Here is a 135,087-nt window from a genome sequence, read left to right on the forward strand (position 1 = left end):
CTTTCTTTCTTTCTTTCTTTCTTTCTTTCTTTCTTTCTTTCTTTCTTCTTCCTTCCTTCCTTCCTTCCTTCCTTCCTTCCTTCCTTCCTTCCTTTTTCTTTCTTTCTTTCTTTCTTTCTTTCTTTCTTTCTTTCTATTCTAAAGCCTGGCAAAGTGCCTGGAACATGGTAGGAACTCAAGAAATGTTTATTAAGCCAAGTAGTTATTGGGTGGCTCAGTCGTTAAGCATCTGCCTTCGGCTCAGGTCATGATCCCAGGGTCCTGAGATCGAGCCCCGCATTGGGCTCCCTGCTCTGCGGGAAGCCTGCTTCTCCCTCTCCCACTCCCCCTGCTTGTGTTCCTGCTCTCACTCTCTCTCTCCCTCTCTCTGTCAAATAAATAAATAAAATCTTTAAAAAAAAACTGTATTGGGGTACATTATGTAAATTGAGTTAGTAAAAATCACAAATATTTTAGAACTTACAGATCTCCCCAAGGCCTCAGAAAACAAAATACTTCATCCTCTGGGGAGTGGCAGATGGTGGTTATGGGGATAGAAGTCTAGTGGCATTAAGATAAAGGATAAGAACTAAACAGTAGTTGGAATTAGTTATCAAAGCTAGGTATGGCCTACCAAGTAGTAAATAGACCATTCTATGCCTCTGGAGAAATGAATTAGTTTTGCTGGCATGGTGCTTGAGAATAAGAAAAAATAAATAAATAGGGAGTAATAAATTAATCTCATCCTAGACTTACAGAATACAATGAACTTAGTGTTTTAACTGCTGAGAGACCCAGCACTATGGTATTGAGATCACCAAGTACAGTATAGTACTCTTAGGCATGGCTAAGATGGTCAGAGGACTGGACGCCCTAATATCACAACCCTAAAAAGAGGTGATAGGGGCAGGAATCAACACTTCCTCATGGTCTCCCCTCCTGTGAGAAAAAATCTGTATCTGGGGGCAGGAACGAGAAAACTCAGGAGGGTCTGGTAGTGATGGCATGTAAGTACCTGCGTGGAGGTGTGCTGACATGCATTAGGGGGTTAACAAAAAAACTGAAGTTCTAACTTGACTCTCCTTTTAATCTGTTTCTAAATGTTGCAAGCACATTTGTACAGGCATATTCCTGTGACCACATATGAAGCAAGATTATAAAAAATGCTCAGGATTTTTTAAGGTTTTATTGTATTTAAAAAAAAAACAGATTGTCAAAAGGAATCACTGTCTATCAATGGATGAATGGATAAATAAATTATGGTATATATACAAATAAAATATTAATCAGCCATAATGAGGAATGAAGTACTGATACATGCTATGAGTTATATGCTCAGTGAGAGAAGCCAGACACAAAAGTTACATATTGTATGATTCCATTTATATGAAATTTCCAGAATATGTAAATCCATAGAGACAAAAAACAGATTAGTGGTTGCCAGGAGCTAGGAATGGAAGAAATGGGTAGTAAATATTTAATGGGTACTAGGTCTCCTTACGTGGTGATTAAAATGTTTTTTGAACTGTATGCTCTTGACTTGTTCACTTTTCATTGTTCACATGTTATATGAATTTCACTTCAATTAAAAAAAAAGAAACAGCCATATTTTGTGAATCAAAAACAAACTAAAAAAATCTGGAAGGTATTTTAACAGGTCCTGTGTCTAGTTGGTGGAATTATGAACAAGTTTAATTTTAATCTTCTTGCACATGTTTCCAATTTTTCCACAATGAACACATATACATTGCTTTTATATTGAGAAAATGTAAAGTGATTTTAAATTTTCAAACAAAAGGTGGCTTTTCAAGTCTATGAAGAGGTTAAATTAAGAAACTAGGAAACCATGCTCATGATTAATATGTAATCTATGTCAATTTTCCTATTGCAGAATTAGATTGTAAATGAGAATATAAGAGATTGATGGACTATATTTTACTATTTTTAAAATCCAATCATTTGCACAGACTTATATGCAGAATTTCAAATAGGAATGCAAATGCCAGGCCTAAATTTGTTTTAACATTTCAGTGGGTTCTATACCCTGAATAAATCTCCACAAAGTATATGTGTTGGGATACCTAAAGGGGTCAGATGCCTACTGGGCCTTTGACCTTGGAGCTGATAATGACTTCCATAGCCCTACAACAGCATCAGGAGGCCTAACCCCAAAATCTCACCATCTTTGAAAAGTGGTTGAGGAGCTGGTGACAGTTCTAAGGCTCATACCTCTTAAACACTGGGGGCCAGAGACATATCCACCATGTCTATAGTTGCTTTTACCCGTCAATTTTTCTTTGCTCACTCCTCTCCCCTGACCACAGCCACACATCAATTCAACTTTTTCTTCAAACCCAGCTTAAAAATCACCTCCTGGGTAAAAATCTTCCCTCCTCAGTGTTATCAAATAAATTGATCCCACCTTATGATCCCACAAATCTTCATGCCTCCCTGATAGGATTTATCACATTATTTCTATTAAACTATACTTTCTGAAAAGTTAAAAAGCACTACTTCCATGCAAACATAAAATGAAATTGTGCCAAAGATTTTATTCAACTCATTAGTGAGGAAACTAGTAAGATGTTAAAACTAGTTCAAATGAGAATTTGACTTACAGATTTATATTCTCTATCTGACAAAGCTTATTTGCATTGCTATGACCATGAATTCTTTGTATGCTATCAGTACTCTAAAATTTAACTTCTACTCTCACAGTTTTAAAATAGCCTCAGGATGCCTGGCTGGCTCAGTCGGTTCAGCAAGCCACTCTTGATCTCCAGGTTGTAAGTTTGAGCCTCACATTGGGTGCAGAGATTACTTAAAAATAGAATCTTAAAAAAGAAATAGCCTTATCCATAGCAAATCAATCAAATAGAATCAGATAATCCCTAAAGTTCCCTCAGGCAATGCCCAATATTTCATTGAAGGGACTTCCGATAATTTCTTTTGCCCATTTCCAAATGTTACATAATATTTCCTGATGCTTTATAGCTTGGATATCTATTTCTGCTAGAATATGAGCTCAAAGCCACATCCTCAGAAACTGGTTTAATACTGAGCTCCTTCAGCGGCACCTGACTGGCTCAGTTGGTAGATTGTGTGACTCTTGATCATGGGTTGTGAGTTTGAGCCCCATGTTAGGTGTAGAGATTACATAAAAATGAAATCTTAAAACAAAACAAAACAAAACAAAAACTGAGCTCCTTCATGCCAGGCCATAAGCAAGACCCTAGAGGATACAAACATACAAAGGTAGAAAAATAGCTTTTCTGATCGCAGGGACGTACTTAGTATATATTAAAGGTATATAAACAAATCATTTATATACAATATATAAAAGCTGTGACTTAGGGAGATTAACCTGTGACACTCACATAATGGAGTAGTGAGAAAACTGGGGGAGAGAGCACAATTAGGATTATTCTTAAGAAAAAAGTGATCCCACACATATCCCTATGGCCAAACCCACTCATGACTTACTGAGCATGCAGTTCAACCACACACACACACACACACACACATACACGATTTTGAATGTCACTCACAATTGGTATGTCAGGAACAGGAAGGCTAAATTATGCTTCAAATAAGAAGAGAAAATAACATTGATAGCTAATATTTACTGAGCGCATTACCTTTCATGCTTGCAAGCACCAAATTACCTATACACATTTATAGATCCCTTTATATAAATGAGGTTATATTGTTATGTCTTTAGGCTTCCAGACTGATGTTCTGCACAATTAGCATTTGTCCACTCGAATTGGCTCCTTCCCAAGCCTGCTCCCTGTCTCCCTCTCACCTAGAGGTTTCTTCACCTACTGCAGTATGATTGTGCTTCTGCACACCTGTACTCCTTATTCCAAGCTGGCTGAGTGACTTTCACACTGGTGTGAGTTGAAGGCATGAGGAGTACCAGGTCCAAAGCTAGCAGGCCATGCACTTTTTGTTTAGATAGACATGTGAACTGTAACTTTACTAACCATGTTTTCTAACACATGGTGGATAGTTTTACATTTTTTTTTAAAGATTTTATTTATTTATTTGACAGAGAGAGACACAGTGAGACAGGGAACACAAGCAGGGTGAGTGGGAGAGGGAGAAGCAGGCTTCCCGCAGAGCAGGGAGCTTGATGAGGGGCTCGATCCCAGGACCCTGGGACCATGACCTGAGCCGAAGGCAGATGTTTAATGACTGCGCCACCCAGGCGCCCCTAGTTTTACATTTTAAATAACACTAGCTACATGCAGGGAACTCTAAGTTAGGAAAGTCATAATATAATTCCCTAACACTCTTTCAGTTAAAGAATAAAATCACGTTACTTTTATGAAACCAAAACATAACTATTAGAGCTTCAGCCATTGGCCTGTGGACAGTAATTTCTGTAGGACACTTACTACCTATGGTCAAGTCACAAAATCAAACCTGGCTTCAGATTCTCCCCACACTTCCAATAGGGTGCTTTCTCTGCAGTATCAGCCTCTTGCAGCTTTGTACTTCTTTGTTTGTTTTAATTTTTGAGTGAGTTTGTGTAGTAGCTGATCACTGCCTGGCTTTAGAACACTTTTCTTGCTCTTGTTTTTTAATAGTTTCTCTTAGAGTCTGGCTAAAACATTAGCAGGGGTTTATGAAATTAATTGTGTGTCTAGGAGCAAAGTAATGTTATTTTGAGATTATCTCATATGGAACTTGATGATATTAATATGATGGGATCCTGCCTGAACCCTAACAGGAGCCAGTGTGGTGAGCTGAACACCCTGAGATAATCATGCCATTCTTGTAATAAATTATCTACACCTGTGATACATAACCTTCGGCTCCATCAGTGTTGTTTTTGCCTTCACCTTCCTCCACCCCACCCCCATCTCAAACGTCTCAACCAAATTGGAATAATGTGAAAGAAGAGGGTCTAGGTAAGGGATTATTCTGGATTCTATCATCTAGTTCACTTGGTTCACAACATTTCTTTTCACTTTGTAGTTCACTGTTCTGGTTTCTTCCCAAATGAGAATCTGAGTCTGCTGAGAAGAAATTTACATACCTCATTCATTTATCAGGAACCACAAGACAATTCTGAAAGATTAAAGAAGCATCTGTTTATTACTCTCTAAAATACCACCGTTCTAAGAACACCATTATTTTATAGACCAACAGAAAGAACAAAGACTCCATTTAAACCATGCCATATTGCCTTCTTATTTTTTTTTTTAAAGATTTTATTTATTTATTTGACAGAGAGAGACACAGTGAGACAGGGAACACAAGCAGGGGGAGTGGGAGAGGGAGAAGCAGGCTTCCCGCGGAGCAGGGAGGGGGGGCTCGATCCCAGGACCCTGGGATCATGACCTGAGCCGAAGGCAGACACTCAACGACTGAGCCACCCAGGCGCCCCAATATTGCCTTCTTATTACCAGGGATATTTATTTTAAATTTATTGAAAGTTCTCTTGATTTTTATCAAATTTAGCTCTCTTGGGCTATACACACACAGAGAGAGAAAGAAAGATAAAAAGGAAAGAAGGAAGGAAGGAAAATATAAACGAAGTAAATGGGTCAAAATTTCCTAAACTCACTCTTATTCAGGCTTCAACTCTACTGAATCACTTTTCAGCTCGGAACTGTCAGTGTTAGATCTTTCCCCACCATATCATTCTCTGAATGATCAAAAGCATTAATGCTGCAGAATTCCTAAAGAACGTTTCATTATTGTCTCTGGGATTTTCTCCAAGCTTCTGACACCCATTCTAAAGAAGTGACATACATGCATAAGAAATGACAACTCTGTCATGATGGTTGCCCGAGCAACAGTGGCAAGAGGAAGCAAGAGGAAACTAGGGCTCTAGTTCCTTAATGTCTGTCCATTGACTGATGCTGTCCTAATTGTAGAAGCAGCTGGAAAGCCTATTAAAATCCAAGATGTGGGTCCTACTCCTAGAGATTCTGATTATTAAGCCAGCTGATGTGGGGTTCCCCTGATGTTTCTAATGAACAAAATCCCAAGTGGGAAGCAATGTAGCACAAAGACTAGTGAAACGTGCTAGGTTCAAATCTTAGATCACCACATGCTAATTATGCGATCTTCAGCACATTAACCATGCCATACCCTAGTGTTCTAACCTGTCAAATGGGGGTCAGAGTAGCACCTATCTCTTCTTGTTGTAAGAATTAAATAAATTAACACATATAAAATACCTATGACACTGCAGAGCACAGAATAAGTGCTATGTAAGTGTTTCAGGTCTAATTTAATGATAATAAGAAAAATAATAATTATTATTAAATTTCACCTAACAAATACGTGTGTATCACTAAGCGATACTATAAAGCCTAGTGAGAGCACTGGTGAAAATTATCAAAAGACCACTCATTGAACATTTACTATGAACTAGGTGCTCAAAAAATAGCATCTCTTGCATTGTGTGTTTGGAAAATTCAACAGAAGGGGGGGCAGAGCAAGGAAAATTCAACAGAAATTTATAATAAAGCTATAATCTGGTTCCTGCCTCCTAATTAAATCAGCAGAAAAGGTCCATGTCACTGAACCCTCTCAGGCAAACACTATATATCTTTTATCATGATAAAACTACACTTAATAAAACATGTGATCAGAATGCACAATTCCAGTTTTCTTAAATAAGAGTCAATTCCACTACTGGATCCAGTGCTGCTGACGGCAGGGACATTGTTTTTGGCTTTGGGTTTTTGCTCACTTCTGTGTTGTTTTATTTTCATTTCATCTGTGGTATTTCCTTTATTTCTCTTAAAGATACCTCACAAACATCAAGGAGTATCCCCTGATTCTAGTTTGCTATAGTTGGGTAAGCAAGCCTCCATTCATTCTGCTTTGTTGTAATTTTATAAATGTCTTTTATTTATTCTCCATTCATTCAGTGAACTTTATTTGAGCTCCTCACTGGGACCTCAGTCAGCAGCTAGGGCTATACAAAGTCTCTGTACCCACTGAGCCTGGAATCTATGGGCACCATAAACTAAATTATTAGTGTCTATGCCCAACACTAAAATAAGCACTTAATAATAATTTTTGGCTGGAGCACCCGGGTGGCTCAGGCGGTTAAGCTACAACTCTTGATTTTGGCTCAGGCCTTAATCTCATGGGTTGTGCAACTGAGCCCCGCATCGGGCTCCGCCCTCAGCACAGAGTCTGCTCGTCCCTCTTCCTCCCCCTCCTCTTTTCACTTGTTCTCTCTCTCTCTCAAATAAATAAATAAAGGGGCACCTGAGTGGCTCAGTCGGTTAAGCGTCTGCCTTAGGCTCAGGTCATGATCCCAGGATCGTGGGATCGAGCCCCGCATTGGGCTCCCTGCTCGACGGAGAGCCTGCTTCTCCCTCTCCCTCTGTCTGCCGCTCTGCCTACTTGTGCTCTCTCTCGATCTCTGTTAAATAAATAAATAAAGGGGCGCCTGGGTGGCTCAGTTGGTTAAGCGACTGCCTTCGGCTCAGGTCATGATCCTGGAGTCCTTGGATCGAGTCCCGCATCGGGCTTCCTGCTCGGCAGAGAGTCTGCTTCGTCCTCTGACCCTATCCCCTCTCAGGTGTTCTCTCTCTCTCATTCTCTCTCTCTCAAATAAATAAATAAAATCTTTAAAAAAAAAATAAATAAATAAATAAAAATCTTAAAAAATAACAACAAATAAATAAATAAATACAATCTTTAAAAAAAAATAATAGTAATTTCTGGCTGAAGCAGTAAAACTCCCCTGTTTTTTTCTCTTAAGATGTATAAATTGAGAAATTCTTGCTAGTTCTTAAGTCACCCCTGACTCAGGCTAATATCCAGATACTAATAAATGGGACTTAGACAACTCGAAGATCAGTTACCACCTTAAACAAATGACTAACAAGGTCTTTATGCTTCACATTGCAAATTTGTAATAAATACCAGAAATGGAAATTTCCTCAACTCCACTTTTCTGTGATTCAACATTTAGACATTAAAGAACCAATGATCTTAAAAATAGGACTGAACCTGTTTCATTGATATAATGTGGAGGTAAGAACACAGGGTTGAAAATCAGGACTTACGTGCCAGTAACTCACTATGTAACTTTAGGTGGGTTACTTCTCTGATCTTCATTGCTTTCATCTGAATAATGAGGATAAAACTATACTTTTGGAAAATGTGATTGTAAGGATTAAATAGAATAACACATGTCTGTGTTTAAGATCTAGCACACAATAGTTGCTCAATAAAAGTAATCATTTTACCTATTTACTAACACTACTGCTACAACATAGTTGGAATGTTTTGAAGTCTTTGTTCATAATATAAACACATAAAGACATTTTGAACAGAAAAACAGTAGTTATATCTTTCTAACCTCACCTCTCGCCCCTCATCACCTTCTTATCCAGTACATTGCATGGTATGTCAAAGCCAGTCTTTAGGTAAGAAATCATTAAGTTGGTCAAAGATAAAGTATGAACAAAAAATAGGATGACCGTATGATCCAGCAATTCACTCTGGGTATTTATCTGAAGAAAATGAAAACACTAACTTGAAAAGATTTATGCACCCCCATGTTCATTACAGCATTATTTACAATAGCCAAGATATGGAAACAACCTAAGTGTCCACTGATGGATGAATAGATAAATTGTAATAAACACACACACACACACACACACACACACACACTAAAATGTTATCCAACCATAAAAAGAATGAAATCTTGCTATTTGCAAAAGTATGGAATGACCTTAAGGGCATTATGCTAAGTGAAATAAGTCAGAGAAATACAAACACCATGTGATCTTTCTTATATGTGAAATCTAAACACAAAACAAAAACCCTAAGGCCATGGATACAGAGAGCAGATTAGTGGTTGCTAGACTTGCAAATAACAGAGAATCAGAAGACAGACCTTTCCATCTGGATTCATTCAGAAAAGGATGTTGGAGAACTATAAAAATGAAAGCAAATAAATCACCACTGGTTATGTAAAATCAAAATGCCTGACAAATTCAAAATGGACTCTTCACACATATATTCTATTTTGAGACACTCTATGCCTTATAAATTACATTGTAGGTAAATACCTATTTTAGCCTTACATATTTACCTTATTTTTTAAAAACCTAAACATTTCTTTCCACAGAAATCATACCACTTTATTGTTAGTCATAAAATCTCCTAGTTAATTTTTGGAATGAAATGTAGGTATTTTGTTTTTAATATTGTTTTCCAAAGACTTCTGGGGAAGATGGCAGAGTAGGATGGTCCTAAACTGACCTCATCCCACAGATACAACTAGATAACACCTACATCAATGTAAATAGCCCAGAAAGCGACCCAAAGACTGACAGAACAGACTCTTCACAGTTAAATGTAGAGAGGCCACATTGAAAACAGTAGGAAGGGTGGAGATACAGTTGAGAACTAAGCTGACCCATGAGACTGTCAGCAGAGGGAGAGCCACCACAAGCATGGAGAAGGAAGAGGAGCAGACCCACACTAGCACCCCAGGCATGGGAGACCCACACTGGGAAGATGAATCCCCATAACTTTTGGCTTTGAAAACCAGAGGGGCTTCACTTTGCAAGTTCTTACAATCAGTGGGGCTTAACACTTAGAACTTTAAAAATCAGTGGGCTGGGCTCTGGGAGAGCCAGAGGGCAAAAGGAAATTGAGACCCTACCCTTATAGAGACAGCACAACAAACAGCCCCTCTGAGATACAGCATAGAAGGAGCAGTTTGAAAAACATGTGCGGTATATAGAAAAGAAATTTGTTTACTAATCTCAGAGCATGTATTGAGGGACAGGGACCTTTGAAAAGTTGTGCAAGAACAAAAGAGCTGGCTAACACCATTACACAGACACCTGTGGAATCCAGCATAGTGTCAACACTCTCCACTTAGCTTGCAACAGTGTGCCCTTCCCCTGCGCTCTTCTGCATACATACTTGCCTCCTTCAATCTGGCATCAGCAGCTCTCCAGATTGGTGCCAGGCCTCCTCCCGCAGCAGACCTGCGCAAACCTTGCTAACACCACCTACCCAGCACCCCCATTCTGCAGACCTGTCCCCTCTAACCAGGCCTCAGTAGTAGTACATCCAAAGCAGCACCACACTCTTGGCATTGTGCAACCAGCTCCAACAGGGGCCAGCATAAAGTCGTCCAAAGTGACTCCTGCCTTGAGGAGAGGGGAAGATAACCACACACACCAGTTTGACTGTGGCCCCAGCAGTGGGCTGGTGGCAGACATCTATCTGATTGCAGGCCCCGCACACCAACAAAAGCATCCCAGGGAACAACTCAGGGAGAGCACCCTGCAGTTCAGTGTGACTGCAGCTCTGGCAAATGCCTGGTCTGACCCAACTCAAGCCCAAGGTAGTTCCAGACTGACCCCTGAACAACACAGGGACCAAACCCTACCCACAACAGGCAAAGAAAGCCATTGCAGATGACTGGACTAAAGGCAAATGTGCCACAGAAGGGTTTATGCAACACACATAGAAGACACTCCTGAAGCATCAGGTTCTGGAGAACAGGGAACATTGCATTGCAGGGCACCACCTGCAAGAGCAGGAGACATAGCCGACTTTCCTAACACATATAAACAGACATAGAGAGTTAGACAGAATGAGGAGACAGAGGGCTATGTCTCAAATGAAACAAAAGGACAAAATCACAGAAAGAGAGATAAATGAAATAGAGATAAGTAATAGACCTGATAGAGAATTTAAAGTAATGGTCATAAAGCTACTCACTGGACTTGAGAAAAGAGTGGAGGATCTCGGTGAGACCCTCAACAAAGAGATAAAAAAAATAAAAAAGAACCAATCAGAGATGAAGAGTTCAATGACTTAAATTAAAATACACTAGAGGGAATAAACAGTAGACTAGAGGAATCAGAAAAATGATCAGCAAACTGAAGGAGAGAATAATGGAAAGCAATCAAGCTGAACAGAAGAAAGAAAAAAGATTAATAAAGAATGAGAATAGATTAAGGGAACTCAGTGACCCCATCAAGTGTAACAACATTCTCATTATAGGAATACCAGAAGAAGAAAGAGAAAAGGAGGCAGAAAATGTATTTGGAGAAAAAATAGCTGAAAATTTCTCCAATCTGGGGAACAAAACAGAAATCCAGAACCAGAAGGCACAGAGAGCTCCCAACAAAATTACCAAAGAAGGTCCACACTATACATCTAGTAATTAAAATAACAAAGAGTAATAATAAACAGAATTTTTAAAGCAGCAAGAGAACAGAAAATAGTTACATACAAGGGACATCCCATAAGATTATCAGATGATTTTTCAGCAGAAACTTTACAGGCCAGAAGAGAGTGGCATGATATGTTCAAAGTGCTGAAAGAAAAACACCCTACAACCAAGAATACTCTATCCAGCAAGGCTAGTATTCAGAATAGAAGGAAAAATAAAGAGTTTTCCAGACAAACAAAAGTTTCCCACTAAGTAAGTCTTACAAGAAATATTAAAGGGGTTTGAGTGGAAAGGAAAGACCATAAGCAGGAGTAAGAAAGTAGGAAGCACACAAGCAGTAAAATAAAGTATATCTATAAAATTCAGTCAAGGAATTCACAAAATAAAATGATGTAAGGTATGATACTATATGCCTAAAACTCGAGTGGGAGAGAAGTAAAAATCTAGTGCTTTTAGAATGAGTTCAAACTTAAATGACCACCAACTTAATATAGACTATTATATACACAAGATATTACATATAAGCCTGATGGTAACCACAAATCAAAAAATTGGTAATAGATATATAAGAAATAAAGAAAAGGTATCCAGGTATATGAATAAAGAAAGCCAACAAAGCAGGAAAGAAGAGAGCAAGAGAAGAAAGGAACAGAGAAGACAAGACAACCATAAAACAAGTAACAAAATGGCAATAAGTACAGACCTACCAATAATTATTTTGAATGTCAATGGACTAAATGCTCCGATCAAAAGACATAGGGTGATGGAATGGATAAAAAAGCAAGGCTCATCTATATGCTGCCTATAAGAGACTTATTTCAGACCTAAAAACACATGCAGATTGAAAGTGAAGGGATGGAAAAACATGTATCATGAAAATGGAAGGGAAAAGAAAGCCGAGGTAGAAATATTTACTTTAGACAAAATTGACTTTAAAACGATTGTAACAAAAGACAAAGAAGGACAATACATAATCATAAAGGGGAACAATCCAACAAGAAGATATGATAATTGCATATACTTATGCACCCAACATGGGAGCACCCAAATACAGAAAGCACCTTTAAACAAACATAAAAAAAAGTAATCAATAGTAATACAACAATACTAGGGGACATTAGCACCCCACTTACATTGACTGACAGATCATCTAAACAGAAAATCAACAAGGAACAGTGGCTGTGAATGACATATTAGACCAGATGGATCTAAGATATATTCAGAACATTCCATCCTAAATCAGCAGAATACACATGCTTTTCAAGTGTACATAGAACATTCTCCAGAACAGATCACGTGGTAGGCCACAAAACAAGTCTTAACAAATTCTAAAAGACTGAGGTTATATCATACATCTTTTCTGACCACAACAGTATGAAACTAGGAGTCAACCACAAGAAAAAATCTGGAAAGAAATCAAATATCTGGAGATTAAATAACATACTATTAAACAATGAAATCAAGAAATCAAAGAGGAAATAAAAAAAATACAAGGAGACAAATGAAAATGAAAACATAAAGGTCTAAAATCTTTGGGATGCAGCAAAAGCTGTCTAAGAGAAGTTTATAGCAATACAGGCCTACCTCAAGGAGCAAGAAAAATCTCAAGTAAACAACCTAACCTTACACCTAAAGGAGCTAGAAAAAGAACAAACAAAACCCCAAACCAGTAGAAGGAAGAAAATAATAAAAATTAGAGCAGAAATAAACAAAATAGAAACTAAAAACTAAAAACTAAAAACAGACCAATGAAACCAGGAGCTGGTTCTTTGAAAGGATCAATAAAATTGATAAACATTCAGCCAGACTCATCAAAAAAAAAAAAAGAGGACTCAGATAAAAAAAAAATTAGAAATTAAACAATAGAAATAACAACTGACACCTCAGAAATGCAAAGGAAATATTATGAAAACTACATGTCAACAAATCAGACACCCTAGAAAAAATGGATAAATTCCTAGAAACGTAACCTACCAAAACTGAATCAGGAAGAAATAGGAAATTTGAACAGACTGATTACCAGGCATGAAATTCAACCAATAATCAAAAAACTCCCTACAAACAAAAGTCAAGGACCAGATGGCTTGGCAGGTGAATTCTACTAAACATTTAAAGAACAGTTAATAACTATTCTCAAACTATTCCAAAAAATAGAGGGAGGAAAGCTTACAAATTCATTCTGTGAGGCTAGCATTACCCTGATACCAAAACCAGATGAAGACACTACAAAAGAGAGAGAGAACTACTGGCCAATATCTCTGATGAACACAGATGTAAAAATGTTCAACAAATATTAGCAAACTGAATCCAAGAATACATTTAAAAAATCATTCACCAGGATCAAGTAGGATGTATTCCTGGGATGCAAGGGTGGTTTAATATCTGCAAATCAATCAATGTGATAAATTACATCAATAAGAGAAAGGACAAAAGCCATATGATTGTTTCAATAGATGCAGAAAAAGCATTTGACTGAGTACAACACCCATTTATGATAAAAACTCTCAACAAAGTAGGTTTATTTTTTTTAATATTTTATTTATTTGACAGAGAGAGACACAGTGAGAGAAGGAACACAAGCAGGGAGAGTGGGAGAGGGAGAAGCAGGCTTCCCACTAAGCAGGGAGCCCGATGTGGGGCTCAAACCCAGGACCCCGGGATCATGACCTGAGCCGAAGGCAGATGCTTAACGACTGAGCCACCCAGGCGCCCCAACAAAGTAGGTTTAGAAGGAAGAAGATGTTGAAACATCTCTGAAAAACCGAGAACTAACGTCATACTCAAGGATGAAAAACTGAGAGCTTTTCCCATAGTATCAGGAAGAAGACAACTCTCACCACTTTTATTTGACATAGTACTGGAAATCCTAGTCACAGAAATTAGACAAGAAAAAGGAATAAAATGTATCCAAATTGGTAAGGACAAAGTAAAACTTTCACTATTTGCAGATGACATGATACTATATGTAGAAAACCCTAAAGACTCCACCAAAGAACTACTAGAACTGATAAATGAATTCAGTAGGGTCACAGGATACAAAATCAATACCCAGAAATCTGTTGCATTTCTATACATGAATAACAAAACAGCAGAAAGAGAAATTAAGAAAACAATCCCATTTACAATTTCATCAAAAAGAATAAAATACCTAGGAATAAACTTAACCAAAGAGGTGAAACACTTGTACTCTGAAAACTATAAAACACTGATGAAAGAAATTGAAGGTGACACAAACAAATGGAAAGATATTCCATGCTCATGGATTAGGAGAACAAATATTGTTAAAATGTTGATACTACCCAAAGCCACCTACAGGTTCAACAGAATTCCTATCAAAATACCAACAACATTTTTCACAGAACAAATAATCCTAAAATGTGAATGGAACATAAAAGACCCCAAATAGCCAAAGCAATCTTGAAAAAGAAGAAGAAAGCTGGAGGTATCAGAATCCTAGATTTCGGGGCGCCTGTGTGGCTCAGTTGGTTAAGCGACTGCCTTCGGCTCAGGTCATGATCCTGGAGTCCCTGGATCGGGTCCCGCATCAGGCTTCCTGCTCGGCAGGGAGTCTGCTTCTCCCTCTGACCCTCCCCTCTCTCATGTGCTCTCTCTCATTCTCTTTCTCTCAAATAAATAAATAAAATCTTAAAAAAAAAAAAAAGAATCCTAGATTTCAAGAGTGCATACAAGGACTCTCTGCTTAGGTGGTGTGCGTGCTCATGAATCTCTCTATACATTAGGTGACACAGGGGCCTAGGAACTAGAGCTCTACCTTACATGATTGTGGGTGGTCAAGATAATGTACCCTATGTGAATAGGGTGGCCCCAAACACGCTACCTGATACAGTTGTAGAGTCCCAGGAATATCCACCTTAGGTGATTGAAGGTGCCAAGAAAACTCTATTTGGGGGGCCAGGAAACCATACCTTAGTGACTGTGTGGGGCTTAGGCAATTCTCCCTTAGGTGTTATGGGGCCCCAAGAAACACTACCCTAGAAATTGTAGATCTAGAAACACTATAGAAGTGATTGTGGGGGCCCAGCGAGGTCTGTTTAGATGATATGGTGGCCCAGCTACCTCTAGTTTAGGTAACTGAGGGGCTCAGGAGACTGGACCTTAGGTGATTTTGTGGAGAGCCAGGACACACTACTTTAGGAGAATGTTGGGGGCCCATAAAACTCTACCTGAGGTAATTCTGGAGAGCTAGGACATAATCTGCTTAGTTGATTAATTGTTGGGGCCCAAGAAATTCACCTTAGGCAAATGTGGGGGGTCCAGGCAACTGCAGCTTAGGATATGTCATGGGAGGTGGGGGGAGAAAGGGGCAGAAAACCAGACCTTAGGCGATTGCAGGTGCCCAGGAAACTTGACCTTAGGTCTTTGAGGGAGACAGGAAGTGAACCTTGGTGATTTTTGCAACACTCCCCTCCCCAAATTCTACCTTTGGAAATATTGAAGGTCCTAGAATTTCTACCTTAGGTGTTTGGGGGACCCAAGAATGTGTACATTAGGCAATATGGGGAGCCCAGGGAACTCTCACTTAGGTGATAGTGGGGGCCAGGGCCCCTGTGTTTATTGCAGCATTATTTACAATAGGCAAAATATGGAAGCAACCCAGTGTTGATCAATAGATGAATGGATAAAGAAGTTAGGTATATGTACACAATGGAATAGTACTCAGTCATAAAAAAATGAGATCTCGCCCTTTGCAACAACATGGATGGATCTAGATGGTATAATGCTAAGTGAAATAAGTCGTCAGAGAAAGACAAATACAATATGATTTCACTCACCTGTGGAATTTAAGAACAAACAATAAATAAAGAAAAAAAGAGACAAACTAATAGACTCTTAAATACAGAGAACAAACTGATGGCTGCCATGGGGAGGTGGGTAGGGGGATGGGTGAAATAGCTGATGGGGATTAAAAAGTACACTTATCATGATGAGCACTGAGTAATGTGTAGAATTGTTGAATCACTATATTGTACACCTGAAACTAATATAATACTGTATGTTAATTATATTAAAAAGAACAAATAACATTTTTAAAAGATTTTATTTATTTATTTTAGAGAGCGAGTGGGGGGGCAGGGAGGGGTAGAGGGAGAGGGAGAGGGAGAAAGAATCTGAAGCAGACTCCACACTGAGCATGGAGCCCCATGCAGGGCTCAATCCCACAACCTGAGCTGAAACCAAGAGCTGGACGCTTGACCGACTGAACCAACTCAGGCACCCCGAATAAATAACATTTTTAAAAATAAAAAATAAATATTATTTCACAAACGTCGATTTAGGAGATTACGTAACAGACACAATCATGTTGTTCTTTAGCAGCATTGCAGTGCTTATGAAATGCAGACGTAAGGGACACTTGGGTGGCTCAGTTGGTTAAGCGTCTGCCCTTGGTTCAGGTCATGATCCTGGGGTCCTGGGATCGAGTCTGGCATTGGGCTCCTTGCTCAGTAGGAAGCCAGCTTTTTCCTCTGTCTCTGCCCCTCCCCCTGACTGTGCTCTCTCTCTCTCTGACAAATAAAACCTTAAAAAAAAAAAAAAAGGAAATGCGGAGGTAGTTCAGTACCTTTTGTAGGGAAGTGATGAAATTCAGGACTGGAGGTTTATGTATAGGTCAGTAGGAATAAAATGTCACTGCTTATAAGCATGTCAAGTCACACTGACCTAGTTTTTTTGATTGGTTGTTGGTTGTTTTGCTTATCTTTTTCATGATTCAAGGTTTTCAGACTTTAAAAAAAAACAAAAAAACAAAAAAACAAGACAGAGAAAGGCAGGAAGGTCCAAGACAGAGAGAGATATTAAAATGGTAGCAGGGTCAGAATGGTGTGGCCATGAGCCAAGGAATGTGGGCAGCCTCTAGAAGGTGAAAAAGTCAAGGAACAAATTCTCCCCTAGAGCCTCCACAAAGAACACAGTCTTTGATTTTAGTCCCACAAGAAGCATTTCAAAATTCAGGTCTTCCACGCTTTAAAAACAAATTAAGGTATGAACAATTAAACAGCGATGTACCGCCAAAGCCTAGAGATAAGGTTTCCTCGGAAAATGAAATTATACAAGAGAACATGTAATAAGTAAGATCAACTACCTATGGAGATCATTTACACTAAGCACTGAGGTCTATGGGTCTATCACCCTTGTAGATAATTTGGCTTCCCAATTATATATAGAAGGAAAGATTATACTCATGCAGCTATTTTTTTGTGATTACACAAATGGGGGGGGGGTTCCTGTGAATTGGTGTGTATGTGAGTTGATCCTTCTGAACTCAGTCACAAGTTGGCAGAAAGGTCAAGTTTTTGGCCTATGAAGCACTCGACAGAGGTTCACGAGATATTGATTGTCCTGAGAAACCAATTCATGAGTGGCTAGTTAGTATTCCCATTAACAATGATGATGATAATAGCTACTATGTGCTGTGTTAAGTGCTTTATAAAAATCTCATCATCACTATGGCAATTCCCTTGTATAGATTAGGAAAATGGGGTTTAGAGAGGTTAAGTAACTTGCTTAAGATGCCATATCTGTGAACTAGGAGTCAAACCAGGTCTGTCTAACTTGGAAGCCAAAAGTACCTGATTACTATTCTTGTTTGCTTCCCTCAAAAAAAAGTTGTTTGGATGGTTAATGATCTTCTCCAGGATATTTCTGTCTAATTCACAAAAAAGCAAATACATTTTATGACTCAAACTTGCTTCTTAGTGAGAGGTGCCAGGAGGTTTAATGCAGGCAAATGTTATCTTAATTTTCTAAAAAGAACAGTGAGATACCAAAAACTACACACTAATAAACCTGGAAAAGTTCTTAATGGATAATGAAACATATCTTGTGGCAATTTTTTAAAGGAGTATGTTTATCAGGAGCCAGCAAGTGCTTACTGAGAACAAATCGTATAAGATTTACTTAACATCTATTTTCAATAGCATAAGTAATGCCACAGACAACTTTTATTTTCTTTCAGTGAGAAATGTGACAAAATCCTTACTGGATTATCACACCTAAATAAGGTCCCAGCTGCCTCTACAAAACGGCAGATCCCTTGGTAAATTCACCATCGTTGAAACTCTGACCTTCAGCCTGGCCAGTTCAGAAACTCAATCTCTTCATGACTTCAAAATCCATAAGAAACTAGTAATTCAAAACAGATACTTTTTGGGGCACCTGGGTGGCTCAGTCGGTTAAGCATCTGCCTTCGGCTCAGGTCATCATCCCAGGGTCCTGGAATCGAGCCCCACATCGGGCTCCCTGCTCGGCAGGAAGCCTGCTTCTCCCTCTCCCACTCCCCCTGCTGTGTTCCCTCTCTCGCTGTGTCTCTCTCTGTCAGATAAACAAAATCTTAAAAAGAAACAAAAACAAAAACCAGATACTTGTTAAAATGTTAACATTATTATATTGAAATATATTTACATAAAGAAAAAAATGCACATCTTCAGTGTATAGCTTAGTGAATTTTTAAAAATATACACACTTTATATAACCATCAATCAGATTAAAATACAGATTATTTCCCTAATTCCAGAAAATTTCCTCATTCCCCTTTCTAGTCAATATCTCCACCTTCCAGAGGAAGCTCTGCCCCTTACCAGCATAGGTTAGTTTTACCCCTTCTTGAACTTTACATAAATGGGATTATACAATATGTATTCCTTTGTATCTGGCTTCTTATTCACATTCACATTGTGCTTTGAAATTCACTCATACTGTTGCATATACCAACGTTCATCATTTTTTTTTACCTCTAAGCAGTGCTCCACTGTATTAATATAACAGTTTATATAATCTATTGATGAATATATCCTTTGTTGGAATGTCAATGGCCATATATTTTGTTGAAACACATGCCATTTTATTAACTTTCAGCCACAAATGTAATAGGCTGGTGGCCCAGACAGTGGGGTCAGTCTGACCAACCTATTTTCTCCCTGCGAATTCATTACATGGGAAGCTGAATTTTCAGGAAGTGTCTGTATGAGTCTGGAATCAAATAGAACAAAGGGAGTTTGTTAGATGATTCAAATATGCAACTCTCAACAGAGCTATTCTATCAAGAAGCTTGCCATAAGGCTGGTTGAGTAGGACCAATATTTTACCTCAGGGATTTTCCTTTGTTTCTGCACAGCTGATTCCATACCCTTAACAATGACACATCCTCTCTTAAGGCAATTCAATCTCGGGCATCTCCCTCTTGAAGAATATGCTTTGAGTATCTCAGCTGTTGATTTTCAATTGAATTTTCTGAAGTCCCCCTTTCCTGCCACTGCCAGTTCTTGTGTGGGGGACTTCCCTGTTACCTTGGCCAAAAGGATCACCTATAGGATGCATCCCATAAGTGTGGGTCTGATGCTCCAGCCACCTGGAGAGGTCATGCGGAGTCAGTCCCTCTCTGCCTTACTCTGAAAGGTTTGGAGGAAGATACTAAATGTCACCAAATATGCAGATGGCCAGGATAACTGATGTGGGAAATAACAAAATCAAATGCAAAATAATTTAAACAGACTAAAGCACAGAACCAAACCAGCAATATAAATATAGAGAATTAAACATAGGTTAAAAAAAAAATCAACCACAACTATAGTTTTGGAGAAATCTGATTTGTCAAAATTTCCATTTGGATATCAAGTTTTGTAAAAACTGCAGTATTAATAGGAGCATAATTTTATTTTACTCCACATTGATTCAGGCTGTATCAGGCAATACTTTTCAATTCTAGCTACCATAATTTAAGAGGAATTCTAATTCTAATAAATAAATTCATAAAGAGATGACCAGCTAAGGGTTCTGCATCCAATTCTAATGTCTATGGGGACTTTTTCCCACACCACCGAGCAGTTCTCCAACACCGGCTGCGTGTCCTACAAGTCGACCAATTCTGACACTGTCTGCCCGGACACAGTGACAGATCCCAGAGGTTAAGGGCTTGGTGTTACAGAACTGTGCCTCCCACTTCAGGGGCTAACTGCAGCTCTAGGCTGTCCCCTGCGCTTCTGACTGAATGGCTAGCAATCAGAGGTTCCCACAAACCCCTCCTTGGGTTCTGTTCATTTCCTCGAGCCATTCACAGGACTCAGGAAAGCAGTTTGCTCACTAGATTACCAGTTTATTATAAAAGGATTGTAACTCAGGGACAGCCGGATGGAAGAGATGCACAGGGCAAGGTATGGGGGAAGGGTGCGGAGCTGGGGGGGGGTGGTAGAACTGAAAGTTCCAGTTCTCTAATCACATGACTGGGTCCCCTGGCAATCTGCCCCCATCCTTAGGCTATGTCCAAATGTTACCTCATTAACATCACAAAAGACACCTCTGTCACTCTTTTTTTTAGCTTATCAAAATGTTTTATTTTTTAAAAAGTTTTTATTTAAATTCCAGTTAGTTAACATACAGTATAATACTAGTTTCAGGTGTGCAATATAGTGATTCAACACTCGCATACATCACCCTGTGCTCATCACAGCAAGTGCCCTCCTTCAACCCCCATCACCTGTTTCATCCATCCACTGCCCCAACTCCCCTCTGGTAACCATCAGTTTGTTCTCTGTAGTTAAGAGTCTGTTTCTGGGTTTGCTTCTCTCTCTTTTTTTCTCCCCTTGCTCGTTTGTTTTGCTTCTTAAATTCCACATATGAGTGAAATCATATGGTATTTGTCTTTCTCTCACTGACTTATTTCGTTTAGCATAATACACTCTAGCTCCATCCACGTCATTGCAAATGGCAAGATTTTATTCTTTTTTTATCACTAATACTCATATATACTACATCTTCTTTATCCATTCATCAGTCAATGGACACTTGGGCTGTTTCCATAATTTGGCTCTTGTAGATAGTTATAAACATCGGGGAAGATATATTCCTTTGAATTAGTATTTTCGCATTCTTTGGGTAAATACCTAGTAGTGCAACTGCTGGATCATAGAGTAGCTCTATTTTTAACTTTTTGAGTAACCTCCATACTGTTTTCCAGAGTGGCTGCACCAGCTTGCGTTCCCACCAACAGTATAGGAGGCTTCCCCTTTCTCCACATCTTCACCTTTTATAGTCTTAGCCATTGTGACAGGTGTGAGGTGATACTGAATTGTGGTTTTGATTTATATTTCCCTGATGATGACCGCTTGTGCTCTCTTCTAGGATTTTTATGGTTTCAAGTCTTACATTTAGGTCTTTCATCCATTTTGCATTTATTTTTGTATATGGTGCAAGAAAGTGGCCCAGTTTCATTCTTTTGCATGTTGTTGTTCAGTTTTCCCAACACCATTTGTTGAAGAGACTTTTTCCCATTAGGTATTCTTTCCTGCTTTGTGGAAGATTAATTGACCATATAGTTGTGGGTTCATTTCTGGGTTTTCTATTCTGGTCCATTAATGTATGTGTTTATTTTTGTGCCAGTAGCATACTGTTTTGATCACTACCACTTTGTAATATAACATGAAGTCCAGAATTATGATGCCTCCAACTTTGCTTTGCTTTTTCAAGGTTGCTTTGGCTATTCAGGGTCTTTTGTGGCTCCATATGAATTTTAGGATTGTTTATTCTAGTTCTGTGAAAAATGTTACTGGTATTTTGATAGGGATTTCATTAAATATGTAGATTGCTTTGGGTATCTCTATCACTCTTATCACTTAAGAAATTCTAAAGAGGGGGCGCCTGGGTGGCTCAGTCATTAAGCGTCTGCCTTCGGCTCAGGTCATGGTCCCAGGGTCCTGGGATCGAGCCCCGCATCGGGCTCCCTGCTCCGCGGGAGGCCTGCTTCTCTCTCTCCCACTCCCCCTGCTTGTGTTCCCTATCTCACTGTGTCTCTCTCTGTCAAATAAATAAATAAATAAATCTTGAAAAAAAAAAAAAAGAAATTCTAAAGAGTTTTTAAAGCTTTGTGCCAGAAACAGGAATGAAAACCAAATATATATTTCTTATTATAAATCACAATAACCTACCAGCACTAAATTACTCATTCAACTAACATTCAAGTACTTACTTTGTGGCAGGCACTGTCATACTGGTGGGAGTTCAGCAGTGAAGAAAAAGACTAAGGCTCTGCTTCATGGTGCTTACATTCCAGAAGCAAGATAGAAAATAAGCAAATAAAAATATATGTTGGGTCCAGAGAAGTTTGATGAAGAAAAATTAAGTAATGCAAAGGAGAAGAGAGAGAAAAGAAGGCAATTTGAGATACAGTGGCCAAAGGAGACCTCTCCAAAGAGTGACATTTGAACAGACCAGAGTGACATAAAGCAGGGGTCAGCAAACTGGGCTGTGGGCCAGTTTGACTGGCTGCCTGTTTTTGTACTGCTCAAGAGCTAAGAATGATTTTTTACTTTTATAAATGGCTTAAAATTTTTTGAAGGAAGAGTAGTATTTCATGATGTGTGAAAATTATATGCAATTCAAATTTCAGTGTTCAAAAATATTTATGGGAACACATCCACACCCATTCATTTATGTATGGTCTGTGATTGCTTTTGTCACAGTAGAGTTGAATGTTTGCAACAGAGATGATATGGCCCACAAAGCCTAAAGTACTTATTATTTGGCCCTTTATGGGAAATGTCGACCCCAGATGTCAGAGAGCAAGCTCTGCCAATATCCAGGGGAGGAATGTTCTGGCAGAGACAATGGCAAGAGCAAAGGCCAGGACTGTAGTTGCCTTGTGTCCAAAGAACTGCCCAGAAAGCCGTGTGGCTGGAGGGCAGGGAGCAAGAAGGGAGCTGGCAGGAAATGGTAGAAAATGAGATCAGAAAGGGAACTACAGGCCAGATCTTCATGAGGTATGGATTTAAGTGAGATGGGAAGCCATTTAGGGGTTTAAAAAGAGAATGACATGATCTGAGAGCTGGCTGGATAACAGACTGGAGGGCCATGGTTCTTAGCCTAGAGCCAGTGGATAGGAAAACATGTGCATCTTTACTGTCACCAAATTGTAGCTGCAACTTAACACTATTCAGTCATGAATATAGCCAACAAAACACAGCACCTTTGTCACCAATAGAAATCACAGATATTTTCATCATATCAGAGTTGTTGCAATTATCTTGAAATATCACTTATTAATATCACAGAGAAATCTTTACTATACCTTTTACTGTATCTTATTTATGCATTAATGAAGAACTTTACATATGTATTATTATATCACAAATTTGGTTTCTTAGATATTTTAATGATGGTGTTTCAACGCAGTTTATTTCCTGGTTAATGCACTGTGTTTTACTTCACAGTATTTAAAAACACCCTTCTGGATTCCATGTGCTTACCTGACTGCAAAAGAGGCCTGGGGCCCCAGAAAGGCTAGGAATGGAAACAAGAGAAGCATTAGAAAGATCAAGCTAGAGAAGACAATACGAGGTGGGTGTAGGATAGCTATTTTAATCTATCTGGCACATAGCACTGAACACATGTTAATTATTATTGTTGCTATTAACATATTAGTGGATACTGTTATGGTATTTTAGCTGTGTGTGATATATGCTACTTTGTGATTTGCCTTTTTCCCTATAAAAAATATATCACAAACATCATTCCTTGTCACTACATATTTTTAATATCACTTTAATGGTCAAAGAGTAGTTAATTGTGTCTGGTATTACCGCGGTGGGCATCTTTGCAGTAGACATCTTTGCTGCAAGCATTTTGCCATATTTTTGTTGCATAACTAATTAGCCATAGGCAATTTTGCCATAAAAGGTAAAATAACTGGTTGACAGTTTCGTTTCATTTCTTCATTGATGAATCAACCACGTTTGGCAGAATTAATGTGTTGAAGCTAGTTATCAGTTCGGTTTCATTTCTCCATTAATAAATTCCCATTTTTATATTATATAAATCTTAGCTAGCCCTCATAATTAATGGTCTATCTAAACGGTAGCCAACCCTCATTATAGTCTATAAAGTGATGAGTACACTTGGTGGTCTTAAGATAGTGGATGATAACAGCTATGTTTATTGATTTGATAGAAAATATTGGAAGTGTGAAATAAGAGTATAAAGCCAGAGCACATCCTATACAACATCAGAAAATGACAACATGGAAGTTACAATGTGCTACATTTGTATTAGCATTTCTTCCAAATTTCCCATGGAACTTTGGAATGTCTATCAACGAACATGTGACAATATGCCAAGAACAAAGAACAGTGTGGAAAGCATCCACAATGCAATAATACAAAGTTCCTTTATTTTTTGTGATTTTATCTGTCATATTAAAATTGCATTATGGGGCGCCTGGGTGGCTCAGTTGGTTAAGCAACTGCCTTAGGCTCAGGTCATGACCTTGGAGTCCCAGAATCAAGTCCCACATTGGGCTCCCTGCTCAATGGGGAGTCTCCTTCTCCCTCTGACCCTACCCCCTCCTGTGCACTCTCTCTCTCTCTCACTCTCTCAAATAAATAAATAAAATCTTAAAAAAGTAAAATAAAATAAAATTGCCTTATGGCCAACTAGTTATGTGGGAAAAATGTTTGCAGCAAAAATGCTGGCAACAAAGTTGCTTGTTGCAAAAATACGTGGAACTGTTACTTGTAAAGATGTATCGGGGTGCCTGGGTGGCTCAGTCGGTTAAGCAGCTGCCTTCGGTCCAGGTCATGATCCCAGAGTCCTGGGATCGAGCCCCACGTCAGGCTCCCTGCTGAGCGGGAGCCTGCTTCTCCCTCTCCCTCTACCTGCCACTCCCCCTGCTTATACTCTCTAATAAAAAATTTTTAAAAAGCTTTATAAAAAAAAGATGTATCATTTATTCAATTAATCCTCAATCACTGGAAATTTACATTTTTGGTTTTTTGTTATAAAACAAACAGGATAAACACCAGCATTAAATATTTTCAACATTGTTATATTTTTGTACAGCTGTGATTATTTCCTTAGAATAGATTCTAAAATTAGAATCAGGACACATTACTCGGCCTACTAGATGTACAAGCCAGTCTCTGGAAGATTTCCATTTCAGCTTCCCTCCTATTTGGGATTTCATCTTTCCTCCTTGGCTCACATATACATGAGCAACTGTCTGAGTTAACCCTCCTAATTCAACCCAGTTGCCCAAAGTTTCCTCAAATCCATTCCCATACACGTTTTGTCTGGTCTCTTCTGACTTTTCCATACAGAATGGAAACAGGAATCAAAACTAAATCCCTACTGTCCACTTGGTGGCGGTATTTCCTAAATATTGGGTAGAATATCCAGGAGAAAATAAGTACCTTCTGTTATTTCAAGAGTACTTTCCATGTAAACCCAATCCTATTAGGTGATGTCCAATGTCACCTGAATGGAAAGAGGTAGGATTGCTACAGCAAATACTTACTAGGTCAGCACAGTTGTATGGTAATTCTAGAAGTTTTCTTTGAGGGTTGCTTCAACAAATAGCTTGTTTTAAATTTTTTATGTTAATTTTTCTCATTAAAAAATATCAGATTGTAAAAATTTTTTGAAATAGAGAAAAGAAATCGCACTTATTTTTACTAATAGAACCTGTTAGCATGTTATTGTATTTCTTTCTGGTCCTTTTCCTCTAAGTATATTTTTATATTTTTAATCAAACTGTACATAAAATTGACTTCTACTTTCCTCCTAACATTAATCACATTGAAAAATTAATATATTGAAATACAATACAGAAAAATGTTAATAACACTTGTTTCCAAGAGAAGTGGTTATGGGTTCTATTGGTATTTGCTTCTTTAAACAATTTTGTATTTTCTACTTTTAAAATCAGAAAAAAAATTAATCCTAAAAATCTTATTTGGTTCCATTTGCATTCTATATAACCCAACATTTCTACCTCTAGATGTATCCCCAAGAGAAAAGCATATAAATGTGTTTCAAAAGGCAGGAACAATTTCAAAAGGAAATTGTTTATAGCAATCTTATTTCAACTCTCAGTTGATTACCTTGCTTCCTATTCACTGAGAAAACTTAAGGAGTTACAAGAGAACTTCCACAAGCCATCTACCACCTCCCATTCCCTGACAACTGCACTCATATGCCCAGCCTTCTACCCACCTCCACCCCCCCACACACCCTGCCCACTGTGGTTGGAGTGATCATGCTATGATCTGCCTGTCTGCTGTACTCTAGTTAGATCTTAACCTTCTCACTTATTCAAAAACATAGTTTCCAGGAATTCTTTCCTCTCTGTCCTACATCAATTTTTTTTCGGCTTTCTACTGGATTATTCCCATCAACATACAAATAAATATGTGGTATTTGTCCCATCTTAAAGGGATCTCTCTTAACCCCAACTCCCTCTCCAGCTCCTACTCCTTTTCCTCTGTCCCTTTACAAGAAAACTCTGGAAAATATGCCTATATTCATTGTTTCCAATTTCTCTCCTCCTGTTCCCTGTTGAACCTGTCCAGTCAGGTTTGATCCCAGCACTCAAACTGAGGCTATTCTCACGGTCACCAAAGCCCTCCATGCTACTAAATCCTAAGTTAGTTTCTCTGACCTCATCTTATTTGCTCTATTGACATTTGTTTTAGTTGATCACTCCCTCTCTTCCTTGGAATATTTTCTTCACTTGGTTCCCAGGACACCATTTCCTTGGCTTTCTTCCTATCCTTTTGCCTGCTCCTTCTGAATCTCCTTTTCTGGTTCTCCCTTATTTCACTTCTGTTTGAAGGCCCCAGGGCTGAGCTGGGTCTCTTATCTTTTCAACCCACCTTCACTGAGATGATGATTTCATTTAGTTTCATGGCTTTAAGTGCCATCCTTATTTAATTGACTTCCAAATTTACATCTCCAGCTGAGGCCTCTCCCCTGCACTCAAGACTCATATATCCAGCAGCTGGCTAGACACCTCCATTTGGATAATTACTAGGCATTTCAAGCTTAACATGTCTAAAACTGAGCTCCTGAAAGCAACTCATCACCACTAACACACACACACACACACACACACACACACCTGTTTCCCTTGTGGTTTTCCCCAGCTCCACTAATGACAATTCCATCCTTTCAGGTGCTTAAGTCATTTTGACATCTCTCTCACATCCCACATCTTGTTAATCATCATGGTTTGTTGGCTCTAGAATTTGATCATTTCCCATAACTTCCACTGCTCCCACACTGGTATGGACCACCATCAGCTCCCTAGTAGATTACTCAAATAGCTTCACTTCTCTTCCTCTTTCTATTCTTTCCCCACTTCAGTCTGTTTTCAAGGTAGCAACTGAAGTGATCCTTTTATTTTAAAATAGTAAATCAGATTCTGTCACCCCTCTGCTCAAAACTTTCTGATAGCTCCCCATTTGGAACAAAACCCCAACTCCTTGCTGTGACCTACAGGATCTTGTCTTTATTAACTCTCCCACTTCTTTCCAACCCTTCTACTCCTCTCTCCGTTGCTCACTCTCCTGCAACCACACTGGCCTCTTTGCCATGCTGAAACAGACCAGGTACAATCCTACCCCAGGACCTTTTCATGTACTCTTTCCTCAGGGGGTGTCCTCCAGATATCCACAGGACTAGCTCCCTCATTTCCTTCTCAAGTCTTCACTCAAAAGTCACCTTCTCATTGAAGCCCTTCAGTCCCACCCCTACACATCATATCCCTCTTCCTGCTTTCTTTCTTCTCCTAAGTACCAGTTACTTTCTAACAATGTATATTTTGCTTATCTATTTTATTTATTTTTCTCTCTCCAGTTGAATGGAGAATCCATGAAAGCAGGATCTTTGTTGGTTTTGTTCACTGACTATTTTACTCACTGAAACTTTGTTCCAAAGCAAAGAACACTAATGCACATGGTTTATGCTCAAAAAAATACTTACTAAATTAACAAATGTATGAATTGGGCAGTGGGGGGATGGAGAGGAAGGAGATGGATTGAACAAAGAAAATGAAAATGATTGCTAGGCTGTGGGGTGTGAGGATGGAGTCACATATGACCTTCAGTGCCTCAGTGGATACTTGGCTAACATTCTCTGAGAAACAGGAGGAATGAGGCTAGAAGGAGCTTGAGTAGTTTCATTTGGGACCTGAGATGCTTGTGGGTCATTCAGGTGCAAGGAGACATCTGGAAATGAGGTCAGGGAAGTGGTCAGGGATGGAAATACAGAACATAACCTTAAAGTCTAGAAATATAAATAAGATTCTATCATGTAATATAATATCAATAACCAATATATTACATATTTACCCATGTTTCCATTGTATAATCTTAATAAATATTTGGTGAATGAAATGAGTTTCTTCTGGGAGATTGCTTAGGATGGCAAATCCTATGTAGGTAGCTGTCATTATGAGCTTTCTAAGATTTTACCAAATGTAAGCCTATCTTTGCTACTTTGTCTTCTTTAATGATGACATAAACGGTCATAATAAATCTTTGAAGTATAAAGGACAGCCTCAGAGACAGTAAAGCAAATTCCAGGCAGCCTCATAAAAACGTACAACACATAGAATTCTGTATATCAACAAAAGGTTGCAAATGCCTTTAATTAAACATTTCCCTATGGAACTAATTTAAAGATACTGTCCATGAGTACTGTAGAAGGTTAGATCTTAATTTTGTAATCCGACTTATAGTACCATCTCGACTTCCTTGCATATGTGTACTGAGGGAATGTGGCCTGGTATTTGAAGGTCCTAAGCCTCAAGAATGCCCAAATCATCCCTTTTTCACTGCCTTGAATATACCCATCCCCAACTCCCTCACTTATTGAATTGTTCCTGCCTCTTTACCTTAGCAATGCTTTTCTTTTTTTTTCTTTTTTCTTTTTTTTTTTTAAGATTTTATTTATTATTTGACAGAGAGAGAGAGAGAGCACATGAGAGGGGGGAGGGTCAGAGGGAGAAGCAGACTCCCTGCTGAGCAGGGAGCCCGATGTGGGACTCGATCCAGGGACTCCAGGATCATGACCTGAGCCGAAGGCAGTCGCTTAACCGACTGAGCCACCCAGGTGCCCGCAATGCTTTTCTACACTAGAACAGCTAATCCCCATGACTAAGCTCCATGAGGGCAGGGAATGTGTTTTGTTTACCACCATATACTCAGCACCAGCACATAGTAGGTGCTCAGTAAATATTCAGATATCCTATGGAGAGAGAAATTCTACCTGAAACATAATCCGAGTTGGTACACAGTGTGGCAGATACTGTTGGTTGCCTTCTGGTAGCCATTCCTCCCCCAACTTCTTTGCTAGCAAACCCTTTTTTTTAACGTCCGGTGCTCTGATAGTGAATATTTTTGGTCTAAACTGGTAGTTCACATCTTTAATGGCCCATTAGAATTACTTGAAGGAGGCTTTTTAAAAATAAAGATGCCTGGAGCCCACCCCCAAAGCTTAATTTTAGTTGGCTAAGATGGGGCCCAGGAATTTTCTAAAACTTTTGAATAAATTGAGATGTAATTCACATACTGTAAGATTCATTCTTTCAAATTGTACAATTCAGTGTTTTTAGGATGTGCACATCATTTTGCAACCATCAACACTATCTAATTCCAGAACATTATCATCACGCCTAAAGAAACCTCGTGTCCATTAGTAACCACTCTCAATATCCCCCATTTCCAAGTCCCTGGCAACCACTAACCTACTTTCTGTTTCGATGGGTTTGCCTATTTGATCTTTCATATCAATGGAATTATACAATATGTGGCCTTCTCATTGTGACTTTTTTACTTAGATAATATTTTCAAGGCTCATCCATGTTTTTATGTCAGTACTTGATTCGTTTTTATGACCAAATAATACACTCTTTAGAAGTCAATATGTGTAGCCTATATCTAAGGAGCAGGGAGTTATGCTCCCTCTCCTTGAAGGTAGAGTATCTGCATGAATTATATTGAATTCTTCTGCAAGAGAAATTTGTCTCGTCTCTCCATTTATTTATTTATTTTTCAATTGTTTATATCAGGATGGACTCGCAGATTTATTTTATACTTCCGATTACAATCCAATACTACTTTATTTTGTTGCTCAAATTGTTCCAGCTTTGGCCAGTGGAGCTCTTTCAGTTGGCTCTTATGTCCCTTTGGTATATCCCATCAATGTAGATTTTGTTTGTTTGTTTCTTTGATAATGAGCATTTTCCTACTTTCTAGTGCTATAAAAAGCTCCAGGCTTATCTTGTATATTTCCTGCCCCACTTTTAGAATCCCCTACTTCTCGGCTAGTATCCAAAATCTATAAAGAACTTATCAAACTCAACACCCAAAGAACAAAGAATCCAATCAAGAAATGGGCAGAAGACATGAACAGACATTTTTCCAAAGAAGACATCCAAATGGCCAACAGACACATGAAAAAGTGCTCAACATCGCTTGGCATCAGGGAAATCCAAATCAAAACCTCAATGAGATACCACCTCACCCCAGTCAGAATGGCTAGAATTAACAAGTCAGGAAACGACATGTTGGCGGGGATGTGGAGAAAGGGGAACCCTCCTACGCTGCTGGTGGGAATGCAAGCTGGTGCAGCCACTCTGGAAAACAGTATGGAGGTTCCTCAAAAAGTTGAAAATAGAGCTACCATATGATCCAGCAATTGCACTACTGGGTATTTACCCCAAAGATACAAGTGTAGGGATCTGAAGGAGTACGTGCTCCCCGATGTTTATAGCAGCAATGTCCACAATAGCCAAACTGTGGAAAGAGCCAAGATGTCCATCGACAGATGAATGGATAAAGAAGATGTGGTATATATATATATATATATATACAATGGAATATTATGCAGCCATCAAAAGGAACGAGATCTTGCCATTTGCAACAACGTGGATGGAACTGGAGGGTATTATGCTGAGCGAAATAAGTCAAAAAGAGAAAGACATGTATCATATGACCTCACTGATATGAGGAATTCTTAATCTCAGATCTGTACCTCTGAAACAAATAATGCAATATATGTTAAGAAAAAAAAAAAAGAAGAAGATAGCAGGAAGGGAAGAATGAAGGGGGGGAAATCAGAGGGGGAGAAGAACCATGAGAGACGATGGACTCTGAAAAACAAACTGAGGGTTCTAGAGGGGACGGGGGTGGGAGGATGGGTTAGCCTGGTGATGGGTATTAAGGAGGGCACGTTCTGCATGGAGCACTGGGTGTTATGCACAAACAATGAATCATGGAACACTACATCTAAAACTAATGATGTAATGTATGGTGATTAACATAACAATAAAAAAATATTAAAAAAAAAAGAATCCCCTACTTCTCCAAGGAGCCCTGTTTTCTTTGACTGAAGAATGGCATTAGAAAACTAGACCTGAGCATTAGGCATGCCCATCACTACCAGAGTACCATTGCTTCTACATCCTATATATATCATCTTAAATGTCCTGATAGTTTTTTTTTTTTTTAAGGTAAAACAAAGGGGTGCCTGGGTGGCTCAGTTGTTAAGCGTCTGCCTTTGGCCTAGGTCATGATCCCAGCCAGCATCCTTGGATGGAGCCCCCTGGGCAGGCTCCCTGCTCAGTGGGGAGCCTGCTTCTCCCTCTCCAGCTCCCCCTGCTTGTGTTCCCTCTCTTGCTGTCTCTCTGTCAAATAAATAAATAAATAAATAAATAATCTTTAAAAAAATAATAATAATAAAATAAAAGTAAAACAAAATAAGTGAAGTTGATTTTAATAATATCTCTTATTCAACACAATATATCCAACACATCATCAAAAACTCATTAACGAGATTTTTACATTATAATTTTTCATACAGAGGCTTTGAGATCTAGTGTGTCTTCTGCATTTACAGCACATCTCAATTTGGACAAACCATATGCAAAGTGCTCAGTAGTCACATGCGGCTAGTGGCCACTCTATCAAATAGTGCGGGCCTCATAGTTCTAGCTTTTCTCACACGGTCTATTATACATTTTGATCTGCAAATATTCTAACACAGAGCTGCACCCTCTCTAATTCATTTTGAATTAATTTTTTGTGTATGTGAGATAAGGGTTAAGATTTAATTTTTTGGATATTCATATCCAGTTGTTTCCGGGCCATTTGTTAAAAAGTGTTTCATTTTGTATTGAATTATCTTGGCACCTTGGGTCTTTTGCTGCATTCTCTATTCTATTCCATTGATATTTGTCTATCCTTAAGGCAATATCACACTGTCTTGGTTATACAACTTTATGGTAAGTCTCAAACTCAGGTGGTGTAAGAATTCCAACTTTGTTCTTTTCCAAGATGATTTTGGCTGTTCGATTCCCTTGCATTTCCAAATAAATTTTCACCTGCTGAGCTGGGAGCCTGATGCGGGGCTGGATCCCAGGACCCCAGGATCACGACCCAAGCAGAAGGCAGATGCTTAACTGACTGAGCCACCCAGATGCCCCAACAGTACTGATTCTTCTAATTCATAAACATGCCCTTCCTCTCCACTTACTTAGGTCTTTTAAATTTTCTTTTTGTAGTATACTGCAGTTTCAGCAGAGGGATCTTGTACATTTCATTAGATATATTCGGAGATATTTGCTGTTTTTTGATGCTCTTATAAATTGTATTTTTTTTTCATTTTAAGAAGAACAAAGCTGAAGGTATCATGCTCCCTATTGTCAAACTATATTACAATGCTATAGTATTCAAAATAGCATGATATTGGCATAGAAACAGATACGTACATTGATGGAACAGAACAGAAACCTAGAAATAAACCCATGCATATATGGTCAATTACTTTATGACAAAGGAGGCAAGAATATAGAATAGGGAAAGGACAGTCTCTACTGTAAATGGCGTTGGAAAAGCTGGACAGCCACATGCAAAATAATGAAACAAGACCATTGTCTTATACCACACACAAAAATTAACTCAAAATAGATGAAAGCATTGAATGTAAGACTTGAAACCATAAAAATCTTAGAAGAAAACATAGGCAGTGAGTTTCTTGATATCAGTCTTGATAATGATTTCTTTCATTTGACACCAGAAACAAAGGAAACTAAAGCAAAAATAAATAAGTGGGACTACATCAAACTAAAAAGCTTCTACACAGCAGTGGAAACCATCAACAAAATGAAAAGGCAACCCACTGAATGGCAGAAAATATTTGCAATTCATATATCTGATAAGGAATTAATATCCAAAAAAAATAAGGACTCATAATACTCAACAGCAAAAAAAAAAACAAAAAACAAAAAACCAAAAACCTACAGCCTGATTGAAAAATGGGCAGAGGATCTGAATAAACATTTCTCCAAAGAAGACACACAAATGGTCAATGGTACATGAAAAGATGCTCAACACTAATCATCAGAGAAATACCACCAAACCCCAAGGAGATACCTCCTCCAGTCAGAATAGATAGTATCAAAAAGACAAGAAATCACAAGTGTTGGTGAGGACGTAGAGAAAAGGGAACCCTCCTGTGCTGTTGGTGGGAATGCAAACTGGTGCAGCCACTATGGAAAACAGTATGGAGGTTCCTCAAAAAATTAAAAATAGCACTATGGTATCATCCAGCAATTCTACTTCCGGGTATTTATCAGACAAAATGAAAATACTAACTCAGAAAGATATCCGCACCCCCATGTTCATTGCAGCATTATTTATAATAGTCAAGATATGGAAACAACGAAGTGTCCATCAATGGATGAATGGATAAAGAAAATATAATGGAATATTAGCTATAAAAAAAGAATGAAATCTTGCTACTTGCAACATCCTTGTGGGCATCATGCTAAGTGAAATAAGCCAGGAGAAAGATAAATACTGTATCATCTCACTTATATGTGGAATCTTAAGAAAGAAAAAACAAACAGAACAAATAAACAATCCCTCCCTGCTAAACAAGCTCACGGACACAGAACAGATTGGTGGTTGCTAGAGGCAGGGAGTGGGGGTGGGTTAAAGGGGTGAAGGGAGTCTTGCCTTTCAAGAGACACTATTAAGAAAATGAAAAAGCGAGCTATTGACTAGAAAAAAAAAATATTGAGGAAGCAATCAAACCACAAAACAGGGTGGGTAATTTTACAAGACAATTGGCCGGTTTCCTTATAAGTCAAAGGCATGAAAAAAGAAGGGTACAAAAAGGATGCTCTAGATTATAAGAGTCTTTGTTTTTTAAGTTTGTTTATTCATTTAAGTAATCTCTACACCCAACGTGGGGCTCCAACTCACAACCCTGAGATCAAGAGTCAACATACTCTTCTGGCTGAGCCAGCCAGGTGCCCCCTATCCTAAGTGACATAGTAAGCAAATGGGTTGAGCAAACCAAACTTAAAAGACACACTGGGAACAATTGGGAAAATTTAAATATGGGCTGGGTTTGAGATCAGTGTTGCTTCAAGTGTAGTGAAGAAATTTTTTCACCCAATTTATTGCCAACCACTACATTTTAAAAATAAAGTGTAATTACTAGGAAAATGAAGTACAGTTGATCCTTGAACAACACAGCTTTGAACTATGTGGGTCCTTTTACTTGCAGATTTTTTAAGTAAATACAGTTCTGTAAGTGATTTTTTATGACCTTCTTAAAAATATTTTCTTTTGTTTAACTTTATTATAAGAATATAGTGTATAATACATATAACACACAAAGTATGTGTTCATTGACATGTGAGGCGTCCAGTGAACATTAGACTATTATGTTTTTCAGGAGTCAAAAGTTATACGTGGAATTTTGACTGAGCAGGGTGGGGGTTGGTGCCCCTAATCCCTATGCTGTTCAAGGATCAACTGTAAAAGAAAGATGTACAACGAAGTCTATGATTATTCTTAGTCATCAGACAAAAACTATCCTGTGAAATTGTTATACTTACAAATGCTTACTTTTAATTTCTTTACTCATTTCTTCACAAACAAGTTACAGTTTATGGACTAGCACCACTTACTTTATGGGTCACATTTTTATGTAGCACCACATTAGATGATATTAAGGAATTATTGTTAATTATATTAGGTGTGACAGTGATACTGAGAATAGAAAAAAATTTCCATGATTCTGAAAAAGACTGATTGTACCCAAGATATTGTAACAAGCAGCCACCACAACTGGTTTTAAACCTGTTTGATCAATAAATGGTAGTTCTTTTTTTTTTTTAAGATTTTATTTATTTTAAAGAGAGAAAGAGGGCACAGGGGGAGGAGCAGAAGGAGAGGGACACGCAGATTCTGCACTGAGCACAGAGCCCGATGCGGGGCTAGATCCATGACCCTGAGATCATGACCTGAGCCAAAATCAAGAGTTAGATGCTTCACCGACTGAGCCACCCAGGTGTCCCAATAAATAGTAGTTCTATAATCATGGTAACAAATAACTACCAGAACTAGTTTCAAATCCATTTAGTCAATCAATGACCATTTGCCTCAATCCAATTTGTAATCTAATTCATCTGTGACAGTCTCTTGCTTCTGAAAGTCCGTCAGTTGAGTTACTTCAAAGAAGAGGGTTCCAAATGCCAGCCAATCAGCAACAACCTCACTGGGGTAACTTCCACATCTCTGAAAACCCAGTCCCTGCCTGGACACATCCATCGATCTCTGAACTCCACACTCCTCTAAACCTTCCATAAGATCAGCAGTCTGTTCTACCCAGACAGATTGTCCCTGCCCAGTATAGCACTTGTTTACTTAAGTAATAGATATAGCTTTGCATTTCAAATGTTGAGTAATGGTCTCATCCTTTGACAGTACATAAGAAAATGTCTTCATATTTCAGAGATGCTTACTGAAGTGCTTAGATATAAAATACAATAACTGTTGTTTACTTTGCTATATTCTAGCAAAAAAAAGCAAATATGGCAAAACATTAATAGTTAAAACTAGACGATGGGTGTATCAAGATACATTATTACTGTTCTCAAATTTTTGTATGTATGAAAATTTTCATAACACTTTTTGAAAACGAGCATATCTCCTGTCTGGGGAAAAAAAAAAGAACAAAAGGAAGAGAAAAAATAGCATTGCCAGTACAATGTATTTAATAAATAATCATAGAAAATTAAATCAAACCACATGGTACCTCAAATGTAGAGATTTCCCTGTCTTCTCTATCTAATCTTCCTCATGCCTTAGGAACGCCTTCCTCCTTTGTAGATAACCCCAAGAAAACCATGGCCCTACAGAAGAAACTCCTTCAGCTTCTTTCTTTTGTCTATCACATTTTTGTCTTTATCCTTGTACCTTCACCTCTTTTTTATTTATCTAACTTATTCCTGCCTTCAAGGAAAATAACATACTTCTTCCTTTCCACAGCTAACTTCTTTGTGCAAATGATTCTATCCCTTCTAGTTCCCACTCTTGGGGTTTCCTTGGCCTCCTTCATCAGTCTAAAATTGTGCTTAAGACAAAAGTTCCCTTTGGATAAATATCTAGTAGTGCAATTGCTGGGTCATAGGGTAGCTCAATTTTTAACTTTTTGAGGAACCCCCATACTGTTTTCCATAGTGGCTGCACCAGTTTGCATTCCCACCAACAGTGTAAGAGAGTTCCTCTTTCTCCACATCCACACCCAAAGGATACAAAAATAGTGATTTGAAGGGACACTTGCACCTCAATGTTTATGACAGCACTATCCACAATAGCCAAAATATGGAAAAAGCCCAAATATCCATCGACTGATAAATGGATAAAGAAGATGTGGTATGTATGCATGTGTGTTCGTGTGTGTGTATAACTGAATATTACTCAGCCATCAAAAAGAATGAAATCTTACTATTTGCAATGATGTGGATGGAACTAGAGTGTATTACGCTAAGCAAAATAAGTCAGTCAGAGGGAGACAAATACCATATGATTTCACTCATATGTAGAATTTAAGAAACGAAACACATGAACATAGAAGAAGGGAAGGAAAAATAATAAAATAAGATAAAAACAGAGAGGGAGGCAAACCATAAGAGACTCCTAACAATAGGGAACAAACTGAGGGTTGCTGGAGGGGAGGTAGGTCGGGGGGTGGGGTAACTGGATGATGGGCATTAAGGAGGGCACTTGTTAGGATGAGCACTGGGTGTTATATGCAAGTGATGAATCACTAAATTCTACCCCTGAAACTAATACTACACTATATGTTAACTAACTAGAATTTAAATAAAAGCTTGAAAGAAAAAAAAAAAAGATGAAGATTCCCAAACTTACTTGGTTTATAGAGCCCAGTGTTTCCGTGACTTTTTCATAATGCCTCTGGAAATAGTGAATAGTTCCATTTATTAAGTGATTGGGTCCAAATAACTTCATAAGTTTTAATTCTAACAACTTAGTAGTTCTTTGAAGACACAATAAATATATGTAAAAGAAAAATATCTTTACTTGATTTTTAAGTATTTGCAATTAATCACTGATGAGATGTGTGCACCTGTTGGGCACTGCACAATTTCCCAAACCTTGCAACTGGATTGCACACTACCAAGGTTATTTCCTATTGCACAATGATTTTCATGTGGTACTTGGTTTTTATCACAGCTGTGCTGAAAACCCAGATTCCCAAGCATAAGACATCATCAAATTGAATGTAGCTCAATTTAATTTTGAAATTGTTAACCATCTGGAGCTACCGGTTAGCGTGGTATCTGACAGATGTATTGCTATATTTTCTTTAAAATTTAAAATATCCTGTAAGTTCTGTTGGGCACCTTGGTGCAAAGCTGATGCTAACTAGCAGCTCAAGGTAGTTAACAGATTTTGTCTCTTTTTGAATTAAAAACATTGTAAACCTTTCCCATACTCTTAAGAATAAAATATAAACTCCTTGCCATGGCCTACAGGGTCTTGAATAATCTGATCCTTGTCAACATCTTCAATCTCACCTCTTGGCACTTTCCCTATCATTCACTCTGCTCCAGCCACGGGCCTCCTTTCTCTTTCTCAAGCTCACCAAGCTCCTTCCCACCTCAGGGGGCAATCTTCCATTTACAGTTTTACACTTCTGATGACTAGAAGAATTTTCCACATACCAACTCTGGCTCAATTTGGTTCTATCTTCTTTTACTTTCAAACTTTCTTTGTCTTTACTTAAAGTATGTACTTGGGAACAGTGAATAGTTGGGTTGTTTTTTAACCCAGTCTGATCATCTTTGTCTTTCTATTGGAGTATGTAGTCCATTTGCATCCTCTTCCGGTTGTTCTCTCTGCAGCAGCATTGATCATTCCCCAGTGACTCCATCACACCCTTGACTTTGTTTCTCATCCACTATAGACATACTTTGGTGCCGTAAGCTTAGGACATGTTCATATTGTGGTGGGACCTCTAGCTCTGCACTTTCATGCCAGGACATGAATTGGCACAGCTGGTGGTAGGTATGTTCCTGGAATCCATTCCTATATCCAGCAGACTGGCAATAACTTTACCCAGACATGATTATGAAGCACCTAAATTATGAACCACTTAAATTATATTATGAACTAAACCCAGTGTATCCCCAACTCGAGTTCCCTTTATTTGACTTCCAGAAATGCCAACAGCTATTCATCCAACATTTAACATGCAGGGAAGTTTGGTGGGAGGCTGGAGTACAAAGACAAAGGTCTACCAATTGTGTTTTAAAACTTCTTCAAATTTTACAAAAGCATATGGCTATGTGAACAATAGCTAGAACTTTTCCTGGGCACTTGGAAAGGGCTTGTACAAGTAGATTTCATTAGCTTCACCGTAAATCTGTCTTTGAATGTAGCAAACAATGGCTCGACCCAAAGTAGGATAAAATAGCCATTCATCTATGATTGGCCTCTGACCCTGTTGAGAAAATCTGACTATGTACCTCTGTTTCCTAGATCATCTGAATGATAAGAAATTCCAGAAATGAGATAGAGATCTTTGAGTGGATAGGACAAGAGAGGCAACCGGACTGTGGAACGCTAGATCAACATGTCAGGAAATTCAGAACTAGTTCCTTTTTTCCTACTGTTGTCTGTTGACTTCTGCTGGAATTTCAAGAACACAATGTTTCTTTTATATAAGGATAAAATTGCCATATTTTGTGATCACAGTGTAGGGATCATAATATGATAAAGGACTTTTCCTGTTTTTTAAATTTATGTGCATGAAATTTTATCTAGGTATAGATATTAAATATTTAGTTATATATATTTTCAGTTCTCTTTGGTTAAAAAAGGATAATGTTCTATAAAATGCAATACAAAATTCAATAGTATTTGGGTTATCATTTTATAATATATGTATCTACTGTAGAAGTTGATAGCACCTGCAGCTTAATATAGAACTCAGAATTGCTAAAAATTATTTATATCCCTTAATTTATTCAAACATCTCTTGGAAAACTCTGGATAATTCTTTTTGGTTTTCATTACAGATTTTACAATTTCGTGGCTCTAAAAGTTTATATAATGAAAATTTTCATATGGAGAAGAGAGGAACTAGTAAAATGGACCCCCATATACACACCCAGATTTGACAATAGTCAGCATTTTGCCATATATGTTTTGTCTATATTTTTTCTGACTTTTTTAAATTAATTTATTTTTCTAAGATTTTATTTTTTTTAAGTAATCTCTACACCCAAAGTGGGGCTTGAACTCACAACCCAAGATCAAGAATCACACATTCCACCGACTGAGCCAGCCAGGTGTCCCCTGGTTTTTTAAAAGTAGATTACAGACATTATGACATTTCACTCAGTGGAGCTCTCTAATAATTAAGGGTATATAACCATAATCCTTAACAAAATTAACAATAATCCTTTTATCATAAAATACTGATTCCATATCTAAATTTTCCAATTGTATTAAAAATGTCCTTTCTGGTTGGTTTCCTAAAAAACAACATCTACTCAAGGCCCACACATTGCATTTGTTATATCTCTTAAGTCTTGTGAAATCTGGAACACTTTCCATCCACACTTTTCCTTCCATGACAGTAATTTCTTGAGAAGGCTAGAAGAGTTGTCTGGTCGGATTTGCCACCTTCTGGTCTCACTGCTTCTTCGTGGAAACAGAATTTATTCTTGGAATTAAAGGTACCCTGGAGTTTAGGTCTAAAGTCTTGATTAAATTCAAATAAACATTTTATTTTTTGTCAAGACTACTTCAGAGTTACTTCAAATTGCATCATAACAGACTATCTGTATGTTTGGTTGTTCCACTATTTGTGATATTAATATTTATCCCTAGATTTGGATAATGTCAGCCTGATTCTTTTGTTTTCTATTAGTTTTATTGAAATATAATTTACATATCATACCATTTACTTAAAGTGTGCAATTTAATAGTTTTTAGTATATTCACAGAGTTGTATAACCATCACCATAATCATTTTTAGAAACTTTTCATCATCCCAAAGAGAAACCTCATACCTATTACCAGTCACCCCCAATTCCAAACCATCATCCCCACCATACCCAGGCAAACACTAATCAACTTTCTGTCCCTATAGATTTGTCTATTCTAAACATTGCATTCATAGAATCCCACAATATGTGGTGACATCCTGATTCTGGAATTGTAAAATTGCAACCTGACTACTGAAGCACGTTCAGAGGGAGATGCAATCTTGCTGGCCTTGAAGATGGAAGAAGTGGGCCATGAGCCAAGGAATGTGGTGGCCTCTAAAAGTGGGAAAAGGCAAGAAAAGGATTCTCCCCTAGAGCCTTCAAAAAGAATGCAACCCTGCTGATATCTTCATTTTTAGCCCAGTGAAACCCATAGCATAATTCTGACCTAAAGAACTATAAGATAATAAATTTTGTGAATTTAAGCCACTAAGTTTGTGGTAATATGTTACAATAGCAATTAGAAACTAATACACTGCTCAACATTCAGTATCGTCAATCTTTTTAGTCTTTGCTAATTTGAAAGATTTTAAAAAATGATATTTTATAGTCATTTTACTTCCATTCTTGATTATTGGTGGTTGTGAACATTGGTGATTTTTTTCCCCAGTTTTTCAAACTTGTTATAACATTTTACCATTTTTAAAATATAAATGTTAGGTAGTTAATATATCATTCTTTTCCTTTATGTTTTCTGCTTTATCTATAATGTTTAAAGTAGCATTTCTTTTCTCAAGATCATAAAAATATTCACACAATTTATCATGGTTTCATATTTAAATCTTTGATCCATATATAGTTTATTTCAATGAAGGTATGAGGAATATATCCATCATTAGACAAAATTGCTAGCCAATATCCCAACATCATTTAGGTATTAATTATCTAATCCCCAGTGATTTTTTTTTTTGAGAGAGAGAGAGTAGGGGGAAGGACAGAGGGACAGGGAGAGAATCTTAAGCAGGCTCCACACTCAGCATGGAGCCCAACACAGGGCTCAATCTCCTGACCCTGAGACCATGACCTGAGCCAAAATCAAGAGTCGGACATTTAACCAGCTGAGGCACCCAGGTGCCTCTCTAATCCCCACTGATTTTAAATGCCACTTTTATCATATACTAAATCAAAATATTGCAGGGAAACCAATTAGGAAGTATTGCAGTGGTTCTACTTCTGAGCTATGGTATTCTATTCCTGTGCAGGGTCAAAAAGTTTTAGTTACTGTAGCTTTTTAATATCTAGTAGGAAATTCCCTTTCTTTTAGAATTTTTTGGTTATTCATGTACTTGTTCATTTATTCAAAAAATATTTATTGAACGGTTACTAGTGCCAAACTCTGTTCCAGGTGTTGGAATAATAAAAAAAAAGACAAAATTTCTGTTCTTAGAGTGCTTGCATAATCTGGAGGAGGAGATGGACAACAAAACATATTTATTAAAGGTTGTGGTAAATGCTAAGAAAGAAAGAAAGAGAGGTAATTGAAGATAACTGAGTGAGGACACTGGCCAGAGAAGGCCTGTCTGAGGAGGGGACACTGACCAGGATGAGAAGGAGATAGCAGAAGGAGCACTCCAGACAGAAGGAACAGCAAGTCTCAAAAGCCCTGAGTGGGAAGAAAATTTGTCATATTCTGGGAATTATAGGAAGGGACATGAGAGTGGAGCCACATGAGAAAAGAAGAGACAAAGTGGTTATCTTCCATTTTCTCCATTCTGCCACATCCATAGTCCCAAGAAGGCTGACTTCTGAGGACTGTATGAATGGCTCCCTTGTCATCTGGTTTCTGGCTAAGTTCAGCCACAAGGGACCACTGGCAGGAGATGAGAGGAAGAGAGGAGAGTTGAATCGGGAGATTTATTTCCCTGGCTCCCTCCCCATTAGGTTGTCTCCTGTTAGTTGCATCGTCTACTGAAGGCTATACCTCCCATCAGCCAGCCCTTTGGTAGAGCTCAGACCGGGCTCAGGCTGGGTGGTAATGGCTCCCACCTGTGACCAGGCACACGGTGCTGCAACTTTCCGGGTTGCAAAAAATTCCCAGGTTGCTTTGCCCAAGCTCTACCCTTACTTTTGATCAGACTTATATTTTTAAAAGATCTGGTTGCTTTAAAGTATAAACTGGAGGGATGGCGATAAAGGGCAAGAGAAAGGGAGCGGAGAGATCTTGACAGCAAGAGAGTTAAAATTAAGATTGACTTGAAAAATCTTGAATGTATGGACACTGTCTGAGAAAAACAGGACTCTGAATTCCATTCATTTGTTCAATTTTTTCAATAACTGTTTATGTGCCAGGCACTATGATAGGCACTCGGGATAGAGAAATAAATAAATTTCATCATATGTTTAAAAGAGATAAGTGGCAAGGAATAATGAAAAAGTAGAGCAAGGTAATTGTGTTGAGAATACAGGAGTGGCAGAGGTGGGTACAATTTTAAATAAGCCATCACTGAGAAGGTGACATTCCAGCTAAAGTTTGGAGGAGGTGAAAACTGTTCCCGGCAGAGGCAGAGGTCACTGTAAAAGCCCCAATACAAAGGCATGTCTGGCCGAGTCAAGGGCAGCAGAGACCAGTGTAACTGGAGCTCAGAGGCCTGGCGACGAGTGGAAAAAAATGAAGTCAGAGAGGCCATAGGATACAAGTCACGCGACGCCTTTTGGGGGATTTATTTGGAGGAGAGGCAATAGAGAAGAGGGAACTGCTTCCCTAGGCGCGTCAACCCACCCTCCACTCTGGGGAGAGGCGGGCACTGGAGCATTCTCCCACGGCCTCCTCCTAGCCACTGTTCCAAGACTGGTGGGAGGGCAAATCCAGTAATCTATCTTAGTTTCTCAGAATGCATTCGTCCTAATTGTTTCTGTGCAGTGGCTAGCAAGAAATGCTGGCCTAATTCTCTAATATCTGTAAAATGTTGGCATCCTAGGAGAAGAGGACTGGAATTGCACCACTAACCCTGCAGGGTCATTTGTAGCTAAATGGCTTGGGGTCCCCATGGCAGCAGCATGTCTCCAGGGACGGCTGGAGAATGGGCTCTGGAGCACCAGAGAAAAGCGATTGATTTTCTGTTCCATGGAGGAAGATGTTTAATTGTGTTTTCAGAATACCTTTGGGAGAAATAAGAAAGGAAAACAGTTCCTCTTACTACTCTCTCTACTAGTGGGCAGTATATTTAAAATAACCCTTTTCTTTTAAAGCTTTTTTTTAAAAGATTTTATTTATTTATTTGACAGAGAGAGAGAGGGAGAGAAAGCACAAGCAGGGTGAGCAGCAGGGGGAGAAGGAGAAGCAGGCTCCCTGCTGAGCAGGGAGCCCGATGTGGGGCTCGATCCCAGGACCCTGGGATCATGACCTGAGCTGAAGGCAGACGCTTAACGACTGAGTCACCCAGGCGCCCCTTACAGCTTTTTATTATGAAAAATTTCCACCATATACAAAATTAAAGAGGATAATATATTGAATCACCATATAGTCAATACCCAGATTCGATGATTATCTATGGATGGCCAATCTTACTTTTTCTATTTGTCTAGCTATATATTTTTTCCTGGGGTGTTTTAGAGCATACTCCATACATCAATGTGTGTTAAGCATTTGCCACATATCAGAAACTATTCTAGATGCTCTGAATATAGCAATGGGAAAAAAGTATATAGACAAAAAAATCCCTGTCTGCAAAAATCTCTCGCAGTTTAGGTGGGGAAGAGAGACAATAACTAAAATCAGTAAATGAAATGTTAGGCGATAAGTGGAATGGAGAAATATAAGGCAGGGGAGAGACAGTGCCCAAGCAGGGCTTACAACTTTAAATAAGGGGTACATGTGGTGAACACTGGGATACACTGCTCAGATTCCATTTTAGGACCAAAGGACTTATTCTCACAGATGCTGGAAAGAGCCATCTCATCCAGGGTCATGACTCCTTCTGGGGATGCCTGCACCCAATGACTGATCTATGCAGGATTATAAAGGCCTCCACCTCTCTCCCCAACTCAGGACAGCTCTGAAGGATCACCTCCTTTAGAACTTTAGAACTCCTTGTAGAATTGACTAAAGCTTCCACTGAGATTGTTGCAGCTCAACTTCTCCCTCTGGCAAATCCCGTATCCTTCCCATTCTTTCCCTTCCATGGATATTGATTCAAAAGCATACAGGTATCCCCTGCTTTTCAAAAGTTCACATTATGCCAGTTCACATTTATAAAAGACCTACATTTGTACCTGCTTTTGCAAAGTGAAAGAAATCCAAAGAGGAGTTTTGCTTTCACACACACACACACACACCTGAAAAGTGAAACTAGCATTCAGCATTTGTTTTGCAGATCCATTATAGAGGCAGCACCACCTAAGCAGGGTAGCAGCAAGCTCCTTCCCCAGGAACTAACTCAGCATCTCTGCATCAAGCTGCCGTAGCTTTAAAATGGGTTTGTGAGCATCTGCGCTTTATCTTAATTTATCTTGCGTATCCATTAGCAAGATGTGTCCTAAGGTATCAGAAAAGCCTCAAAAAGGTTATTTTTTGGGGTCTGGGAATGCTCAAAAAATTTTCCATATAAATTAATGGTAATTGCTTCTTTGTTTTATGCCATTTCAGCTTATGAAAGTTTTCATAGGAATGCTTTATTTCAGAGAGCAGGGGAAGCCTCTACCCTAATAAACTTCCTACTGCTAATATCCATTTCAGAGTCTGCTTCTTAGGGAACCCAACCTGAGACAGTAGGCCTTTCTAAGAACATGACTTCTTAAATACATATGATATATGTAAGGGATTGAGCCCTGGGAATATCTGGAGGAAGAGAATTCCAGGAACAGAGAAGAGCAGGTGCAAAGGCCCTGAGGCAGAAGTGGCCTGCTGCATTTGAAGAACAGCAAGGAATCTAATGTGGCTAGATTAGAAAGAGTAAAGGGAGAATAATGAAAGATGAGATCAAAGATGTGGTGGGGAGCCAAATGGTGTAGAGACATATATAAAGGCCATTTAAGGACTTGGCTCTTTCTCAGAGTAAAGCAGAGAGCTTGAGAATTTCCTAAAAGATCTCTCTCATTCCCTTTATCGCTCAGGCTGCCTCAAAAGACTCAACTGTCTAGGCAAGATTTCCAGTTGTCTTCATCTCCTTCCAGATGCATGAGTCAGGTAAATGGATTAAACCACATGTTGCAAGGAAGCCCCCAGCCATACCTAGGAGTCCTAACCCATCATTACCAGACATATGAGAACCCAGTTATAAGTGATGCTCTAGTTCCACTGGGCCCAGGTCCCACCAGTCTCTAGGCCACCATTTTTCTTAGAGAAAGTCTTAGGAAGCCCCTCTAGGGCAACCCAGCATGAATCATGGCAAGGGACAAACAGAACCAGCTGTCTCTTTAATTCATTGGAGAGTGGACTACCTGCGTCTGGACGTTGATTCCTCAGTCCCTTGGATAGCTCACAGTCAAACAGAGGCTGATACAACTTGGTAGAAGCTGCTTCTACTGTCCATAGTTAGGCTGACCTACAGAGACATCTCTTGGAATCTTCTCATCCAGGCCCCAGATAAGGACGTAAAGGATATACTTCATCATAGAGCCTGACATTTAGAAGATTTAGACCCTCTTAGGATCTATAGAGGAGAACTTAAAATGGGAATTCTTCTGCGCTGTGGATCCCTCTCATCTTGTTCATAAAGAAGAATGGAGAGCTAAGGTCTGCCGTGAGTTCTATGGTGACGGTTAAGACTAGTGCCCACTTCCACACATCCCTGGCCAGTCCATTTTAGTTCCTTTAATTCAGCTGGCACAACCAGGCAAACCAGAGAAAGAACTGCATAAAAAGCTACGGTGTCTATAGGCCATGTCAGAAATTCTTCCAGACTGGCCCCCTTCTTAGTACTCTGATTCATCAATTCTCTGAGTTTCCCTGCCCCTCTAAGCTCTGATTCCTGTTTCTGGATCCCTCAGTTTGGTGACTTGACTTACACTGTTTATCACAACTCTAATCATGCCCTCCTTTAGGACATGATTCTTGGTACTTGCCCATCATCTCCACTCATGGAACTGTGGGTCAGAAACAACTCATGTTTAAGCCCACCACACCTACTGAGAGAGGGATCCTAATTTCTGTCACACTGAATAGTCAGAAGAGACCCAGATGGTGATGATTTTATGGAGCCCAATTACCTAGGACAGAGCCACTGACTCCTTTAGTACCATAATCCTGTGCTTAATGCACACCCAGCACAGCCTCCTGGACATGCATAAGGGGGTGAGTGGGTACCCATCTCAACCTTGTCTTCTACCTGACCTCAGAGGCCCGGCAGGATGATTCTGATGTACCGGCTGTTCTGCACAAACTCAGGAAGAATGTCTTCCAGGAGTTAGAGGGCAAGTTTCTGATGTATACCCTCTCCTCCTGGGAAACCTAGATGACCCTACTCAACATTTCTAAGGATTTGGAGTAGCTCACTCAAGACCAGCCTAACTGCCACACTAGCTAAGAAAGTCAAGAATGGCCTTGACTCATGCAAGCTGAACACACCTTGCATGGCTAATACCTTGTGAAGATCCGCAAGGGAACCCATGTCATCAGTATTTTAGCAAATCCTGCAAAGCTGGACTCTATAGAAAGGAATCCCCGTTTGTACCCTTTATCTGTCTTGCCCTCAACCCCCATACCTCCACTATTGAACAGGAAGAACTAGAATATTCCTAATTCCCAGTGCCCAAAAGGCTAGCTGCAGGGCCTGGTAGGGTAGAGGGTGTGTACTAACCTGAGGAGTCCTTGGGCAGCCTTAGCCCTCTCAAGCATGCCCTTGACCACCTAGCAGTTTTGCCCCTGGAAAGAGAGGAGACGAGCAGGGCTGATGGGGAGAAATGGTGCAATTTGGCTACTTGAGGTACACTTGTGGCTTAGAAAAAGGTGCCAAGTCTCATGTAAGAGAGCTGCTATAGATAGATTCATAAGATGGTAAAATTCTATTCAACGAACATTTATTGACCTCTTTACCATATTCTTTCCAGGCACTGAGTTAAAAAGATGAATGCTGACCAACCTCTTCTCCCAAGTGGGGGACACAATAAAAAGACACATAAGTAATGACAATGCACTGTAGAAATCTGTGGAAATTGTTTAGAATGACATACAAGTGGTAGCAGACTGTCAAAGAAGACAAAAAAACAAAACAAAAAAACCCTCCCACCAGATTTTAATTTTCTTTCAGCTGATCTTATCACAATTTATTCTTATATCCCAGAAGAAAATAATTCATTACAATTATCTGAAACATCATGAAGTACATAGTATGTAATCTATTACTTATATAGATTACATTGGGTTTTTTTTTATTATAAAACCAATACATACTTACGTTGAAATTCAAGGAATTCAGAATTGCCTAATTAACAACGAAAAAAACTCTTACCTGGAAACCATTGTAAATATTATGGGAAATAAACTTTTCAAATAATTCTCTGTGCACACACACATAACACACTTATGCACAATTTTTATAATAGGAATCATACTAACAGGCAACCTCATATTTTTCACTCAATACTGTTTAATCCATATTAAATACTATATTCCACAATGTAGTGAGTAGTGTTTGTCTTATACCCTGATTCTTTCTGGGAAACTGCTCTGCCCTTGTAGTTCTGGAGGGAGCCCTCCATTATAGCATCTCACACCTTTCGCCCATGGCACCTTGAGCTGGTGATTGACCCAATCTGGTTCAACCATGGTACAACCAAGGTAAGTGAACAAAAAGAATAGTTTACCATTCAGCTACCTTCTCCTTCCCACTCTCAGATTTAGTTCTGGCACTTTCCACTCTGTAGGTGACCTATAAGATCTTGTCATTTGGGCCCACTTTCTTTGTATACTTTTTTTTTTTTCCATTTCCATGCCTTCATTTTCCTTGATTGTTTTAGTCTTTTTATTTGCTTGTTTCTATTACCCTTGGTTATTTCAACTTTCCTCTGATAGTGAATTTTCAGATTCACATCTACTTCTCCATTGAGCTATACCAGCAGCTATCTCTAGTTACTGGTATCCTGTGTCAGTCTCTTTAACTGCAACAGATTCATTCCAATAATTCTGTAGCTGTGAGGGCCTTTGCCAGCTCTGCCTTGCTATTCTTAGGCCTTTCATGAACACCTCTTCGGCAAGACTACTCTTTTGTGTAAAAAAAAGTGCTGAGTGGAGATTCATACTGATAGAGGGGATAACAGCTCTTTCAGGAACTGGCAGCTCCTGGCACCATAAGGCCATTCTAAACCTCCAGTGTGGAACAACCATCAAAGTCTCAGCATTTGAAGACCAAAGGTGAACTTGTAATCCTCATCATTTTATTCATTTATTTAAGCCAATAGGTTTCCAAATGCTGTAAGGATGGCTGAGAAATGAAAAATAAATAAGACAAGATCCTTTCCTTTGAGGATCTCATAGTTTAGTGGGATAAATAGTGAGTGGGATAAATTACATAAGCAGATAATTATAGTATGAAATACAATTTTATAAAGATATATATAAAATATTTTCTTAGGAAAATCTATGCACCAAAAGGACATATACCAAAAGTCAGTGGTTATCTCTATCAGATTTTTCCCCTTTTTGCTTATCTGTATTTTCATAATTTCCTTTTGATGTATATTTATTATTTTTGAAATAAGGAAAAAGAAGCATGTTCAAAAAGCAGCACAATGGGCTACATGCTACATTGGAAGTGTACACAATATTCTAAGGAAGAAACTAACTTGTCTGGGGAACTCAAAGAAAAACTTGCAGCATGTATCTTTCCAATCTTATATTCATATGTGTCTCTCATATGCCAACATAATGCAATACATGGCCTTGTTTAGATCTTGGTCCAAGCAAACCAACTGTCAAAATACTTATAAGGCAAGTGGGGAAGTTTGAATTCTGACTGGCTATTTGATGATACTAAGGCAGTATTATTATTATGATGTATGCTAAAGATATTACAGTAATGTTAGGAAAAAAAGAATCCTTATCTCTTAGGTAAACATACTGACATAATTACGGATGAAATGATATGAAGCCTGGGATTTTTACAGGTGAATAATCCACTGGGGGTGCAAAGTGTTTGGGAACATAAAATAAAAAGAGTAGTCATGAGTTAATGACCATTAAAGTTGGGTAATGTTGTAGTGATCTGAAGGGGTATGTGCACTCCAAAGTTTATAGCAGCAATGTCCACAATAGCCAAACTATGGAAAGAGCCAAGATGTCCATCAACAGATGAATGGATAAAGAAGATGTGGGTGGCACCTGGGTGGCTCGGTCATTAAGTGTCTGCCTTTGGCTCAGGTCATGATCCCAGGGTTCTGGGACTGAGCCCCACATTGGGCTTCCTGCTCCGTGGGAAGCCTGCTTCTCCCTCTCCCACTCTCCCTGCTTGTGTTCCCTCTCTTGCTGTCAAATAAATAAATAAAATCTTAAAAAAAAAAAAAAGAAGATGTGGTATATATATACAATGGAATATTATGCAGCCATAAAAAAGGCCCCAAAATCTTGCCATTTGCAATGACGTGGATGGAACTAGAGGGTATTATGCTAAACAAAATAAGTGAATCAGAGAAAGACAAGTATCATATGATCTCACTGATATGAGGAATTTGAGAAACAAGACAGAGGATCATAGGGGAAAGGAGGAAAAAATGAAACAAGATGAAACCAGAGAGGGAGACAAACCATAAGAGACTCTTAATTTCAGGAAACAAACTGAGGGTTGCTGGAGTGATGGGGGGGGTGGAAAGGATGGGGAGGGCTGGTTGATGGACATTGGAGAGGGTATGTGCTATGGTGAGCACTGTGAATTGTGTAAGACTGATGAATCACAGATCTGTACCTCTGAAACAAATAATACATTATATGTTAAAAAAAAAAAGAAGAAGATAGTAGGAAGGGAAAAATGAAGGGGGTAGAATTGGAGGGGGAGACGAACCAGGAGAGACTATGGACTCTGAGAAACAAACTGAGGGTTCTAGAGGGAGGGGGGTGAGGGGATGGGTTAGCCCAGTGATGGGTATTAACGAGGGCACGTATTGCATGGAGCACTGGGTGTTATATGCAAACAATGAATCATGGAACACTACATCAAAAACTAATGATGTAATGTATGGTGACTAATGTAACATAATAAAATAAAATTAATAAAGTTGGGTAATGAACACATGGGCGTTAATTTCAGTATTTTCTCTACTTTTGTGCTTTGTTTGAAATTTCCTATCATAAAAGATGCAGTAATTAATATAATGATTTTTCAATAATGAATAAAAACATCATTTAAATATCTCTATCTTCAAGACACAGCTCAAAAGACATCTTCTACACCAGTGAATGAGAGCGTGACAATCAATCCATGTGTGTGTTCACCTATATACAAGAAGCACTGACAAAATACCTGTACATTGTATGTTGTCTATTTTATGATCATCTGATCTGTGTCAATGACACTTATAATCTCAACATGTATTTTTGACACTAGTCAATGTTTATATTGTACATATACACAATAATCAAATATTTTAATCTTTTTATTATTAAGAAAAAAGATATCTTCTCTTTGAAACCTTGCCTGACCACTCATTCCATTATTTGCACCCCACGTGAACTCTGCACATAAAAGAGAAGACCCATAACATAACACACTTTTGTGTTTATTTGTTCACTTATATTTAAATGAGATCACTGTGTAGGACATGAAAACTACTCAGTAAATAGTTGTATTTATTGTTGTTATAATCACAGTCCTTTCTCTTTATTAGGCTATAAGACTAGCAGTGGCCATCTTTTTTATCTTTGTATACCCAGCAATTATCTCAATACCTGCTACATTTCAAGTGCTTGATAAACATCTGCTAAATGAATAAATGAAACTTAGGATCACTCCATTCAGACCTACACTGTGTCCAGCAGAAACATCCATAAGACTGAGGAATGTAAACTAATTCGTGCCTTCCAGTTTACTCAGTGTTCCACAGCTCATTTGATCAGAAACATAACATGTTCTTAGATTCGGTGTCCATTTAACATAGTCACTTGGAGTCCAAATGGCAGAGGAAGGTCAAACACCTTTTTAAAAAATTTTTGGCAAGCAATGCAATGTGCTCAGTAGCCATCCCTTACCTTCATTCTATCCTGAGCCTCTCTCAACCGCAAACATATATGGAGCAGAGAGGTGAGTCAGAAACAGGTAAAATAAAAGAGTGAGGCTGAATGGGTGAAGGGGAATGGGAGGTACAGGCTTCTTGTTATGAAATGAATAAGTCACTAGGTTGAAAGGCACAGCATAGGGAATATAATCAATGGTATTGTGATAGTGTTATATGGTGACAAATGGTAACTACACTTGTGGTGAGAATAGCATAATGTATAGAGTTGTCAAATTACTATGTTGTACACCTGAAACTAATGTTACATTGTGTGTCAACTGTATTTCAATTAAAAAAATAGGGCAAAATGATTTTTAAAAATAGTGTGAGACAGAGGAATCAGGTAAGTGAGTGTCAGTATTGGCAAATGGCTATTTCACATAATATTCGGTAATGTTTCTTAAGTGCTGAAAACATTTCATGACTTATTTTTTCAGGCTGTGTCAAATTATTCTTGGCATCAAAATGACTTGATCAAAATATGTACCATTTGATCCCCACAATAACATTATGAGGTAAACAGAGCCCGTCATCTCTGTTTTAAAGAAGAGGAACCTAAGGAAATTTACCCTTCACTCAGCTGGGATCTTAAATTGTGCCGATTTTTTAAATGCAGTATACTAGTATACTGGGATAATAATGCTATGTTATCACTACCAAGAAACAACTATTTGTTTCGAAATAGCTGTTAGAATGAGAGTACTCTTCAGGTTCTTAAGGGAAGTATCTGAGTGACTTCCAAACTCAAAAACCTTCAGAACAAGGGAGATTTGTTTGTTAGCTTGTTTGTTTGTTTGTTTTTAGGTACTTGAGTGACTGACTTGCTCCTTGAAAAGCAAGGGAGCAGAAATCAAAGGCCTGATTGTGCTGAATCCTTCTATTTGGTCATTATTCAGATTGGTTCCCAGAATGCCACAGTCCAAAGGAAAGATTCCAAGCTCTGTTTAAAAATCAGAAACTAAAGAGCTTACTCAGCATCCTGTTCACATTACTGTTGCTTGTATTCATCATTTAAAAGTCTTTGATAACTCCTTTTATGCAATAATGTTAGGCTTCGGGGAATATTCTCAGAACAGAGGAAGCACCTCCTGACCTAGTTATGATGTAAATGCTTTTTGTGACTATCCCCTCTCTTCAAAGACCTCTGGACCAGCCAGGCCCTTAGGCATAATTGAATCCTGGGGAAGAATTTTACCGGAATGCAGGTTTGTTTGTTTGTTTGTTTGCTTGCTTTGTGGTGCTGGTGGTGATGAAGAGGGAGCTTTCCCCTTAGTGGGGAAGGGGGAATTTTACAATGAAACTGGCCCTTGATGCTTACTTACCCCAGACTGATGAGGACATCCATGCTTGGGGGAACAGGTAATAATTTTTTTAGTTCTGCTTCAGTATCTAGGAGAGTGAGAATGTGTAGCAGCAATCTACTTGAAAGAACGTTCCTTGAATTTCCCAATTCAAAAGACTGCATGGAGCTAAGACAGAAATAAGAGCACTGAGGGACGAGGGACGTTTTATATGTCAACCCAAATCACAAAGGCAGGACTTTTCTAAGGCTGTAAGAATTATATCTACCTTTTGGGGACAGGGGGTGGAGTGGAAAGAAGGGATTCTGGAGCAGATATCCCAGAACTATCCCAAGACAGAAACCTTCACACAAGGTTATCTAGCTCTCCTTAACAGGTGCAAGGGCAGGGAAGGCATTTGGTCCTTGAGGTAACGTTTGGTTGGGAAGTTACGACAGTGACGTCCACGTTTATAGCAATCCAGGTGACCCTGAGCGCAGGAGCACCCGTAGGACTGCGGCACAGAAAATACGCTAGCCTGCCAGTCGCCCCTCCCCCCTTGCATTCTCGGGGGATTGGAGTAGCATTGGAGTCGCTGACGCCATCCCTTCCCGCCTCTGACTCTCAGGGAGCATGCGCTTCCTTCCTCACTTCCTCTCAAGGAGGGAGAGAGAGTAAGGCTACGCCCTAGCCGACCCGAGGCCGGCTTCGCGTCACAGGAACTTCAGCACCCACGGGGCGGACAGCGCTCTCCTCCACCTGAAGACCTGACTTCCGAGCGCCCGGAGCCTTTCTAATCCCTTTACCCGGTAGCGGCGCGGAGTTCCACCGGCCGCTGGATCCCTGCCACTCTCCCTCCCCTCACCCGCCCTCCTGGCTCTTCCTGTTTTTACTCCTCCTTTTCATTCATAACAAAAGCCACAGCTCTGGGAGCCCGGCGCCGGGCTGTTTCTGAAGCCAAGCGTGGAAGAATGGGGTTCCTTTGGACCGGCACTTGGATTCTGGTGTTGGTGCTCCAAAGCAGCCCAATCCAAGCTTTCCCCAAGCCGGGAGGCAGTCAAGGTACGTGGGCACTTTTCTTCCCACCTCCCTTTTATTTCACCACGAAGAGGTAAAGCTTGGCAGAATCCCGTAAACTGTAAATCACCTTGCCTCTTTTCTGATCAGGTCGTATCCGTGCTTATTGATAGAGAAATCAGTTCGGATTTAGAGACAGGAAGAGGATTTTTCCCCCCACACTTTTTGAATGATAGAGTAATAACATGGGTTGTTTTGAAATATCTTATTTTGAAACTGGCGAGGGGGGCGGTTTTCCGCCTTAAAAAGTGGCATATTTTTTTTCTAGTTGTCTTACAACCTTTCTCAGATATTTTATTCTTAATATGTGCAGCAGATGATAAAAGAGCTTTTAATGTGCCAGGACTCCATAATCCAAATTATGCTCTATCTAGCTGGAAACAGCTGGTAAGAGAAGTGTTAGAACTAAATGTTAGATTTCTGGGCAGAAAAATAAAAGCGTGATTCTATTAACTCAGGAAGTACACAAGGATAATAAGCAAAGCGACGTTGATAATCATTGTTATTGTATAATCTTGATTATCTTTGTTAATACATATTTTTGTTTCACAGTCACCCCAAAAAATTTCTCCTAATATTTGTTTTTCTTTTTTGGAGATTTTATGTAGTAAGAGACACATTGTGTCTTTCCACTGCATAATTAAATTTATATTTGTGTTTGGTTATTCTAGACAAACCCCTACATAATAGAGAATTAAGTGCAGAAAGACCTTTGAATGAACAGGTAGGTCAAAAGTAAAATTATAAATGCTATTTCATTTTACTTTAGTTATTATATTTAATGTAATTATGCTGTGACATTTTAGCCATTTTGAATTCACAAACTTCAGGAGCTTAAAAATAAATTGACAGAAATTAGGATGGAAAACACAGTTTGGGAAATTGTATGTCTTAACAGTTATATACATAGAATTCTGTATAATACATAGAAATGACTATATAATAACCCAGTAAGCCCAACATCACATCCACTCTATTTTAAGACTGCTTAATTTATCAGAGTTATCTTTCCCCAATATTACAGGAGAAGGGAATTAATATTTGCAGACCATCTGCCCTTTATTTTATCTCATTTAATCTTTATGGCAATGCTTTGAAATAGAAATTATTATCTATATTTTACAAATAAGAAAACTAAATCCCACAGAGATTAAATCATTTAGCTGTCATATTTGGTAAGTGGTGGAGCAATGATTTAAAACCAGGTCTACCTCCGATTTACTTCCCAGATTGCTGAAGCAGAAGCAGACAAGATTAAAAAAACATACCCTCCAGGTAAAAAGAAATTATGTTGATATAATTTTTTTTTAAAGGTTATGAAAATCTTAACTAAAATAGATGTGTTGGGCTTGGGGGCTTTTCTTCCAGAAAACAAGCCAGGTGAAAGCAATTATTCCTTTGTTGATAACTTGAACCTGCTAAAGGCAATAACAGAAAAGGAAAAAATTGAGAAAGAAAGACAATCCATTAGAAGCTCCCCACATGATAATAAACTGAATGTGGAAGATGTTGATTCAACCAAGAATCGAAGACTGATTGATGATTATGATTCTACTAAGAGTGGACTGAATCATAAATTTCAAGGTAAATGAGGAAAAAGAACTTTTGATTCCTATTTTCTCTAACTTGGAGTCTCCCCATTGTGGGTTAAGAGAAAGTCCTATGTTTTAAAAATAGCCTTTGTATATTCTTAGTCCTTTATTAGTCAGGACCAAAATTAAAACAAAGCCCAAATATTTCTGTGAGGGCTCAGCTTCACAGAAGCCCAGATTTTATTTTCTCATTTTAAGATTCCTTTACTGATGCTTTGAAAACAATTTAAATCTGCCATCTATATTTTATGTGATTGAATTCATTTTAACATTCCAATTTTTTTAACTATTAGTACAAAGAAACTATCATAATTCTCAAGTAATGAAATCAATAAAATACTCCTCACAAAAGCTGAAATATCCATTACTTTCTTTTCAGTATTCTTTTCCTAGTCATATCCGTCTCCGTGGGTCATTCTAACCTTTCCATGACTCTTAATTACCATCTATAGCCTGATGTCTTGTAACACTAGCCCACACTTCTCCTTCTCTGAAATATATATATATATTACCTGTATATAAAATAGTTTTTTTTCTCTATCCTCGATCACCACCATCCTTGTCCAAACTCTAATCATGTCTCACTTGAACTACAGCAAAATCTCCTAATGAATCTTCCAGCATCCACTCTGCCCTTTTCCAACTCAGAGCAGCCAGAGTGATCTTTTCAACACACAAGTATGAACTTGTCACTCTTGCATAAAACCCATTAGTAGATTCTTATTTCTCTTGGGATAAAAACCCAAATCTTTAATGTGGCTTCCATAGTCCTGGAAGGACAGATTCCTGTGTTCATCCAGCACACATGATCTGATAGAAACCTGTTCCTTTCATTCATGACACTTAATGTAATTTGTAATTTTACATTCCTAAGTGTGACTACTTATGATTTATGTCTTTCTCCTTAACTAACCTGAAAACTTCACTAGAACAGAAACATTGTACACCCAGTGTCTGAATGCTTATGAATTCACTGCATGAGTAGATGGATAAAGGAATGAATGAGCAAATAAAATAATACACCAGGGAATAAATGAACTATTATATCTGAGCATCGAGGAGGATAGTGTGTTTTCTGTGCTGAGGACCACTGCTTAAGAGTGACTACAAATTTTCTTTAATGTTCTTATTCTGCTCCGTGGCCACAAGAGAATTAGGCTGGTTATCTCTGCCAGAAAACAACTACCAATTAAATATGACTTTCATTGGATATCACAGCCTGAGGAAAATTAATAAGTGTGTTGTATATGAATGGTGTAGGGGAGATGGTTTATATTTTGAAACATTTCATATTGTATACTACTCATAGAAATGTGTTTCTCTTGAATTCTACTTTTTAACCTAAAATATTTGGACTAGAAATAGATAGGCACTGGGTATAGCTGCATACAAAACAATTTCAACTACTTTGACTGAACCGACCATTTGATTTAATAAAATTTTTAAAAATAGTCTGTTTGTTTGGCTACTTTTTTTTTTTTTTGGTCAAACTGGTTGTATGTGCAGGTAGAGGCATAGATCTGTTTGTGATCTGACCACTAACCTGAGTAACTTATTTTTAAATTGTTCAATGTTTTATTACCATCCCAAATGGGTTCAGAACTATCAAGTCCTAGCCCTGATGGCTCTAGGCTTACCCTAGGAGTCATTTCAAGTCCACTTGAGACTACAGAGAAGACTTTTGGAGAGAATGGTCTATGAGTGAATTACTGGTCTCCTCTCATACCTTGGAAATCCTGGAACCAGGTGGGTTTGGGACCACCAAGTTAACTGGAACCCCAGAGGCAGGCAGACTTACATCCTAGAAGGGAGAGTGAGGGAGCAAAACTTCTGCAGGGTACTTTTACACATTTAGGAAACCTCCAGATGGTCTTGTAGGGCCCATCAGGTCTCCTTTCCTGTGTTTTCTACAGTATATGTGATTCAGGATTTTTCCAAGTGTCTTTTATGAAGTAGTGCTTTGGGGCTCCTGTGTGCATTCACCAAACAAATATTCATTGAACAATTACTATGTGTCAGACTATGAACTAGACAATAAGCTCTGTGTAGTTAGGTATCACACCTAAACTATTTATCAGTCTGTTTCCTGTTCTGGCCCATATTAAGACTTTAATAAAAAATGTGTTGGACGAATGAATGTCAGTTGCCATAAATAGATGCCAAGGATTTAAAAAATAACTGGGAAGATTGTGACTTGGAAGATGGTCCTTTTACATCCACTTACAATGTTGTAGTTGCTTTAAAAAAGTTTTGGATGTTGAACTCATGTTTGGCTTCCCTCTGAGGGTATATATAGGAGGGTAAAATACGCTTTCGTGAGCAGTACAGAAGTCACTGAGTAATTCTGTCCGTTTTAGAGAAGCCAGGGAAAATCAGTAGAAGGTAAAGAGCAATGTCCAAGTGGTCAACTATCAACCATCTAGCAAAGGTCTGCTAGGGGAGGCCTGAGCTCCTGGCTCAAGAGAATGCAGCAGTGCAGCAGAACAAAAAGGCTGTTTCTTCCAGATATTGCTTATGTTCTCCCTGTTATGAAGTAAATGAACTGAAAAACAGTCATCTCAGTTATTTTCCAGCACGAGCAGGCAACCAGTACTCTTCCTTTTCTTCAGATCCTGAGGGATTAAGCGGGAAGGGAAATAAATTTTTCCACCTCTGCATAGACCTTAGGTAGTTTCTGCTCCACATATTCCCGAGAGTCTGTCTAGCAAACCACAAATGGAAGACTCAGACCTAAATAACAGTTGAGTCTCTGCTCCTGAAAAAAAATGGATGAAGAACCCAATTTTCAGTCAGTCAGGAGGAGAACTGGTTTTATGGGGTTTTTTTTTCTCCTTAGGGTTTTTTCTGTTTATTAGTCACTCTGATACACAGGGCTCAAAGGGCTCATAGCTAATGGATTGGTCAACAGCTCAGCAATAATATATTATCAGGAAGCTTCTAGTCCTCCATGTATAATCACCCTATTCAGTTTCCTAAGCTTCTTTTCAAACAACAAGAAAATGTTCTGCCTAAGGCAGCATGTATCTTCAGCTGTATAGATTCTGGAAGAAAGGTTGTGAGAGAAATTTCTTGTTTGAATCCTCAAAGTCACGGAAGAAAAGGACAGAATAAAAATAGAAATACTAGGCTCTTCTTTCTTTGAGTAAATATGATCAGAATTATTTAGGCAGAATTTGACCAGAGACTCAATTTCCATTTTCTCTAGAAGATAATCGCAGTTGGTACAAATCCACTATAAATAATAATTTTTTAGTTTTCATATAATACTGCACACTAGCTTTCATATAGTAATTTACAACTTAAAACATGCATTTACATCTTATTCCATCTGAGCTTCATAATAATCCCATGAAACAGATAATCCTATTATCTCCCTTTACAGTGGTCTAAGGATTTATAGATAACAAGAGACAACATGGGCTAAAATTCTGATCTTTCCAATCTGCCTTGTAAATTTGCACATATTAATATATTGCTTGATGTGGTGTAGGTTAGAAAAGACCAGCTGATTCCTGAGAGTTGTCTTGGACATGGTGCAATGCTTCTTTGTCAACAACCCTACTGTGCCTTTCCTTCCTGATGGGTTCTTGCTTTACTCTAAAGTAGTGCTGCCAAATGTATTCCCAGGAAAGCCAAGGACACATATTTGCAAGCATCTCTGCAGAGATTTACATAGATTTACATATTGCTTTGTACAAATCTGTTGCCTTGTTTTAAAAGTTTAAATTTCAGACATATAAAATAAGTTCCCTACTCTCTAGAGAAAGGGGCTTATCACATTAAGCTGTCTTCCGTAAAGGAGTTCTGACACACGTTCAGTTAGAAGTAAGTATTTATTCCAGATAAATCATAAAATCTTCAGTACACCTTCTCTGATTCTGGGTGTGAGGCAGGTTCCCCACTCTTAGCCCACGAATTTGCCAGCAGAAGAAATACACGTGCAGATATTATGAGTCTACTCCTTGTATGGAAATGGAATATCAAATTATGTTTTGGACAATATGGCATATTACATAAATATGGCCCACTGGTAAATTTTAAAATACAACCTTGTTTGTATTATTAGTGAGAATAAAAAATGGAGAGGCCTTTTGTGTTGTCTTCAGATCTTCCTTTCTCTTACAATCACATAAGAAGCTTTCAGAATTTCCATTACCATCTTAGCATCTCACCTTTAAAGTAAAATTTTATTTCAAACCAAGGGCTTATGTGGACCAAGCAACACCATAAATGCATTCCAAACATATCTGAGTGTAGATGAGCAAGGTACAGATTATAAATATGACACATGACCTCTGATAACTATGATGTGGAACTGTGATTACTCTGTCTAGATGATCCAGATGGCCTTCATCAACTAGATGGAACTCCTTTAACTGCTGAAGACATCGTCCAAAAAATTGCTACCAGGATTTATGAGGAAAATGACAGAGGAGTATTTGATAAGATTGTTTCTAAACTGCTGAATCTTGGCCTCGTAAGTCCTGCATGAGAATGAACCCATTTCTTAGTACAGTTTGGAATTTGCTAAGAATCCAAGCCACATGATCCAAGTTGTAGCCAAATGTTTATAATACCTCTAGTTTATATTAGGCACTGTAGGTTTTGAGGACAAATAAGACAACATTCTTATAGGAACTTACAGTCTACCAAAGGAACTACACAAATATACACATGCCCACAATGCAAGCTGCATCAAAACCGTAAAAGCAGTTCAGCATGCCAGAGGATGGGTTATGTACAGTTGGGCAATAAGGAAGAGCTTCAGAGAAGGTGTTTGAAGTCAGCTTAAAAGGATGGTTAGGATTTAACAAGCAGCAGTAAAAATACGTGCGGTGTGAGAAGAGAATAACAGGAGCAAAGACATACAACATTTGGGAAACTGTAAGCGATTTAATTGGATCATCCCTCAGCCTGGCTCCCAGCCCTTGTACAGCCCTGTCAGGCTTTAGTAGAGAGCTAAATTTGCCTGTTTCAGAGGTTTCCTGGCCATGACCTGCAGCGGAGGCTTGAGAAATAACCCTTTAGGGGCACCTGGGTGGCTCAGTTGGTTGAGTGTCTGCCTTGGGCTCAGGTCATGATCCCAATTTCCCGGGATTGAGCCTCACGTCAGGTTCCCCACTTGGCAGGGAGCCCGCTTCTCTCTCTCCCCCCTGCTCGTGCTCTCTCTCTCTTTCTCTCTCTCTCAAATAAATAAATAAAATCTTTTAAAAAAGAGAGAAATAACCCTCAAGATATTTCTCAAAATAAGTGTTCCATGGATTCCAAAAGACAGGCCTGATTACCTGTACAGCCCAAAAGTACTTTTTCCCAGGAATTGTGGGGCAGACACTAGAATGGCCAGCAAATAATAGAGGTATAAAAAAGGGTTATCTAGAAAGAGGGACCAAAAGATTCTCTCATCTTCTTAAAAATGTATTCAACTACAGAGTTTAGTCTAAATTTTTTAATCACAAGTATGAGAATACCAGTTATATATGTTTTCACTCCTTATAACAGATCACAGAAAGCCAGGCGCACACACTAGAAGATGAAGTAGCAGAGGTTTTACAAAAATTGATCTCAAAGGAAGCCAACACTTATGAGGAGGAACCCAATAAACCGACAAGCATGACTGAGAGTCAGGCTGGAAAAATACCAGAGAAAGTGGTATGTATGTGTGAATTCATATGCATGTTATGGGTGTGTGTATATGCATGTGCATGGGTATGTGTCTGTGTCTACTTGTATTTGTATATAATTAATGCAATCTGTATATAATTAATATCTTGGTTCCAAAGAAGATTTGGAGTATGTAACACGTTTAACCCACTTAGAATATATCCTCACAAAATACCAGTAAGTTAAAAGATATAAGCCAACTCTATGTTGAAAATGAAGATACAGGTTATATTATATTACACAGTAAAGGTTACATCTTAAACTTCACAGTAAATTAACCCATAATGTTAGGTGGAAATGTTATAACCATTCCACATACAACTGCTTGTATAATGTCAGTGGACTGGAACCAAATATTTCACAGCTCTTTCAGTATATAACTTCTGTTCACAGAATGTCATCATCTGCCTCCAGAACCCAAAAAAAGAAACTCGGGTTGATTTGATCCTCTGCCACACCAGCCTGTGTTCCCCAGAGCTCGTCGCCTGATACTGCCTCTCTCTTATATCCTGAGCTCTTCCACCTGCTCTTTCCTCTTCTCATTGGTTCAGAGGCCTGGAACCATCCTTTACTAGTCATTCATCCTTCCTTCCCCTTCCTGGACTCTGTGCCTCTTCATCTTTTCTTTGGCATCCGCCAAGCTACTAAAATTTTTCTCCCCTCTGAATTCCCTTTAAAACTCTAGATGGAGCTGTTTTCTCCACCAGAGCATCCAGACCCCATGGCTCCTCACCCCTCCAACATTGTATCCCAAATACAAGGAAAAAGAGTGTATAGGCCTATTGTTCTGTTTTAGGAGAGGCTAGAAAACAGAAACTGGGTCTGGATTTTTCTTTTCCAAGATAGCATAACAGCTCCCCTTTGGTCTCCCTACTTCCCATCTCCACCAGCTTTCATTTTTTTTAAACAGATTTTAAAGATCTACCCAAAACATTCTTGATTTATCAAAGAACTCATGACATTCACTCAAGCTAACCATCCGAACTGAAAGTGACATAGCTACTGTATTTTCCTGATCTTTCACTCCCATTTTGTACTCCTTATTCACCCATCTCGAAAACATCCATATGCTTGACCTGTTCACTCATGTCATCTAAATGCAAACGAAATGTTCATTCAGTACATATTTATTGAGGTACCAATTGTGAACCAAGCACTGGGGATGTAATGCTCATCTAAAAAGATAGAATCCCTGCTCTCATGAAGCTTAAGGTCTAATGGAAGAAGTAGATGGTTTTCAAATAGTCACCTATTTTAACTACAACTGCCTTAAGTACTCTGAGGAAAGAAACATGATTCTATGAGACCTCGTTAAAAAGGAACCTGTTCTGGAATTAGGCCCAGGGACGGCTTCCCTGAGGAAGTGAGTTGAGCCAAAACTGAAGGCTGAATAGGAGTTAACTTGTGAATATGAGAGGCAGTATGTAGAGAAGAATGTGTGGAATATCCAAGTAGCTCCAACAAGGGCAGGGTGGTTGGCTCACAGAGAGAGAAATGAGAGATGAGCCTGAGGATGTGGACCCAGGGCAGACCAGGCAAGGCCTTAGGTTCTGATCTTTATTGTAGGACCAGTGGGAAAACACTGGACAATTTTAAGCAAAGGAGTTACATGATCATATTTTTAAAAAGATAACTCTGGCTACAACATGGAAAATGCAGTGTTGGGAATAGATTAGAAGTAGTTGATGTACCAGTTAGAAGGTTAGAGATGAAAGTATCGGGACTAGAGCCAGGTAATGGAGAAAGAGAGAAATGTACAAATTTGGGACAGATTTTGAAAGTAGGGCCAACAAGGAGGGCTACTGATGAAGGAAATGAAGAGGAAGAGACAAGAAAGGCTCTTAAATTTCTGTCTAGTCCACTGAATGGACAATGGATCTATCCATCCATAACTAAGATGGAGAACACTAGAAATGGATCAGGTCTGGGAGAAAGAGTCCTGTGTACTTTTCCAGATAGTCCTTAAAATTTCACTGAGAAGTCCCCAAGGTGTGACTGTTCTGCTAGGCTTTCCTGTATCCTGTTGTCAATTCTATGACTTCAAAGCTCCCCTCCTTGGTGAAAGGCATTTCTATGAGGAGACACTCATGAGAACTGACAGAGGGGAACTTGGCCAAGGAGGAACCTAGAAATTCCCTGTCTATTCTCCAGGAACAAGAGCCAGGGTCCTCAGGTGGAGCATATGTCTCTTAGCCCCAATGACCCTTCCATGTGGCTACATGCCCACTTGCCTGGAAAAGGGTTTGATCCTGCAGGAACTTGCAAAGGAGGAGGTATTCTTGCACTTCACATTCAAGGGCACCACAGAGGAAAGAATCAAGCTGCAGCATAATTAGTTCTAACAAACTGTTAATTTTTTCCCCCAATGGAGACTCCAATGGCAGCAATTCAAGATGGTTTTACTAATGGACAAAATGATGAAACAGTATCTAATACCTTAACCTTGACAAATGGCTTGGAAAGGAGAACTAAAATCTACAATGAAGACAACTTTGAGGAACTCCAATATTTCCCAAACTTCTATGCACTACTGAAAAGTATTGATTCAGGTAAACACCGTTTTCTGACCATGTGGAATAGAAACAGTAATTCCAGGAAATACATGGGTGGGGTTTTTCTTCCTGTTTTCAGTTTCTAAATGCAGTCTTCAATGACATATATTGTGGCCTCGGGGAAAAGAGTTTACGTCAATTTTTTCAAAACAAGAATACTAGTCATGAAAATATTTAGGAAAGGATAATCGGGAAAGGTGGAGCTTCTGGATAGTTTAATCTTCTTGTTAACAGAGCGTTCATTTATCTGTTCAACAAACAGTTACTGGACATGTATGGTGTTTGGGACATTGAGGTGAGCCCTGTGCAGATGAAGAGAGAAATCAATGTCCCTGTCTGACTTGCTCAGCCTCAAATCTTATTGCAAATCCTTTTTTTTTTTTCTTAAAGGCTGTATTCATTTTCCTCTTGTCGTAGGAACAGTGTGTATAACATAACTTATCCTTTTAAAAATAATTCAGGTTTTTGCTTTTTAGACATTTTCAGCTCCGGTCCTGAAATGAGTTCAAATGAACTAAACATTGGACCACAGCAGGTCAGGAGCCCAAAACACACTTGGAAAATGATTTGTTTTTTAAAAACAAAGTCCTTGATGTGCCTTTTCTCTTACATGTACACCAAAATAGGTTAGCTGAAGATTTCAATTCATGTTTAGTTTTGATTAATCTTCAAGGAAGATTATAATGGGCAAATTTTCTTTTGTTGTTATTGTCCAGACAGATGCTCTGCACTGCTTTATGGCTTTTCCTCTCCCTGGTCAAAGATTCAGCCCCGGATTGAACATTTGTAATAAATAGTTCCCCAAGAAGTGACCTTAAAGTGAGCTTTCATTTCTAGGGAATATCCATTGTCCTTCAATTCCAGACATTGGCCAGATGGCACCAGCCCCTCCGCTGGTGTCTGCAGGGCTGGTACGTCTTGAGGGTCCATTCTCAGCCATCTTGCCCCATTGAATGGCAAATGCCCAGCTCAGAACCTTTGCCATCTTGGTGAGTCACTTCTTGTCAGGGAAGAACATCAGCAGGATACCATATACCTACACAGATGTGATCTTGAACAAATAATGTGATGGCTGAAGTTATTTATAGGCACTTTTCCAGGATCTCTTCCCCATTTCCTCTCTCATCTTTCTTCTCTCCCAACTTTGGGACTTTCATGATATTTGAAAGATTCCACTGTATGGAACGTTTTTTTATTTTATTTGTTTTTATCTTTCAGTTTCCTTGACCCTATTCTTAATTTCCTTTATTTTTATAGAATTTTAATTTAAATCCTTACACTAAGGGCTTTGACAATACCCATCTTTCTCACCCAAGGTCTGAACCAACTGAGAAATAATAAAACGGGTGGAAAACCAAAATATTTCTGATACTGATAAAGACTGCATTGTAAGGGTTGTAGAATGCAGCTTAGTGTGAGATCCAACACTGGGCTTGCTCACTCCCTGTCCTCAGTCTAGTTCTTGGAACAGCCAATACCAAGGATCACTGGATTCTACAGAGCTGGCACTTGTCTCAGGTCCCTGCCTTCCACTGTTCCAGGGGAGCAAAAAGAAGAGTCCAAATCCCTATCAGTCAAGAAAGAAGACTAATGGCCATTGCCTACCAACCTCATCTGTAGGAAGGATGCAAAGATTGGGGGGGCGGGGAGGCTAGGAGTATTTAGAAGAAATCCTTAATGGTAGCTAAAAAGCTAAAAGAATAGGGAAAATGGGCTCTCCTCTAGCACCTTTCTTCAAAAATGGAAATAGATTTTTTAAAATTTTAGAATAGATATATATACTGAATGACTATAGAATCATTAGCCATCCTCTTGCACTAAGATGCAGAACAGTATGCCAATTATGAAGAGTTCCCAATAAACTGTTTTTTTTTTTTTAAGATTTTATTTATTTATTTGACAGAGAGAGAGCACAAGTAGGCAGAGCAGCAGGCAGAGGGAGAGGGAGAAGTAGGCTCTCCGCTGAGCAGGGAGCCCAATGTGGGGCTCAATCCCAGGACCCTAAGATCATGACCTGAGCTGAAGGCAGACACTTAACCAACTGAGCCACCCAAGCACCCCCCAAGAAACTGTTAATAGTGGTTACCTATAGGGAGTAGGAGTTGGGGGGTAGGAAAAAAATGTTATTTTCACTATTATTTACTTATGTACTGTTGGAATATTTTTACTATATGCATATATTCTTTCAAATAAAAAAAGTTTAGAAAGCAATATATACTATTAAAAATCAACCTTACGTTATAAAAAATAAAGATACATGTGTGTTTTTATTTTCAAATATTAAGTTTGATTAGTGAAAACAGGTCATTCTTGCCCTCAAAAACATACAGCTTGAGTAAAGAAAAATTGTTGGGTCACAAATCGTCTTTCTTTTTGAGTTCATATTACCTCAGGTTGCAAACTGTCTCTTTATCATCTACTCTATTAATAAAATATTTTAGATTAATCTTTTTGGAGAAGTTATAATTGATTGCCCATTTCTGGAAAAGTTCAGTATACCTGTACATTATCTTGTATTCTGAATCAAGTCTTAGGCTTTCTGTAAATTAAATATATGTGGTTTCAGCTATAAATGTAGGGAGAAATATTTCGATAAGATGCCTACTTCATAAATTGACACTGAAAGAGGAAGCTATATTCCACTTTTTTAAAAAATTATTTTGTCCTTTTATATAGAAAAAGAGGCAAAAGAGAAAGAAACACTGATTACTATCATGAAAACGTTGATTGACTTTGTGAAGATGATGGTAAAGTATGGCACAATATCTCCAGAAGAAGGCGTTTCCTACCTTGGTGAGAGTCCTATCTGTTTTGTTTTTACTGTAATAGTTTTCATTGTCCAAAGTGAATAAGGGATTTGGCAATAATTACCTCACAAATTTGATCATTTATGATGGATCTGAGTAACCGGAATTGACCAGCTTGATAACGCATATAAATAAAATTAACCAGAAGTTTTCAACTTTTTATAGATATAGCTTGAGTACAAACATTTCACATTTATTACATTTTGTCTTATTAACATTTTCTAAATATCTCCATGGAGACAATTTTATTAAAATTTGACCCCCCCCCCTTTTTTTTTTCCAATTGTGTTTGGGTGGTCAGGACTAAAAGAGTTGATTTTAACCAGTGAGGTGTGTGTGTGGTGGGAAGGAAAGAGCCCTGGATTGAGCAGCAGAAAGTGATGCCCCCTGGTCCAGGTCGGCCACAGACAACTCCATCCCGTGGGGGAAGGCACTCACCTTGCTTGGCCTTCATCTCGGCATCTCTAAAATAAAGGACTTTGTGATCAATGATGGGGCTGGCAAACTACTGCCCATGGACCAAATCTGGCCCATTGCCTATTTTTGTATAGCACATAAGCTAAGAATTGCTTTTACATTCTTAAATGGTTGAAAGAAATCAAAAGGAGAATGGTGTGTGTGGCAGAAGCAGAGTATGTAAAATTCACATGGCAGCATCCATACCTGAAGTTCTATTGACACAGCTGCACGCACCTGCTTCCTGCTGTCTGTGGCTGATCTTGTGCTACATCGGCAGAGGTCAGTAGTTACAACACAGACCACAGATGGTCCACAGAGTATTTACTATCTGGCTCTTTACCGAAAAAGTTTGCAGACCTTTGATTCCTTGAACTTTGTAGATAAGCTTGAACATTCTCTCTGCATGTAGGTTGTTTAAAAAAAAAAAAAAAGCCTTTGGTTTTTCTGCTTGGTTTAGTTAATCAACAAATACCATTTATTCCTGATGTCCTTTGAGCAAGATGACCTCATGGCCCCTTACTCTGATCTCTAACAGAGGAGGAAGAATTAGACAGAAGAGAAAATCTCATAGGATAGAATAATCCAGAATTACTCTCTATGAACTCCATTTTTTTCCACATGAAAATAATTTTACTGGGTTTTTTTTCCTGATTACAAAAGAGCATATGTATTTTAAAAAATCAGTCAATGCAAAATGATGTTATAAAAGAAGTAAAAAGGGGCACCTGGGTGGCTCAGTTGGCTAAGCGTCTGCCTTCGGCTCAGGTCATGATCCCCAGGTCCTGGGATCGAGCCCCGCATTGGGCTCCCTGCTCAGCAGGGAGCCTGCTTCTCCCTCTGCCTACTGCTCTACCTGCTTGTGCTCACTCTCTCTCTGTCAAATAAATGAATAAAATCTTAAAAGAAAAAGAAGAATTTAAAAAAAATCACTCATAATACTGGCACCCAGGCGATATTCTGGTTTATATCCTTCCAGATATATACACACATATATACCTTGGTTGTTTCTTTGTTTTACCTTGTTTAACAAAAAATGGGCTCACATTATGCATAATGCTTTGTGGCCTACTTTACTCAACAGTAGATCAAAGGCATTGTTTCAGATCAATCACTGTTTCATACCAATACCCTGTGACTCAAATTCCACACTTAAGTCATTTATCCAATGGAACTAGATTAGAAATGCCACAAGGCTTAGGTGCAAGGTAGGTATTTCCATGACTGTTCATAGCTGTGCTATCCAGGATAGTAGTGGAAAGGGAATTCATTGCCTCATGTAACTGAGGAGTCCAGGAGCAGGGGTAGTCTGATGTTGGTTAGGTTTGTAAAGTCCACCAATAGTCCCCAGCACTGACTTTCCATGTGTTGATTCATTCCAGATAAGCTGCTCCATTATGGGGAAAAGATGGCTGGCAATCTACATCCTCACAGTACAGCAATCCTAGCAGGAAAAGATCCTCTTGCCCCAGTGGCCCTAGCATTGAATCTCATGGTCCTGGCTTGCATCACAGGCTCCTCTTTGAACCAATCACTCAGCTCAGGGCGGTGGAGACCCTGAGGAGCTAGGCCAGGATCATTAGGCCCCGCCTGAGCCAAATGTGCTGAGAATGGGAATGGTCTGGGTTTTCTAAAGGAAAATCAAGGTGTAGTTACCAGAAAGTGTTGAGGAAGCCGAAACCACAGGTGTCCATTAAAGGCTTCAACCCCAGACATGTTCTAGCAGTGGCCCCAGAGAAGTGGAAGAGACTTCTGTAATTAACTGAGTAGGAGGCTGAGTTAAGGATCCCAAATAGTATGGAATAGTAGATTCCTAGAAATAAGATCCATGTCAAAGCATCTTAATCACAGTGCTAATATTGTGGAATTGCTTTGTGATATTTCTGTTGACGTTTAAACAGTTTTAGTAGAAGTTTGATATCATCTTTCAAGAAATAAAGTATTTCGTATTTCTTCCCCTCCTCCCTCCAGAAAACTTGGATGAAACTATTGCTCTTCAGACCAAGAACAAGCTAGAAAAAAATGTTACTGACAATAAAAGCAAGCTTTTCCCAGGTATGATTTATTTCACTATTTTTCTACCTTTTAGCACAATCACCCTTTGCATGAGTTCAATAAACATTGATCAACAATTATAGATTTCAAAAGTTTTAAAATCTGAAATCCAACCATAGGATTAAGTAGCTATAACCTTGGCTATTTTGTGGCTAGTCTCAGCATAGAAATCTGATCCTAACGAGCATTGAAAAGAAATGCAGGTCTTCGCTGAAGATTTTTAGGAGATGGCTGGTGGGGAAGGGAGGAGACTATATCACAACACTGAGTCGTTCTCCTGAAATTCTCCTTTAGGCATTTTTTTCTCTCCCAAGATGACCGTTTCTCCAGAACACTATCCCTGGTCATCGTCCACTCTCTGCTGCCCCCCATTGGTTTTCCCCCTCCAAGTCTTCCTCTCTCCTCTGAGACAGTCTGTGCCTCTGGGTAGTGTGGTTTACCCCCTGCTCTTGGTTTCTTCACGTCTGCATCTCCACCCATTGCACCACAGAACCAAGCAGTGCAAAGGAGCCTGCTTGGAGCAGGGGAGGAAGGAACAAAAAGAGAACAGACCACATGTTCATATGCCTAATTGTGTGTCCCTATCACAGAAGTTATGTACACACACTTGGTGGAATATTATGCAGCTCTTTGAAATGATGTTTCCAAGTAGTCTCTAACAACCTGGAAACATCTTTCTATAACGATGTTAATGACAAAAGCAAGGAACAAAATTGTACTGCAACTATGAAAAAAAATGACACATCAGAAAATATATACAGACCACGGCACTAGTAGTGGATGTTTTCATAATGAGGTAACAACTGACTTCTTTCCTCTTTCCTCTTTTTTCTATAGTAATAACCCTTTTATTGAAAAAACAAAGCTTATTGTTAGGCTGCTTGATGTTTCCTATTTTATTTACAACAGGGATGCATTATAACTGTTTTCAAGTGGTTAGCTACTTTAAGGTGTATGACGTTTTTAATTCAATAGAAGATTGCTAGAAGGAAATACAGTTTTTTCCCACTCTTGTCCCCTCAGCCTTTTTTTTTGAAGTATAATTGATATGGAAATTAGTTATTTTTAAGTGACGAGTGAACAAAGATGACCCCATCCTGACAGCAAGGGTCCAGTTCTCTTCTTTGCATTAGGGTGACCAGGGATAAGGGAATATGAAGAAAGAGACAGAAGAAAAGTCCTGCCATAGCCCCAAATTCTTAGGTGCTACTCCGAGGTATAGAGTGTTCTTCAACAATACAACATCATAAAGAGATTGAACAACTACAGAGTTATTTTACTTTGGAATGAAGATTCAAACTTACTTTGGGACCTGACATGTCCTACTTGATTGCCTTCACTGATTATAGTAAGGAAAAGAGTCTATGGTCTAATGACACAGTAGCAGAAGGGAAAGAACACTAAACCAAAACCTGGAAAGGTGGGGGCTTTGGCCCTGCTCTTCTGCTAACTCAGTGCACATCTCTCCCCATTCTGGGCCTTGGTTTCCTCTTCTGTGAAATGGGGGGAGGAAGTTGGACTAGATAATCACTAAGATTCCTTTCAGCTCAAAAAATGATCTGACCTTAAACTGTACCTTTTTAATAAAGTTTATTTCTACATTATGAATTAATTAATAGATAGGAAATAGGGTGATAACAACAGTGCACAATCTGATTACAGCACCGTCAGAAAAAAGTCATGAAGAAACAGATAGTACCAAGGAAGAAGCAGCTAAGATGGAAAAGGAATACGGAACCTTGAAAGATTCCACAAAAGACGATAACCTAAGAGGAAAGACAGATGAGCCAAGAGGTATGCAAGTAACAGCTCTAGTTTGGCAATGAAATTGGAGGAGCAAAAATTTTCACGACACACATGCTGATCAAAAATGCAAGCCACACCAAATCTGATAAGTCGGCACCATCTGTATAGAAAAGATTCAGCACGATGGTATCTTTACTTGAATAGCAATCATTTTTAATGGTCTTGTGTCTCCCGGAATGGCAAATTGGTCTTGTCTTCTGATGGTCTCTACTGTCCAACGGACTTTTGTGCTTGGAAAGGAATATTTATGACCATTTGTGCATTGTTTAATGTCTGATTTATAATTTATTAAATAATTTTTCTTTAAACACAATTAACATTCCTCTAAGTAATAATATACTACTTATTCAACAAAGTCATCAAAACTTATGGATTTAACAGAGCAAATTTCCTTAATCATTTACAGTGATTGAAATGAGACAAGCACTCTGAAGGACCTGATTAAAAATCATAAATCCAATATATCAAATTTCCTTAAATAACCTGAATACCTTTAAAAGCACAAAAGCACACATTAAACTAGCCCAATAATTATAAAACTTATGTTTTTATCCTTATTCTTACATATTCCTGTGGTCCAATTTCTACTGTGCCTTAGTAAGTCTATGTGATATAAAATTTACTTTTTCCTAGGATTTTAGAGATTTTACTATGGCCTTAAAGAAAAAGACCCCCCTTTGGGGGGCAGAGGTAGTGGTGGTGGGGAGAAAGAAGAAAGAAAAAGGCCCATGAGGATGCAAGTTCTAAGTTCCTAACCCTTCGATTTCAGGTCAGGATGTGGGATCTGTTTGCACAGTCCAGGGGTTCAAAACCCTTTTATTATGACGTGTGCTAGTTACATCATGGAAAATGTATCTACCCTTCAGATAGATATTCTTCTTCTGAAACTCAGTGTCTTTACCCGAAGTTGTGAACAGATGGCTTAAACCTACGTTATTTTTCTGTCATTATGATATATTGACCTCTATGGTATAATTGGAACGTTACCTATGTCTTCTCAGTGTCTCATTAGTAGGGTGATCTAGAGGTTTTATTCCATAGAAATTGGGGGAGCGGGTCAGTGCTCTCTCTCGGGGGCAGGGGAGGTGTGACCTTCAGCTCATCTATCTTCTGAAGAGACACCACTGGGCTCTCTTCTCATTACTTATTACGTATAATTATTAGTGGCAATGAACTGATGGACTTCGTTTTTCCTTTCTGGATGATATGAGACCACAAAAGCTGATCATGTTTATGGTATAACTCTTAATTTTGAAGAGACTGCTTGGCCTGCTTACAGGTTCCTAGTCTCTCCTGCTCATACAGATAGAAACAAGTTCACATTCACACTTGATAATAGATCCTGCTTAACAGCGTCTGTATATTAAGTCGAAAAGAAGCAAAGTAGTTATGTATTTAATATCTTCTAAGTTTTTAACAGCAAAACAACTACCATTTCCCATTTATATCACAACTACCTTTGTTAAGACTTAATATCAACCTTTTCCATTTATGTAAGATGTTCACCTTGATGATGATGATGACGATTATGATTTTATGCTTAAATTGGTATAGTTTGGGCAGCAGGAGCCCCCCCCCACCCTGTTCCTCCTTTATCCTTTTAGCACTGTGCCCAATAGTTTGTTTTTTGTTTTGTTTTGTTTTTATTTTAAAGATTTTATTTATTTAAGAGAGAGAGAGAGAGTACAAGCAGGGGGAGCAGCAGAGGGACAGGGAGAAGCAGACTCCCTGCTGAGCAGGGAGCCCGATGTGGGACTCGATCCCAGGACTCTGGGATCGTGACCTGAGCCAAAGGCAGTCACTTAACCAAATGAGCCACCCAGGCGCCCTGTGCCCAGGAGTTTTTAAAGGATCTTTGCTCTCGGGCAACAACAGGATATTCTTGACTCACTGTATTTTCTCATCCCAAGACTTAAAAATCAATTCCTCTTCGAAGAGTTCTAGTTCCTTTTTGTAGAGAATATAGAGACCTGAACCTGGGTTAAATGGATTCAAATGAGTAGTAATATGGGCCAAAAGTACTGCTTCTAGTTCAATTATTGGGACTTTTTTGAGACAGGAAAAATAATTTTTTCTTAATATATCAAGTTCTTGTTGATTTCTCCTATCTTATGAAGCTTTATATTATTGTATTTTTTTCTCTAGCACAGATTTCATAGACCATCACAATTTTCTCCTACATCAACATAGCTGACATATCAACACTAATTATATGATGTAGGAGCCTGTGTTGAGTAAGGTTACGATGTTGCATCTGGGCTCAGGAGGAAAGAACTTGGAAATGATTAATTAATAATGTTTGTGGGCATAAGAAGGGGGAATTGGTAATATACATGTCATGTTTGCTGACTCTGTAGACCAGTCAGGCACACTGCCTTGATACTTCCCTAGGTCTAGGTGAGTGGTAAACTCTTGAGAATGTTTTTTTTAAAAAAAATTATAGTAAAATACATAACATAAAAATGATCAATTAACCATTTTTAAGTGTACAGTTCAGTGGCATTAAGTCCATTCATATTATTGTGTTATCATTGCTACCATCCATTTCCAGAACTCCTTTCATCCTGCAAAACTGAAACCCTATACTCATTAAATAAAACTCTCCATTCCCCTCCCTCTTCAGCCCCTGGCAACCATCATTTGTCTCTGTTAATCTCCCTATTCTAGATACCTCATATAAGTGGAATCATATAATATGTGACTGGCTTACTTCACTTAATGTCCTCAAGGTTCATCCATCTTTTAGTGTGTGTCAGAATTGCCTTCCTTTTTCGGGCTGCATAAAATTCCATTGCAGTTATATACCACATTTTGTTTATCTACCCATTTGTCTATGGATGGTTAGGTTGCTTCCACCTTTTGGCTATTGTAAATAATGCTGCTATTAATATGGGCGTACAAATATCTCCTCAAGACCCTGCACTCAATTTGAGGAGGAATATCCCCAGAAGTGGAATTGCTAGATCATATGTTAATTCTGCTTTTAATTTCTTCAGGATCCACCATACTGTTTTCCATAGTAGCGGCACCTTTTTACATTCCTCCCCAGAATGTGCAAGGGCTGCAATTTCTCCACATCCTCATCAGTACTAACGGACGTGAGGTGGAAGAGGAGTGGTAAACTTTTAAAAGATAGCTAACCAGGAAAAGAGTGGTCCTGTGGCCTGAGATAGAAAGCCAGGAATTGGGCAGCACAGAGCACTGCTGTTCACCCCCACAGAAAACCAGCATGCCTAGGTCATCTCCTCTGGGAGCAACCTATGTGTCATGATTATATTTCCTGGAAGACAGTAGGCCATCATCTAAGACCTTTGACTTGCAGAGGCAGCATGCTCAGTGCTTAAGACAATACCTTCTAGCACCACTATGCCAATATCCATGGGAATGGATGCTGACAGATGTCTTTGCTTATTTTAGGAAAACATTGTGTAAAAAAGGAATATGAAAGAGTTGATTCTTGGTAGCCTGCTATTCCTATTTAGGATGTAAGTGTTTAGAGACAAATGATGAGGTTAGATTTCTTTTCTCATTAGGAATTCCATCAGTTACTAATAGGGAGAGAGGAGAGTAAAACTCCATCCATTTAGTGTTGTTTGTCATGGCTCTCCTGAAACATTAGTAAGAGGGTAGGGGTTTGGGGCTAAAATTAGTTCCCTCTCCATTATTTGGAGATTTAATCTACTCATGCTACCCGTGACTTCTATTACTTTGAGATAAGGAAAACTAATTTTAGTACAATTTAGAAAACACCAACCTCAGCTTAAGCCAAGGGCCAGCATTTCTTGAGAAATATGTAATCCCCAAAAGGGCATATTATGTCATATACTTTTGTACTAACAATTGCTTTGCTTGCACTTTTTTCAGAGGCTGTTTTGTTTCTCTGTTATAAGGTCCACTGACACAACAAGTATTGTCTCTGGACAGAGAAATAAAAGCATCCATGTGGGTTAAAAGCAGGGTTTGCTGGGTTTCCTGGGAGATTTATTCAGCTATAAATAAACATTTATTCTGATGGCATGCCTGGCACCGTGCTCAGGAAGCAGACCCATAGAAGTAATATAAGAACTAATGCTTACCTCTGAGGACTCAAGCAAGCTTCGAAATGATTTGAGAATGGTTCTTAACCCATATGTAGGCAAGTGTCACACAAGGTACATACATGTGCCCATATCTCCCTGATTGATGAGTCACAAGTATGTAGAACAGAGAGAAAGTTAGAGGACATTACAGGGCAGAGCAAAGAATGAGTTAATGGTCCAGCTAAAACCCCTTTAACAGATAATTATAAGCAGAACACATTGTCAGGAATATCTGTAAAGAGTCTGTTTTGGTCTGGTGATGTGGCATGATGGCTCCATTGAGCCACAGCAAATATTTATTAATCATGCCAAGCATATGCCGGATCCTGTGAGGAATAGGAATAATAACGGGAATAGGAATAATAATAATACCCTAAATTTATATCACCTTTCAACTTACAGAGCATGTTTCCACGGCTCTCTTTTTAGGTTTAATGTAAAATTTAAAAAATCCAATTTAATTACCAATGATGAAAAATAGCATATCCACCTTTGAATATAGTCAAGTTAGACTATTAAACTCTCATATTCTACAGGGACTCACATTAAGAATAATCTTTTAAAATACTGATTTCTAATTGGTACAGTCATTTGAATGATTCGGTAATTATTTCTAAATTTAGGGAGATGCCAATGAAATCAAATTTATTCTAATTTCAACAGTATTTATAAAGTTACCTAATTTTTCAAGTAAATTGCTCTCTGGAGACTAAAGTACTTTAAAACTTTATTCCATGATCTCAGTGTGGCTCTATTTGCCAGTTCGATGTTTACTCATTCACTTCTGCTCTATGAGTCACTGAAAATCTTTTTTTTAAACCGTCCAAGGGATAAGATAAGCATTATCATACCCATAAACTCATTCCAAAGCTATCCTTTGTCAAGTTTATGGCCAGATAATGGAAATAGGTGAAAAAAGTGATTTCTAAGATACCTTTCACAGAAATAGTCTATCATTCCCATATCTTCTTTACAGAAACCAGAAAAGAGAAGGTAACCTGTTTAATTAATAAGTTGGCCAACTCATGTGGATGCTGTTATTTTTAAAGCAACATAAGAGGAGAAAATCTGTACCTTTATTCAAGCCCCAAGGCATTCTGCTAAGAATGTCCAAAAATAGTAAGTCCAGTTTTCTCTCCATGAGTCAGCAAGTATGCCAGGAGCTAAGTGCAGGCACAGGAGACCTCCCATCGACACAGGTTTTTCGAGGATAGCAAAGGACAATGTCTTTCCATATGCGGAAACCATAAATCTTCTTCTTAGAATTCATCCCCAAATTATAAATAAATAAACCAAGGCTCAGAGAATGAAGTGACTCACCCAAGATCTCCTAGCGAGAGTGAGAGCCAGGCCTTGAACCCTTGTCCCTTGACTCCCATCCAGTACTCCTCTGAGCATTTCTTTTAGGCAGATAAAATGTCAGCATTGTACAGAAATTCTTGAACTGAATGGCTCTGAGGCCCATGTTGGCATCAGTGATACCATCATCACTGACTTTGTTTTATGCCGTTCAAAACTGTAATCATGTCATCTTCACAGAATTTTAAGGGTGTCAAACTTAATTTTTATAAACACTCTTAAGATCTAATATCTTTAGTATGTCCATATTCAGTAGGTTAATTCTATTGATTTCTACAGGTTTGTTGTTGTTGTTTCTACAGGTCTTGGGGGACAGATCAAGTTAGCATATGTCACAGTCAGGACAAATTCACGTATTAAAAGGGGTATTTCTTTTGCAGTGCTGAAAACCAGAACAGTCAGAAAAGCAGGGCTGCGTCTTGATTCTGGCCCTCTTCCCATCTGCTTCAGCATATGGTTTAAAGGTTGTGCCATATTACCTCAGCCATGAGCTATTTTTTTCCAAAGAAAACTGAAATAAATTTGAAAAAAATAGTCCAGCTTTCCAAAGTGGACTCTCATGGGCTTTTACTGCACACTGTGTAAATAAAAGATTTGCTTTACAGCTCCCCAGAAGAGAAAATGTAAATGGGAACCAGCTGCTCCTCTCCAAGAGCAGAGGGACACCTGATTTTATTCACCTTGTCACCAGTGCTCCAGTAAATGTGCGGAGGTCTCAATGCTGGTGGCAGTCGTTCCCAAACTTAGCCCCACATGGCAATCACCTCAGGACCATTTTTTTTTAAATGATGCTTGGCCCCTACCCTCAGATAGTCTCATTTAATTGGTATGAGGAGTAACCTTGACATCAGGATTTTTTAATTTGAAATAGAGGACTTGGCATCATCTTGTTAATTCCAGTATGCAGGCAAGTTTGAGAACCACTGCCTTGTTGGCTAGTTTGGTAACAACAACAACAACAGGCACTAAATTGTTCTAGTCTAAAAAGTGAACTTTACCCAAGCTACACTCAGTAGAAGCTCTGGATTCATTCTAGTTCAAGACCAGGCTCTCACCCTTACTCAGCTGTGTCCCCTTGGGCATGTCACTTAACCACTCTGAGCATTAGTTCCCTCATGAGTAAAATGGGAATGATAATGCTGATTTCATAGAGCTCCGTGAAGATTAAATGACATGGATATAGTATGTCTAGCACATTTGTACGTATTTTAAATTGTTTCTGCTATACCTATCATTTCAATTCAGAATTCATTAAACTTCAAGTCTTTCAAATTGACAATTCATTTTTTTGTTAAAAAAAGAAATCTATACCATTTATACTTTAAAAAAATTATATTCTTCTGATTACAATTTGGCATCTAAGAAGCCTTTATCCATTCACTTATCTGACAGATATTTATTGATAGACTACTATGTGTCAGTCCTTATCAGCAAAAAAAACTATTTCTAAGGGAGGAAGACAAAAAATAAACTTACATAAATTATATGATTTGGTAGAAAGTGGTAAGTGTTATGCATAAAAATAAAGCAGAAGAGAGGGATGAGGGTTATGGGGGTGGTCTATTTTAAATTAGAGAAACTATCGGGGCACCTGGGTGGCACAGTCAGTCGAGCGTCTGACTCTTGGTTTGGGCTCAGGTCATGATCTCAGGGTTGTGGGATCGAGCCCTGCGCTGGGCTCCACACTCATCGCAGAGTCTGCTTTAGGATTCACTCTCTCTCCCATCTCCCTCTGCCTGCCCGCCCCCCCGCCGCCCTCACTCTCTCCCTCTCTCTCAAATAAATAAATCTTTAAAAATAATAAATAAACTAGAGAAACTGTCCTAATCATATGTTGTTATGATCCACAAGATAGTAGTTTAGTTTTTTAATGGATTGCAGTATAGATTCCTCTAAGCTGCAGTAAACTGCAGTAAACTCATTCTCTCTTATGGGTTGGGAATATCAATATAGTGAATAAAATTACTTTCAAGCATTTCATACTTTTTAATATTTAACATTTTTATAGGAAATTGGTTCCTGAGCAAAAAGCATCTAACAAGATGATGCCAAGCCCTCTATTTCAAATTGCCTTAAGTTAGGTTCCTTCTGAAGCAGACCCTAAGAGAGGGATTTGAGGTCAAGTTTAATGGAGTGATGACCCCAGGAAATACCACTGTGAGGGGATAGGTACATGAAACAGGGAGAGGAAAGAAGCCCGTAGAAGGTGGGTTCACAAGATGGCTTCAGTTGTGGGTAACTGGGGCTCAGTCCCACTGAGGATCTCTGGGAGGCTGTGTGGAATGTTCCTGAAACAAAAGGAAACTGGGTATTTACCTACCAGTTCTATCCATCATTAGGTGAGGGCCCCCTCTATTAGCATATCTGGAATAAGGGAGACATGAGGATGGGGAAGCAACAGTTTTTGCTACACTATGGCAAAAAGCCCATATTTATTCTTTACTCTCCTAATTCAGATTTTTTTCAAAAACAAGAACATGCTTTTTTTAAAGATTTTATTTATTTATTTTATTTTTAAAGGGAGACAGAGAACACATGAGAGGGAGAGAATGGGAGGGGGAAAGAATCTCAAGCAGACTCCCTGCCAAGCGCAGAGCCCAACATGAGGCTTAATCTCATGACCCTGACATCATGACCTGAGCTGAAACCAAGAGTCGGATGCTTAACCAACTGAGCCACCAGGCACCCCTCCTAATTCAGAATTTTTAACACAGTATTTACACAGAGACTAAGTTCAGGTTTTCTTTTTCTTAAATAAGCTTTCCACATTATGATATATTATAAATGAGATTGTGGGATGAATGCTTAACATGATTTAAAGAGCAAGACCATTTTCAAACATTCTTAAAAGTTTCCGAAGTCCTAATTACTTAATGTGCTGATGACAAATTCTCTATTTGTTAAAGCCCTATGAGGCCCACTAATTTGATTTAAACTCTTTAAAAATAAAGAGGCTGCATTCTTCAGAAATAGTCTACACTAAGATTTCTTTCTTTGTTCTAAATGACTTTTCTGAGTTTATCTGAAATAGAGAACACCGATTTTATGTCACCAAATCCAACTGACCTTCTCAACAAACAGGCAACAGACAATGAATATCACTATGTTCATTGTACTGTAATATGTTATAATGTCAACCAGGAGGACTTGATCTTTCATATGCTCCAACATTCTTAAAAACAAAGCACTGGAACAAAGACTTTTTCTACACAGGTGATTGCAGTGAATTGGGGCTGAAAATTGTGGATCTCTTCTCTTGTCCACTCACCCCTTTTGCAGGGAGCTTTCCTGTGCTTCTTTGGGGTCCAGATATCATGGAGCCCCGGTGGTGAGGCAAGAGTTTGGGCTTACAAGATCAGGAAGAAAGATGCTCAGGAGGTCACTTAGGTAAATGCAGTAGTGGAAGCTGGAGCATCAGCAGATCCTAGGGCAGTGTTATTGTTCATGGACTGTAGTCAGAAGCACCAGGGTTCAAGCCCGGCTCCACAACTTACTAGCCATATGATCTTCAGCACGTTACTTTGTCTCCCTATGCCTCGGTTTCTTCATCTGTAAAATGGGGATGAAATGGGAGCACCTGAAGAGGTTGTTGTGAATAGTAAAAGAGATAGTACATTTTGGAGCACAAAGCGCAGCCCTTGGCACATCCTAAGCGCAAGTACAGGTAACTCAACCAGTAAGTCTGGGCAGAACACTAGAGGTAACAGGGCTCAACAGGGGCTCAGAATGGGTGGCACCATTGAGCTTTGGCAACCATTACTTCTTGCAGAGCCCCTGGACTTGGAAGGCTTCTTTTCTCAGGCCATCCAGGATTCTCCCGACCACCCGGTCCCTTGGTGCAGACACTCTGAGCACTAGGGGCTTCATCTGGTTTCAGGTGTGGTTGATTTCTTCGAGACAGAACAAGGCTACATCAGTGTCCACGTCTGAAGAAAGATCTTTTCTTTCGGATAGTATAGGCAGCAGAAACTTGGTAAGACCAGAGTCTAAATTCTACTTCAGTTATTTCCTATGGGGTCTCAGCCAAGTCGCTTGGCCTCTCTGAGCCTTAGTTTTCTCATCTCTAAGCGGGTGCTAATACCCACTTGCAGACCACAATGTATATAAAGGGTATCACGGAGCAGGTGCTCCAGTGATGCCTAGTTTCCTCTCACCACACCTGAGGCCCATGGGAGAATGTTTCCATCCGGGGGAGCTGTACTAGAATGAGTTCTAAGGTTCACATCTAAACCTTGAAATGAGGCCTGGGTCACTCTTCATATGAGTTTTTACACACTCCCTACCAGATTGGGCAGAAGACTTGCACAGCAGCCTACACAAAGCCACACATTTGGACGTACTTAACATCATTTATTTGGTGATGAAGTCTTTTCAGTATCTGCCACTCCGATTTAGCTCTTGACCTGAGAATACTCCTCAGTTTGGAAGAACCATTCCTAAACAGAAAGGATGCAGTCTAAGAATTGAAGGCACCCAGCTATCCAGTGAACTGGATCAAAACTCTTCTCTGCCAGGACAACAGACTGCAGTTGTGTGTGTGTGTGTATGTATGTAATGACTCCTTGACATTACCCTGGTCCTATCTCCTGGAATCTTATCCCTACCCATTCTCCTCAACACCCCCCCACACACCATGCACACAAATATGCACACTACTTCATTAGGGACACCACCTCACAAGTGCTCGGCGAGTCCAGTGTTTATGGTTCTAAACAAGAGTGTGGTCTTTAAAAAGAAATGCAGTGATATTTTATGAGTGTTTGATATGGGTTCTCTTCCCTTTTCCAGGAAAAACAGAAGCCTATTTGGAAGCCATCAGAAAAAATATTGAATGGTTGAAGAAACACAACAAAAAAGGAAATAAAGAAGGTAAAGATTTAGTATGGTTGTAAATTGCCAATTTCACCCATTTGTCAGGGTTCTTGTTAAATGAAGTTTCTCACAATCAAACTTGTCCAAAAAGACTCCAGGATGAAGGAATGACGATGCAGGAGTAGAATCTCCATTTCTCTTATTTTTCAAAGCAGCCTCTCAAGCAAAGGCCTTTTCTTTGACATTTTCTTTGACATTTTATTATGAAAAATGTCAAACAAAAGTAGAGAGAATAGTATAATGAATCCCCATGTATCCGACGACCACCTCCAATAATTATCAACATTTTGCCCTTTCCTTGGAGAATTTTAAAAAAATTTTTTAATTTTTACTTATTTTTTTGAGAGGGTGGGGAGGCAAGGGAGGGGCAGAAAGAGAGGGAGAGAGAGAATCCTAAGCAGAATCCTAAGAGAATCCGAGCAGCATGGAGCCCAACACGGAGCTCGATCTCATGACTCTGAGATCATGATCTGAGCTGAAATCAAGAGCCAAACACTTAACTGACTGAGCCACCCAGGTGCCCCTCCTTGGAGTATTTTAAACAAAGGCATTTTTGACCACATATTAGATGTACCCTGCAGTCACAAAAGCTGTCACTCACTTAAAACAAAACACAGAACAAGACTGTTCTGTTCTGAGTACCATAGATGTGAAAATGGAAGCTGCAGCCTCCCCCTGCCCTCCCTGGCCCCCCAAGGAAGCTGCCAGCATCACTCAAGCTACAGTTGGCCCTGCTCAGGGCTATCACAGACAGGTGAAGCGGTGCAAAGGAGGGGAGCCCATCTCTTTACAGGGAGGAGTAGCACTGGGAGAAAGGTCTGCAGGAAAGCCTTTGCTGGAAAGCTAAGTGATGAGAGATGGGGGCAGGGGAACACTGGGTGCCAAGACATAAAGGGACAAAAGAGAGTCATGCGTTCTGGGAACTGGAGCCACTCGGTTTCCCAGGAACACTGAGTGTCTGCGGGGAGGTGGGTAGCAGCCAGATCAGGAAGGAGCTTGTGCACTCTGCAAAGGAGGTAAGATTTAGCCAGAAGAGCCTAAATTAGGGCTTAATTAGGTTAGGAACTGAGAAATCGATCTGGCAGCAGTGCGGTTACAGACGGGAGAAATAAGACCCCAGAGGATTGGACAGAGATGGGAGGCAAGGATCTGGAGCAGAAATGACGGAGCTTAAACCAAGGCAAGGCAGAGGAAATAAAGAAGGGAGAAGCTTGAGGGCAACGTGGAGACAGAGGAGTCCACTATGACTCCCAGGTGTCTGGCTGAGCAGTTGCCAAGTGATGCTTTTAAAATGAGATGAGCGGTGTTTTCAAACTTGAACATGCATTCAGATCACCTGTGGAGCTCCTCAGGCTCTCGATGCCCAGGTCGCTTCTTAGGACCGCTAAGTCAGACACTCAAGAGGAATGACACAGTCATCAGTATTTTTAACCCCCCTCGCCCATGATTCCACTGTGTAGCCAAGTTTGAGAATCACTGAGAGCACAATGGGAGAAAGAGGTATTTTTAGCCCCTCTTTAACCTGTGATCTTGTTAAATTGAGTGAGATGGAAACAATTATCAGCTCTTTGCACATATTTTATTTTATTTGGTTCAAAATGATGTGAATTTCCAGGCTGTCCATTCCATTCAAATTCACATGAACCATATTTCATCAAATCTGTCATTGATTGAAAAAGGCACCATTATTTCATACACCACTAAGGAAGAAAAATTATAACGTGCCATCAGTGACTGTGAAGACTTTAAAACAAAAAAAATGTTGATCTTAGAATCAATGTAATACAGTAGGCACCAGAATGCATTCTGAAACCAATGTTAATTTTATGGTCCAACAATTCGGAGTACTTATGTTCTTTCTTTTCCTGATTAACATGAATCAGACTCCTGGTCATAACCAACCACATCCTACAATTTAATTTTCCACTTCCAGAAAAGGGAGGTCCGTGTGATGTGATACTGAGGAGGAAGAAAAAACTTTACGCACCCTTAAAAATAAAGTCTGTACTTTTTAAAAGGTGAATCACAGCCCTTTTCTCTTTTGAGCGTAACAACCTTAAAACCTTCTTAAGGTTAGCAAGGTGGCTCCTGACTTGTGTGATCTAACAGGCAGCCAATGGCCTTTCTTCTGCACCATGCTCATTTTCCCAGGGCACACAGTGACAGCTATGTTTTAACGATACAGTTTTTCCATTTCAAAAGAAAGCAAAGTATTTTCCTGTGTGTCCATTCAAATCCCCCGGACCTCTTCACATCTGCCTTTGGGCTGCCTTTCGTCCCACTAAAGACGTTGACCCTGCAACCAGCTCGGGAGAGCCAGTATTAATCTGAACCAGCGATCATCAAGAGGCGCCTCTTTGTGCCCTCCGAGTCAGTCAGGAATCTGCTGGTGAGGTGCGCGCAAAATATATGTTCGGCACGATTCTGTTTTGTCCTGACAGTAAGGGAAAATGAAAGGGAACAACAATAACAAAAACCCCAAGCGCTTCCTGAATATTGGTTCTACACCTGTTAGTTGCTTCATGTTCCCCACTTCAAAGCCGTAGATGGCCAAAGCAGAGACTACAGAAAGACCAGCGTTCAGAACCTGACTCTGCCCTTACCCAAGCGAGTGATTTACCTCTGTCCTGTTTCTTCGTCTCTGAGATGGGGTTACTAATGCTTACCTCATGGAGTTCCGCGAGGAGCAAGTCAGATGACAGTTGTAAAGTGCCCAGAGCTGACAGTTGTCTCTTTAATCTTCACGGCCAAGCCCTAGTGAGAACAAATGCCTTTCTTCGTGGAGAGGAAACGGGTTTTCTCTAAGCCTCGGCTCACTTGATACAATAAACACCTGGCGCCTACAGCGATGTTCTTTATAGTTTTCCTTTCACGGGTGTTCTGCACTTTTGTTCCCCACTCTCTCCCTTTTTTCTCCTTTGCAAACTGACAGAAGGCAAGGCTCTGTTCCAGAGGCTGCTGTAGCCAAGGTGAACGGCACTGTCCTCAAGGAACTCAGCCTCAGGCAACTCAAAATCTGGGGGGGGGGGCGTCTCCCCAAGTATGCTGGGGTATAGAAGACCCACATGTCCCACCCTGTGAGATGTGAGTCATAAATTTTGGTACCACCGTAGGATGCACTGTATGTAGCCATTAAAAGCGGTGTTTCTGAAGAATATTGATGCTCACTGGGTAAAGTGAAAGGAGCTTGTTAATAAGGTTGTATATATACTGTGATCTCAATCCTGGGTTGAGAGACATATATTTGAAAAGCAAAAAAAGTAGAATAAAAAACCAACTGTGGTTATTTATGATTACTAGAATTCAGGTGATTTAAATTTTATTTCCATGTTTCTGTATTTTCCATTTTTTAAAACAATAAGCATCAAGGGAGGATGTGGGTTTTCTTTAAGCCTTCAGAAAAATGCCACAGGCAGCATCCTTACTTGGTTATCTCTCTTTTTGATGGGTGGTTTGATGGTTTACACAGGTTTTTTGTTTAAGTAGGACAGAAGAGCCATAAAGAGGTTTCTCTAAAAAAAAAAAAAAGCTCCATGCCTATAATTTTTTTTGCTCCATGCATATAATTCAGATACTATGAAAAATCATGGTAATTCTTAATTTGGAAAAAAATAGTGGGCTGTCACATCAACAGTGACTTAACCTGTATAACAATTGCAGAAAACCAAAACACCTGGTTCTGTTTGTAACTCTTACTATCCATATGATCCTGAACAAGGTACTTAAGCTTTAGGATCTTGTTATCCTAATGTGATTCCCGGACCAGCAGAATCAACATCTCCTGGAAACTTATTTAACATGCCGAATCTGGAGCTCCACCTCAGACCTACTGAAAACAAACCTGCAAGAGCCCCTGGTGATTGGTATAAACATTAAGTTTGCAAAGCCCTGGTCTATGAGCCTGTCCCTTCCATGGTCAAATGAGGGTGGTACTCCCCACTTGAACACCTTGCAGGGGTGATGATGGACAGCAAATGAGATAATATCACACACATAAACATGATTTTAAACTCTAAAGACTGAACAAATGCCAAGATCTAATATGTTTTCCGATGTGAAAAACGGGGATGGAATGGTATTTGTGTTGTTGCATTAAAAGCTTCTTAGTTAATGGTCGTCACTGTAATGGGACGTCTCTTTCCTGATTGTTGCTCATGATACGCTAACGATCTTTTCTAGATTATGACCTTTCAAAGATGAGGGACTTCATCAACCAACAAGCGGATGCTTATGTGGAGAAAGGCATCCTTGATAAAGAAGAAGCTGATGCCATCAAGCGTATCTACAGCAGTCTGTAAAAATGGCAGAAGATCCAGGAGTCTTTAGACTGTTTCAGTAAACATAGCTTAAAACACTTCTAATTCTGTCATTAAAGTTATTTGACCCAAGGATTATTAGAAAGTGATGAAATTGCAGTAGTTAACCTTTTAGAAGTGGTTAAACATAGCTTTTTTGCCATAAAAACTGTCTGAAAAGTAAAGTTGTATGTAAGCTGCGATTTTGCATATAGAATCCTTATTTCCTTTTAGATTTACATTTTATAATCAGAGATATGTTGCTTTGGAAAGCCTGTCCTGGATAGAACTTAAAATTGAAGCTTCTTCCCTCCGTGTCACAGCCACAGGCACCCACTTGAAGAATTAGGGGCTTCTGTTTTCAAGGCATGCTGGGTACCAAAGCACCTCATAGAATATGTCTGTTACAAGATGTTGTTTTCACTACCAGTTCCCTTTGGGGAGTTAAAATAAATTTACATTTCTTCAAAGCCTCTCTAGCTTAAAGGATAACTCTCTGCTTTTTTGGCTGTTCCTGCTGGCTCTTTATCAGGCCCAGTGGTGCAAAAAGGAACCTGAAAGATAAGCATAGGATTTGCTGGATTCATCAACAATTTCTCCCGACATTTGACATTTCCAGACATTGAGTTTGTTTATTAGTAGGAATAACTATGTGCTCTCCAAGGAGAAAAATGAGGTCATAAACACTACAGAAGCAAAGTAAAAATGTCTGCCAGACCTGAGTTATCTAAACTGAATTTAATCCAGGCCAAGGTATTCTCAACAGAGAGCAAGAGGGCCAAGCAGTAGTGCAGAAATAGAGAAAACAGTCATTCCCTTCTTTGTGGACCAAAGCTGGTGAATGAGCTTTCCTGGAAGAAAAGGTTAATGAACTTAGGGTCTCTGCAACTCCTCTTCCTCAGCTGCCATCGCAAACACAGCCCTGGAAGCAACACACAGTGGCCCAAGGTCCTCCTGAAATGGTAATGGGCAATGCTCCCAAACCAAAGAATGCTTTGAAAATGCATTATTCAGCATAAAGTGATAACATATTTTTCTATCTATTTCAGCTGGAAATCTTAAAAATAATATAATGCTTTGTGTATTAGCTGTCATGACTTCAAACGGCCTTCTGATACTTGTCTTGAATGCTCCTACTTGGTATCTACTTTTTGGTGAGGGCTGGGGAACGTATAGGGACAACGTTAAGAGGTTATTTTTCACAGGGAGGAAACCACTGCTGCTCCTCCCCATCCTCTCTAGAGTTGTAAAAATAAACAAAACGCAAAGCCTGACACCCACACAAACTAAACTCAGTATGTTCTAGAAAAGCCAGTACTCCCTGGTGAGCAGTAAGAGGAAACTAAAAACACCTATGCCCAAATTATCCTTGCCAAACACAGTGAGTCAGATCATTTTAATGTCATCTTTGATAACATGACCTACTCCTTCACCCAAGTCCTACAGTCCAAACAGGCTGCTTGTACATCAGGGAAAAAAAAGTCTCGCTGCAATTAAAGCATTTTATCCATTCACTTTTCTATAATATATCTAGATACCTATGCAGTCTATTTTTAAATAAGACATTTATTTAGGGAGTTTATTGTAGTTTTCTGACACACAGATATTCATTAGCTCCCAGCAGTAGCCAAGAAAAAAGAAAAGGGAGATCATCGGCCCTGTTTTAGAAATGAGTAAACTGGGCGCCTGGGTGGCTCAGTTGGTTAAGCGACTGCCTTCGGCTCAGGTCATGATCCTGGAGTCCCAGGATCGAGTCCCGCATCGGGCTCCCTGCTCGGCAGGGAGTCTGCTTCTCCCTCTGACCCTCCTCCCTCTCATGCTCTCTGTCTCTCATTCTCTCTGTCTCAAATAAATAAATAAAATCTTTAAAAAAAAAAAAAGAAATGAGTAAACTGGTTCACAAGAAGAAGGGCACAGAGTGTGCTCAAACTCGGATGGCCAAGAAGTGGTTAAAAGTGGGCCTCGGACCCGGTTTCTTGTGGCTCAGTCCACTCCTCCAAGGCAGTACTAAAGTACTCTGGTCCAAAACAGTTCAACTGTGGCCACAACAAATCCAGAGTTTTTAATAACGTGAAGGACAGAGATGTCTTGGCCAGAAAGTGCTAAGAGTAGACCTTAGGCAACAAAGAAATACTCAGAAGAATATTTTTAAGATTGTGGTCTGAATTTTACATTTCTGCTTATATTACATCTTTTGGATAGCATTTTTGGATTTATGTCTTTTGGATTACTCTCAAATTTCAGATGATGTTAAACAGCATGATAACTTTACATTCTTTGAAAGTTCCTGTACCTCCAGAGAGGCCTAGACCTTGTCTTATATACGCAACGGTTTCCCTTCCTTTTTTGTTTTCTCCTCTTCCAACTAACTCCCCAGAGTCAGGTAGCAGCAAAGCATGATCAAGAGATCACCCTATATCAGAGACGGTAACAGCATGAGAAAAAAACCAACACAACACGGAGTATGTATGTTATGAATAAACAAGAAATTCAAGACAAGGGCAGATGACTAGTGTTTCCCATGCATGCACCTGCTGGTCACTCTCAAGGGCTAGAGATGTGCAGTTCCGATTCTATAAGCTCTGCTGCATTGATGTCTAAGGGCACCTGTTTCCTGCTTAATGGAAGACCTGAAGGAGGGAGATGGGGAAGAGAAAATGAGGGGAGAGTCCTGTTTGCCCCACGGAAAGCAGATTCCTTGGGGGTGTAGGGGAGGGATAAATATGGGGAATTTTTGTGGAAGCTTAAAGATTTCTTTAACCTGGTACTTGAATAAAAACTGAGACCAAAAAAGTTTAACTGTAAATAATATTTTGCTTAACATTTATGTCTGTAACCTGTACATATGAAAAAAGACAAATTATGTAAATAAAAACTTAACCCTCAATTCAAATGAGCACAGTGCCTACGAAGCGCTCTTTATAAAGTGACATAATGAAATCTAAACTAGAATTCACCAATGTGTCATAATTTCTCCTTCTGATCATATTCTATGTTCATACCATATCTCAAACATATCAGGTCAAATATTATGAAAATGCAAAGGTTACTAATACCCATAATGATTTGCTTTTAGATTATTGAAACTTTTTCAAAATTCCAATTGTAATAATAAAAGCAATTAAAATGGAGGAGAAGCTGTCACCATTTAAAAAGTAATTTAAAAATCAACTTTATTTTTCCATTTGTTGAAAAAATTGAAGACTCAAATATGAAAACATAGTTTATTTTCTCATTCAGGCTTTTGTAGTTTATTTTTACAAAATAGCAGACAAAATTTGGTTCTTTATATTAATACAGAATATGTAATACATATTGAAATATATATATATAGCACTTAAGTTATAAACACATAGCAAAATCAGTATCACTTAAACAGCAACCATGTATTTCACATAATTATGATTTCTCAGAAGATCAACATCATTTTCAGCTTGAATATGTATACAGTTTTTGATGCTTTATGTTAACTAGTATTTACAAAACTAGTCTAAAAACTACCATCACCTACAAAAGTGATGGGCTTTAGGATACAATTTTGCTCTCATGCCATAATAAAGACTTAAAATTATAGAAAGCCAGAGGGAAATAATCACTTCAGTGCAATTGCAGTAGGTAGAACTACTAAATTGTGATTTAACGATGTATGCTTTTGAATCTTCAGTTGTTGGTTTCTTTATGATTCAACCATCTCTTAATCCAGGTTAGATTATCACCCCTGATCATCTAACTGTGATAGAGGGAAGTTGCATAGGGGCTTTCTTCATCTCTGAAAAAAAGAAATTCAGCATAAATCAGTGTTTAAAAACACTATTCAGAAAACTAATATGTATACTTATTATATACCTTAATATCCACTTGCCAAAGAAGGGCAGGAGTATATCAATTTATAATATTTTGCATGTCCTGGAAGTTGTATGAAATGCAAATACTCATTAGGGTGTACCTTATTATCTGCATTTTATTGGCAACTCAATTATTGGAATAAAGAAGGGTACTTGTAAAAAAAGAATATATATATTCTTATATATTTACATTTTTCTATTACATTTAAATAAAACATATTGAATTATAAAATGATTATATTCGTATTTGTTTTTATTTTTTATATTCTACCTTTTCCTCGAAAGGACTTAATGTGCCTACAACAAAAAGCCTAAATATAATAAGATGAATTAGATAGAAATAAAAAATCAGGACTAAGGAAAGGAGAACAGTATGAATACATTAACCATAAAAAATACTGTAGTAGTTGAACTGAACATCAGTTTTAGTTGCTAGCTTCCCGGTAGCCAGGGCAAAAAAGGAAACCAACAGCTTGTGCCATTCTTGGATTCATAAAGGAAAAAGAAAATCAATTCTGTAGGAGAGAAAAAGATTTGCCCTAGTACCAAATTAAAGAGCAGAGAAAAAAGCTCACATGAAAAACACCCAGTAACAAATAACAGACACTGTCTTTGACAAATTGCATTAGGATCACAAGGATTCCCCAGTGCGATCCTTCCTCTGATGGGATAAACGAGACGTTTCTGCTTGGCTGCTATCCAGAATTGCTCGCTGGACAGTTACACTACTAAACCAAAGAAACTTTTTATAATAAATAACAGAGACAACAGGTAAAGCCCTATGCAGAATGCAGGAGCTCTTTTTACGCTTCATATATTGAAAATGACTTTCTAGAATTAAAATAGAGTTTTTAAAGGAAAAGGAAAAAATAGGAAAGGGAAGAGCAAAGGAGAAAACAAAACACAACAAAACCTTAGCCAAGCAAGGACAGCATAAGAGTAATTTATTCAGCCTCTGACATTATACCAGCATATTTTTACCTGCTCTCTTCTTTTAGTTTCTTGGCTGCCTGCGTTGACAACTTAATCTGCAAGTCTAGTCTCTGCAGGAAATCTCTAGCTGACACTTCTTCAGGCTGTATGGGCTGAACATTGGATTCTTGAGGACTGGGAGGAGAAAGGTCTTCCCCAGCTGCTACCGGCTCTTCTTCATGAGAAAAACTGCTACCAACAGTTTCATTTTCTGGAGAATCTATTGAGTTAAGTCCATTAAACAACAGAGCCTTCTCTGATATAACTGGGATGTTCAAAGTTTTCTTCAGAAATATACAGTCACTGGTAAACAGTTTATTTGCCCTTTTAATCTGCTCCATCTAAAATATAAAAAAGGAAATACAGAATTATATATAAATAAATCCATTAGTGGGGTTTATTACACAACCAGAACTAAAAATATCCAGGCTCAGAATATGTGCAATGCTTTCTCTGGATTCGAGATTCTTAATTTGGGTTTAGTCACTTCCCCAGGTACTCCTAGTTATTTCAAGAGTTGTCAGGAAATTGTTTCCCAACTTTAAAAAAGGAAAAATGAATTTTCCCCCACTATAATATTTCCCCTACAAGGGAGCTTTTACCAAGAAGCCTTAAATCCCTGAAGTTTTAGCTTATCTAATAAATTCTATTCTTGTTTTAACATTTCTATTATTTGATTAAAAAAAAAAACTAGTACTGTTATTTTACTTACGGGGTGCTTCCCTCGTCTCTGGAATTGTATTTGGTAAATATAATGGATACAGGAGCTGGTACAGGGATAAATACAACGAGCATTTGCAAGAATGGTGTAGACTGGGGCTGCAGGCATTAAGAAAGACCTCACAGAGAAGGTGGGGTTCTGATTTTGATTCTTTTAATTTTAGATGGGCCTCGAAGAAGGGGTAGAAGCAGTACAGGTAAGGAAAGGAGGTGTGGAGCACATTACATACATTATCTCGTATTTCCTACCCTATGGAGCAGGCATTAGAAGATCCACTTCACCAATAAAAGAAACAAAACTCAGAGAGACTGTGGACCATGGAACCATCATACACTGGCAGATGAAGCAGCTAGAATTTAATACAGTTTCTATACCCTCAAACTCTTTCCCAGCCTGTGGATGCCTCCCGCAGAGCGCAGAGATGGGGATGGGAGGTGGGGGTGGAAAGGGAGAATGGAAAGGGAGAATGGAATCTACACACCGGGTCTCATTTAACCTCCACAACAGTTCTGCCATCCAGATACTGTCACCCCCTTTTTGCAAATGAAGAAATGGAGACTCCAGAGAGGTAAGTGGCATGCCTAAGTCCCCAACGCTGTGAGCGCGGACAGGACTCAACGTGCGCTGGCTCCCGGCGCGCCGGAGAACCGCGTGCGCATGCGTCCCCCAGCCGCGCTCCCGGTGTCTGCCCACCTGTCTGCCCGCGAGCCGGGGCACTGCCCCGCGCTGGGCTCCGCACGTGCCCCGCGCCATCTCAGTCTCTGCACAGCTTCTTCTGCTGAGGCAGGGGACCGAGACGGTTTGGTAAGAGAGCTGAGTGCGCAGGCTTGGGAATCTGACAGGCCTGGTTTCAAATCCCAGCTCCGCCAACACCAACCGTCTCCACGTGAGCTGGTTCCTCCTTTCCCTCAGCCTGTAGCCTCGTGTGTAAAATAGGTGTCACCCACCCTTCACAGGGTTGTCTCACATCCTTGCATAGAGGAGACAGAGAGGTAGGTAGGTAAGTAGGCAGACAGACACAGATAGGAAATCTATGAGAGAAAGAATATTTAGCAGAGCACCTGGCAGCTGATGATACTACTATTTTCCAATGAAGAAATTAACGCACACACAGATGACTGATTTGACCAAGTGCCTACGGCTCTTTAAATGTGTGAGCTGGAGGGGCGCCTGGGTAACTCAGTCGGTTAAGCGTCTGCCTTCGGCTCAGGTCAGGATCTCAAGGGTCCTGGGATGGAGCCCCGCGTTGGGCTCCCTGCTCAGCGTTGCGTTCAGCGGGGAGTCTGCTTCTCCCTGTGCCTCTGCCCCTCTCCCCTCATGCTCGTGCGCACTCTCTCTCAAATAAGAATCTAAAACAATTAAAATGAATGTGTGATCTGGGATTTCTGTCTGACTCTGAAGTCCATACAACACCAGGATAAAAGTGCATGACTAATGGGACCAAATTATGGGATCCTTTAATGCCAAATTGTGAGTGAAACAATTAGATTTCTACATCAAAGAGCCTGAAAAACAACAGTCGATTACTGAATGAACCCTGTATCTCCTGATTTCTTACTATAAGCTGAATCTATACAAATGGTACACTTAAAGCTTTCTTTTTTTTTTCTTTTAAAGATACTACATTAAAGTATCTTTTGTGTAGAGTGGGGTGGTCTTTTGTGTTCTAGTTTCTGATTAAAAGAGAGAAGGTAAGGGTGAGGAAGAGAGGCATGAATAGGCAGGTGCATTTAGGAGACAAAACTAAAAATCTGAAAATCCTAAGTATCTCTGGTCTGGTTCAGGCTTCGATTTAAGAGATTTAAATAACCATAGCAGGTTATTTAATTTAATTAGATAAAGAGATTTAAATAACCATAGCAGGTTCAGGTACATTCTACTCTGCCTTTAATACCTCCTCCCTTTTTTTTTTTTAACAGCTAGCATCTACCTCCTCCATCTTAGTATGTGGGCTTCCAACGGACTGAGCAACCCCCCCCCCCCACACACACACACACACACTCCAGGGTGAGCATATGACTCATTCTTGCCCTTTGGAGTGTCACAGTGTCCTGGCTTTCATGATAGGTCACAGTCCCATCTTGGAACAATTCAAAGATGCAGGGAGACTTTTGCTGGGTCTGGGAGGAGAACGATTCTGTATTTTTTCTGCTGGAAAGAGCAGCTGTCCCCCCACCTCATGGAACCTGAGGCTATCTGGGAGGAGAGCAATCAGTTCTCTGAATCAAAGCCTGAAGCTAGAATACCCTAGGACCTTTCAGTTCCATGACCCAATAAACTCCATTTTTTGTTTGTTTCTGTTTTTTGCTTAAGCCAATCTGAGTTAGGTCTTCTGTCACTTGTAAATCAAAGACCCTTCATTGATATAGTGCTCTTCAAAATGCTTATTGGCAGGGGTCTACTATTTTCTGAGAATAATGATGGAGGACAGAAACTGACAGGAACACCAGATCTGAGTGCCAAGGCAGGGCTGAGAATATCAAGCATAAACTGTGAATTCCTTCAGGACAAGCACTTTTATTTCTCTATCTTCCCTGGGGCTAACAAAGACCTTTACACATTAAGTGCTTAGGATAGAAGGATGGATAGATGGATGGATGGATGAATTCATTAAAACAGGTCAGAGGAGTAGGCATAAAGATGAACCCAGGGGCGCCTGAGTGGCTCAGCCGGTTATGCATCTGCCTTTGGCTCAGGTCATGATCCCAGGGTCCTGGGATTGAGCACCACATCAGGCTCCCTGCTCAGCGGGGAGTCTGATCTCCCTCTGCCTCTCCCCCTGGCTTGTGCTCTCTCTCTCTCTCTCTCTCTAATAAATAAATAAAAACTTAAAAAAAAAAAAGATTAACCCAGGGAAGTAACCAGAAAGGGACAATAAATCATCTGCTGTGCTAGTGACTCTTTCAATACACCCCCACCACCCAATCCATCCCCAACTCTTCTTGAGCCTGTTCTGAACCCCAGGAGACTGACCTCTTAAGAACTGCATTACCTAAGCCCCCTTGTCCTTGGACTGCCAGTGGGTGTTCCAAAGGAAGTCATGAGCAGAAAGATACAGCACCATGTCTCCAGTGGCTGCACTCCTCTATGGCAGAGTTCCTGCCAGGTAACCGCTCCCTCATCCACGGCTCCAGCCTTCCTCGTGTGGGGTACGCCACTTCTTCCCCTTGCCCTTCAAGCCTTGGGGTAATGTCTCCCTGCTGTTGCTAGTCTCAGGTGCTTCACCGTCCCTTGGTGGTTCCCCCAGCCCTGCTCATACTTCTGTAAATGTTCTTTCACTAAATTCTCTTTGGCCACACACCCCCACGCCCACTATCTGTTTCCTGTCAGAACCTTGACCCATACATCTATCATTCAAAACAAGACAGCCCATCACAGCTAGGCGAAGGGCCAATGACGGGGACCACAAGACAAGGTAACTGAGTCAACAGCTGGGTATAGTCAAGGAGCACAGGGAATGAAGGCAGGGTTCCCTTAGTTCTTGTGTATCATCCCATTGATTCACCCATAGAATTGCCTCTTTAGCCTATGAGCTTCCTGAAGTCAGAGACTATGCTGTCTCCATCTCAGTATCATCAGCAAGCATTTAAGGTGTACATTCACCCTATAGTCTAGACGGGATACAGCATCAGGGACATCGGGGATATCCAGACATAGTTAGCATCAAGGTGGGGACCAATCTAAGGACTGGCAGATTTGAGTCTGAAGATGAAATGAGCCTAATACAAGGTAGTAGTTAGAAACAGGGCCTCTGGGGCCATACTTTCTGGGTTCAAATCCTGGCTTTGTTAAGTATTTAGGATAATGCATAGCCCCCAGGAAGCCCTCAAAAAAGATAATGATAATAGTTGCTATCTTATTATTACTGGTTAAAAGTGAGAAAGTAACAAGTAAAGGCAGATTCTAACATGTATTTATTCAGCAAATGAGAAGCAGGAATTTCTCACAATAAAAAATATTTCTCCTACAAAGTAAGAATATATAAAAAAAATTTCATGAAACCAACCCCAGATAATTAACATTATATGTTGTCACTGCCCTGAGGTGTGCAAGCTCTATGTTTTCTTTTTCCCCCCAAAGGTGATAAATTTGATCTTAACTTGTTTTCCTTTACGAGTGCTGGCTTGAACCAACTGAACAGGTTGCAAACTCTGGACTCATAATAAAGTTAAGGAAAAAACTAGCCAAGAAAAAAAGCGGGGGGGGGGGGGGAAGGGGAGGCAGCATTCTAGTGAGAAAGAGCAGTTGCAAGACCCCAGCACAGGAAAAAAACAGTGTGGCTGAAGTATAGGGAGTAATGAGCAAAACTCTAGGCCACATTGGGCCTTGGATGCCAAGGTAAAAAACTGGATTTTATTTTATTTATTTATTTTTAAAGATTTTATTTATTTATTTATTTTAGAGAGCGGGGGTGGGGGGGAAGAGGTGCACACATGAGAGTGGGGAGGGGCAGAGGGAGAGAGAATTCCAAGCAGACTCCTCGCTGAGCTCAGAGCCTGACTCGGGGCTCAATCCCAGGACTCCAAGATTATGACTTGAGCTGAAATCATACATAGAATAACTACAGCTGCTTCAAGTTTTGGATAGCACAAGGATTTGATTTGTTACAGGCTTTGAAAATTGCAGTTTTCTGGCACGGTCCCAATGCTGACCTGGGTTGTGTTAGAAACACATAAAGCAGAGAACAGTAAATTAGAACTCTTAGAAGATATTATGATCCTTTTCTCCATGACCTGAGTCAAAGGCAGATGCTTAACTGACTGAGCCACCCAGGCGCCCCTCAATGAAACTTTTTTAAAAAAAGAATACATGAGGATTCTTCCTCTGCCCCTCCCCCCAAAAAATAAAAAAAAAAAAGAATATATGAGAATCTATTAAACCCCAAGCTACTAAAGGCTATTTTACCATACTTCTCGCTACATGTTGCATTATTTATTTATAGTTCTCTTGCCTTTGATCAGCAAGGATCAACAATTTCTACCAGCAGCAGGGCCTGAAGTTATGAACACAAAAGATTTACATATACTTACATTTCTAATTCACAACCCTTGTTGTCCCTAAAATGACAATTATTTCACCTTTTCTCAGCAAGGTGACTGCTGTTCGGGGAAATGTTAAGCAACTAGGTTTAGCAGCTCACTGGAACAAAGTGAGAAGACCCTGGGAATAAAACGGGACAGGAAGTGATTGAGGGCACTGGAAGCAACATGGCCTCTGGAGAGGCGAGAGGGCAGGCAAGCTACCAGGAGGAAGCAAAGAGACAATGAGAAAGTTTATGCAAATAATAGGTCTCCTCACTGCCTCCTGCTCACTTTTAGTTTGTATACTGTTTTCTGGATGTTTTTCCAGGGTTTCCAAACAAAAAGTTCACAGTGGCTGCCTGGAGCCGGTGAGTTTCCTCCTGAAGCTTGCATCCAACTGAGAGGAGCTAGGATCACCACAAAGGCCATAGCTAAATCTAGAACACTGGGTTAGGGTAAGGACCTAAATGTCTCAGAAGAGACAGGCACAGTCAGGGAAATTCCAGCCCAAGCAAATTCGTGTCTGAGATCGACGTGGTATTTAATAGTTTCTCAACTCAGCCCAAATAGTTTCAGTTTCCCAGACCACTTCCTCAAATGCTGCTTTGGTAGAGATGCTCAAATGTAAACCTATGTTTAATTCAATGTCAAGACTCCCTGCTGGTAGAAGGGGAGCAAACCAGCACCAATCTTTCCTTAGGCTGGAGAGCCAGCCTTAAATTACACTTTGCAATTCCAGTCACTCAGCCCCTACCCTGGGCTTTGTCTTTCAGGGTCTGCTCAACTCCAGGGCCCAGTGATTTCACTCCAGGCAGGCCTGTGGATTAGGTCCATACATACGTGGAGGGCCCGCCATGTGCCAGACCCAGGCTAGGCACAGAATGTACGGAGATGAGTGAGACAAGCAACCTGGCTTCTCGAGTAGCTACAGGCTAGTGGAAAGCAGTAGTAGACAAACTCACCATGAATAATAAGAGGAAAGCATGTATCATCCTGTAGCATATAGCACAAGGACTCAAACAAACCAGGCTCAATAAAAACAGGTAAAAAAATAATAATAAATGCCGGTTATTAATAACTAATAATGACTTTAAAAGTGATGTGGGAAGGGTCCTTCAGATATTTTCTAAAGCACTGGCGGAAGAACTGGCATCCATCAGGCGTCAGGCCTGGCCAGGTTCTCCAACATCCGCATTCTTCTTTCCTATAGAGAAGCCTCCTGGATCCCTGGGCCCATCTCTCAGGCAGAGATACTCAAATGAAACAGTAAACAAATAAGCAGAAAATATATAGCGCATCAACAAATCATCTAGACTCCAACAGCTTCCCACCACTTCCTTCTCCGCTGCTTTGTTCCCAGCTGCCATCTTCTTACCTGCATTATGACAAAGCCTTCATCCTTCTGGTCTCGCTGCCTTGGCACTCGCCCCGCTACAGTGTGTGCTCAAAGCCGCAGCCAGAGGGATCCAAATCAGATCACGCCATTCTTCTGTTCAAATTCCTCCAACACGTTCCAGCTCACTCAGAGAAAGAGCCAAAGTTCTTACAACAGCTTTCAAGGCCCGAAATGATCTGGTCCAAATACACCCTATTGCATTCTAAGTGCCAGGTACACTATTCCTGGAACTTGCCAATTATGTTCCCACCTCAGGGCCTTTGCATCACTCGCTGTTCCTGCTGCCTGGAATGTTCTTCACAGATATCTGCATGCCCCCCACCCACCCCCTTGCCTCCTTCTCTGTGAGGTCTTTGTGGTCACATCATTTTAAATTACAGCCACCTCCACTAGCCCTCCTTCTCTCCTCTCCCTGCTTAATTTTCTTTCATTTTGCTTGTCAATCCCTGACATATAACATATTTCTTTTGTTTACTCTCTGTCTCCACTGACTAAATTATAAGCTCCATGAGGGCACGGATTTCTATTTATTCACTAACGTATCACCAAAAAGATAGAAGCTGGAAAAAAAAAAAAAAGGAAAATGAGATGAACAATAAACACTGTTGGGAAAACAAGGCAGGCAAGGGGAAGGGGGAAAGGAGGAGGGCTGTAATTTGACAGAGCACAGTCAGGAAGGCCTCATGGAGGAGACTGTAAGCAAGAACTTGAAGTCAGTGAGGGAGCAAGTCACATAGGCAAGGTCAGCCACATAATTTGCAGGGCCCGGTGAAAAGTGCAAACGTGGGGCCCTTGTTCACGAAGTATTAAAAATTTCAAGATGGCGGGGCCCCTGGGTGGCTCAGATGGTTAAGCAGCTGCCTTCGGCTCAGGTCGTGATCTCCAGGTCCTCGGTATCGAGACCTGCATCAGGCTCCCTGCTCAGCGGGGTGTCTGCTTCTCCTTCTCTCTCTGCCTCTCCCCTCTGTTCATGTTTTCTCTCTCTCTCCCTCTCTCAAACGAATAAATAAAATCTTTAAACAATTCTTTTTTCAAGTTGGCAATAGTAGAGCAGGACATCAATTGCAGTGCAGGGCTCTTCTAAGCACGGGGCCCTGTGTGACTGCACAGGTCATACACCCATGAAGTGAACCTTCCATGCAGCTATCAGGGAAAGACTGTTCCATATGGATGGAACAGCAAGTGCTAAGACCCCAGGAAGGACAGTGCTTTGGGAACAAGAAACAGGCCATGCTTGTAAAACATGAAGATTCCTGGGCTCCTTTTCTGAATATTCTGATTCAGTAGGCTCAAGGTCAGTTAGGATTCTTTATTTTTAGTTTGCCCCAGGGCATTCTCCTAGCCAGGCAAGTTGGAGGAACACCTCTCTCCCCCCACATCTTGGGATGTACCCTGCTGCTAGCCATTGAGCACCACTTCAGATAACCAGTTTCCAATTTGTTCCCCCGGAAACCCAGGGTGGAAAACCAGACCGCCACTGTCACACCTTGTCAGAGTCTTTGTTCTGGGAACATCCCTCTACCTAAAATACTACTGGCTCTTACCAGTCTCTCCATGCTGAGGGACTGGAGTCCTGCCTGGACGACCAGCTGGGGGGCTGGAGAGCTGTCATCAGCAGACAGGCTTCTCTGAGAATTCCTGCTCCTCTAAGTAAGACAGCAGAGCCATGCTCGGCTCTTGCCAGACGTGGGATGTTAAATTCAAATGTTTGCCTGGACTGAGTCTTAATTTCCAGGTGCACTGCCTTGGGTCTCTAAATCTCCAACATATCATCACCAACTCCTTTAAACAATAATTTAAATATGCTTATGATCTTGGTAGTCAATATTAGAAACTTAACTAATTCAACTTCTTTCCGTTCAGTCAGGGAAAGAAAAAAACTTTTCTGCCTTTTTAGCTTCCACCTAAAATCTCAATTTACAATGAGTAAATCCAATTAATATTTGCCTATTAAAGCAATAATATCACTTCACTGTTACAATAAGAATTATCACTTTCACTGGTTCTACAGAATCTAAATATTTCATCAACTATAGTTCAGGGCCTAAAGTAAATGATACACATGTAATAAACCAGTGGTTCTCAATGAAGAGTGAGTTTCTTCCTAGGGAACATTTGGCAATGTCTGGATGGGGGTTGGGGGTTGGGGGCCTTCCTGGCATCTAACAGGCAGAGGGCAGAGATGCTATTAAACATCCTACAATGCACAGCACAACCCTAGCAACAACCCCAAAGAATTACAGGGTCCATAATATCAATAGTGCTGTAGTTGAGACTCTTTGTGGCTATTACACTATAATTCCCCATTCGTTATACTTGAGCTTAACATCTTAAAATCAAGTCTTTATGAAAGTAGTGAAAAATCTGGTTTACACTTTAACCAAAAGGGGTGATAAGGTTATGAGTAACAGGATCTATAGTAAGCAAAAACATAGATTAGAAAGTATTTGATAAAGGTAGAGAACTGCTGTGAGCAGATGTTTAGGAGCCCTACGCCACTCAAGTGCAGCCATGGAGGGCACTGGGCTCTAAAGACTGCTGTGGGTAGGAACCAGGGAAATAACACTTCTCTAGATATCATGGATTCCTGGTGCAGTCACCCTGGCCCAGGAGGTAGGACATATAGAAACCATACAGAAGAGACCTTCCTTCTTCAGTAACCAAGATGCTAAGAGAGCTCTTGATAAGACTAGGATAGAAATAAGGATGGAAATCAGAAGTAGAATCTAGATAAAAGCAAATGCTTTATCACTGTGCTAATTCAAGCTGCTCTCAATGAATAAACATACTTAGATAATATCCTTACCTCTCATCCGTCTTCCCATCTGTAAAAAGGTTAATTACACCTACCTCCAAGGCTCATTAGGAAAATCAAATTGAATAAAAACAAGATGGAACAGGACAAACGTAATGCCTGGCACGCAGCAGGCATTCAGCAGAAGGTAACTACGATATTCCCCAACTCTGCTTTCCTCTGGCCCTCACCCAAAACCAGGCCCTATTGATGTGCATAAGAACTGCAGTTCTATGTTCACATTTAGAAACTCCCAGGCAGAGGGAAAGGGACTATCCATGGCATGATACTATCTATATATGTCTGCACAGCAAGATCCCTGGTCTCACAATGTTTAAATGACCTGCTAGGTAAACATAGAGTATCAGCTAGAAGGTGCAAAATAAATTAGTCTCTATCATTCTGTAAAGGGCCAGAAAGTTTCACTTCAAGAGAAAGATACAGATAAGATCGCCTTTCTTCCCATTCGTGTCTAAGGTGTTTCAGGTAAGAACACTGAAAACTAATACAGAACTCAAATGCAAAAAGGCCATCACATGGCTCAGAGTTAATTATAAGTAATTTTAATGAGACAATATGCTCCCTCAAGTTTCCATGTTCTTCCCAGAGCTGTAATGCAATATACTTAGCACAAACACACTTATAAATTTATAATAAACACAGCTCTCCAGCTCACCTAGACCCCAGTTCTGAGCTGCAGCTTAGCGACAGGTGTCACATTCACAGTTGCCAGTGAGCCCAGGGGTGTAATTTCACTTCTAAATAAAGTAGCATAATCGATAAAAACCAGAACCATCCTGCGGGAACAAATGTACCATCGCTGACTCATCACAGCGCTTGTTTACAGAGAAAATAAAATTCTCTGCCTGAGTCCACACCTCAGCTGGGCTTTGAGTAAATATGCACTACGGTAGTGTGATCTGGACTGAACATCGGGTGAACGTGGCTCCCTGGTGCTCTCTGGCCTTCCTCACGGATCTGGGCCGAGTCTGGGCAGGACACCGGGAACTCGATGCACTTACCTGGGGAGGGAGCCTCGGCGGCCTGCCCCTCTGGCTACAGAACCACCTTCGGCGACCACTGCCGCGGCCCTCAGCGCGCGCCAGGCGGGCGCCGGGGGCCAGATGGCCGCCCGCGCGACCCCCGGGGCTCCGGACCCCGCCCCGAGCCCCCTCCCGTGCCGCCGGCCCTAGCCGCCGCGGCGCGCCCTGCTCACCGTGACTCCGTACTTGAGCGCGATGCCCTGCAGCGTATCGCCGGCGCGGACCCGGTGCTCCACATGGCGCTCGATGACGCCGGCGCCCAGCGGCGCCCGCACGCTGGCCGTGCTGCCGTACGAGCGGGTCTTGGTGCGGGCCAGGCTCAGTGACAGCTCGGCCTCCTCGGACTCGGAGCCGGAGCGCGAGCGCGGCGGCGGCGAGGGGGCCGAGGGCCGGGGCGCTCGGGGGCCGCCTTCCCGCAAGGAGAGCGCGGGCGAGGAATCCGCCATGGGTCCTGCGGAGGCCGCCAGGTCGCGAGGCTCGCCAAGGGGGCGGCGCCTTGTGCGCCGCCGCCTTTTCTTCCTCCTCACAGGGGCTGCGGATGGCCGTTTCGCGGGGGCGGCGGGCTGGAGGCCGCGACGCGGAGCTGCGGGCCGAGCATGGCGGGCGCCCCCTCCTGCGCGTCCCGCCTTCCCCGGGCGCACCTGCAAGCGGAAGAGCGAGACGAGATCCCGCAGCCACCGGGCCGAGCGCCGCGGCTCCACCCTGCTCGCGGGTGCGGGGCAGGCCCTGCGGTGCGAGGAAGCGGGGCGCACTAACGCCCGCGGCCGCGGGGGCTACGGGGGGCCCATCCTCAGGCGTCCTTGGAGCCGGTGGAGCCCTGCGGCATGCCCACAGGTTCTAGAGAGCCCTGCCCCGACCACTGCAAAACACCAAAGCTTTGCTCTGCTTCCTATATTGATTCCCCAGCAGGCGCCAGCTTTCTCAGACCTCCAAGCTCTCCCATAAAGGGTACTGCCCTCCCCCTACCCGACTGCCCTGATGACCTCAAAGTCCACGTCACAGAAAACATTGAGGCCATTAAACACACACCGTTTCTCCAGGCCTATCTGAAGAGCCAGGAGGGTCCGGGCCTTTCAACATTACAGCAGGAGGGATAGGCCTTTGAACATTACACCAGGTGGGTGACCTCAAACCAACCCTCCAGCTGTTTGGGTTTCACTCTTCACTGCCGGCCCCCCCCCCCCCCCCCCCCCCCCCCCCCCCCCCCCCCGCCAATTTTAGTCCTGGGCTGCCTGGAACGAGTGACTAGATACAGTCAATTTTCCAGGCTCACTAGCTACATCCATTCTCGTGGCTCGCTACTTAAAATTTACTATCTGCACCCATCTTTTTTTCTTATCAGATTCCTCTTTAAGACACTGAAATCATAACTCCACAAAGTATTATCATTAAATCTACTGATGGCCTCTTATCTCTATTCTTCATCTGAACACTCTCCTCAACATGCTGGCTTCTGACAGTATTCTACATAGAGGGGGTATGCATTTACTAGAGTGTGCTGCCACGGTTTCTGTTGTACTCTGGACAGCTCTGCAAGAGGAGGTACCCAATATGCAAGTCAGGAGACTGAAGTTTAATTCATTGGCTGAAGTTTCTATATGTCGCTGAGCTGGACAGAGGCAAAGACAGTGGAGCTTGGAGACACCACAAAGGATGGGAGAGGAACAAGTGGTCCTCACATCCCCCTCCCACTCAAAAATTCTTCAATGGCTCCGTGAGGACAGCAGCATTAACATAACTCACATTGGCACCCAAAGTATTTTCTATTTTTATTATCCATGCTCTGATCATATCCCATCTACAACTTATCCTGTGCACATCCTGCCAGACAGAGCCACTTGAACTTGCCCCTCTTCCCTACCTTCCTGTTTGCATATGCTATACATCCCCACCTGTAATGCCACTCTTCTATACCCTGTCTGTATTTTTTTAAAAATTTAAGGCCCATCCCACATGATACATCCTCCAAGAAATCTTTTCTGATTCTTCCCATGTGTCTCCCTTCCCTAGCCACCCAGTTGTTATTGTTTCTCCATTGAACCCCAAGGTAGTTTGTACCTCTTGTTTAGCATTTAACTTGTGTTTTGTGTCATATGCTTATTTCCTCTACATGTTCTCCAGTGAGGTGTAACTAGATCTTACTCATCTTTTTAGCACCAGCAATGCCTAGCTCAGAGGCTTCAATAAAGCATCAAAAGTAGTTGAACTGAGGTGTAGTACAAAGATCCCAAAAGCTAAATTGGATTATTTAGCAAGATTGTGCCATACATGAACTCTTGAGTGGTATCCATTGTGCCCATCCCAGGAACTAGAAGAGAGGAAGAATGCCAGAGTTTCAATGTATAATGAGATCAGAAAATACTTCAAGAAAAAGAAATTGTCCTCAAAGAATTCACAACCTAGTAGTGAGAGAGCATATAACATGTCTTCCACTAAGGAAAAGTTTACAAGAACTTGAAGTTTTTATTTGAAGAGTAATGAGCTGGGTTATATGAGATGTTATTAGGTGTTCTTTGGAAGAAGTTCAATGATCAATTAATTGGGGAAACACTACAAGCTATATTTCCCTTTTGGAGATTCACAATGCACATTAGAATACTGAAGGTTCTAGAAGGCCTGCAGTAAAGTCAGCTATTAGGTTTGGCTTAACACTGTATTTCCCAGACTCATTTGACCACGGAACCCCTCTTTCTCAGAATTTCAGCAATTTGGGAAGTGCTAAATTAAAGGGGTGAAACACAGGCCTAAATAAGAAACCAGGAAGATGACTTTGAGAAGTCAGAGAATACCAAAAGATAGAACAGTTGGTACCTAAAATAAGGGGCAGAAAATGAGCCAAGTAGGAAAAAGGCTAGGTGATGATCACTTAACTACTTTACAAATGACCAAGGCCTCTGTAAAAATGCAAGAAAAAAAAAAAAGTACCAACAAAAATAGAGAGAGATTCAAAAGCCATACTACCTCCCTCTCAGGACAAGTTTCTAAGCTGTCCCCAGTTATTTTCAACTTCTCCTGCCCTAAGAAATCCTGGATCATAAAACACCTCCAAAACAGTTATAAAATGCTCTGAAATAAATCCTACACAATTCTCAGTATTTTCTCCATGATTCCTTTTTGTGATCTTCACTAGAATTTCTTGTAGATCTCAGGAATTAATCAGCTTGAATTAATACTTGTTTGATATTTTATAGTTAGGGTTCTTTGTGAGGTTTTTTCCTTAGATATTGGGGCTGTTTCCAAATATTTAATCTTCCTGTAAGTTTTATATTGAATTCTCCATAATCTAAATAATAAAAGTTAATATCTATAATTTATGGCTTAGAATGAATTTTTTTTAAAGGTTTTATTTATTTATTTGACAGAGAGAGCACAAGCAGGGGGAGCAGGGAGAGGGATAAGTAGGCTCCCCACTGCGCTGGGAGCCCAATGTGGGGTTCAATCCCCAGACCCCAGGATCATGACATGAGCCGAAGGCAGACGCTTAACTGACTGAGCCACCCAGGTGCCCCAAGGATGAATTTTTTGTATATTTATTTCTCCTTCTTCAACCAGAACTTCAATATTGGTGTTTTGTGTATCTACCTACAACACAGAGCAAACCTCACAATTAATAGTGAAGCATTAGAAGCATCTCCTTTGGGGGTGCCTGGGTGGCTCAGTTGGTTAAGTGTCTGACTCTTGATCTCAGGGTTGAGTTCAACCCCTGCATTGGGCCCCATGCTGGGCATGGAGCTTACTTTAAAAATAAATAAATTAAATTAAATTTAAATTTAAATTTAAAAAAAGAAGCATTTTCTTAGAGGTCAAGAATAAGAAAAGGAAGCCTTTCTTTTTTAAAGATTTATTTATTTATTTTAGAGAGAGAGAGAAAGCATGAGCAGGGGAAGGGGCAGAAGGACAGAATATCCAAGCAGACTCCCACTGAATAGAGAGCGTGACGTGGGGCTCAGTCTCACCACCCGTGAGATCACAATCTGAGCCAAAACCAAGAGTTGGACGCCCAACCAGCTGAGCCACCCAGGCACCCCAGAAAAGGAAGCCTTCTATTACTGCTTCTATTTAATTTTATTCTGGAGTCCCTAGCCAATGCAATAAGAAAAAGGAGAAAGGGTAAGGAAGATTGATAAGAAATAAACTGTTGTTTATTGATAATAGACAACACTAAAATGTTTACAGCCAATACAAATAACATCTGCATTGGAACTGTTCAAACTTCAAAGCTATAAGACAGAAAAATCAATATGCAAAAAAAAAAAAATTAGGAATAAAGTTAAGAAGAGGAAAGCATGCTTTACATAGAAAAACTATAAAATTCTACTAAAAAATACAAAAGAAGATGGAAATAAAAGCAGAGATATACCATGTTTATGGATGGGAAGATGAAAAATAATGAAAATATCATTTCCTTCCCAAACTAATATATAAACTCATTGAAATTCCAAAAAAATCCCTATAGGATTCTTCAAAGGACGCGACAGTCTTATCTTAAAATAAGACCAAGAGCTAAGAAGAGCAAGACATTTCCTGAAGAAGAATGAGGAAGAGGGACTTACCTTCACAGCCATCAAGACTTACGATGCAGCAATGAGAACTATACCATGGCAGTAATACTGCCAGGATAGACAAATATAACAAAGGAACAACAAAGGAAGCCCAGAAACAGGCCCATACATATCAGAGAAAGTTAATGTATGGCAATAAATGCTGTTGGCACTGTTATGTGAAAAAAAAAAAAAATCAAGTTAGAGCTCTCTCTTATACCATGTACTGAAATCAGTTACAGATTGAGGATATAATTGGGAAAAACAAACTTTAACACTTTTAGAACAGTATCTTTATAACCTTGGGATAACAAAAGATCTCTTAAGCAAGATACCAAATAACAAACTACAAAGAAAAAAAAAGACTGGTAAATTCTGTATATCAACATTAAAAATTTCTGTGCCTTAAAGGGTACCTTAGGGGCACCTGGGTGGCACAGTTGGTTAAATGTCTGACTCTTGGTTTCAGTTCAGGTCGTGATCTCAGGATCATGAGATTGACCCCCATGTTGAGCCCCGCGCTCAGCACAGAGTCTGCTTAAGATTCTCTCTTCCTGGGCGCCTGGGTGGCTCAGTTGGTTAAGCGACTGCCTTCGGCTCAGGTCATGATCCTGGAGTCCCGGAATCGAGTCCCACATTGGGCTCCCTGCTCAGCAGGGGGTCTGCTTCTCCCTCTGCCCTCTTCCCTCTCGTGCTCTCTGTCTCTCATTCTCTCTCTCTCAAATAAATAAATAAAATCTTTAAAAAAAAAATTCTCTCTTCCTCTGTCCCTCCCCTCGCTCTCTCTCTAAAATAAATCTTTTTTTTAAGTGCCTTACAATTTGAATAGAAGGGTATAAAATGGAAAAATATATATTTGAATACATATAGCTGACAAACTATTATTATCCAGACTATATTAAGAAGCCTATGAGTTATAAAAAGACAAACACTAGAAAAATGGTCAAAATTTTTCAGAAGATAAAACTCAAATGGACAACAAACCTAGGGGAAGATGTTCAATGCTACCAATAAGCAGAGAAATTCAATTTAAAACTACAATTCCATAGGCATGAGATTGGCAAAAATTAAACAACTGGATAATTCTTAGTACTGGTGAAATTGTCAAACAAAAGGAAATCTCAAACAGTGTTGGCAATATAACCTGATGCAACCACTTTAAAGAGCTATACGACAATATCTAGTAAAGTTGAAGAAGCACATATCTAGAGTTCTGGTTCTAGCAAGCTAGAATGTCTAAACTTAATGAAGTCCTCCTACTACAAGTATTTTTAATTTAGATTAATTTTTAAAATGAAATTCATAACTAAGCTGGCAATTTAAAAAAGGGACAGCCTTATGTATCAAAACAAGAGGGAACTGAAAGCTAGAACTATAAATAACTTGCCTAAATTAATATATGAAGTCATAGAAAGTCTGAATAGTTCAATAACCATTAAGAAACCAGATCGGGGGTGCCTGGGTGGCTCAGTCGTTAAGCATCTGCCTTCGGCTCAGGTCATGATCCCAGGGTCCTGGGATCGAGCCCCGCGTCGGGCTCCCTGCTCAGTGGGGAGCCTGCTTCTCCCTCTCCCACTGCCCCTGCTTGTGTTCCCTCTCTCGCTATGTCTCTCTCTGTCAAATAAATAAAATCTTTAAAAAAAAAAAAAAAGAAAGAAACCAGATCAGTTCAGGGCACCTGGGTGGCTCAGTTGGTTAAGTGACTGCCTTAGGCTCAGGTCATGATCCCAGGGTCTTGGGATTGAGCCCCGAGATATGTGCCCAGCTCTCTGCTCAGCGGGGAGTCTGCTTCTCCCTCTCCCTCTGCCCACTGCCCCCCGCTCCTGTTCTCTCTCACTCTCTCTCTCAATAAATAAAATACTTAAAAAAAGAAAAGAAACATGGATATAAGAATCTTAAGATATTATGAAGCCAAATATAACAGTGCATACAAAAGATAATCCATCATGAATAAGATGACTTTATCCCAGAAATTCAAGGGTGACTTACTATTAAAACACTGATAGATTATATGATGGAATAGATAGAACCAAGGAATGAATCTAAGAAAAAATGAGCAAGACCTTTATAAAGACATAAATTTTAAATTCATTAAAATACATTAAAGAAGACAAATTAAAAAAAAAACTATGCCAGGAAAATTCAAAATCATAAAAAAAAGTCAATACTCTTCAAATTGACCTGTATATTTTATGGAGCAGCAATTAATATCCCAATATGAGTTTACAAGAAACATGACAGGCTAATTCTAAATTTGATGTGAAAGAGCAAAGATGCTTCTGAAGAATAAGGAAAGGGAAGGGCACCTGGGTGGCTCAGTTGGTTAAGCATCTGCCTTCGGCTCAAATCATGATCCCGGGTCCTGGGATGGAGTCCGCATTGGGCTCCCTGCTCAGCGGGGAGTCTGCTTCTCCCTCTGCCCCTCCCCCCATCATGTGCACAAAAACAAGTAAATAAAATCTTAAAAAAAAAAAAAGAATAAGGAAAGGAAAACTGCCCTACCAGATATCAAGAATTATTATGAAGCTATAATATTTAGGACAGGGTGTTATTCATGCTGGGAGACTAATGAATACCACTCGTGCACCCAGAACCAGAATCACAAATGTATGAGAACCTCACCCATGACACAGGGGGCACTGCAGATCACTGGGGAATGGTGTATGAAATATATGATGTCAGGACAACTGGTCATCCACATGGTAGGTCTCTATCTCTTACCATACACAAAATCTAATTTCTGATGGATTACAGACTTCACGATGAAAGATAAAGCTCATTAAACTTGCAGAAGAATATATAGAAAGATATCTTTATGATCCCAGGATAAGAAAATACTTCTTTAGCAAGACAAAAAAAGCATTCTTCATAAAGAAGATTGGTAAGCATGACAACTTTAAAATTCAGAAATTTTGCTAACAAAAAGATACCTTGAAGAAAAATTAAATTAGAAACTAGGAGAAGATACAGGCATCCCAGGAAACAAGAATACTTGAATGAAATCTTTGAATTATACTTTATCATTCAAACTCCAGCTAGCTTTTATATGGAAATCAGGAACCAAACAGATTCTGAAATCTAGGTATTCTTCATTATTTTAACTCAGCTATCTGAATTTAAAAACTGCATAAACACTGATATCAAAGAATGTTTTATTTGTAACATACACAACCAACCACAGGTTAAAATCTAGAATATTTGAAAAGTTAATTCCTACATAACAAAAAGAGAAAAACAAATAACCCAATGGCAAAACTGGAATTTTATAGAAGAAAAAAATCCTAGTGGTTAATAAAAATATGAAAAATGCTCAACCTCATTAATAATCAGAAAAATTCACCTTACTGTGAAGGTGACCACAAAGAGTGGTGTCCACAAAGAGTAGACTGTGAAGTCCACAAAGAGTAACCATTTTACATTCACCATGTTGGAAAAAAATTAAGTTTGGCAAGACCAATTATTGGTGAAGATAGGAATTCTATGCAGTGCTGGGACAAGTACAATTGGTACAACTACTCTGAAAAACACTCTGCCATTATCTTGCAAAACTGTACATGTTCATTCTTACAAACCAGAAATTCCAATACCAGAAACTGTATGTGCCCTATTGAAAATTTTGCACCTACACACCAGGAAATGTGTGAGAATGTCCGTTACAGCATTTTCAGAATAACAAAAAACTGGAAACAATTATTCATCAAAAGTAGAATAAATAAATTGTGCTATACTTATATAATTGCATAGTTTGAACAGCTTCTTTGAGAAACAGTTCACACACCATACAATTCCTCCATTTAAAGTATATGATTCAATGTTTTTTTGTATATTCATATTACATTAGCTTTTTAAATAGTGGTAAAATAGGTATAAAAATAACATTAACCATTTTAACCATTTTTTAAAAGATTTTATTTTTAAGTAAGCTCTACACCCAATGTGGGGCTTGAATCAAGAGTTGCATGCTCTACCAACTGAGCCAGCCAGGTGCCCCCCACTTTAGCCACTTTTAAGTATACAATTTAGTAGCATCAATTACATTCACAATGTTGTGCAACCATCACCACCAGTTTGTTTTCCAAAACTTTTTCATCACTTCAAACAGAAATGTAACAGCTAAGCAATAACTCCCCATCCCTGCCTCCCCCAGTCCCTAGTAACCTCTCATCTACTTTCCGTCTCTATGAATTTGCCTATTTGAAATATTTCATATAAGTAGAAACTTACAATATTTGCCCTTTTGTGTCTGACTTATTTTACTTAGCATAATACCCTCCAGGTTCATCAGAATGAAGTTCTGATACATGCTACAATATGGATGAACCTTGAGGACATTATGCTAAGTAAAATAAGCCAGACTAAGAAAGACAAATACCATACAATTTCCCTTATATGTGGGATCTTAAAAAAAAGAAACAAACTTGTAAACAGAGAACTGGTAGGTTGCTAGAAAGGTGGGAGTGGGGGGATGGGTGAAATAGGTAAAGGGGATTAGGAGGTATAAATTTCCAGTTATAAAGTAAACAAGTCACAGAGATGAAAAAATACAGCATAGAAAATACAGCTAATGATATTCTGTAAGGTTGTATGGTGACAGATGGTAACTACACTTCTCACAGTGAACAACGAGTATAGAATTGTTGAATCACAATGTTGTGAAACCTGAAACTCAATATAACATTGTCAACTACATTTCGATAATAAAAAATTTTTTTAAAGAACTTCGTTTCTTTTTATGGTTGAATAATACTCCATTGTATGGATATATCACATTTTGTTTGTCCATTCATCTGTTGATGAGCACTTGAGTTGTTTCCAACTTTTGGCTTTTGTAAATAATGCTGCAATGAACATTGATATATAAGTATCTGTTCAAGTCCTTGCTTTCAATTTCTTTGGAGAGATACTCTGGAATGGAATTGCTGGGTCATATGGTAATTCTATGTCTAGCTTTTTGAGGAACCACCGAACTGTTTCACATATCCCTTGCACCATTTTACATTCCCACTGGTAATGTGTGAGGGTTCCAACTTCCCCACATCTTTGCCAGTAAATATTTTTCCCCAGGCTGTGGCTTGCTTTTCCATTCTTTTAACAGTGTCTTTCTCAGAGCAGAAGTTTTCAACATTAATCAAGGGCACCTTACCAATTTTTTCTTTCATGGGTCTGCCGATGGTGTTGTATCTAAAAAGTCCTTGCCAATTTCAAAGTCACCTAGATTTTCTCCTATGTTATCTTCTAGAAGTTCTATAGTTTTGTGTTTTGTATTTAAGTCTATGATCCGTTTCAAGTTAATTTTTGTGAACAGCAAAAAGTCTGAACTTAGATCTACTCTTTTGCACGTGGGCGTCCAGTTGTTCCAGCACCATTTGTTGAAAAAAATATCCTTTCTTCATCAAAGTTTCTTTGCTTCTTTGTCAAAGATAAGTTAACCATGTTTGTGTGAGTCTATTTCTGGGGTCTCTACTGTTCATCGATCTATTTGTCTTTCACCAATGCCACATTTTCTTGATTAGAGAAGCTTTATAGTAAATCTTGAAGTTGGGTAGTGTAAGGCCTTTGACTTTGTTCTTCATCAGTATTGTATTGGCTATTCTGTCTTTTGTTTTTCCATATAGATTTTGAAATCAGTTTGTTGACATCTACAAAATAACTTGCTGGGGTTTTGATTGGGATTGATCAAACCTATAGATCAAGCTGGGAAGAATCGACATCCTAACAACGTTGAGTTTTCCTATCCAAGAACATGAAATATCTCTCCATTTATTTAGACCTTCCTTGATTTCTTTCATCAGAGTTTTGTTGTTTCCTCTCATATAGTTATTATATATATCACTAAGTACTTTTTCTTTCTTTGCTTTTTTGGGGGGAGGGTGTACTAATGTAAATCGTGTTGCACTTTTAATTTCAACTTCCAATTATAGGAAAGCAATTGATTTTTGTATATTAACCTTGTATCTACAACCTTGTTATAATGACTTATTAGTTCCAGGGTTTGTTTTCAATGATTCTTTGGGATTTTCTACATAGACAATTATACCATCTATGAACAAAGACAGTTTTACTTTTTCTTTCCCAATCTGTATATACCTTCCACCCAACCCTTCTTGTCTTATTACATTAACTGGGCTTCTAGTCAATGTTGAACAGAAATGGCAAGAGGAGACAACCTTGCCTAGTTTCTGATCTTAGGGAGAAAGTATCTCCCTTCTCATCATTAAGTACGATGTCATCTGTAGAGTTTTTATAGCTGTTGTTTATCATATTAAGGACGTTCCCCTCTATTCGTAGTTTGCTGGGAGCTTATCATGAATGAATGTTGGATTTTGCCAAATGCCTTTCCTGCATCTATTGATATGATTATATGATTATTTTCCCTTAGCCTCTTGATTTAGTGGGTTACATTAATTGATTTTTTTGAATGTTGAACCAGACTTGCATACCTGGGATAAAATCCCACTTGGTCATAATGCATAATTCTTGTTATACATTGTTGGATTCAATCTATTAACATTTTGTTGAAGACTTCTGCATCATTTTCACGGGAGATATTGGCCTGTAATTTTCCTTTCTTTTAATGTCTTTGGTTTTGTTATTAGGGTGATGCTTGGCCTAGTAGAACAAGTTAGGAAGTATTCACTGTGCTTCTATTTTCTAGAAGACATTACAGAGAATTGGTATCATTTCTTTCTCAAATGCTTGGTAGAATTCAGAGTGAAAACCATCTGGGCCATGATAAAACTAATAAAGACTATAGCAGAAATAAATTAAATGGAGACTAGAAAAACAATAGAGAAAATAAAGAAAATCAAAACTTGGTTCTTTGAAAAGATCAACAAAATTGACAAACCTTTAGCTAGACTGACCAAGGGAAAAAGAGAAAAGACTCAAATACTAAAATTAGGAGTAAAAAAGGGGATATCACATTGACCTTACAGAAATAAAAAGAATGATAAAAATTATGGAGAATTTTATGCCAACAAACTATATAACTTAGATGAAATGGATAAATTCCTAGAAAGACATAAACTAATGAAACTGACTCAAGAAGAAATACATATTCTGAATATATGTAGAAAAAGCAAAGAGACTGAATTAGTCATTTTTATATTTCCAACAGACGGTATGCCTGGGTGTCTCAGTTAGTTAAGCATCTGCCTTCAGCTCAGTTCATGATCCCAGTCCTGCATCAGGCTCCTTGCTCAGAGGGGAGCCTGCTTTTCCCTCTGCCTGCCACTCCTCCTGCTTGTGCTCTATCTCTCTCTGACAAATAAATAAATAAAATCTTAGGGACGCCTGGGTGGCTCAGTCAGTTGTCTGCCTTCAGCTCAGGTCACGATCCCAGGGTCCCGGGATCAAGTCCTGCATCAGGCTCCTTGCTTAGCAGAGAACCTGCTTCTCCCTCTGCCTGCCACTCCTCCTGCTTGTGCTCTCTCTCCCTCTCTCTCTCTGACAAATAAATAAATAATCTTTAAAAAAGTAAAAATAAATAAATTTCCAACAGAGAAAAGCCCAGGCCCAAATGGCTTCATGAGTTAATTCTACTTAACATTTAAAAAATTAATACCAATTCTTCACAAATACTTCCAAAAAATAAAAGAAGAGGGAACACTTCCTAAATCATTCTCTAAGGCCTATATTACTCTGATACCAAAACTAGTCAAAGACATCGAAAGTAAAGAAAACTACAGACCAACATTTCTTATGGATACGGAGAAAAAATTCTCCACAAAATACTAGCAAACCAAATCCATCAACATGTAGAAAGGATTATACACCATGACCAGTTGGGATTTATCCTAGGAGTGAATAGTTAATTGAACATCTGGAAATCAATGTAATATACCTTATTAACAGAATAAAGGGGAAAACCCCATATGATCATCTTTACAGATACAGAAAAAAGAGTTTCATCAGAGTTTTGATGAAACACCCTTTCATGATAAAAATATCAAAGTAGGAATAGACAGAAACCTCCTCAAACTGATAAAGGGTGCTTATGAAAGGATGCCATCAAGAAGCGAAAAAAAGACCGGTCCACAGAATGGGAAAAAAATATGCAAATCATACATCTGATAAAGGATATATAATCAGAACACATAAAAACTTTTATAGGTCAATAATAAAAAGGTAACCCAATTAAAAAGAAAGAGACATTAAGAAAATAATCCCATTTACAATTACATTAAAAAGAATAAAATACCTAGGAATAAATTTAACCAAGGTGAAAGATCTGTACTCTGAAAACTATAACACATTGATGAAAGAAGCTGAAGATGACACAAATAAATAGATATGTTATGCTCATAAGGACTGGAAGAATTAATATTGTTAAAATGTTTATAAATATATATACATATATTTATAAATGTTTATATAAAATGTTTATATATATTAAAAATGTTTATAAATAAATATAAATGTTTACCCAAAGCAATCTACAGATTCAGTGTAATCTCTATCACAATGTAATAGTGTTTTTCACAGGACTAGAACAAAGAATCCTAAAATTTGTTTGGAACCACAAAAGACCCCAAATAGCCAAAGCAATCTTGAGAAAGACAAAGCTGGAGGTATCTACAATTCCAGATTTCAAGCTATACTCCAAAGCTTTTGTAATCAAAACAGTGTAATATTGGCACAAAAATATACACACAGATCAATGGAACAGAATAGAGAGCCCAGAAATAATCCAATATTTATATGGTCAACTAATCTAGGACATAGGAGGCAAGAATATACAATGCAGAAAAAATCAGTCTCTTCAATAAATGGTGTTGGGAAAACTGGACAGGTACATGCAAAAGAATGAAATTGGGCCACTTTCTTACATCATACTCAAAAATAAACTCAAAATGGATTAAAGACCTAAATGTAAGACCTGAAACCATAAAGCATCTAAAAGAAAAATAGGCAATTAACTCTTGGACATTAGCCTTAACAATATTTTTCTGGATCTGTCTCCTTAGACAAGGGAAACAAAAGCAAAAATAAACAACTGAGACTACATCACACTAAAAAGGTTTTGCACAGCAAAGTAGACCATCAACAAAATGAAAAAGCAACTTACGGAATGGGAGGAGATATTTGTAAATGATACATACAATAAGGGGTTAGTATCCAAAATATATAAAGAACTTATACAACTCAACACCAAAAAAAAATCTGATTTAAAAATGGGCAGAGGACCTGAAGAGACACTTTTCTTTTTCTTTATTTTTATTTATTTATCTATTTTATTATTAATGTGTGATGTATTATTTGTTTCAGGGGTATAAGTCTATGATTCAACAGTCTTACACAATACACAGCACTCCCCACAACACATACCCTTCCCAATGTCCATCACCCAGCCACCCCATCCCTCCCACCCCCCTCCACTCCAGCAGCCCTCAGTTTGTTTCCTGAAGAGTCAGTCCCTTATAATTTGTCTCCCTCTCTAGTATCGTCTTGTTTCATTTTTTCCTCTCTTCCCCTGTGATCATCTGCCTTGTTTCTCAAATACCACATATCAGTGAGATCATATGATAATTGTCTTTCTCCGATTGACTTATTTCACTTAGCATAATACCCTCTAGTTCCATCCACGTCGTTACAAGTGGCAAGATTTCATTTTTGATGGCTGCATAATATTCCTGTGTGTGTGTGTGTGTGTGTGTATCACATCTTCTTTGTCCATTCATTTGTGAAGAGACATTTTTCTTTTTTTTTTTTTAAGATTTTATTTATTCATTTGAGACATAGAGATACAGAGAAAGAGAGAGCATGAGCAGGGGAGAGGCAGAGGGAGAGGGAGAAGTAGGCTCCCCACTGAGCCAGGATCCAGACGCAGGGCTCGATCCCTGGACCCTGGGATCATGACCTGAGCCGAAGGCAGAGGCTTAACCGACTGAGCCACCCAGGCGCCCAAGAGACATTTTTCTAAAGAAGACATACAGATGGCCAACAGACACATGAAAAGATGCTCAACATCACTAGTCATCAGGGAAAGACAAATAAAAACCACAAGGAGCACTCACACCTGTCAGAATGGCTAGTATCAAAAAGACAAGAAAAAAGGTTGCCTGGGTGGCTCAGTCAATTAAGTGTCTGCCTTTGGCTAAGGTCATAATCCTGGGGTCCTGGGATTGAGCCCCATATCAGGCTCCTTTGCTCAGCAGGTAGTCTGCTTCTCCCTCTCCCTCTGCCCCTCTCCCCTGCTTATGCTCTCTCTCTCTCCTTCAAATAAATAAAATCTTTAAAAAAAAAAAAAAAGACAAGAAGTAACAAGTGTTGGCAAGGATGTGGAGTAAAGGGAAAACGTGTGCACTGTTGGTGGGGATATAAATTGATACAACCACTGTGGAAAACAGTATATGGAGGTTCCTCAAGAAATTAAAAATAGAAATACCACACAATCCAGTAATTCTACTACTAGGTATGTACTTCAAGGAAACAAAAACACTAGTTCAAAAAGAATATGCACCCCTATGTTTATTGCAGCAATATTTACAATAGCCAAAATATGGAAGCAATCTTAAGTATCCACGAATAGGCGAATGGATAAAGAAGATGTGGTATATATATATACAATGGAAAATTACACAGCTATAAAAAAGAATGAAACCTTGCCATTCATGACAACATGGATAGACCTAGAGAGTAGTATGGCAAGTGAAATGTGTCAGACAGGGAAAGACAAATACTGTATGATTTCACTTATATGTGTAATCTAAAACACAAAACAAAGCAAACAGAAACAGACAAATACAGAGAACTGACAGTTGCCGAGAGAGGTGTGGGGGGGAATAGGTGAAACATGTAAAGGGGATTACAAGGTACAAACTTCTAGTTACAAAATACATAAGTCACGGGACAAGTACAGCATAGGGAATATAGTCAATAATATTGTAATACCCTTGTATGGTGACAGATGGTAACTACACCTGTGGAAAGCATTTCATGTATAGAATTGTCAAACCACTATGTTGTACACCTGAATAAAATTGAGCAAAGGATTTAAATAGACACTTCTCCAAAGAAGATATAAAAATGGCCAATAAGCACATGAAAAAATGCTCAATATCATTAGTCATGAGAGAAATGCCTATCAAAATACAAGGGGAGGGCGCCTGGGTGGCTCAGTTGGTTAGGCAACTGCCTTCGGCTCAGGTCATGATCCCGGAGTCCTGGGATCGAGTCCCGCATCGGGCTCCCGGCTCGTCGGAGAGCCTGCTTCTCCCTCTGACCCTATCCCCTCTCATGCTGTTTCTCTCTCTCTCTCTTTCAAATAAATAAATAAATAAAATCTTGAAAAAAAAAAAATACAAGGGGATACCACTTCCAACCGCTAGGATGGCTACAATAAAAACAAAAAAGACAGACATTAAGAAGTGATGGCAAAGATATGGAGGAAATTGGAACCCTCATACATTTCTGATAAAAATATAAAATGGTTCAGCTACTTTGGAAAACAGTTTGGCTGTTCCTCAAAATGCTAAACATTAAGTTACTGTATGACCTAACCACCACTATGCATAGGTATATACCGAAGAGACATGAAAACACGTCCATGTAAGATGTACACAAATATGCATAGTAGCATTATCCATAATATCCAAATGTGGAATCAACCTAAATGCCCATCAACTGACAAAGAAAATGTGGCATATCCATACAGTGGAATGTTACTTGGCCATAAAAAATAAAGTACTGATATATGGTACAACATGGATGAACCATGAAAACATTATGCCAAGTGAAAGAAGGCAGTCACAAAACACCACATATTATATATCCCACTTATGTGAAATGTCCAGAACAAGCAAATTCAGAGAAGAAAAAATAGATTAGTGGTCACCAGGGTCTGGCAGTGTGGGGAGGGAGGGTCAGCCAATGTGTATGGGTTTGCTTTTTGGGATTTTGAAAATGTTCTAAAGTTAGATTGGGTGAGAGTTATGTAACTCTGTGAATGTACTAAAAACCATTTAATTGTATACTTTAAAAAGAGTGAACTTATGAAATATTAAATATATCTCAATGAAGCTGTTTGGAAACATGTACAGAGAATGGTTTAATAATGGCCCAACACCCGGCTTCCACCATTATCAACTCGTGACCAATCTTTTTTCATCTATACCCCGATGCTGCCACTCTACTACCACTCGCACACTGGCTTATCTTTAAAAGCAAACCCCAAATATTATTTCTTCTTCAAATATTCAGTGCATTTTCAGTAATAGTTAATAGTATCTTTCTAAAAGATAAGGACTCTTTTAAAAATATATGGTACCATTATCACATCTAAAAACTTTAAAATAATATCTTAATATAATCAAATATCCTATGCTCTCATGTTGCCCCTCAATTGTCTCAGAAATGTGATTTTTTAACAGCTGTTTTGTTCAAATCAAGATGTGCTACATATTGCATTTCATTATTTGTCTCTTATGTTTCTGTGTGTCTCTAAGCTCTCCCCCTCTTTTAATTTTATTACAATTTATTTATCGGAGAAATAGGTTGTTGTATAGAGTTTCCCACATTCTGGATTTTGCTGATTGCATTACTATGATGTCATTTAACATGATCACTATTAGATAGTGATTCACTTTTAGATGCTTGTTGCCAAGCACATTATAAATGTGACTTAATTCATAGTTCAGCAATGTAGTTGCCACGCCCTAGTGCTTACTAGGCATCAGATCCTTTGTAGCATACTTGACACAACTTACCCCATTTAATTTGTATAACCACCCCATGTGGTAAGTATTATTATCCCCTGCCTGGAGATAAAGAAAATGAGGCTTAGAGAGGTTCAAACAAATTGGTCACTGTTAACACCTGAGGCAGTAAATATCTGGGTTCAAACCCAGGTCTGTCCGACGTTACAACCCATACTTCTATGCATTACATGATAACATCCCCAACTTTTGCCTGTGGCTGTGGTTGTTGTTTGTTTTTATAAACTGAGTAGTTCTTTAGTCCATCCAAAGAACTTACTTTTACATTTCATCTGTAACACTTAGGATGCTTTCAGCTTCAAGTAACAGAAAATGTCTCCAATTGACTCAGCAATAAGGATATTTATTATCTCATAGAACACGAACTCCAGGGGCGCCTGGGCGGCTCATTGGGTTAAGCGTCTGCCTTCAGCTCAGATCTTGATCCCAGGGTCCTGGGATTGAGCCCCGCATTGGGCTCCCTGCTCAGAGGGGAGTCTGCTTCTCTCTCTCCCTCTGCCTCTCCCCCCTACATGTTCTCTCTCTCTCTAATAAATAAAATCTTAAAAAAAAAGAAAAGAAATCCAGAAGTGGGACGGCAGCAGGTCTGATTGATTTGCTGACTTAACAACATCACAGACTCAGGGTCATTCCATCTCTTTACTCTGCCATCACTGATGTGTTGGCTTTGTCCTAAGGGTCAAGTTTCAGGTAACACAGCCAGATGCAACAACATCCAGTGGAGATGGTGGAATGTTTCCCTGTATGTCTCTGTTTAAGAGCAAGAAAATTTTTCCCAGAAGGCTTTCAGCAGAACTCTCCTCAGGTTTCACTGACAGAACTGGGTCGCGTGCCCACCCCTAACTGCTCACTGGCCAGTCAAGAGGCTCTTATTCCCCTCGCCCATGATAGTTTTTGGAGTGTACCTCTGAGACGGTAGTAGGGTCACCTCCCCTGGTGGGTGAACAGGATTCTGTAAAGAAGAAGGAAGAGGGGTGAATGGATGTTGAGTAAGCAAGCAACAGTATCTGCTCCATGTTCTTAATGAGCTATGCTACACATTCCATTGTAAATAATGCAAATACTTCATTATAAGTGCCACACAGAATTTTTCACTTTCTATCAAGTGACATTTACTGTTGACCTATCAGCTTCCTTGCCTGCACAAAGACAGTAGATAAGATTATATGTAAGGTCCCTTCCAGCTCGAGCTGTTTCAAATGTACATTTTCATTTTCGAAAAAGCAAGTTGATAAATTAAACCTACAAGATATGATCCAGGAATTATGATGGGTTTCAGCTGACAAGTCCTAGGCATGGCTGACATCCTTCTCGCCCTTAAAAAGTTTTAGACATGGGTATTAGATTTAAAGAACCAAACAAACTGGAACTGATCATATCTTTCCATTAAGTTTTAACTATTAAAAATAGAAAGGTTAAATGTTCTACCTTCCTGCCTCTTTCGTTAACATCTACTAGCTTCTAGCCCTCATGGTACAGACAGAGGTTGATTAGAAGTTCTTTTTCATAACTTCCTTTCGTTTCGTGTCAGCATCCTCCTGGAGCTCATACATGGCTCTGTGACTGTCACAGAGCTCTCGTAACTTTGCTTTCGCTGCCAACTATGACTTTAACTTAAGAAATCATTTCTATGCTTGCTACCTTTCACAGACTTCATCCAAAGTAATTCTCCATTCATTTCATCACACACAGGCATTTCCCTTGTGGGGAACCACAAGAAAACCAAAGAGAAAGATGGTACACCACTGAGTATTGTTGCTATATCAAACCTTTGCTACTCTTTCTTTCAATCTGAATAAAATTGTTTTATTACTTTAAGCTTAGGCCTACCATCAGCTTTCTCTGGGAAAACTGCTGGCTTGATTTGTAAGCAGTCCTGTTCTTATTTAACAGAGGCTATGATTGGTGATAAATTTATGCACAACACAAAAAAGTCAAAGATATCATGTCTCCCAGGACATTTGGAATAACAAATGACAAGAAAACTTGGGAGCGTGATTTAAGCAGGTTTGGTTACACCTCCATTTCATTTCACTATTTCCAGATCAGATGTGTCATCCTGGTGAAGAGGCCCAGGGTACAATCCATTACCACCATTGAAAGTGGAAAGCACCTCCTGTGTGCCATTGTTCATCTGGCTAGTTCCAAGAGCCTTAGAGAATTAACTGTTTTCTGATTCAACCTACCTTCTGGGGAAGGCATGGCCCTGTTTTGAAATGTACAAAGGAAAGAGTGCTGAGAGTGCCTCTTTGGGGAAGGCCAAGAATGCACAGGGTGGAAGGAGAGAAGATAGGCTTAATTATCAACTAGATGACCCTGAGTAAGTCATATCACCTCTCTGTGCCTCTTAGAAATTTGGGGAAAATCCTTACTCTGTATCTCACAGATTGTTGCCAAAATCAAGTGAGAACATGAATAGGAAAGTATTTTCACAAATGCAAAATTGTGTTGTTATTATTTTCAAATATGGAATTTCCTCTTTTTTTTTTTTTGCCACATGATACCTGCCTAGGTCATGCCAGACTATGATGCTGTTTCACCTCCATTCACCCTTTGACTACTTCAGGCAGATTACACCAGCAATGTTTTATCCATCCCTTTGGTTTATTTTCCTTCCATCACATCCCTAAGATGCAAATCTCACCATAAGGTGAAATACTGCATGGTGGCTACTTACAAAAGTCAACATACTTAAACTGTCCAGATAAATGCTATATACAAGAGTTGCACTAGAATAATGCAAAAGAGGTTCAAGAAGGAGTGAGAGCACATCTAATTAGAGAAAGCTTCTGGAAGATAATCCCATTATGCCACGTATTTTAGGAATTTCGGTCTTAGTCCAATGTCACCCCACCCCGCTTTCTTGCCTCAGAGACAAGAGCGTATTTTCTCTATCTTTGTAGCTGCCAAGAACCTGGCAGAGAGAACATTTCAGTACGTTCCGGGATGAAGTGAACTGGCTAAACGGCTGACAATAACAAGCGAGGTGGGTTTTAACATTTATCTACCCAGCCCAATGAAGCTCACCTGTTTTTAACTTAGTATTATAGGTAGGGCTTTCCAGGCAAGAAGTGTGCCCAGGAACACCCCGTAACTTCCAAGGAAGGAACTTTATTGCGGATGTGTTAAGTGCCCAACACAGGTGCTTTCATATATGCACCATTTAATGTGGGTTTAGTCCTCACAATGTATCTTCAGGCTTTAAGTCTATTTTACAGATGAGGATGCTAAGACTCGAGAGAGGCTGCGTTGTCCAGTCTAACATCTAGTAAAAGCCACTGCGTGTGCACGAGCTCTTCAATACCCTAACCCCCAAACGTTAAATCAGCCTCGCTCAACCCCACCTGCTTACCTCCCTCCTTTCAGGCATCTACTCTAGCTACTACTCCTTCCCCCGTCCCCGCCCCAGGCCCCAGTAAAGCCAGTAAAAACTAGGTCTTAAGGCTTCCGCGTAAAGATGTTCACTCACCCAACTGCTCCTCACAGGCTTAAAAAGCCTTTGCCACCCATCCTATCCGTAGCCCCGAGCTTCTCAAAAGAGCCTGCACAGCCTTTTCCCAAGGCTGAGGTCCTCGTCGCCTGCAGAGCGGTGACGGGGTCGGGACGTAGAGTCCGGGAGAGGACACCTGCAGGGGAGGACACCGCAGGGGGTCCCGCCTCCGTGCGGCCGCGGCGCGTCGCCGCGAACTACGCTTCCCAGGCTGCTCCGCTGCCGCCGCGCGCCTCGGCGCCGCGCCCGGCCAGGAGCCGCCTGTTGATCGCCGCGCCCGCCCCGACCACGGCGCCGCCCCTGCTCGGCGGTCCCCGCTACCTCCGGGCAGACGGACAGACTGCCCGCACCGCCGGCTCCGGGATGGGCGCACGGACGGGTGAGCACGCGGGGGGGGGGAGGGGGGGCGGCCGGGGCGAGGCGCGGTGTGCAGACCTCCGCCCGCGAGGCGGGGACGACGGCTCCCTCCCAGCGGGCTGGAGGATGCTCCGCGCCGTCCGCGCTCGGCCGGGCGAGTGCCCAGAGCCAGGGCCGCCTGTAGCCTCCGCGGCCGGGCGGGCTGTGCGGGGCGGCGCGGGCAGGAGGCCCCTGCGGGGGTGTGGGTCCCACGCTCCGCACTGCGGCTCCGCAGCCTCGGCAGCCCGCCGGGCCGCTGCAGTGAGGGCGCGGTCTCCTGCCTTCCTCGCGCTGCGGGGCTGGGTTTTTCCACGCTGGGCTTTGTTCCCCACTTTCCCCTCTCCTGTGAACGTTAGACAAGCTCCTGGAGCCCGGTGCCTCTCACTGCATCGTTAAAGCGGGTGACGGGGAAGGATGCATTCTGGCTGGCGTCTTAAGATCCCTGGAGCTGTCACCCGCAGGGCGTTTCAACCTCTGGAAAAGCGGCATTCAGGGAGCGGCCTGATGCAGGTCCTCGAGACCTTTATTTTTTTTCCTGGTTAAGGTCATGGTAGCATGTGCTCCCTGAGTCTTCCTAAATTTTCCCTGTTGATCCGCAGAAATGAAGATGGATTTTAAAAATAATAATATTAATAAAAGGCTCCTAATGGGAATTTTTACTTAAACCGTTCCAAGGTGGGAAGGTGATGCAGGCAAAATGCAAATTAGCAATGAAGGAGGTCGTGAATGCTACGGCTTTATCTTGCCCATTAAACAGCCGAATCACAAGGCACTTGAGAAGGGAAGGAAAAGAACATCAGAGGAGGTATTTTTCAAATCAGGTTTCTGTCCTAGCTCTAGCATTAAGGAGCTGAGGGACTCTGGGCAAGCCCTTTCACCTCTCTGAGTCTGTCTATCCGTGTAAAATGGGGCGTTTGGGCTACATGATTTCTAAACCTCTGTTCTTCCAAGATTCTCATATCAGGGGACTGAAGATATGAGGTTGCTTATGTTCAACACCATTACAAAAAGCCTGATTGTGACAGAACGAGTGGCTTTACCTTAGTGAGGAGGAAAGATTTTTCAGGGCTTAGGCAATCTGATTTAAAAAAAAAACAACTGATTTTCTCTACTTTCTTCAGTCTAACCCAATAAATATGTATTATAGCCATTTTAATTTTTACAGAACTGTAAATTGGTAGGCAACATGTGTTTGTTTTTGTTTTTAATTTGCCGAAGGTGAAGTCGTGAGATGGGCAGGTAGATGGAGAAGCAAATGGCTCCTGGGGTCTAGACTAAAGTGGTCAGATGTGGTCAGCAAGGACATGGGGGAAAGCCCCAGCAAGAAGTAACCAGAGAGCATATGCACTGAGGAAAGAGAGGATGGGTACTGATGGGTCATTGTTTGAATAATACACAATGAAAGGAATACAAGAACCAGAAAACCAGTGCTATGCAAACCCTAACATAACTGATTCAGGCAAGGACTCATCCATGGGTTCAAAACCTTTGAGTGAGAGGTTGTTGGAGAATAGGATTATCTCACCATGGATTACCTCGAGAAAATATGTCCTTGCAATGGAAACAGGAGGAGGTCATCACCTCTGCCTAGTGATCAAGCTTACCAGCATCTAGTAGGAGTCTCCTGTTGGGATGCAATAAGATCATGACTTTGCCTATGCAGTGTTCCTGCCAAAAAGACTGGAAAGTCGAGTTTGGGAGTGTGGAGTTTTGTAGATTAAAATACTCAAGTGATGTAACAACCATTTCAGATGTATGAACTTTGGATCCTAGATCAGAAAAAAAAAAAAAAAAGCTCTAAAAGATGATTTGGAGACAATTGGAAAAATTTTAACATGGACTGCATATTACATAATATGATGGAATTACTTTTCATTTTCTTACGCACAGTAGTGGTACTGTGGTTATGTAGGACACTGTGGTTCTTTGTGTGAGGTGCAGGTATTAGAGGAAATGTGTCGTGATATTTGCAACTTTCAGGTAGTTCAGGGGCAACAAGTCTAAGGGTGGGGGAGCAAGCTCAGGAATGTGGCAAAATGACAGTGAATCTAAGACAATGGTACGCAGGTGTTTGTTGTACTGTTCTTTTTTCTGTAAGTGTGGACTTTTTAAATTAAAGTGGGAGAGAGCAATGAAATTAGAGAGTACCTAAAGAGAACTAGGTGGTTAGTGTCACACAGCTGCAGTGAATCTGTGGCTTTGAGTTTCCGGGATTTAAGTCCTATTGGAGGTGTAAGTGGGCTCAGGGCAAGTTCCCTTTCTTGGTTTGTTTTGGCTACTATCAATCATTTATTCTTTTTTTTTTTTAAGATTTTATTTACTTATCCGACAGAGAGAAAGAAAGCATAAGCAGGGGAAGTGGCAGGCAGAGGGAGAGGGAGAAGCTGGCTCCCCACTGAGCAGGGAGCCCCACATGGGGCTCGATCCCAGGACCCTGGGATCATGACCTGAGCCAAAGGCGATGCTCAACCGACTGAGCTACCCAGACACCCCACAATCATTTATTCTTAAGATACTGCATCCCCTGGGGTGCCTGGCTGGTTCAGTGGATAGAGCATGCATCTCTTGATCTCGGGGTTGTGAGTTCGAGCCCCATATTAGGTGTGGAGCCTACTTTAAACAAAAGAAAGGGAGAAAAAAAGATACTGCATCCCCTAATTCCAACCTCAAAGCATTAATAATTCCCAAACCTTTGAAATGCTAGTTCTACTCAAGAATCATCCTGAAAACACTGTCCCTTTCCTCTCTACATTCAAGATTTATGTCCGTATAGAAGGAAGTTCCTGGTAGTAGATCTTTATATTTTGAGTTAGGGGAGTGTTGGGGGAAAGAACAGATCCAGCCTTTTGACGGAACAGAAGGTGTAGGGTTTCCTCTCATTCTCTTTATTTGTAAATCACATACAACCAAATGGTTTCTTATAGACTATAAGTGGTTCGAAGAGGTTCGTAGAAGGCATGTGCAGAGGAAAACAAAATCAACTCTTAAGATACAGCACAATTTTATACAGAGCCTTTTGCTGCAAAGAGACTTTTGCTATGGGGCGCCTGGGTGGCTCAGTCCTTAAGCGTCCGCCTTCGGCTGTGTTCCCTCTCTCGCTGTGTCTCTCTCTGTCAAATAAATAAATAAAATCCTTAAAAAAAAGAGAGAGAGACTTTTGCTATACCTGGAATATACATGCTTTTATGTTTTGCCTCCTGTTTCGGCATCAGTGCTATCCATCTCTTTAAGAATGTTGCCAGGTTTCCCCTACTGACCTCTGGATAGAGTGGTAACGAGAAGGTAGTTCTAGGACCGTGGGTAATAGGAGCTCATGAAACAGGGCACAAGGCCAGCTGTGCCAAGCCTGGAGATGAGTAAGGAGCAAATCTGAGGTACCAGCCCTACAAGGCCTCTCATCAGAGCAGTTGGAGGGGTCTAGAGTCTAGTAAGCTGGGCTGCTGTTCAGCCAGTATGTGCAGGGACAGCCATCCCTGTTGTTTAGAGCTGACAGCCATTCTGACAGGGCAGTGCCCATTCCATACCATTCGCTAAGTCTTGTGCACATCATCTTGATAAGCAGTCGTGAGTCAAGGTGCACATAGTACCAGTACGGTACAACAAAACGTTGGTCAAAACCTGGCTGGAGTACAGAGACCAGAGTAAGAGATAAGATAGGTGAGTCAAAGACTACATAAGCAGGCAGGAGCCAGGAAGGCACGGGAATCAAAAGACAGAAAGTAGAGAACACATAGTGTGCTAGTCAGGAAGTGAGAAGCCATCAATTCCTGAAAGCAAGGTGAACTAACAGACACAGATACCCACGTGCAAGGCAAGGAGCTGGAAGTCGGGAAATAGGAACTCCTCCGAAAACAGAGAATAGGGCCAGACAAAGGGATAAGGCAGCAGCAGGAAGTAGGATCTGCCAAGAGAATTAGAAACCAGGTAGCAGTCTGGGCAGAGTCTAAGACTTCCATGCTAATGAGCTTCTGCCTCAGCCAGGAAGTGCTTGGCTGCTTCCTACCAGGTGGAAACCTATCTCCTCCTTTGGCCAGCCTCTACATGGTGGCTCACTACACCTGGTAATGCTGACCCAGGGCTCTTAGAAGATGCTGCCTCTCTATATTCAACAGATCCTGACAAGGATAACAGAGGGAACAGATACCCCAAATAAAAGACTATTCCCAGACCAAGGACAAAAGAGAAATGGCTTTGACTGAGGGCGTGTATGTGTGTGTACTAGGCACAATGCCTAGTGCACACATTATCACGTTAAGCATCCCCTCCACCTTCTGAGATAAATACTGTTCTTTGCCTGTTTTACAGAGGAGAGAACAGAGGCTTGGAGAGGTTTCACTTGCACACAGACCTGTAACGATCGCACACAGACCTGTAACGATCACACACAGACCTGTAACGATCACACCCAGTGCTGGTTGACTCCAAGGCCCCTGCTTTAAGTCTTCTGAACCTGGAGTGGGGTGGTTCACTGGTGGGCCCATTGTTTTAAAAGGAGACTGTTTTCAAGCAAAATTTGAGCTAAGGCAACTTTTGTGTGGCAAGTTTGGGAAGTTAAGACCACACAGTCTCAAGATACAAACTCTTCAGGGCACCTGGGTGGCGCAGTCGTTAAGTGTCTGCTTTCTGCTCAGGTCATGATCCCAGGGTCCTGGGATAGAGCCCCACATCGGGCTCCCTGCTCCGCGGGGAAGCCTGCTTCTCCCTCTCCCACTCCCCCTGCTTGTGTTCCCTCTCTCGCTGTGTCTCTCTCTGTCAAATAAATAAATAAAATCTTAAAAAAAAAAAAAAAAGATACAAACTCTTCATTCTGGTAAGATCTGTTCCTCATTTCCCTTTCAGCTTGTTCCCTTCAATTGCCCTGTCATACTTTTTGCCTGAAATTCCTCCTTATCCCGCCCCATTCTCTGTCCTTCATCCCCTGCAAGTATTCCCAGAATATGACAAGAGCCATTTGGTTGTTAAAAAAAGAGAGAGAGAAACAGACATGACTGGACCATCTTCAAATAGCTAGATTTTGGGGCATGTGGGTGGCTCAGTCAGTTAAGCGTCTGCCTTTAGCTCAGGTCATGATCCCAGAGTCTTGGGATGGAGCCCCATGTCTGGCTCCCCGCCCAGTGGGGAGTCTTCTCCCTCTGCCCCTTCCCCTGCTTGTGCTCCTGCACTCTCTCTCTCTCTCAAATAAAATCTTTTTAAAAAACCCCAAATAGCTAGATTTCAAAACACAGGCTATGTGTTTTGTACATGTTTTTGTATTTGCCTATAGCTAGAAAGGAATTAAATATATAGGAACAACTCATGTCTTGTTGGAGGATATGATGATAATGTTGATTTTGTTCTAATTTACTAATTTTAGAAAATGTAGATTTGACCCTTATGCAGTTTGGTTCACTGATTATTTAAGAACTATTATGAAATATTGAAGATTTATAATAGAGAATAATAACTTCTCATTTCCCTATCCCTACTTGGGAATAAATCATCACCACTGTAGTTGAAGCCCGAGCCCCCCTTCTCCAGGCAACCCCCTCCCCCGCCCAGTGTGATGTATGTCCTTTCCATGTGTAGTCCTATGTAACTTTCCTAGAAATGTATGTCCTCCGACATGGCTTATGGTACTGTTTTGCCAGTTTAAAAAACTTTTCACTAGGTTTTTAAGAGTATTTTTTGTTTATTCTTTTGCAAAAATTAGTCTCTGGTTTGGACAGGGCTTAATAAATAGGGCTGCTTGTTTTGGCTTTGGTTCCAAGTCTTTGTGTGTAGGCAGGGCCAAAGGCTGTGCACTTGGTGTGGTATCTGATTTTCCTCTTTCATACTGCAGTTATATGAATAAGGAAGTGGAAAGAGAAGCAAAGAAAGCTATACCCCTTGTTTTCCTTCCTAGAGCCTGTGTCTTTGGGTAACAGAAGAGTTACTGGGCGGCCCAAGCATTCTTCCTTCAGCTCTAGTCCTAACTCCTGTTTTCCATCTTCCTAACTGACTTGGTGTACATTCCCACCTGGACTCCGGGAAGCCTTGCTGGGCACTTGCTTCATCCCAGCATGTATGTCAGTATCTTGTTGCATGTTGAGTGCTTGCCATGAGACAGATACTCTGCTGGAGGTGAGGCTGCTGCAGTGCTTTGTGCAGACTTTCCACTGTGGCATCTCTCACAGGAGGAGAGAACAGATGTGAACCTTTGTGGGGCCCAGGCGGGGGCTAAAACAGGCCAGCCAGCCATGAGCCAGAAATCTGCAATTTGACCTTAAAAGCCCGGTGAATGCTGCATTCTTCTCCACAGTATATCTGTATTTTGTATTAAACAATTGTAACTGGCTCTCCCCCAAATCTTAAGTCAAAGTTGTGCTCCAGGAGGATGCACTATTTTTTTTCTTCTCTGACTTTGACACCCCCTCATTTATGCAACATATGCAATTTGTCTTAACAGGTACTGTTACATAGTATTAACATGTTATTGTAACTACTTGCCCTGCTAAACTGTAAGTTTGGTTGGGGCACAGGATACCATTTGTTTTGTTCACTGCTGTTGTCCCAGCAGTATCTGGAAACGATAGGCTTTCAGTAGATACTTGTTGAATGAATACACAAACCTGAGCTTGAGAAGCCTAAGACTATAAAGAATTACCATGTTGTCCCTGTCTTCTGGGAGTTTGTGGTATAGTTGAAGAGAAAACCATATATGTAACGAATATGAAAAGATAACAAGAAAGCAAGAGATGAACACCAAATTGGTGACAGACAGTGTGAATTTAGGAAGAGGAGCAATTTCTGTGGTCTTAGGTGGCCTCAGAAAGTTCTATGACACAGAGTAGAGGCACTGCATATAATGGAATGAACTCTGGACCAGTGGGTAACTTCACCTCTGTGCTCATTTTCTTCATTTGCATTTGTTGGATGCCTACTTTGGGTCAAGACTTATGTTAGGGCACCTGGGTGTCTCTGTTGGTTAAGTGTCTGCCTTCGGCCCAGGTCATGATCCCGGGGTCCTGGGATGGAGCCCTGGATTGGGCTCCCTGCTCAGCGCGGAGTTGCTTCTCCCTCTTACCTTTACATAAAATTAAAAAAAAAAAGACTGTGTCCTTACAGAGATTAGTGAGGAAGACAGAGATAAAACAAGCAATGGTAATAAAGTCAAGAGCTGTGATCAAGGGTTATGCCATGGGGGAGGGAAGTGACCCAGACCTTGTCTCTGTGTCTGAACAAGGCCTCCCTGAGGAATTGAAGCTTACATGAGACCAGAAGATGAATAAGACAGCATCCAACTGAGGAGGGTGGGGGTAACTAGTGCTCTGAGCAGAGTGAGCAGCATAAGGCACGATCCAGGAATTGGAAGTGGTCCAGGAGGCTGGAGCCAGGAGGAGATAGAGAGTGTGGTACAGGATGAGGTTGATGAGGATGACAGGGGCCATACTGTGAATTTGATCCTTATCCTCAAGGCAATTGGAAGCCGCTGGAGGACTTTAAGTTTGTTTAAAAAAGGGCAAACTTGTTTAAAAAAGATCACTTTGGGGGAGCCTGGGTGGCTCAGTCATTAAGCGTCTGCCTTCGGCTCAGGTCATGGTCCCAGGGTCCTGGGATCGAGCCCCACGTCGGGCTCCCTGCTCTGCGGGAAGCCTGCTTCTCCCTTTCCCACTCCCTCTGCTTGTGTTTCCTCTCTCGCTGTGTCTCTCTCTGTCAAATAAATAAAATCTTAAAAAAAAAAAAAATTTTGACCATTTGTGTGGAGAATGGATGGAGAGTGGGTAAGGCTGGATGTGGCAGTACAGACAAGTCCAGTAGGTGGATTCTAACATGTTTAGGTAAGGACAGGATTTGGTGATTGATGGGGAGGGGGCGGGGAAGACAAGGAAAAGAAGGTGTCAAGGGTGGCTCCCTGGTTTCTTGGCACCAACTGGAAATTCTAGAGTAGAGGAAGCCGTTTGGTAGGACAAATGATGAGAGTCCTCAGAGGTGCTGGAGGCAGCCAAGTAAAGATGTTGGTTTGGCAGTTAGAAATATTTGGATCTAGCCCTCAGGAACAAAGTCTAGGACAAAGATAGGGATTTAGGGGTCTTTAACATATGGATTATAGTTAAAACTCTGGAGACAGTGAGTTCCCCAGGGAGAATGATAGTGTGAGAAGAGAAATGCTAAAACAGGACTACTGAGGATGCCAACATTTAAAGTGGAGGAAGAGGAATTGCCAAGATAGAGTGAGCGCGGAAGTGAGAGAAAAACCATCTATGCTGCTGGACTGCATGATCTCTAAGGCCTCAGTCAGCTCTGACATTCTGTGGTCCTGAAGAGCTGGGATTTGAGCCAGGTCTCAAAAGCAGAGCCCATGGATAGACCATGAGAATAGAGAAGGGCATTCCAAGGAATATTACCATCTCAGCCAAAGTCCCAACAAGAAACAGAGGACACACTCAAACTGGATCATTTGAAACAGTTTTAATAAAGAGGCTATTTGCAAAGAGGTAGGGTGGGTTTAGGGAATCCAGTAAGGCAGAAATCTGGCGCTAGCCACAACAGAGACCCTTCACCACCCCCAGGCCTGAAGTCCGCTGAAGGGGAGAGCAGCTGAATATAAAGAGCTGCCTGAGAGGAGATGTGGCCTTCTGGACCAACCTCCGTCTCTCCCTGCCCTCCAGCTTCTTGCCAGGGCCTGCTGCTGGCCAAACGTAAGCCCAAGAACAAGAGAGCCCATGGATGCAGTATAAATACATTATATTCCTGGGGCACAGAGCAAGGTGGAGAGTGGATGTAGAAGGGCAAACAGAAGATATCCATAACAATTATCTCGAAAAATGGAAATATATGGGTAAGAGGGTGTATTCATTTCCTATTGCTGCTGTCACAAATTCAGTGGCTTAAGACAACAAGGATTTATTATGTTACAGTTTTGGAGGTTAAAAATCCAAGACTGGTTTCACTGGGCTAACGTCATGGTGTCAGCAGGTCTGCACTCCTTTCTGAAAGCTCTAGAAGAGAATCCATTTCCCTTTCTTTCCCAGCTTCTAGAGGCCAGCCACATTTCTTGGCTCTCAGCCCCTTCATCCGTCTTCAAAGCCAGCAATCACATCACTCCGACCCTCTGCTTCTGTCATCTCATCTTCTCTGGCTCTCCTGCCTTCCTCTTCCTGCTTTTAAGAGCCCTTGTGATTCTGTTGGACCCACCCAGATAATCCAGGATAATCTCCCTATTTTAAGATCCTTGATTTAACCCACCTGGTCCCTTTTGCCATGTAAAGTAACACATTCCCAGGTCCTAGAGGATTTGCATTTGGACATCTGTAGGGCGGTCATTATTCTACCTATCACGGAGAGCCAGTAAGCCTTTTTGGCTGGAGTAGAGTAACTCCCTGGGAAAGTAATGAAGACAGAAAGCAGAAGGTGCAAACTGACGCCAAATTATGGGAGTTTTGGATGCTAGACTGTCTGAATTTCATTCTGTAGACAAGAGGGAGCCATCAGAAGTCCTTACCCAGAGAAGTGGCTTTTTAGCAGTGTAAAGAGAGATGACCCGATTGTTCTGTTCTAGTGGCTTACGGGGAAGAACAGAAACCTTTCAAGATGCCATTATGGTAGTTTGGGCCCAAAGGACAAAGATGCAAAACAAGAGAGACAGGAAGAAGGGGTGGTGTGAAAAGTTCTGTGCAGGGCGCCTGGGTGGCTCAGTCGGTTAAGCTGCTGCCTTCAGCTCAGGTCATGATCCCAGCATCCTGGGATCGAGTCCCGCATTGGGCTCCCTGCTCAGCAGGGAGTCTGCTTCTCTCTCTCTCTGTGTCAAATAAATAAATGAAATCTTGAAAAAATGAAAACAAAAACAAACAAAAAGTTCTGTGCAGTCAGAATCTACAGGAGATGCTAACCAAGTGGCCATGGAAAGAAGGGGGAGAATTGAAGGGTGGTCCAAGTTTTTAAAGTGTATGACTGGTAGGTTAATGGTATGATCTAGAAAATCAGGAGAGCAAGTCAGTTTCATAGAAAGATGTGAAATTAGGAGTATAGTTGTAGAATCCTGGACTAGAAATACAAATAGAATCTTACCAGGTCTAAGATATCACCAATTTAAAACACATCAACGTTTTATGTACCACTAAGGAAAAAAATGCTACCAGCTAAAATATGATGCTTGCTTCCTTAAAAATATAATTTTCACTTTATTGAAAGAACAGTTTTAGACTTACATGTAGACTTTTTTGAAATCTTTTAACATACATACAAAAATTGCATATATTTAAAGTGTACATTTTGCTAAATTTTAACATAAGCACGCACCTGTGAAACCACCACATCAAGGTAGTGAATAAACATATATATAACTCAGAATTTTCCTTATGTCCTTTCATGATCCCTTCCTCTGCCCCTCCCTACCTCTCTCTCTTCCATCCCCAAGCAACTACAAATTTGCTTTCTGTCATGTAAATTACAGTCTCTAGCATTTGAGATAAATGGAGTCATACCCTATGCATTCATTTGGGTCTGGCTTCTTTCATTCGATATAATTATTTTGATGTGCATCCATGTTGTGTGTTTCAATAGTTCATTCCTTTTTACTTCTGAATAGATTTCATAGTGTGGATATGCCATGATTTGTTTTTCCATTCACCCACCAATGATCATTCAGTTTATTTACAGTTTTTGGCTTTTTGAAATAAAGCTGCTATGAATAGATTTTTTAAATTATAGATCATCCTGGGCATAAAAAGGGAAGATGCAATTGAAATGAATTGATTAATATTCTTAAAAGTTCTTCACATTTCGAGTGTAACTTTTTGAATCACTTTGTTTATTAACATATAATGCACTATTTGTTTCAGGTCTGTGATTCTACAGTCTTACACAATTCACAGCGCTCACCATAGCACATACCCTCCGCAACGTCTATCACCCAGCCACCCCATCCCTCCCACCCCCCTCCACTCCAGCAACCCTCAGTTTGTTTCCTGAGATTAAGAGTCTCATGGTTTGTCTCCCTCTCTGGTTTCGTCTTGTTTCATTTTTCCCTCGCTTCCCCTATGATCATCTGCCTTGTTTCTCAAATTCCTCATATCAGCGAGATCATATGATACTTGTCTTTCTCTGATTGACTTATTTCTCTTAGCATAATACCCTCTAGTTCCATCCATGTCATTGCAAATGGCAAGATTTCATTTTGTGATGGCTGCATAATATTCCATTGTATATATACCTTTGATTCACAATCATGAATGTCTGTTTTTTTCCACCCAGTATCTCCTCTGCGCCATCAAGAGTGGTAATTTTTTAAAAAACCTGTAAAAGAACTATAAGCCATTACTGCTGGGCACTTAAGCCCACTCTGTAATTATGTGGAACTAACTTAAACTACATCTTCCTTTGAGAGTATCGCTAAACATGCCTGAGTTGCCACCTGTCTCACTCCCCATTAGGTTTTAAAAGTCCACTATTTTTACAAGTCCCTGGGATTTTTTTTTCTCCCAAATCCCTGACACCCATTCTTCTAGTTTTGAAGCTGGTGCTTTTGATTTTATGCATTCATAGGCAATGTCGAGTACATCTTGACTGCTGCTGGGCCCATAGTAATCGTAGGATCATCAATTGTAAAACACATCTGCATTTCAAAATGTTAAATGTGGGAAACTGTGTAACTTCAAGTCCATTAAGAAGGATGGTTCAACCAGTTCATTTGATGGTTAAGGGCTTGGCAGATTTAGTTCTGTGCCCAGTGTCACATAATTAGTGGTAGCTGGGGCCAAAACAAAATTTCTATGATCTAATTGGTCTCTGACTTTAGTGGGATGGTTTTTGGGGGAGGGTTCTGTTTATTTATTAATTTTACTGTACTATAGCAATGGAAGCTTAAAAGAAGGCTGACCAATGGAAAAGACAGTCACGTTTTACATAGAAAAGACACCCAAACAGGAAACCACAAACTTGAATGTGGTGAAGAGAGAGAAAAAACATTCCAGTAACCCTTCAGTGGCTCACCTTCAACTGGTTTCTTCCTATGCCAACCCATTCTTCATTCTTACCTTTTGAATTACTTTATGGAAAAAATGGGCTTCTCAGATGATTCCTCTGGTTTTAAACATTTGTGGCAGCTCCCCATGCCCAACACAATAGAGCCCAGGGTCCTTGGCAGGGCTTATAGGGAAGGCCCTTCACACATGTCCCTTTCTGGTCTTTAGCTCTTTCCTCTCTCTGTAGCACACCAACCGTTCAATAAATTCAATAAAACCCCATCGTCCAGGCACCTGGGTGGCTCAGTTGGTTAGGCGACTGCCTTCGGCTCAGGTCATGATCCCGGAGTCCCGGGATCGAGTCCCGCATCGGGCTCCCTGCTCGGCGAGGAGCCTGCTTCTCCTTCTGACCCTCCCCCCTCTCATGTGCTCTCTGTCTCTCTCATTCTCTCTGTCTCAAATAAATAAATAAAATCTTAAAAAAAATAAAAATAAAAATAAAAAAAATAGGGCGCCTGGGTGGCTCAGTCGGTTGGGCGACTGCCTTCCGCTCAGGTCACGATCCCGGAGTCCCGGGATCGAGTCCCGCGTCGGGCTCCCTGCTCGGCGGGGAGTCTGCTTCTCCCTCTGACCCTCCCCCCTCTCATGTGCTCTCTCTCTCCTCTCATCCTCTCTCTCAAATAAATAAATAAAATCTTAAAAAAAATAAAAATAAAAAAAATAGGGCGCCTGGGTGGCTCAGTCGGTTGGGCGACTGCCTTCCGCTCAGGTCACGATCCCGGAGTCCCGGGATCGAGTCCCGCGTCGGGCTCCCTGCTCGGCGAGGAGCCTGCTTCTCCCTCTGACCCTCCCCCCTCTCATGTGCTCTCTCTCTCC

At 40.1% G+C, this 135,087-nt stretch overlaps 2 protein-coding genes across 4 annotated transcripts; one reads left to right on the forward strand and one right to left on the reverse strand.

Moving 5' to 3' along the window:
• Window positions 1–52,635: 52,635 nt before the first annotated feature.
• SCG3 (secretogranin III) lies at window positions 52,636–85,358 on the forward strand. Its single transcript, XM_021693911.1, has 13 exons — window positions 52,636–52,669; window positions 53,663–53,806; window positions 54,493–54,545; window positions 55,051–55,096; window positions 55,190–55,405; window positions 59,748–59,890; window positions 60,913–61,062; window positions 63,446–63,623; window positions 66,303–66,419; window positions 68,861–68,944; window positions 70,607–70,738; window positions 80,977–81,057; window positions 85,240–85,358. The coding sequence occupies exons 2-13, from the start codon at window positions 53,716–53,718 to the stop codon at window positions 85,356–85,358; spliced, it is 1,410 nt and encodes a 469-aa protein (XP_021549586.1). The 5' UTR covers window positions 52,636–52,669; window positions 53,663–53,715.
• Window positions 85,359–88,567: 3,209 nt separating this feature from the next.
• Window positions 88,568–101,782, reverse strand: LYSMD2 (LysM domain containing 2). Of its 3 annotated transcripts, none has more exons than XM_021693902.1 (3): window positions 101,321–101,782; window positions 90,182–90,513; window positions 88,568–89,124 (listed from the first exon to the last, which is right to left on the reverse strand). In XM_021693902.1, exons 1-3 carry the CDS (start codon window positions 101,591–101,593, stop codon window positions 89,082–89,084), a joined length of 648 nt encoding a protein of 215 aa, XP_021549577.1. In that variant the 5' UTR covers window positions 101,594–101,782; the 3' UTR covers window positions 88,568–89,081. The 3 variants fall into 3 exon arrangements, with proteins under 3 accessions (XP_021549577.1, XP_044773914.1, XP_021549578.1); XM_044917979.1 differs by having other exon boundaries at window positions 88,746–89,124; window positions 101,334–101,341; XM_021693903.2 differs by lacking the exon at window positions 101,321–101,782 and adding an exon at window positions 97,290–97,301 and having other exon boundaries at window positions 88,746–89,124.
• Window positions 101,783–135,087: the final 33,305 nt, after the last annotated feature.

Source organism: Neomonachus schauinslandi, chromosome 9, assembly GCF_002201575.2.
Source record: "Neomonachus schauinslandi chromosome 9, ASM220157v2, whole genome shotgun sequence".
Taxonomy (NCBI): Eukaryota; Metazoa; Chordata; class Mammalia; order Carnivora; family Phocidae; genus Neomonachus; species Neomonachus schauinslandi.

Excerpts from the sequence above, each read along its gene's own strand:
- SCG3 (XM_021693911.1), top strand. The coding sequence starts at position 53,716 with ATGGGGTTCCTTTGGACCGGCACTTGGATTCTGGTGTTGGTGCTCCAA. Across the intron at positions 68,945-70,606 it reads TAAAAGCAAGCTTTTCCCAG|CACCGTCAGAAAAAAGTCAT; the intron begins GTATGATTTATT and ends ATCTGATTACAG. Across the intron at positions 70,739-80,976 it reads AAAGACAGATGAGCCAAGAG|GAAAAACAGAAGCCTATTTG; the intron begins GTATGCAAGTAA and ends TCCCTTTTCCAG.
- LYSMD2 (XM_021693902.1), bottom strand. The coding sequence starts at position 101,593 with ATGGCGGATTCCTCGCCCGCGCTCTCCTTGCGGGAAGGCGGCCCCCGA. Across the intron at positions 90,514-101,320 it reads CGCTCAAGTACGGAGTCACG|ATGGAGCAGATTAAAAGGGC; the intron begins GTGAGCAGGGCG and ends TTTATATTTTAG. Across the intron at positions 89,125-90,181 it reads AAACTAAAAGAAGAGAGCAG|AGATGAAGAAAGCCCCTATG; the intron begins GTAAAAATATGC and ends TCTTTTTTTCAG.